Genomic DNA, 144,179 nt, shown 5'->3' on the forward strand with positions numbered 1-144,179 from the left:
CGTGTCCCCTGCATTGGCAGGTGGATTCTTAATCATTGCGCCACCAGGGAAGTCCCTGTGTAATCGCTCATTTCTAAATATTAACTCATGAATTATTTAGATGTGATTTCTAAATATATGGGGTTATATTGGTCATGATAGAGGGGTGGATATAGATATAGATATATAGATTTGACTGGAGAGGAATTTAATACAGAGAATTGATTTTGTGGTGGCCATGGATTGAGAAGCCAACCGGGGACACCGACGCAATCCAGAGATTATCAACAGCAGAAAGTCATTACCACTTCTAGGTCTGCAGGGACAACAGAAGGAGGTGGCTTTACCCAAGCTTAAACTCACTTCATCTGAAGTGAGTCAGAGCCAAAGTGGGGACTGCCCAGCACAAGCTGGGAGCCAAGAGAGGCAATCCATAGGAAGCAGGAAACATCCTGCCTTTCCCCTTTCTGCCTCCTAACCTAAGGTCAGTGCTGCCAGTGTCTCCCATTGTCAGAGCCCAAGGGAGCCTGGGAATTGTAGTTCCCTAGAGCACAGGGGAAAACAGCTCAGAGAAGATGATTATCTTTTTGTTACTAATTTGAAGTTTATTACATTGTGATCAAAGATTGTAGTCTATTTGATAATCCTTACTTGGTATTTACTGAAACTCATCTTATGGCCTAGGACATAGTCAGGTTTTGTAAATGTTCCAAGGGTTGTTGAAAAGAATGTGTATTCTCTTATCTGGTGCGTGGGCAGTATCCCACAAATGTCCATCAGACTTTGTTCGTTAGTTGTGTTGTCCACACAATAAAGATACATCTTTATCCATACTATGTTGATGACATGAAGTCAGTTTTTGAAAGAAGTTTGTTAAAAATCTCTCGTTATGTTTATGGATTTATCAAATTCAGGTGCCGGCTATATGAAAAATAGTCTATAAGGAACATGAATGGAAATAGTTGGAAGGCTGGTACACTGGTTCACGTGAGAAATGACAGTAGCCTCGCCTAAGATGGTAAGAATGTAGAGAAAAAAGGAAAGAGAGAAATTAATGCTGATTCCTAGGTTTCTGGCTTGGGTAACTGGATGAATGGGGGTACGGTTCACATATATGGACGACCACTGACCAGGGATTTTTCCTTGAGCAAATTACACAAATTCTCTGGCCTCAGTTTTCTTCTTTATAAAAATGGGTATAATAATCGATAGTATTTCATAAGGTTATTGTGACAGTGAAAAGAGTTAATATATGTAGAGTACTTAGCACCATAGCTAAATAACTCTTCTATATAAACTTTTATTATTACCAACTAGCATATGGTTAAAGAGGTGAGGGTTTGGGTTTGAGGTGGGAAATCAAGATTTCCTACTGAGGCTCATTATGTTTGAGTTGTTCGGGAATTTATCTTTCAATAAATAGGGTGTGAATGATCTCAGTAAACACTGCTTAGGAATGAAAGAGGATGGAAGTGCGAAAAGACCACTGGAAGGTCCAAGGCAACCTACGAGAGGTGGCAGGATCAAGAGAAGGTTGCCTTTAGGAAGAGAGAGTGGATAATGGTTTCAGGAGAGAATAAGGAGTTACTTCAGGGGGAGACGGAATAACGGAACAACTGCCTACATGTACGTTCTGTTTATTTTTGTTTTCCAGTGTTTCAGTGTGTTGTTGTCAGGCTTGGTTTTAGGGAAAGAAGAGCAGAACTCTGGGAAAAATGACTGCAATTAACAGAGCAATCTTAACTTACCTTGTGTGTGATTTATCATAAGATTAGTAAACAGATTACTCTAGTGACAGGTTGTCGAGAAGCCTGTATTAAACTTGTGGTGCAACAGGAAAAAGTGATTAACACGGCAAAGGTTCATGAACATGTATGTTTCCGGCTTTGAGCTACTGTGTGGAATGAAAATGGAAATTATGAGTTCTGTAGGATGCACTGCCTTGGCAGATTTTCGTGTGAGATTATGCATGACCACACCTCTCCCACAAGTCTGCACAGGCTTAGGAATTTTCTTATTAAGCTTGTTACACAATCTGCATTTTAGCAAGGGCATACAAATGAATGTAAAGAATATTCCCAGGCATATTAACCTTGATTTATAATTATGGGTCCCCCTTCACTGGGTTAGTGCCAAATTATTTTTTCTTGTCTGTAGTGTTAAGGAGGAAAGCATTGCTTTATGCTTATTGTAATTGAAGCCATCTTTCATAAACCAGTTTTAGATTGATCTCACATAAATTATAAGCTAGATTCAATTATGAAGCCATTAACACACTTCACATAAATAGAAAATAAAAAGCAGGTTCTGTGTGAAGACAGGAGATTTAACATGTACTTCTACCTTCTCACCTTCCTGAGACCCCACTAACACAACCAGTGAAGGGATGTTTTCAGGCTTAAACCCAAAACATGGAGAGAGCTGCAGAAGGGATCGTTTTGGAAGCTGGAAAGCAGATGAATACATAGTGATAGAATAAGCAGCGCTGAGAAAGTTGAATTCAATCAAGCAGTAGAGAAAACTAGGAATTAATCTGATTTACAGAAAACCAAAGACTTAGAAACTAATGGCAGCAGGTCTTCGTGGAAGTGAAAATAAAAGGGGTATAGATTTAATAAGGAGCATTGCTGGGAAGTCTGTTTTAGAAGGAATTGGATCCCCAGATCCAAGCAGCATCCCAGAAACTGACCTTTCCTTCACTGGCAAAGAATGATGGTTTATTTTCATAATGAAGTAAAATAGATGGTCTGCATGGAAGAACACCAGTGCAGTTGAAGGCGAGGGAGCTGTACTAACAACAGGGGAATAAATGAATGTATGTGTATTTGCTTTGGAGACATAACATGCCAAATCCATCTTTCTCAGTTCTGAGTCCAGGACACTGAAAGCTAGACCTTCGCCCTCCTGGCAGGAGACTGAAAGAGTCTTCTCTGGGATATATGACTAGCCCATGAAGAAAGAAATGACATTAGAAAAATACTGACATCAGAAATCTCCCCATTAAACGGCCCAGTCTGATGCTCATATAGGAAAATTCACATCAGACCAGCCCATCTCTCACATCCTCAGAGCTTCCAGTCAGTATTTTAGTATCACACTCTTAAGTGTCGTCAAATATGAAGACAATGTATGAGGTATCTGCGGAAAGCTAACCTGGAAGATAGAAAATAAAATAAAGAGAAAAAAGTAATGTTGAAGAAATAAAGATCAAATAAATGTCAAAAACATCACAGAGAGAAGTGACTGTAACTATGAAATAAGAACAGAATTCTACCCCCAAATAAATGAACAAACAAGTAAATAAATGGAATGTTCCAAAAACATAAAGAAGGTCTTGAAAATTAAATACAATAGCAGAAATGAAAATCTTTGATAGAAAGGTTAAAATATAAAGTGGAGGAATTTTATCAGCAAAAAGAAAAGAAGACAGAAAATAGGAGATAAAAAAATTAGGAAACTGATCATGGAAAATTAGCATTAAAAAAGAGGAAAAGATAGAGAAGATGGAGAGGAGGAGATACTTAATAATCTGAATTTCCAGACCAAAAGATTTACCAAGTGAAAACAGATTCACAATGGTACAACACCGTGAAATTTCAAACATTTAGGGCAAGGAGAAGATCCTGCAAGATTGTAAAGAGGAAAAAAAAAAAATCCAGATCATACACATAGGATCAGTAATTAGTGAGAACAAAAATGTTCCCCCAAACGTGGTAAAGGCGACTGTTCTATGGTCATGTTAACAAATGGCCATTTAAATGGTTTTAAACTCACTTAACTCAATCAAAAGCGACACCCACAGATGAACATGCCTTTGCAAACCAACCAATCAGCATGAGTTGCTCACTTCTGACCACTGGCCCATTAGGGATGGACTTACTCCAATAAAAACACCCAAGAACTGTGATTCTGCAGATGGCAACCCACTGAAGCCTGTGAGAGTCCACCAGTCCCTGAACTCTGTGCTTCCCCAAAGCCCCAGACAAGCTTAACAGTCTGCTTTGCTTGGAGAGACTGTGCCTGAGCAGCATAGCTCTCCTTTACTATAGCAAGGCACTAAATTCAGCTTTGTTCTTTTATTTCAGATATTGAGTGGTGGTCTTATCAACATTTGACATAGAATTTTAATTTCTGAACAGGAGCACTGGAAGCTACAAAGCAATGGAGAAAGGCTTTCAAAATTCTGAAGGAAAATAGTTAACAACTTAGAGTCTACACCCAACCAAACTATCATTTACATATGAAAATTTCTTTAAAAATACATTTTTAGACATGCAAGATCTTAAAAAATTTACTTATCATATACCCTTTCTTGGGAAGTCACTGGATGAAACCAAGCAAGAGGAAGATGTGGGTTACGGTAAACAGGAGATCCAATATAGGAAAAAAGCAAAAGACAGTCCAAGGACAGTGGTCAAGAGAGTCCCAGGCTAGTATTTATACCCCACAACAAACCAACCCATGCTGCAGCTTGTAACAGCTACCTAGTGCTGCATAACAAATCAATCCAAAATGCAGTGGCTTAAAACAAACCATTAAGCTCACACATTCCTGGCATTTCTTCTGGCTGATCCTAGCTAGGGTCATTCACGCATCTGTGGTCTGTTGGCAGGTTAGCTGAGGTTGATTGGTTCCAGATGGCCACACTCACATGTCTGACAAGTGGTGGTGGTGGTTGGAGCCACTGTGGTGACTGGGCTATATTTCTCTCCTTATCCAGCAGGTAAACCTTACTCTTCACATGGCAGCAAGACTCCAAGAACCCAAAGCACAAGGACTTTTCCAACTACTGTGCCGTGCTTGTTAACATTTCATTGGCCAAAGCAAATCACATGGTCAAGTTCAGAATTAAAGTGGAGAGTATACTTAAAGTTGCAGAGCAAAGGAACATGGCTACAAGAAAGAGAATTGTTGGACATTTCTGTTAGCAATCTACCACAGAGCTTAGCAGAAGTTTCTAGGAGAAAGTTATTTAAGAAAATGAAATTTGTAAAATGTAACTGATGTGTCTGAACATGTTGAGAGAAGATTTAGACCAAATAGGCCATTATTAACTCTGAGGATAACAATGTTGTTAGCAAATAAAACTAACCATAATTTACAACAGATTTAGTGGTCATTAGTGTTTAATTAGTCGTAAATCAGCCAGTTAACACTGAATATTGAACTAATGAAAATTACAATTTGACCGAATTATGAGAAAAAAGAGTACAAAAAGTGAGGACAGGTAGTGGGGCAGGAAGGATAAAAGAGAGCTGAGTCCTACTCTTCCAATCCTCTTCCTGAATGGAAAATCAAGATATCTTATCTAAAACTGGAAAGTCAAGAAGTAGCAGTGCAAAAATGTTATCTAGCAAAATGGAGTCAAATACCAAAATAATCAGGTGAAAGAGGTGAAACTGGTGCCTCTGGGAAGGAGTAAATGGTATGTGAGGGAACGGGACCTGCTGTGTTTCACAAAAGGCCACAGAGAAATATTTGTCTTTAAAATTATGTGCATGTTAACTTAAGTACAAGTCACAACCGAAAGAAAAAAGGCAGAGAAGAAAGTGATCAGTGTATTTAATCCAGACTGATACGCAATAATCTCTGTCTAACATCAAGTGACAAAAAGCAAAATGCAGAATAGTTTGTATACTAAGCTATTATTTGCATTTTAAAAATGGAGGGAGCGGCAAATATAAATATAGGCTTGTATCTGCACAGAATAATTCATCAGAAAGCTCTGTTGAGTTTACCTTCAAAATAAATCCCCATTCTGGGAATTCCCTGGTGGTCCAGCGGTTAGGACTCCATGCTGCAGCGGGTGCGGGTTCAATCCCTTGTCGGGGAACTGAGATCCTGTGGGCAGAGGGGCAAAAAAAAAAAAAAAAAAAAAATCCTGATTCCATCCGTATCTCACCCCTCTGTTGCTCTAATCCTAGGAAAGCCATCACCTCTTGCCTACGCTAGGTCAGCAGCCTTCTCGTTGCTTCGGTCTAGTCACCACACAGCAGCCCAAGGCATCCGGTTAAAAGAGAAATTAAATGACATCATCCCCCTCACCCTCCCCGCCCCGTTCAAAACCTTTAAAGTTTTCTTCATCAGGTCAAATAAAACCAGACTCCTCACCAGGTCTCCACAACTTCCTGTGATCCTGTTCTGACCTCACGCTCGTCCTGTTCTAGATCATTCTTACTACAACTCATGGTCCCTCTGCCTAGAGTGCTTTTCACAGATACTGAGGCTGGCCTGTTACCCAGATCTCTGCTCAGATGTCAGCTCCTCAGAGGGATCTTTCCTGGTCCCTGTCTCTGTACTCTCCCTCCCCCTTCACCACCTACCTGTCCTTGTCTCTCACCTCACCCTGACTTACTTGTCTCCATAGCACTGATCACCACTTGACATTTAATTGTGTATTGAATGTTTAGTTGTTTATTAGCTCTCTCCCCTAACAGTAGGTACAGTCCCTTGAGGGAAGACCCCGAGTACTCAAAACAGGTCCTGGTCCATAGTAGCTATTAATACATCTCCTTTGAATAAATTAATATACAATGAAAAATACAGGAGAAACCCCCCCCAACTATTTATAGTGGCTGCTTTGAGGGAGGGAACTGGGATCTTGGGTGTCAGCGGTGAGAGAACAAGAGAGAAGGTCTTTTCACTTACCCGTGACCTTTAACTCCTCCAGCACCCAGGGTCCAGACAGCACACCAAGGTGGTGCTCTAGGGTGAAGAAGGAAAATGTGAGAACATCCGTTTAGATATACTTTTTTCCTAAAAGAAAGAAGGCATTATTAACATTCAATTCATACATTTTGAGTACATGTATATAATTTATAAATTATATTCTGAATTGCATGTTCAACATATTTTCATTGACTAGGGTATAAAACTTAAAAGTTTGGTCTGTAGGTTTGAGATAAAGCAGATGTGTTTGATGTGTCTCATACCATTTTAAAATCGTTTGAATCAACATTAAAATCCAGAGATTTCACATAAAATCCCAGACATCTGTGTTGTTTGAGAAACCAGAGTGGCTGGCAATACGGGTCCTTTGATTCCCTCGGGCGATGTGGGCACAGACCCATTTAAAAGGCAAGTGGATCCCCGCTCACTGAGGTTTTTCTCCCTGTTGGCTTCCTGTAGGTTTTCAGATTCAGCTCACCTCACTCCCTGCAGGCGTTTTACTTTATGACCCTTTTCTGACTGTTTCTCAATGGCAGCCAAATCATTTTTATCTGATAGTGAAAGCCCTGAAATTCACTAATAATCAACTTACAACAAAACAAAAATACTGAGCTCAGAGCCATGCCTGTTTTTACACTACACTTACTCTTGCAATCTGCTGAGTAATGGGGGCAGAGCAGGTGCTGGCACAACCGTGATTACCTGAAGGTGTGTCCCTGTGAATCACAGCTGGGATGCGTGCCGGCTGAGAGCAGGCTGAGAACCACTGTTCCGTAGTCCGCAATTTCTCAATTATATACAGTCCTTCTTCGTTATATATGTAGCTATATCTCCATAGAAACCTCTTGTAAGGACTACTGAGTGTAAGGACTCCTGAGTTCCTCAGAGTATCAAGTATTAAGGATATTTAATAAAGGCTTGTTGGTTAAGTGATTAACATAAAAAAACCCATGGATACTGCCAGTGCTTATAACTTATATCACCATGGTCTGCATAGTTAAATATATAGGGCTTTGATATAATAACTGGATGAATGGATGGATAAATGAATGAACGAAGTTTATAATATCCACCTTGATCATAATCATAGATACTGTTGATTGAGCATTATCTGTGGACTGGCCACTGAGCTAAGTCCTTAACATCATTCTCTCATTTCATCTTCACAATCGTTACGTACGGCCAGTTTTTTCTTTTAATACTATAAAAAAATAAAATAAGCCTTAGAAAAGTGAAATAAGTAGTCCAGAGCCACATACTACTAAACGGCAGATCCAGGATTCAAACCCAGGGCTTCCAAAAGCCAGTGGTCTTTACTAAGCAATACCAACAACAAACCAACCAACCAACACTCTGGGTGAGAAAATGAGATGCTGAAATTTCTCCAGTAAAATATTCTCATCCAGTAACGTGGCTGTCCCTGAAAATAAATTCTAAAAATCAGCCTATTCTGCAGGAGCAGAAGTTAAACATGTCTTTAGCCAATTAATAGATGGGGAAAAACACAGGACATTCAGTGTAGAGCTCAGGATAAGTACCTGACTAAGGGAAGCTGAAACCTTGAAAAACAGTAGACAACTGGAAATTACTTGTTACAAAAATGGGTAGTTGCTTCTTGGCCACAACTTCTATTTATTACAGATAAAAAGTAGTGACAACCAATTTTTTTTTTTTTAAATATAAGATCAAAATTCCAGTTTCAGTCATCCAACAGGAACATTTCCTTCATGAGAAAGGCGCCATTGGGCTGAAGGGACATAAACAGTTTGAAGGCTTCGGTTCCACACCCAAGGGGTTTACCATACACTAGAGATGCTGAGAAGTCTACTGACACATGGCTGGAAAAGAACATTAGGGCAAGTGAGGCCCAAGCTGGAGGGTCCTGCCAGCCAGGCTGAGAATGTTGGACAGATGGCTGTCACTTAGGATTCAAGGGTTAAGAGGCCATTCTCTGCCCAGGCTGCACACAGCACCACACTCTGTGTGTTCACCATGGAGAAAAAGAGATATGGTAACCAGAGTCCTTCACGAGATAAGATAAAAACCTTAAGTAAATTAAGTGGAATTGTTCTGAACATGATAAAATAAGGGGTTTAGATGACAGAGGGTGAGGCAGCTGCTGACTAAGAAGAGATCTACATATTTCTCCATCAGAAAAGGCAGTTCAAGGCAGCTTGTTTAATGGAAAAGAAAATATATTAGATGGAAAGTTGTGTCTGGTGTGTGTGTGTGTGTGTGTATGTGTGTGTGTGCAGAATTATAAATGAAAAATCCAAGAAAAACTCCTAAGCTGGCTGGTAGACCATTCATGGGTGATGTAAAAGAAGTTTTTTATTTACTTTTTAAATTTTTCTATTTTTTTTCTCTAATAGAACAAATAATACATGAATATACTTTCCTTGTAAAATTATAAAAGTTACAGGTCAAAATAAAGTCCCTTTTGGCTATCTCTCAACTGCATCCTGCCCAAATCCCTACACCTCCTCAAATGATCCTTTTCTGAAATTTGAAGTGCAAGCACATGTGGTATTTGAGCATGATGAAAAAAAAAAAAGAAAGGAGAAAAAGCTTGCAGTAATAGTAACACTAACTCCCTCTTATTAAGCAGGTGCTATGCTAGATAGTTTACATATAAATTATTAGCTCATTCAGCAAATGTTCTGTGAGCAACTAAATGCCAAGGACTAGGAATACAACAATGACCTCAAAGAATTTGCAGTCACCTCCTAGCCTGGTGTCCTTTCCACCATATACTGATAAAGAAAGCAAGACTCCAAGAGATTAAGCAACTCACCCAAGGTTGCCGTGAGATAAGCGGTAATACTGGGGTTCGAATCCTGGCCTGTATGTCTTCAAAGACTGACCCCTCTTTCTTCCACTACCACTCAACTGTTTTCAAACTGTTTTAAAAGCAATAGTCTTTTAAACTGTTTTTAATGAAAACAGAATAACTTTATCACATCACAGCTCAATGCAGGAAAAAGATAAAAGTGGCAGCACTTTGGTTCATTCAGTGGCCTACCTGTAAAAATAAATTTGTTCCTATCAAGAGGACTAGATGAAATTTCTTACGGCCTGATACCTCAAAGCCCCAAGTCTGTTGTTAAGCAGCTCTAGGGACAACTAGTAAACATTCAAGTTGATCAAGATTCTCAGAGCTGGTGAATTCCAAACCTGAAAGTGCCTGGGAATCACAGATTCCTGTCGCTCTCCCTACTACTTATGAGCCCTAATCTAATACAACTGGTGTCCCCATAAGAAGAGCAAATTAGGACAAACACACAGAGAGGGAAGACCATGTGAGGAAACAGAGAGAAGATGGCCATCTACAAGCCAAAGAGAGGTCTCAGAAGAAACCTGTCCTGCTAATATCCTGATCTCAAACTTCCAACCTCCAGAATTGTGAGAAGATTAATTTCTGTTGTTTAAGCCACTCAGTCATGGTACTTTGTCATAGTAGCCCTAGCAAATTAACACAGGCAGTATCTGGTATTATTTGCCATTTGAATGCAGAAGAATTAACTGATTCTGTAAGAGAAGAATGAGATAAAGGGGGCAATAGAATAAAAACAAGAAGATGAATTTCACTTTCATCAATTTCAGGAAATGGTGAAGATAAAAATAAATGAATAATGGGACTTCCCTGGTGGCACAGTGGTTAAGAATCTGCCTGCCCATGCAGGGGACACGGGTTCGATCCCTGGTCCGAGAAGATCCCACATGCCGCAGAGCAACTAAGCCCATGCACCACAACTACTGAGCCTGAGCTCTAGAGCGCGCAAGCCACAACTACTGAGCCTGTGTGCCACAGCTACTGAAGCCTGCGTGCCTAGAGCCCGTGCTCTGCAACAAGAGAAGCCACTGCAATGTGAAGCCCGAGCACCGCAACAAAGAGTAGCCCCTGCTCGCTGCAACCAGAGAAAGCCCGCACGCAGCAACAAAGACCCAACGCAGCCAAAAATAAATAAATGAAAAAATAAATTTATTTTAAAAAAATGAATAAGAATGGGGACTTCCCTGGTGGTCCAGCGATTAAGGCTCCACGCTTCCAATGCAGGGGGTGCCGGTGTGATTCCTGGTTGGGGAACTAAGATCCCACCTACCATGCAGTGTGGCCAAAAAAAAAAAAGAAAAGAAAAGGTGGACGATTGCCAAAATAAACCTTTGTTGAGGAAACAGTACCAAGATTACTTACTCTAGCAGCTTCATGAGCTCAATGACAAAGAGGCAAGGAAAAAGTGAGAGGAAAGACTTCCAGGGAAAACATGGAGGTAAAGCACAAAGTAAATGAGAAGCATCATGGCAGGTACCGAACTATTTTAGGAGAAGGAAGTAACATGAGTCCTGAGAGTAAAGGAATTAAAACATTAAGACTTTAAGGAAGTAAAAGGAGTTCAGAGGAAGGCTAGGGGAGCTAAAAATAAAACATATATATGGGCCAAGTGTTTTGTAAACTGGAAACAGGTCACTGAGAGAGCATTAGATCACTCAAGGTTAGAGTCACAGTTTATGGGGATCAGAGAGCAAAGAAATAGGGTATAATTTTAAAACAAGAGGCGAAGTAATATGGGAAGAAAGACTGGGTTTGGCCATCTACACTTTCATTTTTCCTGTAGCCTCTGAGCCAATAATTTCCCCATTTCGTGCCAAGTTTGAAACCAACCAAAATAATAAAATAACTATGAATGGAGGGAAGAAGTGATACATTTCTTTTTTTGCTATGTTGAATAGATTAGACATAATTTATCCAAGGTATAGGTTAGGGGCAAGCCAGTCATCACATGGCCCCGTTTGGAGAAACCACAAAACCTGTGGCTCCTACTGAGAGAAGAGTCATGTTCCACACCACGTGACCTCTCCCACCCTTCCCTAATCCCTTAGCTCTCAGTTCTCCTACCTCAGCTCACTGGAACCAGGAAGGAGCATGTCATCCCAAAGCAACCAATTTTATGGGTTTATGGCCTATGAGGAGGTTTGGCATAGAACCTCTGTCCAAATAGGGATATTTTCGGTCAAGCAGACACCACTATCTCCTAGAAATCTGACATTGAACTGACAAGTTGTGAATAAGTTGAAGCTTTAAGTTATCAGAAAAGACAAACTAAAATCACAAGGTATTCATAGGAGAGTTGAGAAATTGGTGGGTAGAAATAGGAATAGTGGCAGGGCAGGTGGAGGGAGGCTGAGTCACTGCAATTACGGGATCCCTGAACTTGCCAAGGCAAAAAGATGACTCAGACTGGCAACTCTTCACTGGAAGCCTCTAGTTGCTGAATGACCGCCAGTGTCCACGAGGACTGACGCCATCATTTTTCCTGAATTCCAGAAAGATTCTTAAAGTCTTTACTTCCACAAATATCCCCACAGTACCCCTACTTCCACCACCCAAACGAACCACTGTTCTTTGTAGTGAAAGGATATTGCCAAACACCTCAGTAACAATAGTACTGGCTAACATTTATTTAACATATATCACGTAACAGGCACTAAGCTGTTAACTTTACATGTTCTTGCTTATTTAATGTTCTCAACAATCTATGAAGCACTATTATTATTCTTACCAATTTATAGGTGGAGATCCTAATTTAGAGAGGCGACCTCACCTGCCCAAGGTCACACAGTGATTCTGCGGCAAAGCTGGTTCTGAATCCAGATTTGTACAACTTCAGAGCCCAAACATATAATTACATTTAACTCCTGTCAAGTCACTTTCTCTTTGGGGTCATGTTGATACTAGATATCAGGATTCAATTATTCCAAGTCATAAAATTTGAAATGTAATGATCAGAACTTATGGAGGAAAAAAGACTCATCATGAATATTATGTGCTCTTAAATAATATAATCATGCATCTTCTGAAACTTTGGAAACTTCAGTGAAGAGAAGTTCTGAAAAATTCCCCCTGAGCAAGGCATGATGAAGGAAAATTACTAATTTCAGATGCATTATGTGTGCTAGATGTATTATTTTATTTTAATTACAGCACTGTTTAAGGAAAATAAGTGTTTTTCTAGTTTAACTGTGACCTTTATTTTCCTCACAAAGATTTAAGTTCCTCAACAATGAATTCTCTACAAAGAGGTTTTTAGAAACCAAACTTGGATATAGAAGAGAAACTACTTTGCATTAAAAAAAGAGAAATGGGGCTTCCCTGGTGGTGCATGATTGAGAGTCCACTTGCCGAAGCAGGGGACACGGGTTCGCGCCCCGGTCCAGGAAGATCCCACATGCTGCGGAGCAGCTGGGCCCGTGAGCCATGGCCGCTGAGCCTGCGCATCCGGAGCCTGTGCTCCGCAACAGTAGAGGCCACAGCAGTGAGAGGCCCACATACCGCAAAAAAAAAAAAAAAAAAAAAAGAGAGAGAGAAATGAAACTGTAGAATTTATGCAAGGAAAAGAAGCTGTGAAATATAAAGTGCACGATTCCAACTCTTCCAATTATGCTGAAGGAATAACTAAGATTTCTCAAAAATTAGGAAATTTAGCAGAGGTATATAGAGAACATACCTATTTGTATTACCTATATATATATTATCTATAAAAATAATATGTATTACCCCCACGAGGGCATAATTTTTTTGTTTCCTTCACTGCTGGATTCTCAGAAGCTACAACAGCTTCTGGCATATAGTAGGCACTCAATAAAAGTCTGTTAAAGAAAATGAATACATGACCCAAACTCAAGATAGTGATATTATTCTCTGGATTCTATCTCTAAATTATACATGAATTTGAGCAAGTCCTTTAGCATCGTTGGGTAGAAAATTTATTTATTTATTTGTGAGATTTGTTTATTTAATAGATATTGCAAGATGATGAGATTTGTCCTATCAAATATCAAAATTAACAGTGTAGTACTCGTTTAAGAATAAGCAAAAAAATTAATGGAACAGACTAGAAAATTTAGATTCTTTTTTTTAAAATTGATTTACAATGTTGTATTAGTTTCAGGTATACAGCAAAGTGATTCATATCTATATATTTATTTCTGATTATTTTCTGTGATAGGTTATTACAAGATATTGAGTAGAGTTCCCTGTGCTATAGAGTAGGTCCTTATTTTTAATCTATTTTAAATATATTAGTGTGTATCTATTAATCCCAAACTCATTTAACCCTCCTTCCCCACCCCTTTCCCCTTTGGTAACCATAAGTTTGTTTCTATGTCTGAGTCTATTTCTGTTCTGTAAACAAGTTCATTTGTATCATATTTTTATTTTTTAATATTTATTTGGCTGCGTTGGGCCTTAGTTGCGGCACACGGGATCTTCGTTGTGGCATGCAGGATCTTTTGCGGTGTATGGGCTTTTCTTTGTGGCGTGTGGGTTCTCTCTAGTTGTGGCGTGTGGGCTCAGTAGTTGTGGTGTATGGGCTCCAGAGCACGTGGGCTCAGTAGTTGAGGCACGTGGGCTCTCTAGTTGTGGCACACGGGCTCCAGAACACGCCGGCTCAGTAGTTGCGGCACGTGGGTTTAGTTGTCCTGCAGCATGTGGGATCTTAGTTCTCCGACCAGGGATCGAACCAGCTTCCCCTGCACGGGAAGGCAGATTCTTAACCACTGGACCACAAGGTAAGTCCCTGTATCATATCTTTAGATTCCATATATAAGTGATATCATATGATATTTGTCTTGCTCTGTCTGACTTACTTCACTTAGTATGATAATCCCTAGGTCTATCCATGTTGCTGAAAATGGCATTATTTCATTCCTTCTTATGGCTCAGTAATATTCCATTGTATATATGTACCACATCTTCTTTATCCATTCATCTGTTGATGGACATTTAGGTTGTTTCCATGTCTTGGCTATTGTAAATAGTGCTACTATGAACATTGGGGTGCATATAACTTTTGAATTAGAGTTTTTGTCTTTCTGGATATCTGCCCAGGAGTGGGATTGCTGGGTCGTAAAGTAGATCTATTTTTAGTTTTTTAAAGGAAACTCCATACTGTTCTCCATAGTGGCTGCACCAGTTTACATTCCCACCAACAGTGTAGGAGGGTTCCATTTTTTCCATACCCTCTTCAGGTTTTATTATGTGTAGACTTTTTGATAATGGCCATTCTAACTGGTGTGAGGTGATACCTCATTGTAGTTTTTTTGGTTTTTTTTTTTTTTTTTTTTTTTTTGCTGTGCGCAGGCCTCTCACTGTTGTCGCCTCTCCCGTTGCGGAGCACAGGCTCCGGACGCGCAGGCTCGGCAGCCATGGCTCACGGGCCCAGCCGCTCTACAGTACGTGGGATCTTCCCGGACCGGGGGACGAACCTGTGTCCCCTGCATCAGCAGGCGGACTCTCAACCACTGCGCCACCAGGGAAGCCCTCATTGTAGTTTTAATTTGCATTTTTCTAATAATCAGCGATGCTGAGCATCTTTTCACGTGCCTGTTGGCCATCTGTAGAGACGGGTTCTTGTATATGCGTGTATCTCAATTTAGTATATATACGTGTGTGTGTGTATATTTAGTATTCCACAAAGGTTGCATACAAATTCAGTATATAAAGTAAAATGAGTTGGTTTGGGACAACTGGTTATTGTTTAAGAGAAAGATAAACTGGTTATTGTTAAAAGAAAGAATAATGTTAATTCCCTCTCATACTACATACTAAGCTCAATTTCAGGTAGACCAAAGACCTGAATATTTTTTAATAAAAAAGTAAATGCGAAAACTACTAAGAACAAAATTCACAGGAATGTTTTTATAACCTCAGGGTGGTAAAGTAATTTCTTAGGGGAACAGTAACCCTGCAACCATATAGAACACAGATTAAAATGTGAACAAGTATAATCGTCTTACATGTAAAAGTACAATGAACAAAGGAAATGAATGGCAATCTAAGAAATCATAACAGAAAAAAAAAACATTAGCCATGATATAGAGAGGGTGCTGCAAGTCAATAAGAACCATAAACAACATATAACACAGTAGGAGAACAGGAAAAAGGAATAAGCAGGAAATTCAGAGAAGAAATTATATAAATAGCTAATACACATAAGAGAATCTACTAATGGCAAATATATAAATGACCAATAAACATGAAAATCCACTAATTATTGTTATAAGTTGATATAAACTTTTGGAGGCCATCTTGGCAATGTGTCTCAATAGAATTGAGCTAACTAAAAATGAAGGTGTAGAGGAGAGACCACTGGCTTTGAAGTTAGACAGAACTGGGTCTGATACTTGCCGTTACTATTTACCAGCTGTGTGACCTGGAGCAAGTTGCTTAACCTATCTGAGCCCTGGACACTACATTGAAATGAAGAGGGTAATACTCTCAGGCTAGAGGGAGTATTGAGCAAATGCATGGGCAGAGCCTGGAACATAGACGAGCTCAATAAATATCAGTTTTTCCTCCTCGTACTCTCCCTGTGCTTCTTCTCCCCTTCCTCCAGATTTCCTGCCAGCTTTGATTAGACTGAGGAACGATTCAAGGCCGAAAAATCCAGCTCCTTTTTCACGAAGTCACAATTTGGTTAAGGCATTTATAGGTGTTTCAGGGAAAGCTCTCAAGGAAAGCAGTAAGTGTTCTAGTGAGTGAGGAAAACTGAAGAAAGAACAAACCACAAGTACAAATCTGGCAGCATCAAAATGATGAAAAGAAAAAGTCAAACAAGAATGAGAGTAACACCAAACCCAAAACTATAAATAAAACTGATCAAGACGTGAATAATTATGCACTTTTGAGTACAGGAGAAAATTAAAAATGTTATGACATTAGGAGGAAAAATTAGACACATGAAGATAGTACCACACACTGAGGAAAATGATGTTACTTTAAAATATTTCTGAAATTATGTAAGTAGTATCACATTACCAAAACTTTAGGGAAGTATGTGATAGAAAAAAATACTCCCCAAGTATAATATGATTACCATTTTAATTTATTCCCTTGTAGTATTTTTCATTAACTTTTTAAAAAACTGAGATAGGGCTTCCCTGGTGGCGCAGTGGTTGAGAGTACGCCTGCCGATGCAGGGGACACAGGTTCATGCCCGGGTCCGGGAAGATCCCACATGCCACAGAGCGGCTGGGCCTGTGAGCCATGGCCGCTGAGCCTGCGCGTCCGGAGCCTGTGCTCCGCAATGGGAGAGGCCACAACAGTGAGAGGCCCGCATACCGCCAAAAAAACAAAAAACAAACAAAAAAAAACTGAGATACATTTCACGTACATAAAATTCACTACTTTAAAGTGTACGATTCAGTCATTTTAAATTTATTTATTTATTTATGGCTGCGTTGGGTCTTCATTGTTGCGCGTGGGCTTTCCTCTAGTTGTGGTGAGCGGGGGCTACTCTCCTTTGCGGTGCACGGGCTTCTCATTGCAGTGGCTTCTCTTGTTGCGGAGCACGGGCTCTAGGCGCGCAGGCTTCAGTAGTTGTGTCTCGTGGGCTCTAGGTGCATAGGCTTCAGTAGTTGTGGTGCACAGGCTTTAGTTGCTCCACAGCATGTGGGATCTTCCCGGACCAGGGCTCGAACCCATGTTCCCTGCAGTGGCAGGCGGATTTTTAACCACTGCGCCACCAGGGACGTCCCCAGTTTAGTCATTTTAGTAAATTCCCAAAGATGTGCAACCATCACCACTCTCTAGGTCTAAAACGCTTTCATCACCCCCCAAAAATCCCAGTAGCATCTACTCTATTACCTATCCCTCCAGCCCCCTGGCTCTACCTTCTATTTCTATATCCTTACCAAAGGCATGTTTTAAGTCAGTTGAATTTTCCTCCTTGTTTCATTGAATAGTCCATCAGAAACAAACTTTCCATAAATGGATAAGTAGCTTTCAAATTTCTGTATAGAGAAATTATTTCTAAAATGTTTGAAGAGGGTAAAAATTAAAAGAAGGAAAAGAAACAGAGAAAGGAAAACAAAGAATAATTCTAAGATAACAACTGAAAATTGAGGAGGAAAGCAATTTATTTGCAAGCAGACAACACAGCGTAAGATGTGAATAGTAACTTGATCAGGTTATTGAAGAGGGGGATATTTTCTTGGGTCTGATGGTCTTACTATTGTGTTAATCTTTTTTCCCCCCCTAATATTTATTTATTTGGCTGTGTTGGGTCTTAGTTGTGGCACGCGAATCTTCATTGCAGCATGTAGGATCTTTTTAGTTGCGGCATGCAAACTCTTAGTGTGCGGCATGTGGGATGTAGTTCCCTGACCAGGGATCAAACCCAGGCCCCTTGCATTGGGAGCGTGGAGTCTTAGCCACTGGACCACCAGGGAAGTCCCTATTGTGTTAATCTTTAAAACTTTTTTTTTAAATCAAAGCAGTATGTGTGCACATTTATATATTAAAAAAAAAAAAATCAATGGTGCTGAAGAGCTTATTGCAAAAGGTAAGGATGCCCCGCTGCGACATTCCAGCCCTACCCCACCCTTTGCCTTCCACCCAACTTGGGAAGCAACCAAGTTTAACTTTTCAACAGCTACAGTTCTTTAATTCTTTTGGGTGGTTACTTCCCTATCCCTCAAATAATACAGTCATATTGCCACTTCTTTGTTTATCAGACTTTCTGTGCACTTCCTTCCCATTCTGATACATGAGTACTTAGTTCACTTAGATCCTCCCCCCTCTCAGTATGAATGTCTCACTATTTTTAAGTCCTCTATTGTAATTTTAGGTAATGCACTTTAGTTCCTCTTTGTAATTTTCTTACTATATGCCCTTTTGTTTCTTGTTCCATTAACTATGACCTGTATCTCTCAACTCCCCACTTTGTATAGGGTCCCCTCCCGTTCCACTTCCAAAATGCTCTCACTGCTGTCTTCTGTAAGATTTCAATGCAAAGGTACCAGCACAACGGAATAAGGAGTTCAGCAGTAACTTCCCTGGTGGTCCAGTGGTTAAGACTTGGTGACTTCACTGCCACGTGCCCAGGTTCAATCCCCTGGTTAGGGAACTAAGATCCCACAAGCCGAGTGGCCAAAAAAAAAAGAAGTTGTTCAAACAACATAAAAAAAATTGTGAAATAGTTTGTGCACACAGACAATAATAAAGACTAGTATAGGAACACATATACATCCACCACTTGGTTTTATCAAATCTTAACATTATAACATATTTGCTCCCCTTAAAAAAAAGCATTGCCAATCCATTAAGGGCCTGTATACTAAGGACTGACTCTATTTCTCTTTGTCAGTGTTTAGCATTACCACAAAACATCTCTCCTTAATTCAGTGTTTACCATTCTAATACATGATTTTATATTTTTGATGCATACGTTGGCATCCCTATACATATAATATAAACATATTTACATATATTCATATATATTATATATCCATGTATTATATATCAGTGATGACATTTTTAAAGCAAAAAAACCGCTGGGGGGGGCTTCCCTGGTGGCGCAGTGGTTAAGAAACCACCTTCCAGTGCAGGGGACACAGGTTCGATCCCTGGTCTGGGAAGATCCCACATGCCGCGGAGCAACTAAGCCCATGCAGCACAACTACTGAGCCTGCGCTCTAGAGCCCGTGAGCCACAACTACTGAGCCCATGCGCCACAACTATTGAAGCCCACGCACCTAGAGCCCGTGCTCTGCAACAAGAGAAGCCACCTCAATGAGACGCCTGTGCACCACAATGAAGAGTAGCCCCCACTCGCCGCAACTAGAGAAAGCCCGCACAGCAACGAAGACCCAACACAGCCAAAAACAAATAAATAAAATAAACTAAAAACAAAAAACTGCTGGGAACTGGGAAACACTAGCATTTGGAAATTCTCAGATTTGGGGGTAACTCGTACTGCAAAGCAAGCAAAATGTTGCAGGAGCATGACTCACAAGGCACACAGTATACCATAAAAGGGTAAAAAATAATAGCTTGGCGGCTTAAGAGGAACGACGGGATACACCAAAGCGAGAATCAGGAAGGTGATTTTTAATTTTGCACCAAGACTGGGCCATCCATGCAAAGAAATGAAGCGCTAAAGTTCAAGAGGACGTTTCCTAGCAGGGTCTCCTCACTACACTCCCAGGGCTGTAGGAAGGAGAGTAACAGGGAATGTGAGGCAAGGCTGATTCTTAAGGTGCTTAACAGTACAGCTCACACTTCACAGAAATGAAAATTAAGGAGGAAGGAATGGGGATCTGCACACTGACCCATTTTCAGCCTCTGTGGAAAAAAATCACCATTTATAGCTAGAATGTACTATAACAGAAGGAGCGTAAATAACACTTAAACACTTGAACACATGCCAGAAAAGCAGAAGCAAGAGTCACAAAAGAAAGTACAAAGCTCAATGGCATGAAGACATAAATGGAAGGACATTCATTTTTCTTTATAGCTAATAGACTTTAAATTTTTACAAGTAATTTTTTAAAGTCACCCATAATTTTCCTACTGTATGGTAATTTTTGTTTCTTCATATTCCTTCCCAATTTTATCCCCCCCATACATGCACAGTATATATACAATGCTTAACTCATTTTAATCGTTGTATAATATACAATTCAAAATGCCACTTTCAAAATTTAGCATGGGGGCTTCCCTGGTGGCGCAGTGGTTGAGAATCTGCCTGCCAATGCAGGGAATACGGGTTCGTGCCCCGATCCGGGAAGATCCCACATGCTGCGTAGCAACTAGGCCCGTGAGCCATGGCCGCTGAGCCTGCGCGTCTGGAGCCTGTGCTCCGCAACAAGAGAGGCCGCGAAAGTGAGACGCCCCGCGCAGCACGATGAAGAGTGGCCTCCGCTCGCCGCTGCTAGAGAAAGCCCTCGCACAGAAACGAAGACCCAACACAGCCAAAAATAAATAAATTAATTAATTAATTAAAAAAAAAATTAACATGTTTTCATCAACACGCCATCAGTCATTAGACTTAAATTCTCAATGTCTGCATCTGCTTCCTATTGTTTCCAGTTGCCTACTATTATAAATATGCTCTGACAAGCACAGTGAGTATTCTCAGCATAAATAGGGGAGGGGATGCTAAGAAAAACTAGAAAATGAACATTTTTTTTAAAGAAAAAAGGTAAATGTGGAAGATTTAGAAGTTACCTTTAGGAGCCAGTCGATTCAGCAGAATTGGGTTCCTGTTCTTGTACATTAATTACGTATGTTTCAGCAGGTATACAGTTCTGCTCAGGGAGGATTTTTAATTTTTTAAATTTACAAATGCATAAAAAACCATAGATGATACTAAAAAGTATATAGGTACCCAGAATTAATCAATGTTCATTATATATATACATATTTTTAATTACAGGGATATTCCTAAAAAGTTGAAGTCTCTTTTGGACTCTTGTGCTGTCACACGGGTAGCCTCTTGACTGCAAGGAACAGTAAGGCAACTTAGTCCCAAAGCAGTTCACGTAAACGGTGATGAAGGACGGAGAGATGGGTGTGATCTATGCAGACAGACTACTCTTTAACGGGTGGCTGTTTCTAGCATAATTACAATAAGACTCCATGTTTGTATAATGCATTATAGTTTGTAAAGTGCTTTTGTGGCCTATATAATAGAGGGATGTGAGGTGAGCTTCAACCAAGGCTGCCCTACTCCCCAAGAATGGACATAAAATGATGAAGCAGCAGTAGCTAGGGAGGACGCTTAGAGGAACTGCACAGTAAGTAGAGTTTTGGGTTCAGTTAAGGAATCTTTACCAGGTTACATTACTTCAAGCTCTCTTCCTATGAAAACGTGAGCGGGAACAATCCCTTCTCCTCGGATCAGTGTGACTCAGCGACAGCTCAAGGATAGGCAGCTGTAGACAGGTTGAAACGGAAAACTCCAGCAAATAGTCTATTAACAGAAAATGCTCTTAAGGGCAATCAAGAGAGGAGTGCAGGGCATAGAGCGTCTCCTCACAATCAAGACGGCAACAAGCTCCAAAGTACAAACATGTTGGGAAGTTGCAGACCCGCATGGAGCTTTGAAAGGAACAACCAGGGCTGCATAATAAGACCACACAATACTGGGCCTCTCCAGGTATTTCTTGTAAGGGATCCTGGGGCACGTTGCTGGGTTACAGGCTGCAGGATGCTGGCAAACTATATGACAAGCATGGTGAAGAAATTATGGAGCAGAAATAAAGATGGAAGCCTTCGAAAGGAAAAAAGGAAGGTATTGGGGGGATTAATGTCACAAGAGGTATGTATATAATGCATACTGAACCCAGTTTCAGCTTATTTAGAAGAAATCATCTATGTAGAAGAAGCACAGCTTCAAGCATGTTTTAATGCTTGAAATTCGCAAGAGAGGCAGGTCCAAGAGTCACAAAAGAAAGCACAGTATTTATAATATATTCATGTACATACATATATACACATAGACATGCACGCACGTATGCGTATATGTACATACACATTTGTGAAATAGAAATTTATGAATAAATTGAAAAGATTGTTAAGAAAAAAAAAAGAATTAGTACGGACCAGAAATGTCAATAACCTCCATAATTTATTTCATTTTCACAAAATAACTGCTGGCTAGAACCAACATGGAGATTCTAATTAGCATCAGTATTACTCCTTGTGTGAAGCCTTCTCTTAGCTCCCTTTCCTCCCATTAGAGCTGATGACTTCCCCTCTATGACTCAGAACACTTTTCATTTTGAGCCTTTTTTAGCATCAGTCACAATCATGACAGGTTGTATCATAGGTTTCATTTATTCTTCAAGTAGGCTTTGAAGGCCAGGATAAGGACCGTTTTCTACTCACCTTTATATCCTGACGTCCAGTGCAGTGTTGGGCCAATGTATGTACTCTATGCATGCTTGTTGAACCTGAGCCACTGTCTGTCACAGAGAGATCATTTGTCTTGTGGAAGCAAATTCTTCTGACCTTCCAGTCCAGTTCTCCCAGCTTGGTTCTCTCCTTGAGGCAAAGAAACAGCATCTATCAAGTTAAATTCGTGGAGAGCTTCTGTTTGCTTTCTTCCGAAGGGGCATAAAGACCAAGACTTTTCCCCAGAGGCTAAGACACTAGTTCTTCGTATATGCTGTTAAAAGAAAAACGAAACAAAACAAAACAAAACAAAACTGTTGGAGACTTAAGACTGCGTGCTGAGCGGTAAAGCAGGGAACTTGACCCAGACAGAGGAACAGGTCTAGGAGCTCCTCAGGGATGAGGTTTAGGAATAGAGAAAGGAAGTAGATCTTTTAAAGCAAAATCACTCAAACTGTTTCTGCCCCATATTAGGAAAGCAAAATGTCTTGAGAGATGCTGGTTGGCTGGTGATATCTGCGTCTGCTGTTGTGTAATTATGGGGTTGGCTGGCCTAGTCTTCTTTGGGAATACGGTATGCATTGGGGCCACTTTGGGATTATGGTGTGTAGATACCTCATGACCTGCCTGATGGGGACTATGGCATCCACTGGGGTGTCAGCAGATGCCCTGGTTTCAGCAGGCTTGGTGGACTGGTCAGAGTTTAGCAATGCACAAAATTACCCTGGGGATTGAGGGTGGCCTTCCCATCTCTACTTCTGTCAAGAAGATCAAACCCCAGTCCTTGTCACGTAAACTGTGGGTGACTCCACTTTTCAACAGTCTTTCTTCTCTGAAGTAAAGAGTAGAATGAACATTCATTCAATGCCTACTGTATGGCAGGAACTCTACTATACTTAGAAACTTTACAAATGACATGAAGTGGATATCACCACTTTAAAGAGGATGCCACACAGCTATTAAGTGGTAAATCCAGAGTTCAAAGCCTGGTCTAGTCTGGCTCTAAAACTTTGGTCGATAGCCTCTGATGTCCTTCAACAGCATTAACAGGACACAGGGACTCTCACACTACCAGTGAATGACCTGGGCAGCTGGCTATGACACAGAGCCCCAGAGATCCACCCCAACCTGGACTTTAGTTTCTAGGTCTTAGAGGCCTTGTGTTACTTTGCTAAGTGAAAGACTAGAAATTTGGACCGTCGAGAGAACTGACCACAGCATAAAATGCTCTCTAGTTAGAAGGAAAGAGAAAACAAAAACAAAAACTAAATGAAAACAGTGAAAGGCTGAGTATTTAGGGTATAAGAATCTAATTAACCATGTCTAATGTTTCATTGATTTTTTTTTTTTTTTTTTTTTTTTTGCGGTAGGTGGGCCTCTCACTGCTGTGGCCTCCCCCGTTGTGGAGCACAGGCTCCGGACGCACAGGCTCAGCGGCCGTGGCTCACAGGCCCAGCTGCTCCGTGGCATGTGGGATCTTCCCGGACCGGGGCACAAACCCGTGTCACCCACATCGGCAGGCGGACTCCCAAGCACTGCACCACCAGGGAAGCCCTTTTATTGGTTTTGATGGTGGAAAAAGCAGTATGTAAAAACACATGATACAGAAAATGCCCTTTATGATACAATTCACTAAAATTCAAATGAGACAATGCATCTGAAAGTGCTTTAAAAGCATAAAGTGCTATACAACTGTGAGGGATTACTTGTCCAAGAAAGCTTTTACAGGAGAAACTTGCAACATTGGTGTTTTTGCCTCTCCTCTAAGAACCAGAGCAGTTTTGAGAGTTGCTCTTCATTGAAGAAACAACTCATGCTTATTGCCCCAGCTTGGCAGGATCAGGTAGAGATCAATATTAGCCTTCAGGAGGGGAAACTCTCTAAGTCTATATAAGGCTCCACAATTGTACTCTGAACTGTGGCCAAGAAGATTGGTTAGCATTTTGTAAAGCATTTTTAGAAAAAGTATACATAGTGTGATAAAGCAGTATAATCTACAATAAATTAAACATTAATGGCATGCCTAGAGACTCTGTACAGTGAAATAATTTTACTAAAAAAAATCAATTTTTATTTGATGCCTTGTAAATATTCAACCTTTCATTTTAGTCCTTTCTGCCCTGTCAACCCCGCCCTCGACCCCTGCCCCTCAATCTCTTGTTCTTTCTTCTCTAGCCTTACGTCTCTCATTGTACTTTGGAGAAATGGGATTTTACTACTCCTTTCTCCCAGAACTGTGCCTTCAGATTCTTCGAAGTGTCTGATCAAACACTTTCTCTCCGAGTCTGAGAGCACATGGCGCCTTCTTCCTTTAATTCTTCCTTTCTCCTTGTTCCCTATCCCTCTCCCCACTACCTTAGAACTTCAAGTTCCCACTACGATTTCAAATATAGAATATTTTGCTGTTCCTCCTACGAGGGAGCTTAAAATGCCTCTAATTACACCATTTCCCCTGTCTCTCTTCTCCTTTGCAATTTAGATGCAGCACAGCAGAACAGGCTGCCTGACTCCTCTCTGATCTGTCAGGTCATTTTGAAGGATTTCTGTCTTATGTGAGTCTTGCCTCAATAAGGGCCCAGCACCCCAGCTGTGTCTAAAAGAACTGCTTCACAGGCAAAGCCATAGGGCCACAGAGCTGCAGTCTCAAGAGGCTTTGCTGTTCAGCCAGTGCCAGGTTGCTCTTCAACTCTTGGTTGAAAAATAAATTTCAGTCTTATTTACCTAAAAAAATTTCTTTTATTTATAAGATTGCAAGTTCCTATTTCAATCTGGATGTGCCCACAGGTGAAAAGTAATATAATGGCTTAACTGCTTCCATTGGTCCAAAGTAGTCTTCTTTGAAGAGAATGGGGTCTGTGCAACTCTACTGGATAGTTCTTGGACATGCTTGAGTTTTTTGTGTTTTTTTTTAACATCTTTATTGGAGTATAATTGCTTCATCCTCAAGTTTGAGAACTACCTGAGAAGCTGTGGTAAGAAAAGAACAACAAATATATGTGGGAGGACAGTATTTTGAACATTAACTGATGTTCCCCTCTTTCCTATCTGTTCTTTCCTGTTATCTCTACCCCTCCCTGCACCCTCAACCTTCAGGCTACTAATTATTTTGCCTTTATTGCCTTAAGAAAAGAATGAAAGGAAACAGAGAGCTGATTCCTGATATTTTTGCATTTCAAAATAGACTTCAAAATCATAAGTAGGGAAGAGTTTAAGAGTCTACTGAAAGCAAAAGATTAAGCTTTTGAAATATCAAAGCCAATGCCTTGAAAGGATTCGAGACTTTGTGTACAGCGTGTCAGAGTCAGACTTTTCTGTTTCTTGAGACTAGCAGGGGTCTGGATCCAGGGGAGCCAGTGAGGAAGCTAGTGGTGAGTAGACTTAGGGGTTTCAGAGAAAGTGGTCTGTGAGGTATACATCCTGCCAGAGAGCAGAGAGGGACATGAGCCCCACAAGCTGAGGTAAAAGCGGTGAGATTCCAGAGTTCCCATCCCCTGCCAGCAAGGAAGGAATGACTGGGGAGAACCGGGGCAGCTGGGCCTGAGGCACCTCCCAGGCACAATTCTAGGGAAGTGGCGAGAAAAGAAAATCTTCCGTGTGTGTGTGTGTGTGTGTGTGTGTGTGTGTGTGTGTGTGCGCGCGCACACCTGGTCTCTGTATCCAGATTTCCCCTTTCATTATTTTTTTAATTTATTTTATTTATTTTTTTTGATGTACGCGGGCCTCTCACTGTTGTGGCCTCTCCCGCTGCGGAGCACAGGCTCCGGACGCGCAGGCTCAGCGGCCATGGCTCACGGGCTCAGCCGCTCCGTGGCATGTGGGATCTTCCCGGACTGGGGCACAAACTCGTGTCCCCTGCATTGGCAGGCGGACTCTCAACCACTGCGCCACCAGGGAAGCCCTCTATTTTTATTTTTTTAAAAATATTTATTTATTTAGCTACACCAAGTCTTAGCTGCAGCATGCAGGATCTTCGTTGTGGCCTGCGGGATGTTCATTGCCACGTGCAGGATCTTTAGTTGTGACATGTGGGATCTTTTAGTTGTAGCATGTGGGATCTTGAGCTGCGGCATGCGGGGTCTTTAGTTGTGGCATGTGGGGTCTTTTAGTTGCAGCATGCAGGATCTTTAGTTGTGGCATGTGGGATCTAGTTCCCTGACTAGGGATTGAACCTGGGCCCCCTGCATTGGGAGTGCAGAGTTTTAGCCACTGGGCCACCAGGGAAGTCCCCAGACTTCCCCTTTTAATAAGAACACCAGTCATATTGGATTAGTGCCCATCCTGATGGTCTCATTTTAGTTTAATTACCTTTGTAAAGACCTTATCTCCAAATACAGTCACATTCTGAGGTACTGGGGGGTTAGGATGCTAACGTATCTTTTTGAAAAGGACATAATTCAACCCATAACAGACCACTTACACAGATTAGCTCACTATCTCTTGCTGAACTCTTTTTTCCACTCCCACCGACCCATTTCTCTCCACCAAAGCCTTCTGGAAGAATCTGTAGTCAGGAAAACATCTGGTAATCTCATTTATACTGAGGCATGACTGGCCAAAATTGTCTTTGTCTATAAAGTACAATGGTCCAAAATGATATAAAGCAACAAAAAGAAATCGATAAAGTTTAGTATGTTGTCCCTCCTGGAAATATCTACATTTTAACAAATCACAAGGAATTATACTCATTCCTCTATAACACAACATATAACATATATGTTATATACTGGAACATAAATCGTAGCAGTGCTTGGGATAATGAGTAAAAACTTGCTAAGCAATACTTGGTTTTTATTATAATTCACATAAAAACTGCATTTTCTATTAATGGCAAAATAAGGTTGAATGCCATGTTGTTGATACAATGACACGTACTCATAATTGCCAGGTGAAGATTATTGTAGATTTCTTCTTTAATGCTAATAAGAAATATAAACACTCCTAAAGGAACCGCAAACTTGGTAGCTACTGCTATTTCATAAGTGGTTCAAAGGCTATGAAATTAGCAAGATATTTGAACCGCTCAAACCAACAATGGCTTTAAGTCCATCCCTTCCAAAATTGCACTTAGGGGCCATTTTTGCAGCCAATAAAAGCTTTAATTTTTTTTAACTCAAGAATGTGGGCTATGATAGCACAGCTATCATATTTAAAAAGCACTTAAACCAAACTGACACTAGGAACTAAAAAGTAAGATAGGAAAACTTGACTTTATATGTTGTACTCTAAAATACAGTCGATTCTCATTATTCGCAGTAGTTAAATTCTATAAAGTTGCTGTGAACACTGAATTAGCAAATACTGAATCACTGTTCCTATGGGGAATACAGGGTGAGGTTCCTGTGAGCCTCTGGTCACAACGTTTTTGTCAACTGAACCCATATCTTGTTCCATGTGTGTTTCTGTTTAAAGACACATTATTCAATGTATATTGTTGATTAACATTGAATTCACGGCCAACAACACTATAATTCGTGCCTGAAAGAAGCTTATCTAACACTTTATTTTCTCCGTAAGGCACATCATAGCCGTCTTATGCTTAGGAGTGGGAGACAGCACTGCAGCACTCTCCTTGGGGGCCATTTTAAATACCAAAATCTCCACAAAAAGCACAAAAATGTGAAAAACATAGCATCAGATAGACCACAAAGAGGACACTTGTTTATAGTATGAGACCTGAAACAAGAAGGCCAAGTGGCACCTTGTCTGACCTCACCTGGGAATGTGTATAATCAGCAACTCAAATTTTTGGCCCCTCTGCTCATCTCTGGGAATGACGATGAAAATGCCATGGATATTGATTTTGGGGCTGTAGGTAAGTTTTTAGCAGGTAGGAGAATTCACAAGTACAAAGCCATGAATAATGAGGTACTCTGACCTGGCTTCCATTGCCCATAAACCAAATAAATAAATAAGGTCCTATTTGCCTAACAAAATAGGTTATTTACATTTAAAGTTGATATTTGTAATGTGAGGCCTCGTAGAGTGCTGGCTAAGTGTAATTAATGTCCGAGCCTTTCTACTGATTGTGAGAGTGACCTGGGGCATGCTGGATTTCTGTGGGCCTCAGCTTCTTGTTCACAAACTGATAGTCTTGGACTACAGATATATATACGTATATATATATATATATACACGTATATATACATATATATATACGTATATACACATATATATACGTATATATATTTGTATTCATAGAAATACAGATATTTTAAAGCTATTTTTAGAACTCACACAGAAGAACACATATTTAAATGTGCTTAACATCAGGAAGATGTATAAAAAATAGTGTTCTGGACAGATGGAGGACAGGGATGTTATAGATGTTTTCTTTTTATGCCTTTTGGTTTTTGAACCATGAAAACATACTAGCTATTTAAAACATTAAGCAATAAAATTGAAGACGAAGAAAGAGAATAAGAATTAAACTTTAAGAAGAAAGAAGGAGGAGAAAAGAAAGAAGGAAGGAGGGATGTAGGGAGAAAAGAGAACTCCTGATAGGCATTTCATGTTCTGTATGGCAAGGGGTAGATATTACAAGCTCAGATTATACTATGACCATTAGGCCACAGGGTTTTATTTACATATCTTTTAATAAATCATGTGCTTATTAGGCATTTACTGAACACCAGGAACAGTGCTAGAATATTATTCTATTTAATTTTTTCCTTATGTCTGTGAAGTAGGTATTAAGTTGAATCATATGAAATTGTCAATACTCAATGATTTTTGACTTACAAAAATGTCAGTTTCATATGTTCAACCTAATGTTAACATCCCCATTTTAATGATGAGTAACCCAAGGTTCACAAACACTGAGTAACTGTCCAGTGGCACACACAGCTTGCAGAGAGACTCCTGATCTGAACCCAGATCTCCTGTTCCCACCGAGTAGCAGGTATACATTTCAGGCCACAAAAGTAAAAGTACAAGAAATGTTTAACTTTCTTTATATATGTGTGACCTTAAATGCCACCAAATGGTAGAGATTTGACTGTAAAAACAAAAACAGAGATCGGATGATGCTTCTGCCAGCCCAAGAACACTGAAGATTGCCAGCAAGTCACCAGAAACTAGGAGAGAGGGCTGGAATGGATCCTTCCCTCAGAGCCCTCAGAAGGAAGCAACCTTGCCAACACCTTGATCTCAGACTTCTGGTCACCAGAACTGTGAGACATTTCTGTTGTTTAAGCCCCCTAGTTTGTGGTCCTTTGTTACAGCGGTGCCAGGAAGCTAACATACAGCCCATCACTGTTTGAAGAATAAAACTAGCCTTCCCCCCACCCCCTGTAGCTTCTAGTTCTGCTCCATTTCAACAAAACCAGAAAAGAATTTACTTAGAAGTGAGACACAATGAACTGAATCCTACCCAAGGTCATGAAACCACAGCTTCCACCTTTCCCAAAGCACAAAACTCTGATTTTGAAACCTGCCTTGAAGGATGGGTCACTCCAAGGCCATTTGGGCCACTGACAACTGTCCTGGACTCTTTCTTCCACACAACAAGTGTGACTGCTTTTGTGTCATGGAAAGATTAAATTAATGAGAGAGAGTTTCTGCGGGGAGAGCAGCAGAAGTCTCCATCGCCATTTGCCATTAACAGTGCTAAATGTATTTTGTTACCTATACTGGGTGCTGATTACATCTTGCTTTCTTTTGTGCAGGCAAATTTGCTTGGAATTAGTTTGGAGTCAGTGTGGGCATGGTCCTTCGTTCACTCTGTTCCATTCCCCATGGTTACTTTATTGATGGGAGATTATTAATGAAGATAAGAACGAAATGAATGTTCCTTCAAAAAAAATTAAATGACCTTGTTTCCATTTATATATTTCCAACAGCATGTTCATTAGCTATTTTGTATCTCTGCTGTGCATTTTGGGATGTGAGCCTCAAAATACCTGAGTTCTTCTGTGATGATGACCATCATTTGGTTCTTTGCCTAACAATTCCCCAAGTATTGTCTCTGGAGACCAGGCAGAAACCAGAGCCCAAGTGAGGTAGTTTGGTTGAGGGAACTTAATACGAGGAGCTGGTTACAAAGGTGTTGGACGGGCCAGAAAGCCAAACTGGGGAAGGAAGGGAACCTCAGTGAGAAGCAATAGCAGGAAGCCTTTACCCTCCATCCCTAGGGTTGGAGAGACCAACAGACTGGCTGGATTAACAGAGGCCTAGAGCCACCGTCCCCGGATGGACCTAGAATGAGAATCACAGAGAGGCAGTCACTGTGGGAGAAGCCCCCTGAATCAGAAAAGGAGGAAAATAACCTTGGCTTCTCTTCTTCTTCTGCAAGTGTTCCTAATTTATCTTATCTTTCATTGTCCTAATTCCTTTTTGGCATGGTCAAGTGAGTCTAGGAAATGCAGTTGGCAGGAATCAGCTTCCTTCCAAACAGACAGAATAAGAGAATGGCAAGGAATGAATGGATTTGAGAGCAAGTAGGCAAATGAGCAGCACATTAAGCCCCTAGTGCAGTATGTTATGTTGGGCTTTGGGTAGCAAATGGTCAAAGCAGGTCAGAGAAGCCCAAACCAGAGATTGGGCAAAGCTAGTGAGGTATGACTGATATTGTATACAGAATACAGGGTCATAAAGAGGAGTTGCGCCAACAGAGGGGACTATAGCACAATACATCATAAACTATCAGTAGAGACGTATAAAATAATCTCCTGGAGATCAGAGGAAACACAGTCATAGATTTTCATGATAATTAGGCCATATTACGGGGATAGAACATCAGCACACACAGGGTAGTAACAAGGGGTCAAACAGGCTTAGAGAGTTGCAGTTCATTATCTGTATGTAGGAATCCATTCCAAATAACCAGTCTGAAAGGTAGACACTAGAATTCCAAACGGACTTTTCTTTTTGTCAATATCTTTGCCATTTTATATTTTCTGGTTGTCTGAAGTTAATTCCTACATCTGCTTGGAAACTGCACTTTGAAATCATTGATATTAGCTTGACTACTTGCCATTGCTTTCTCATGAGAGCAAATTATAAAGAAAAGTTGTACCTATTTGAGTTTTCTGTTGATTTCAAACTCTATAAGTAGGATGTTCCCGTTAGGCACTCAGAAGGCACTCATCGGCAGTGAGGAAGACCAAGATAATGGGGGCTAAACAAAAAAGGAATCATCCAATCAATGAACAGAATGAAAGCTTAAACATAAAGAGTAATGTAACCAACAAGTTAAGCCTTGCATTTTCTGTCCCTGTATTATTTATCTTTCATGCGCTTGAGTAAAGCTTTTCTTATTTATGGTACCATATGAGAAAAAGATAAATAGATACTTTAAAGTGATCATACTACTCTACTTAAAAATAATCTCTCTGGATCCACAAATGCTTATTTGGATAACTGAAATGAAAATTGTTCCTTGTCTTTAATTAATTAGATTGAAAGTTTTAAAAATATTTTTTTTATTAACCAAGCTCTTTTTGGTGGAATCTAAATTAATACCCATAGGAGATGCCTGGTTCACTGATTACACAGGCACCTTGCAATAATTAATATCTGGAAGAAAGCAGTGTGTTTGGCATACTCATTCATCAAAAAATGTGCATTTTGGAAAACAATAAAGGAAGCATGTACAATTTTAGAAATACTAGTTTATATGATCACACACACACACACACACACACACACACACACACACACGTGAGGCCCAAAGTCTATATAACGAGTCTGTTGTAGCTGTAATCTAGATAATTAATAAAATTCATTCACCCAGAAATGGAGGCATCAAATGTGTGCAGGCACAAGGCTAGGCTCTGAGAACATGTAGATACACATAATTCCTAGCTTCAGAAAGTTTATAAGCTAGAGAGAAAATCTAAGAGGCTGCTATAGAAGCTATGAGAGGTGACTCTTGCCGGGGACCACAGGTGGCACAAAGCAGGGAGGTGTCCTTAGGCGAGGAGTCATCCACCGGTTTTCAACTTCAAGGTTTGCAAAGCTGAGGCTCTGGATCTTGGATAGCCCAGTCCCAAGCCTTGGCCTCCTGCCCATGGCAAGCTCCAGCCTGGCCTCCACCTTGAGCTAACATCACACTGCTGTACACACAGCCACGCCTCCTGCCTACCTCTCGCTCCCAAGGGCACCCTTTACAAACTTAATGCCCCTCCCCCTCCCCCTCCCCCCCCACTTCACGTCCCACATCAAACAGACTGTCTAGTGCTGCCCATTACGTTGTGCAGGTACCTGCCATTTGTTAATTCGTTCTTTCACAACGGTCTCCCATTGGGTCTCTCCATCTCCTGTTTTGATCTGCTCTACTGCAACTTTCCACTGGCAAAGAGCTACCTTTCTAAAACATGCTATTTTCTTTGCCAGTACCTTCTGATAGATCCCTGCTGCCCACACACAGTGGCTCTCAGACTTGGATGTGCCCCATTATCACGTTAGGGAACTTTTTTTTCCAACAGATTCCTCTTGAACCAAAATTTCCGGAAGTGCAGCCTGGGCAATCTGTATTTTTAACAAGTTTTTCAGATGGCTCTTTACTGTCAGCCTGGTTCTAGTCAGGGGACCAGGGTTTTGGAACTGCAAGATGAAGTCCAAACTTAGCACACAAAGTCATTCACATTGACTCTTCCCCGGTACACACCCCATACCACAGCCACAGCTGTAATCCACTTCTGAAACTCTCAGGGTTCTCCTAAGCCTGTCACTGCACATGCTGTTCTCTCCAGAATTGCTTTTCACTCCTTTTCTACCCTGGAAAGCATTCCCTAAGCCTTCTTCTTTAAAGCTTTCCCTGATCTCTCAGCTGAGTGAGCTAAGGGTCCTCCTCTGCTTCTAAAAGCCCTGTGCAAATCACTGCTCATGGTGTACTTTATTGTTTTTTTAAATAAACATTTATTTATTTTTGGCCGCGTTGGGTCTTCGTTGCTGTGTGTGGGCTTTCTCTAGTTGTGGCGAGTGGGGGCTACTCTTCGTTGCAGTGTGCACTTGCTTCTCACTGCGGTGGCTTCTCTTGTTGCAGAGCATGGGCTCTAGGTGCGTGGGCTTCAGTAGTTGTGGCATGTGGGCTCAGTAGTTGTGGCTCGTGGGCTCTAGAGCGCAGGCTCAGTAGTCGTGCCGCACAGGCTTAGTTGCTCCACGGCATGTGGGATCTTCCCCGACCAGGGATCGAACCCGTGTCCCCTGCATTGGCAGGTGGATTCTTAACCACTGCGCCACCAGGGAAGCCCTCATAGTGTACTTTAATTTTCACTTGTCTGTTTCCCTTCCTGTACTTGGATTTCTTCAAGGGATGGGGCTGCAAATTACTCATCTCTTTAATCTTAGTGTCCAGCCTTGCTCCTGATTCATAACTGGCACATAACATAAATAAATGAATGGATGGGTAAATGAATGAACAGAGTTCTAGTCACACTATGGTAGAAACTGGCTGTGTATAAACCATTATTCTTTATGAACTAAATAATTATATATCTTCCAACAGAATACTATTAAGTGAAGCTAGCAGAAGTTCTTCAGCATTTGAGATGAAATGGAAACCAAAATAAATGCTACTGCAAAAATATAATTGCTTTCCCAGTGCAGGATTGAGGGAATCATTAAACATTTAGATTAATGTATTGTTTGGCAGATGGCCAATGTTTCTATTTTTCATTTGCCTTTGTGTTCATTTATGGGCTGGCAAGATACACACACACATGCAATCCATCTTTTTTTTTTGCAAAGTGAAAAATATTTTTCAGTGTATTTCTATTTATTCTTTTAGCGTTGGTAGTATTTTTGTTTCAATGAATGTATCATAAACCCCCAACTACTAAGCAAGAAATTAACATAGTTGTATCAGTTTATAATCTAATGTAAATGGAATTTTTAATGGACTTGGTTTGTTTTTGCTTAGATTCATTACCTCTCTTTGGGTACTATACACTTATTTTTCCCTTTGTGGCTCCTCCACTTTCTGTCCATGTGGTTCTTTTCGGTGGGACTGCTCGGGGGAGGGAGGCATGTGACCCAGGCTTGCCCAACTGGAGTCACAGTGAAGTGCTCAGGGAAGACACCTAATCCAAGGCAGCCAATGAGAGTTCGTGCCAGTTCCTTTGTCGGGGCCACAGGGGAAGATGTACTCTCTGCACTGGGATTGATAAAGTATTAGAACATCAGCCATTTTTGCCGTGGAGTGAGTAAAGCTGCCCAAGAATGAAGCCAACACAGTGAGAAGCAAAGCCAAGAGAGAAAGAGAGGCAATTTCTGATGATATTTTGAGCCTTTGCATCCAGCTGTAAAGGACTGTAGACAGTTTACCCCTTGGGATTTATACTTATTTGAGCTCCACTCACTCTAAAGAAAAAAATTCCTTTTTATTCTTAAGCTGATTTGAGTTTGCGTTCTCTCATTTACTACCATAAGTGTCTTGACCATAAGACATTATGTCTAATTTTATAGCATCACTGAATTTGTTGTATTACAGAAGAACTGTGTGAATTTTCAATAAAGCTCTTCTCTTCTATGAATCTCTAGAGATATACTTAAGTAGAAGTAATTTACTAGTTTGTTGTGACATCTTAAATAAGTCACTTAATTCTCTGTACCCCAGTTTCCTCATTTGCTAAACTGGGGAGTTAATACTAAGTCCCCTCTTCAGAATTATTATTCTGTGGAAAAAACACTGACACTTTAGAGCAATTGACTGCTATTTAAGGATCATAATTCCCCAACCACAAATGCTGTTATGGCATATAGTAAGTGTCAGGGGCTGGGGGTAGGGGGTAGGGTGGAAAAGCAGGAGGAGAAAGTTTGATAAACTTCATTTTGGATAAACCCCAAACAGCCAAATAATTTATTGGGTTGGCTTACTCATTATTATTTATCATATTATCATTATTAGCTTCTTCTGTAATTGGGAGATGAGTTCCAGAAATGTGAGAACTGTCACAGGTTGTCAGATTTACCAAAGGATGAAAATAGATGTGTCAGAAAAAAAAATGTATTCATAATTCAGTTTCTTCTCATCAAATTGGAACCAAATGCACAGTTTTAGATGGAGAGGAGAAGCCTAAACATTCGTCAGATATGTGGTTTAAAGAGATGGCAATGCCTGAGACAGAAGTAGGAAAAAGTAATGACTATTTAAAAATCTGGGGCTTCCCTGGTGGCGCAGTGGTTGAGAGTCCGCCTGCCGATGCAAGGGACACGGGTTCGTGCCCCGGTCCGGGAAGATCCCACATGCCGCGGAGCGGCTGGGCCCGTGAGCCATGGCCGCTGAGCCTGTGCGTCCGGAGCCTGTGCTCTGCAACGGGAGAGGCCACAACAGTGAGAGGCCAGCGTACCGCAAAAAAAAAAAAAAAAAAAAAAAAAAAATCTGGGCTGCTTTAAAACCAAAACCAGTTTTAATAAAAACCAACATGGTATGTTAAACTAAATGTAATTACACACTGGGTCACACTGTAACTTCAAAGAACTCAGAATGCATTTCTTTTTATCTTTTACTTAAAAAATAATCATGGTTCCATTTCCTGAAACACTTTTTTCTCCAACTGACGCATATGTTTACATGACTTCCTGTTCACTGACACCTAACAAAAGTCACTGCTACCTACAATGTGTTTGTGTTTTCTCTCTCAAATTTGTATTTTCTAATTTTAGGTGTTAATACTTAATGACCTGCTCCTAAGACACACTGAATTTGCTCAGACTGAATCATCCTAAAAGTTTTCTATGACTATGTTGTGACATTTGCATTGGATTTCCAATCTGGGTAACTTCTCAGCAATTTTCCTCCTACCTTATTAGATTTTTTTTAAATTACAAAATTAATGTATATTCATTGTAATGAGACAGAAAATACAGAGTTATAACAAAAGTTATAATGAAAAAATTAATCTCTTTCCTTCAGTCTCATCTCTCTTAGGTCTCCATTGCTTCGTGTGCAACCTTCCATGTAGTTTCTATGTTTATACCACATAGAAACATATATGTATATAGGGCCCACCCTTCCATCCTTTCCACCTCCCTTACTACTCCTTTTTTTTCCCATAGTTTTCCAAATATTAGATCACACTACAAATCAAAGGTCACACAAATCGACGGCCCACAGTTGGGGAAAACATTTTGTTGGCAAAACGTTAAGGAAATTTAACATGAATGACCTGGACTCACATACCTACACAGTAAGAATATTATTGATGTTGCACAGGCCTTCCAATTTAACATGGTCCTTTCCATTCCCTATTATTCATACCTCCACTAATCCACCTTTTGATATTACTGGCCTAACATCTGTAAGCATTTGAGTTTATATCCTCCTGATATTACTTAGCAACTTTTTGCATTTAACATTATGTCATGGTATTATCAATTCGAATTAACTTCAGCTGCATATAACCCAAAATGCCAAATTACAGTGGCTTAAACCCTAAGGGTTTCTTTTTCTCACATGTAAAATAAGTCTGGAAGTGTGTGGTCCACAGCTTACATGGTATTTCGGAGTCACAAGGGACCTGAGCTCCCCCTATTTTTCTCCTCCACCTTCCTTGGGACGTGGATTCTAGTTTCAAGGTCAGTTAATCATCCCTAATGGCTAAGGAGCTCTAGTCACTTGATCTGTGTTTCAGGCAGTAAAAAAAGTGGAGGGCAAAAACAAAATGGTCAGCCTCTCGTAAGTCAGCCCTTCTTTAAAGATATTTCCCAGAATTCCCACTCAGATACTTCCACTTAGATCTCATTGGCCATAACTTTGTCATACAGCCACACCTAGCTTCACATGAGGTGGAGAAATGTAGCCTTTTGGCTGGGCACACAGGCACCAGAGTAAAATCCAGGTACTGTTATTAAGGAGAAGATACAAATATCAGTCTCTGCTCCACGTTCCTGCAGGTTAAGACGGACACATGGAAGAGACTGTGAAGGCCCTCAATATCCAGGCTCTTCTTCTGACTTAAAAGAAACCTCAGATTTAACCTGGTCGCAGAGGCACCTGAACTGAAGGCTATGTTTCTAAATCTTCACATTTTAGAATATTTCTTCACGATCATAATCTTCTCTCCCTCCAACATCAGTACTTTTATTTTTTTAGGATTCACCAAATGGGATTCCTAGGACTAATGTCAACAAATTTTAAGTTTTAATAGATGCTGATGGTTAACTTTGTAGGAGGCTGTGACAATTCATTCTCAGGAACAGCGTTCAGTTGCATATCCATTTTCCTATACACTTCTCAGCGCTGGATATTTTTTTCTCCTTTTAAATGTTATGAATCATGGGTGAAAAATGATATCTGTCATTGTTTAATTTGTGGTTCCCTTATTACCAGGAATGAAAAGCCTCTTTTCCTATGTTAATTGCCCACTTAAATTTCTTCTGTAGGGAGTTTGTGTTAATACCCTTTGCCAATGTTTCTGTTGGACTGTTTGCCTTTTTCTTATCATTTTAACTATGAGAGATGTTAATCTCTGTCATATGTGATGTAACCATTTTCTTCTAATCTCTAAATTCTAAAAAAATCTCTAGCCATTGGAAATTTGTTTATGTAACCAAATCTTTCCATGAATGGCGATGGGTTTCTACTTTTACTTAAGTCTCTCCCACCTTGAGCTAATACAAATATTTTCCTGAATTTTTTTCTTATTTTCTAATATACTTATAGTTTTTTTAAAAAAATAAATTTATTTATTTTGGCTGTGTTGGGTTTTTTTTTAAACATTTTTATTGGAGTTTAATTGCTTTACAATGCTGTGTTAGTTCCTGCTTTATAACAAAGTTACACATATACAAATATCCTCATATCTCTTCCCTCTAGTGTCTCCCTCCCTCCCACCCTTCTATCTGGTCACCAAGCACTGAGCTGATCTCCGGCTGCTTGCCACTAGCTATCTATTTTACATGTGGTAGTGTTTATATGTCCATATATACACTACCACTCTCTTACTTTGTCCCAGCTTACTCTTCCCCCTCCCCGTGTCCTCAAGTCCATTCTGTAGTAGGTCTGCATCTTATTCCCATCTTGCCCCTAGGTTCTTCATGACCATTTTTTGTTTTAGAGTCCACATATATGTGTTAGCATACGGTATTTGTTTTTCTCTTTCTGACTTACTTCACTCTGTATGACAGACTCTAGGTCCATCCACCTCACTACAAATAACTCAATCTCGTTTCTTTTTATGGCTGAGTAATATTCCATTGTATATATGTGCCACATCTTTTTTTTCTGCCATCTAATTATTCCCTTTATTTTATTTTATTTTTTTACATCTTTATTGGAATATAATTGCTTTACAATGGTGTGTTAGTTTTTGCTTTATAACAAAGTGAATCAGTTATACATATACATATGTTCCCATATCTCTTGCATCTCCCTCTCTCCCACCCCTTTAGGTGGTCACAAAGCACGGAGCTGATCTCCCTGTGCTACACGGCTGCTTCCCACTAGCTATCTATTTTACGTTTGGTAGTGTATATATGTCCATGTCACTCTCACTTTGTCACAGCTTACCCTTCCCCCTCCCCATATCCCCAAGTCCATTCTCTAGTAGGTCTGTGTCTTTATTCCTGTCTTACCCCTAGGTTCTTCATGACCATTTTTTGTTTTAGAGTCCATATATGCATGTTAGCATACGGTATTTGTCTTTCTCTTTCTGACTTACTTCACTCTGTATGACAGACTCTAGGTCCATCCACCTCATTACAAATAGCTCAATTTTGTTTCTTTTTCTGCTGAGTAATATTCCATTGTATATATGTGCCACAACTTCTTTATCCATTCATCCGATGATGGACACTTAGGTTGTTTCCATCTCCGGGCTATTGTAAATAGAGCTGCAATGAACATTTTGGTACATGACTCTTTTTGAATTATGGTTTTCTCAGGGTATATGCCCAGTAGTGGGATTGCTGGGTCGTATGGTAGTTCTATTTTTAGCTTTTTAAGGAACCTCCATACTGTTCTCCATAGTGGTTGTATCAACTTACATTCCCACCAACAGTGTATGAGGGTTCCCCTTTCTCCACACCCTCTCCAGCATTTATTGTTTGTTATAGTTTTGTTTTTATTATTCGACTCATTCAGTCAACTATTTGTTGACCACTTATTATGTGCCAGGTCTTCTTCAAATTCTAGTGGGGATGCCTTCCAGTTAGGAAAGACAGACAATAATACAATGAACCAATAAAAAAGCGAGGCATTTCACCAGAGAATTAAAACATGGTGACACGGTAGAGTGAGGTGGGCTATTTCAGAATGAGTGGTCAGGAAAAGCTTCTCTGAGGAGATGGGATTCAAACTGACTCAGGAATAACTATTGCTCTGGGGAGAAGTCCAGGGAGAAGAGGCAGGTGGGAATGGCCTTGGGATGTGTGAAGGGCAGGATGGCTGATGTGGCTCATGCCTCAGGTTGAGGAGACATGCTGGAGAGGGAGGCAGGTACTGGCAGGCTTGGCAGGCCAACGAGGAGTTTGCATTTTATTCTACACTGAGGACTTGTAGTCCATCTGGACTTTGTTTTTATATGTAATAGGGTATGTGTGTGGGGAGTCTAACTTTTATTTTCTTTCACACTGAGAGTTATATTTTAAATAAACTATTCATCATTTCAGGTGGTGGTGGTGGGGGACTAGGGTGATATCCCACAGACCCTCACCTCATTTCAAACACTGTACGAATATCATCATTATATGAAATATACATTCAATTGAAATTAAACACATAATGAATCTAATTTTTTTTGTTTTTGTTTTGTTCTGGCCACGCAGCAAGGCATGTGGGGTCCTAGTTCCCTGACCAGGGATCCAACCCATGCCCCCTGCAGTAGAAGCACAGAGTCTTAACCACTGGACCACCAGGGAAGTCCCCATGAGTATAATATTTTTATCCCAGGGATGTGACCATTCAATAAAATCCTTCTAGAACTACTTTTTAGAAACATGGTCAGGAAGTCATCTCAAAACCCAGTTTTAATACTTTATAGTCACACAAAACTTTTGATCAAAAACCATAGCCCTGGGCTTCCCTGGTGGCGCAGTGGTTAAGAATCCACCTGCCAAGGAGGGGGAAGATGGCAGAAGAGTAAGACGCGGAGATCACCTTCCTCCCCACAGATACACCAGAAATACATCTACACGTGGAACAACTCCTACAGAACACCCACTGAACGCTGGCAGAAGACCTCAGACCTCCCAAAAGGCAAGAACCCCCCCCCCCCCCACCACCACCACGTACCTGGGTAGGGCAAAAGAAAAAAGAATAAACAAAGACAAAAGAATAGGGACGGGACCTGCACCAGTGGGAGGGAGCTGTGAAGGAGGAAAGGTTTCCACACACTAGGAGCCCCTTCGCGGGCGGAGACTGCGGGTGGCGGAGGTGGGGAGCTTCGGAGCCGCAGAGGAAGGCACAGCAACAGGGGTGCGGAGGGCAAAGCGGAGAGATTCCCTCACAGAGGATCAGGGCCGACCGGCACTCACCAGCCCGAGAGGCTAGTCTGCTCACCCGCCGGGGCAGGCGGGGCTGGGAGCTGAAGCTCGGGCTTCGGTCAGAGCGCCGGGAGAGGACTGGGGTTGGCGGCGTGAACACAGCCTGCAGGGGGTTAGTGCACCACGACTAGCGGGGAGGGAGTCTGGGAAAAGGACTGGAGCTGCCGAAGACACAAGAGACTTTTTCTTCCCTCTTTTGTTTCCTGGTGCACGAGGAGAGGGCATTAAGAGCGCTGCTTAAAGGAGCTCCAGAGACGGGCGCGAGCCCCGGCTAAAAGCACGGATCCCAGAGACGGGCAGGAGATGCTAAGGCTGCTGCTGCCGCCACCAAGAAGCCTGCGTGCGAGCACAGGTCACTCTCCACATACCCCTTCTGGGGAGCCTGGGCAGCCCGCCACTGCCAGGGTTCCGGGATCCAGGGACAACTTCCCCCGGAGAATGCACGGCGCGCCTCAGGCTGGTGCAACGTCCCGTCGGCCTCTGCCGCCGCAGGCTCCCCCTGCTTCCGCACCCCTCCCTCCCCTGGGCCTGAGTGAGCCGGAGCCCCCGAGACAGCTGCTCCTTCAACCCCGTCCTGTCTGAGCGAAGAACAGACGCCCTCCGGCGACCTACACGCAGAGGCGGGGCCAAATCCAAAGCTGAGCCCCTGGGAGCTGTGCGAACAAAGAAGAGAAAGGGAAATCTCTCCCAGCAGCCTCAGGAGCAGCGGATTAAAGCTCCACAATCAACTTGATGTACCCTGCATCTGTGGAATACCTGAATAGACAATGAATTATCCCAAATTGAGGAGGCAGACTTTGAGAGCAAGATTTATGATTTTTTCCCCTTTTCCTCTTTTTTGTGAGTGTCTATGTGTATGCTTCTGTGTGAGATCTTGTCTGTATAGCTTTGCTTTCACCATGTGTCCTAGGGTTCTATCTGTCCGGTTTTTTTTTTTCTTATTTAAAAACATTCTTTTTCTTAATAATTATTTTTTATTTAATAACTTTATTTTACTTTATTTCATTTTATCCCCTTTCTTTCTTCCTTTCTTTCTTCCTTCTTTTCTTTTGTTCTTTCTTTCTTTCTTTTTCTTTCTCTCTCTCTCCCTCTCTGTCTCTCTGTCTCTGTCTCTCTCTCTCTCTCTCCCCTTCCCTCCCTCCCTCCCTCCCTCTCTCTCTCTCTCTTTCTTTCTACTTTTCCTCCCTTTTATTCTGAGCCGTGTGGATGAAAGGCTCTTGGTGCTCCAGCCAGGAGTCAGTGCTGTCCCCTTGAGGTGGGAGAGCCAACTTCAGGCTCTGGTCCACCAGCCAACTGGTCCACAAGAGACCTCCCAGCTGCACATAATATCAAACGGCAAAAATCACCCAGAGATCTCCATCTCAACACCAATACGCAACTTCACTCAACGACCAGCAAGCTATAGTGTTGAACACCCTATGCCAAACAACTAGCAAGTCAGGAACACAGCCCCATCCATTAGCAGAGAGGCTGCCTAAAATCATAATAAGTCCACAGACACCCCAAAACACACCACCAGACATGGACCTGCCCACCAGAAAGACAAGACCCAGCCTCATCCACCAGAACACAGGCACTAGTCCCCTTCACCAGGAAGCCTACACAACCCACTGAACCAACTTTAGCCACTGGGGACAGACACCAAAAACAACGGGAACTACGAACCAGCAGCCTGCAAAAAGGAGACCTCAAACACAGTACGATAAGCAAAATGAGAAGACAGAAAACCACACAGCAGATGAAGGAGCAAGATAAAAACCCACCAGACGTGACAAATGAAGAAGAAATAGGCAGTCTGCCTGAAAAAGGATTCAGAATAATGATAGTAAAGATGATCCAAAATCTTAGAAATAGAATAGACAAAATGCAAGAAACATTTAAAAAGGACCTAGAAGAACTAAAGATGAAACAAGCAACGATGAACAACACAATAAGTGAAATGAAAAATACTCTAGATGGGATCAATAGCAGAATAACTGAGGCAGAAGAACGGAAAAGTGACCTGGAAGATAAAATAGTGGAAATAACTACCACAGAGCAGAATAAAGAAAAAAGAATGAAAAGAACTGAGGACAGTGTCAGATACCTCTTGGACAACATTAAATGCACCAACACTCAAATTATAGGGGTTCCAGAAGAAGAAGAGAAAAAGAAAGGGACTGAGAAAATATTTGAAGAGATTATAGTTGAAAACTTTCCTAACATGGGAAAGGAAATAGCTAACCAAGTCCGGGAAGCACAGAGACTCCCATACAGGATAAATCCAAGGAGAAACACATTAATCAAACTATCAAAAATTAAATACAAAGAAAACATATTAAAAGCAGCAAGGGAAAAACAACAAATAACACACAAGGGAATCCCCATAAAGTTAACAGCTGATCTTTCAGCAGAAATTCTGCAAGCCAGAAGGGAGTGGCAGGACATATTTAACGTGATGAAGGAGAAAAACCTGCAACCAAGATTACTCTACCCAGCAAGGATCTCATTCAGATTTGATGGAGAAATTAAAACCTTTACAGAAAAGCAAAAGCTGAGAGAGTTCAGCACCACCAAACCAGCTTAACAACAAATGCTAAAGGAACTTCTCTAGGCAAGAAACACAAGAGAAGGAAAAGACCTACAATAACGAACCCAAAACAATTAAGAAAATGGGAATAGGAAACATACATATCAATAATTACCTTAAATGTAAATGGACTAAATGCTCCCACCAAAAGACACAGATTGGCTGAATGGATACAAAAATAAGACCCATATATATGTTGTCTACAAGAGACCCACACAGACTGAAAGTAAGGGGATGGAAAAAGATATTCCATGCAAATGGAAACCAAAAGAAAGCTGGAGTAGCAATTCTCATATCAGACAAAATAGACTTTAAAATAAAGACTATTAGAAGAGACAAAGAAGGACACTACATAATGATCAAGGGATCGATCCAAGAAGAAGATATAACAATTGTAAATATTTATGCATCCAACATAGGAGCACCTCAGCACATCAGGCAAATACTAACAGCCATAAAATGGGAAATCGACAGTAACACATTCATAGTAGGGGACTTTAACACCCCACTTTCACCCATGGACAGATCATCCAAAATGAAAGTAAATAAGAAAACATAGCTTTAAATGATACATTCAACAAGATGGGCTTAATTGATATTTATAGTACAGTCCATCGAAAAACAACAAAATACACATTTTTCTCAAGTGCTCATGGAACATTCTCCAGGATAGATCATATCTTGGGTCACAAATCAAGCCTTGGTAAATTTAAGAAAATTGAAATCGTATCAAGTATCTTTTCCGACCACAACACTATGAGACTAGATATCAATTACAAGGAAAGATCTGTAAAAAATACAAACACATGGAGGCTAAACAATACACTACTCAATAACGAAGTGATCACGGAAGAAATCAAAGAGGAAATAAAAAAATACCTAGAAACAAATGACAATGGAGACACGACGACCTAAAACCTATGGGATGCAGGAAAAGCAGTTCTAAGAGGGAAGTTTATAGCAATACAATCCTACCTTAAGAAACAGGAAACATCTCGAATAAACAACCTAACCTTGCACCTAAAGCAATTAGAGAAAGAAGAACAAAAAAACCCCAAAGATAGCAGAAGGAAAGAAATCATAAAAATCAGATCAGAAATAAATGAAAAAGAAATGAAGGAAACGATAGCAAAGATCAATAAAACCAAAAGCTGGTTCTTTGAGAAGATAAACAAAATTGATAAACCATTAGCCAGACTCATCAAGAAAAAACGGAAAAAACTCAAATCAACAGAATTAGAAATTAAAAAGGAGAAGTAACAACTGACAGTGCAGAAATACAAAGGATCATGAGAGATGACTACAAGCAACTCTATGCCAATAAAATGGACAACCTGGAAGAAATGGACAAATTCTTAGAAATGCACAACCTGCCAAGATTGAATCAGGAAGAAATAGAAAATACAAACAGACCAATCACAAGCACTGAAATTGAAACTGTGATTAAAAATCTTCCAACAAACAAAAGCCCAGGACCAGATGGCTTCACAGGCGAATTCTATCAAACATTTAGAGAAGAGCTAACACCTATCCTTCTCAAACTGTTCCAAAATATAGCAGAGGGAGGAACACTCCCCAACTCATTCTATGAGGCCACCAACACCGTGATATCAAAACCAGACAAGGATGTCACAAAGAAAGAAAACTACAGGCCAATATCACTGATGAACATAGATGCAAAAATCCTCAACAAAATAGTAGCAAACAGAATCCAACAGCACATTAAAAGGATCATGCAGCATGATCAAGTGGGGTTTATTCCAGGAATGCAAGGATTCTTCAATATACGCAAATCAATCCATGTGATAAACCACATTAACAAATTGAAGGAGAAAAACCATATGATCATCTCAATAGAAGTAAATGCTCCCACCAAAAGACACAGACTGGCTGAATGGATACAAAAACAATACCCATATATATGCTGTCTACAAGAGACCCACTTCAGACCTCGAGACACAGACAGACTGAAAGTAAGGGGATGGAAAAGGATATTCCATGCAAATGGAAACCAAAAGAAAGCTGGAGTAGCAATTCTCATATCAGACAAAACAGACTTTAAAATAAAGACTATTAGAAGAGACAAAGAAGGACAGAACATAATGATCAAGGGATCGATCCAAGAAGATGATATAACAATTGTAAATATTTATGCACCCAACGTAGGAGCACCTCAATACATCAGGCAAATACTAACAGCCATAAAATGGGAAATAGACAGTAACACATTCATAGTTGGGGACTTTAACACCCCACTTTCACCAATGGACAGATCATCCAAAATGAAAATAAATAAGGAAACACAAGCTTTAAATGATACATTCAACAAGATGGGCTTAATTGATATTTATAGGACAGTCCATCGAAAAACAACAAAATACACATTTTTCTCAAGTGCTCATGGAACATTCTCCAGGATAGATCATATCTTGGGTCACAAATCAAGCCTTGGTAAATTTAAGAAAATTGAAATCGTATCAAGTATCTTTTCCGACCACAACGCTATGAGACTAGATGTCAATTACAAGAAAGATCTGTAAAAAATACAAACACATGGAGGCTAAACAATACACTACTCAATAACGAAGTGATCACGGAAGAAATCAAAGAGGAAATAAAAATTACCTAGAAACAAATGACAATGGAGACATGACAACCCTAAGCCTATGGGATGCAGCAAAAGCAGTTCTAAGAGGGAAGTTTACAGCAATACAATCCTACCTTAAGAAACAGGAAACATCTCGAATAAACAACCTAACCCTGCACCTAAAGCAATTAGAGAAAGTAGAACAAAAAAACCCCAAAGATAGCAGAAGGAAAGAAATCATAAAAATCAGATCAGAAATAAATGAAAAAGAAATGAAGGAAACGATAGCAAAGATCAATAAAACCAAAAGCTGGTTCTTTGAGAAGATAAACAAAATTGATAAACCATTAGCCAGACTCATCGAGAAAAAAAGGGAGAAGACTCAAATCAATAGAATTAGAAATTAAAAAGGAGAAGTAACAACTGACAGTGCAGAAATACAAAGGATCATGAGAGATGACTACAAGCAACTGTATGCCGATAAAATGGACAACCTGGAAGAAATGGACAAATTCTTAGAAATGCACAACGTGCCAAGACTGAATCAGGGAGAAATAGAAAATATGAACAGACCAATCAAAAGCACTGAAATTGAAACTGTGATTAAAAATCTTCCAACAAACAAAAGCCCAGGACCAGATGGCTTCACAGGCGAATTCTATCAAACATTTAGAGAAGAGCTAACGCCTATCCTTCTCAAACTCTTCCAAAGTATAGCAGAGGGAGGAACACGCTGAAACTCATTCTACGAGGACACCATCACCCTGATACCAAAACGAGACAAGGATGTCACAAAGAAAGAAAACTACAGGCCAATGTCACTGATGAATATAGATGCAAAAATCCTCAACAAAATAGTACAAAACAGAATCCAACAGCACATTAAAAGGATCATACACCATGATCAAGTAGGGTTTATTCCTGGAATGCAAGGATTCTTCAATATACACAAATCAATCAATGTGATACACCATATTAAGAAATTGAAGGAGAAAAACCATATGATCATCTCAATAGATGCAGAGAAAGCTTTCGACAAAACTCAACACCCATTTATGATAAAAACCTTGCAGAAAGTAGGCACAGAGGGAACTTTCCTCAACATAATAAAGGCCATATATGACAAACCCACAGCCAACATCATCCTCAATGGTGAAAAACTGAAAGCATTTCCACTAAGATCAGGAACAAGACAAGGTTGCCCACTCTCACCACTCTTATTCAACATAGTTCTGGAAGTTTCAGCCACAGCAATCAGAGAAGGAAAGGAAATAAAAAGAATCCAAATTGGAAAAGAAGTAAAGCTGTCACTGTTTGCAGATGATACTATACATAGAGAATCCTAAAGATGCTACCAGAAAACTACTAGAGCTAATCAATGAATTTGGTAAAGTAGCAGGAGACAAAATTAATGCACAGAAATCTCTGGCATTCCTATACACTAATGATGAAAAACCTGAAAGTGAAATCAAGAAAACACTCCCATTTACCACTGCAACAAAAAGAATAAAACACCTAGGAATAAACCTACCTAAGGAGACAAAAGACCTGTATGCAGAAAATTATAAGACATTGATGAAAGGAATTAAAGATGATACAAATAGATGGAGAGATATACCATGTTCTTGGATTGGGAGAATCAACATTGTGAAAATGACTCTACTACCCAAAGCAATCTACAGATCCAATGCAATCCCTATCAAACTACCACTGGCATTTTTCACAGAACTAGAACAAAAAATTGCACAATTTGTATGGAAACACAAAAGACCCCGAATAGCCAAAGCAATCTTGAGAAAGAAAACCGGAGCTGGAGGAATCAGGCTCCCTGACTTCAGACTATACTACAAAGCTACAGTAATCCAGACAGTATGATACTGGCACAAAAACAAAAATATAGATCAATGGAACAGGATGGAAAGCCCAGAGACAAACCCACGCACATATGGTCACCTTATCTTTGTTAAAGGAGGCAGGAATGTACAGTGGAGAAAGGACAGCCTCTTCAATAAGTGGTGCTGAGAAAACTGGACAGGTACATGTAAAAGTATGAGATTAGAACACTCCCTAACAACATACACACAAATAAGCTCAAAATGGATTAAAGACCTAAATGTAAGGCCAGAAACTACCAAACTCTTAGAGGAAAACATAGGCAGAACACTCTATGACATAAATCACAGCAAGATCCTTTTTGACCCACCTCCTAGAGAAATGGAAATAAAAACAAAAATAAACAAATGGGACTTAATGAAACTTCAAAGCTTTTGTACAGCAAAGGAAACCATAAACAAGACGGAAAGACAACCCTCAGAATGGGAGAAAATATTTGCAAATGAAGCAACTGACAAAGGATTAATCTCCAAAATTTATAAGCAGCTCATGCAGCTCAATAACAAAAAATCAAACAACCCAATCCAAAAATGGGCAGAAGACCTAAATAGACATTTCTCCAAAGAAGATATACAGATTTCCAACAAACACATGAAAGAATGCTCAACATCATTAATCATTAGAGAAATGCAAATCAAAACTACAATGAGATATCATCTCACACCAGTCAGAATGGCCATCATCAAAAAATCTAGAAACGATAAATGCTGGAGAGGGTATGGAGAAAAGGAACACTCTTGCACTGCTGGTGGGAATGTGAATTGGTACAGCCAATATGGAGAACAGTATGGAGGTTCCTTAAAAAACTACAAATAGAACTACCATATGACCCAGCAATCCCAGTACTGGGCATATACCCTGAGAAAACCATAATTCAAAAAGAGTCATGTACCAAAATGTTCATTGCAGCTCTATTTACAATAGCCAGGAGATGGAAACAACCTAAGTGTCCATCATCGGATGAATGGATAAAGAACACGTGGCACATATATACAATGGAATATTACTCAGCCAGAAAAAGAAATGAAATTGAGTTATTTGTAGTGTGGTGGATGGACCTAGAGTCTGTCATACAGAGTGAAGTAAGTCAGAAAGAGAAAGACAAATACCGTATGCTAACACATATATATGGAACATAAGAAAAAAAAATGTCATGAAGAACCTAGGGGTAAAATGGGAATAAAGACACAGACCTACTAGAGAATGGATTTGAGGACATGGGGAGGGGAAAGATAAGCTGTGACAAAGTGAGGGAGTGTCATGGACATATATACACTACCAAACGTAAAACAGATAGCTAGTGGGAAGCAGCCGTATAGCACAAGGAGATCAGCTTGGTGCTTTGTGATCACCTGGATGGCTGGGATAGGGAGGGTGGGAGTGAGGGAGACGCAAGAGGGAAGAGATATGGGAACATATGTATATGTATAACTGATATACTTTGTTATAAAGCAGAAACTAACACACCATTGTAAAGCAATTACACTCCAATAAAGATGTTAAAAAAAAAAAAAGAATCCACCTGCCAATGCAGGGGACACGGGTTCAGTCCCTGGTCTGGGAAGTTCCCACATGCCGTGGAGCAAGTGAGCCCGTGCACCACAACTACTGAGCCTGCGCTCTAGAGCCCGCGAGCCACAACTACTGAAGCCCATGGACCTGGAGCCCGTGCTCCACAACAAGAGAAGCCACCGCAATAAGAAGCCCGCACACCGCAACGAAGCGTAGCCCTCGCTCGTCGCAACTAGAGAAAGCCAGTGCGCAGCAACGAAGACCCAATGCAGCCAAAAATAAAAACAAATAAACAAATCAATTAATTTAAAAAGCAACCCACCATAGCCCTAGTTGATTGGCCATTTTATGCATTAGACTTGGCTCTGAAAAAATAATTTTGAGCCAATTGTAAAAATAAAACCTACCCACAAAGGGCCAAGATTTGTTACCAATGAAGATATTTAAAGGAATGTGCAACAGGCTCTGAAGGCAAGTTCAAAGGAAACCTTCCAAAAATATTTTGCATGATGATAGCGTTAAAAGAGTAAGCACACAGGCCCCAAGATAAATTCTGTGAAAAGGAGGACCAACTTTTGGATGTTTAGATCTGTATAAGTAATAAGTAAAAGAGTCATTACTTTATAATTCAACCATATTCCTCTTGATCTGTTCATAAAATCATTTTATAATTTGTAATATGCTTTTTTAAAAATTTAAGCTTTACAACAACCCTGTGGGTTAGGTATTCCTGCCATTTTTATAGATGAAGAAACAGATTAATTTAAAAAGCTCATACTCAAGTTTCTTGATTCCAAGTTCAGTGATCTCTCAACATACGAAGTTATCTAAGATTACACAACATGAGAAAGGAGAATCCACAGTTCACAGCCATCATTCCCTCTGACCACTAGGCTGCATGGACATCTTGACCATTTATCTATCTTGACCATTTATCTATCTGCTTTAATCAATGCTCTCTGTAGATTTGACTGGTCTGCCAACCTGCAAATAGTCACCCGTGCAGCAAGTACCTAAGCTGAGATAATAATGTTTAAAAACATAATAATGTTTAAAAAAATAATAATGTTTCCCACTTTAAAATAATGGAGATTGAGTGACATGTGAATTTCTTGGACATTTTAAGATTCAGAGACATGTGCTAAACTGGCCTTAAGACAGGAATGACCTAGGAAACCTCATGGTAACTGGTAACCAGTGTATCAGTCAAAATTAAACAATGCTTGTGGCATTATAACTAAAGAGCCCTGAAAAGGGGTCAGAACTGGGTTTTGGTCTGGACTCCGTTCCCTAGTTTGCCTAAGATAATGGGAAAATCACTTAAACTTTCTGGTCTTCTGTATCACTTAGGGTTCTTAAATTTGATGCAAGTAATGGGAACTGATTGCTGCTAACTTAGGCAGAAGGGGATTTATTGGAAGGATACTGTAAGACACACAAATGCTTGAAAGGCTGGGAACTGGGCTTGGAAACTAACAAGAAGAAAGCACCTGGTTGACCTGAACTAAAAGGGAAATTAGGGTGCTACCAGGGAGTAATGGATTTAGGGCAGTGAAACAAACCCCACCCATCCACCACTGCTTTCCTTTCCACATCTTACAAGATCATCTCCAAGAGGGCTTCTAGTTCAGACATATTCTGCTTCTCTGTATTTGGAGAAGGATGGGCAGGAAGCAGGGGGTGCATATGCAAACACGGTGGTCAGAAATGCTTTGGACAGATGTGCCTCCAAAGTACAGACGCTGACAACGTGGCACGTAGGAAGGAGGAAGTAGAAGGGGTGTTGAGCAAGCAAAGCGCTGGGGCAGACGTTATGAGGAACCTCCACAAATGACACTTCTCATAAGTGCTGCAAGCTTCCAAACGCTTCTAACAGTCACAGCCTTACAGACGAAGGACAGTCCTGACTACGTGAAAGAAGCTGTGGCAGGGTTCCTCACGCCTACGAAATGAGATACAGCACCTAGCGCTGACATGAACTTCATATTTGAATGTAATACACAAGTAAACATTAAACAGCCTCTCAAATCAAACGTTGAAAACTGACAGACTACAGGTCAGATACAGCCTTCAAAGAATTAGTTACCAACAGATACAAATACAGATTTCTGACTTTTCTTGAATAAAGGGAGGCTTTGGCAACACCAGGCCTACATTCCCGCATAGCAACAGTTTTCTACTGTCTTCTGTGGGCTCTCCGCGTTGCCATACCCTCCTCATAGCCCTCTTCACTTATAATGTTGCCTGCCTGGGCTGTGGGAGCATTCTAGTCTCTGAACACTGATGTAACTACTTCCATGACAACCCACCCAAGGCCAGCATTTGGACAGCCCTTGTGAGGATCTACCACTATGGGTTTCCCTGAGCGTGAGAACTTCCCTGAGTTCAAGTTCCTAACCTCTGTCCTCGGGACCCCTTAGGTAAGATCCCTTTAGTCCTGACTGACCATCTGTGATGCTGGAAACAACCATTTGCTCTACTGCAACCAAGCCACATCTCCCTCCTCTGTCAGAGCCAATCTTTAGGCATCTGGTCTCCCAAATGACCTTAAACACCTGATGGTGGAAAAGGCAGCAATGAATCCCCATATAGCATCTTCTACATGTAGGGAAAAACAAAACAACGCATCTGAACGAAGAATCACTTCTGTCTGTCTTCTTGTAAGACAATCTCTGAGGAAAGCCTCCCCTGAGGATTATTTGTTTATTTTCTGTGAGTAGCTGGGGATGTGCTGGGCACCAGTTGATGGTAATGATGATGACGCCCCTTAGTAAGTCTCCTTTGCACGTATTCGATCCCATCTGGATGCTACTTCTCACACGTTTCTATCCCTGAATGCCAGCATCACGTATGATATATGACCATTCACTTCACTCTTTACTCTGTGGGATCCATTCCCTGCAAAGCTGCCAGAACACTTCCTTGCTTAAGTCTCTTTGATGGCTTCCAAATAACTTTCAGGCTAAATTTTAAGACACTTAGATAAGTCCACAAATCCTTGCATCATTTGATTCTTCCTTCTCTCTCAGGTTTCATCTCCCATTCTGTCTTCCCTGGCTCACTTCACTTTGATCACTTGCGTCTTCTTTCAATTTGTGGAAGAAGCCAAGCTCTTTCTCACCTCAGGGCCTTGACTCCTGCTGTTCCCACTTCCGGGAGGGCTCCCCTTCTTCCTCACCCTCTCCTCTATTTCCTACTATCCTCCAGCCCTCAGCTTTCAAATGCCACTTTGTCAGAGAAGCCTCCCCTACCTGCTACCTCCCTCCCATTCTCCCACTCCCCTCCATTTCTCAGAGCCCCCTGCTTTCTGACTTCTATTGCTTTTAACACAATTTGTATGTTTCCCCACTGGACAGTAAACTCTACAGCACAGAGACCTTATCTATTTTATGCCTACGGAATATTTAGGGTCAGCAGAGTCCCTGTCATAATCGAGTGGGTGAGCAATCCTCATCTGCCCAATGAATGAAAAACCTATACCCCATCCCCCAGGCTGGTCTAAATCTTCTGGAGTAATTAGACATCCTTTCTGAGGAAAAATATTTCTATTTCAGTCACATATAAGCCCATCCACATGGTTTATCAGAAGGTAAGCCTGGTGGAGAAAAAATCTATTCACTTTATAGTTTTCCCAGGTTGGGGGGCGGGCGGGTCCCAGACCATCACCTGGGAACTCGGTAGAAATGCACATTACCAGGGCCCCCTCCACACCAAATCATCAAGAGAATTCACAGCCCAGCATTCTGTGCTTTAACAAGCCTTCCACGTAATTCTCATGCACACTTTGAGAAGTCTGAAAACCACTGTTCCAGGCTTTCCAGTTTTTAGCTGTTTTTTTTTTAAATTAAAAATTTTGGTCCTTAACCTTTGGTTTCATCCTGCAAAAGTAGAACAGTAGAATCTTAAACTACTCCAGAGGGAAATCTTTGTCATCGTCCAAAGCCGTCAAAGGTGTATTTGTGGGGCTTCCCTGGTGGCGCAGTGGTTGAGAGTCCGCCTGCCGATGCAGGGGACACGGGTTCGTGCCCCGGTCCGGGAGGATCCCACATGCCGCGGAGCGGCTAGGCCCGTGAGCCATGGTCGCTGAGCCTGCGCGTCCGGAGCCTGTGCTCCGCAGCGGGAGAGGCCACAATAGTGAGAGGGCCCGCGGACCGCAAAACAAACAAACAAAAAGGTGTATTTGTGTAGAGTATGTTACGTAGACCATATTCTCGGGAGGTGTGCCTTCCTCGTGGGCACAGGCCTGCCCTCCGGAGGGCCTGCAATCTAAACCGTGTTGTAACGCTTGCAACACGCGAGGCTGTAACAACGCACAAGTGTAACCGGAAAAAAAAAAGAACGCACAAAGGCAGAGGAGCCACGGTGCAAGCCTTTGTTCAACCCTCCACCGACTGCTCACCCTCGGTCTGATATCGCTCTTTTCCACGAGGAAAAGCAGCCCCTCAAGTTAGAAAAAAAGGATGTGTACCGCTGACAACGTTTTCCATTAGGCCGTTTTCCCCGGGGCACCGGAAAAGATATTCGCGGCTGCGATAGGCGGTCCCATCCCTCCCTCAACCAAGCACAGAAGTAACTGAAACTATCAGCCCCTTCCAGCTTCAAAAGGAGACTTGGAGGCTCGGGCCGACTTCCCCGCCCCTACCTGGACGAACACCCGAAGTGGACTTCCTCACCGTCGGGACCGGAGCGGCGGCCGGAGGCGCACCTCACTGCGCATGCTCTCTCGCCCCGCCCTCCCGGAGCCAGAACGGGGAGCGCTCGCGGCCTGGGCCTGGCCTGGCCGGGGCGTCGGCACCGGCAGCCATCTTGGCTTCCCGGGGAAAGGCGGCGCGAGGGGAAGAAGTTGTAGGGTGGGGGCAGGAGCGAGAAGGAGGGGAGAGAGAGGGGGAGGAGGCCGCGGCGGGGCAGGGCGGGGACTGCCTGCCCGCCCGGGTTGCGGAAGTGGTAGCCGCTGACCGAACCTGCTGCTCTCTCGCTACTGCTTTGGCTTCCCGGCTACCCCGCGGACGGAGAGGGCGGCCTGGCCGTGGATGGTCAGATAGCCTCTACCTCTCGCCGCCCATCCCTGGCCCCAACCGGCACGGAGCAGACGGCGGCAGCGGCAGCAGCAGGCGAGGAGGAAGATGGCGGGACGGTTGCCGGCCTGTGTGGTGGACTGTGGCACGGGGTAAGGGGGCTGATGGGCGGGGGTGGGGAAACTGAGGCGGAGGGAGGAAAATGGCGGGGCCGGCAGGAGGCCGGGAGATGAACGGTGCCGCGAGTTGCCGCTGCCGGCTGTGTCCACCCCGGCTCCGCCGGCTGGCGAGGGGTGGGGCCCGGAGCTACGGCCTTCCTCGTCCCTCGCGCTTCACCCTCTGGGAGCCGGGCGGGTGCGAGGGGCCGAGAAGCCCCCGGGGAGCGGCCTCCTCCGCCCGACCCCTCCCAGCCCTTCCCCCATCGCGGTGGGCAGCGCCGCCCGCGGAGCTGCGGGGATGGTCGCCTTCCCGGGGCCCGCGGTCACGTTGGGGTGGTCGCGGAGCCCGGCGCGCCCGGCCCTCCTTTCCCCGCGTGCCGCCTCCTGCCCGTGGGTTTGGGCACCGCGGGGCATCGAGCGCGGGGACTGGCCTGGCAGAGGAGCGAGGAAGGAGGCGCGCTCCTGGTAGGTTTTGCAAGATTGCTGTGACAACACTCTGCCCGGGGTGTGGGTGGGGAAAGGGAAGAGTCGGACTCGGAAAATGGGAACCTAGAGCGGGGCTTTCATTTGACCACCCGCCTCCTCTTGCTTTTCGACCCCCGGTCTTTTCCATCTCCCACGACGTTCTTACCGGTCAACCAAGTCACAGTTTAATTTGAGAGAAAGATGTCATGTGTTACTTCTCTTGCCTCAAAAAAGTCCCCCAGTGAGCAAGCGCGCTGCAACTTCCTTAGTTTTGTCAAAGCCGCTTCCTGCTTTCAGTCTTTTATACCCTTATAAGGTAGTTTTTCGTTTCGAACCTGAACACATCTTATTAGAAATTTCAAAATTAAACAGTTTTCACATAGGCTGAGTTACTGGTGCTGGGTGTCAGTTTATGGGAACCTAAAAAAATGTATTTGTGTTCCACGGAGAGGGAGGAAGGGAAGCACCCAGGAGGCTTAATTTAAGTTGTATACGTTCATTCTGTGACGGTATCTTAAGGCGCGAGGAAGGTAATAGAGTTGTCAAGGGATGTGCTTGCTTTTCAAGGAGTTGTTTATCATAGATCTGTAGTGTAGTTTACTCAAATACAGGATGGCGTGAAAGTGGTCGTTCCTTTTGTGTTAATAGGCATTTTAGAGAGTTGCAGCACATTTTATACTTACGTAGAAAATACTGCCAGTATTTTAATGTAGAGTGACTGCTTTACGTTGCAGTATCGGAAGTGTTTTCTTTTGTCCGTGTGTATACCTTGCTGATATATTATTACTTCTCTCATTTCCCAAATACTCCACATTTTTTGTTTGGGGGGTTGTTGTGAGAAGTGGACTAACAGCCTTTTCCCCCCGTTTTTACTATTCTGCAAACTATTGTTACTTAAAGGGTGGTCTGCTCCTCGCTATTTGCTCTCTGTTAACATTTCTCTGTAATCTTCATGCTCATACCTTTATGCAAGTGTGGCAGTTTCCAAAATCCCAGCCGTGCATAGGGAAACAACCGATTTATTAATATGTTAATATAATAGTAATATAGGAAACACGAGCCTCGTTTAGCCTTGAAACTTCCATGTAGTTTTTTGATGGACAACTAAAGTTTTTTTTCTTAATCCAATTTCATTTCCCTGAACCAGTATTTTTTTTTCCCCCTCCCTTCTTAGTCCAGCTGGTGAGTAGTTTTATGTGTAGGTTGAGTTTTAAAATTAGATTTGGCAGCCTAACAAAGATTTTCAAGTATGTTTTGTTAAAGTGAAAAATATTGCTACATAATTAATATTCTATGCTTTAGTAATCATTGCCTTGTCAGTAAAGTTAGTGTAGATAATTGTTGCCCTAATAAAGAACATGGTAACATCTTAAGTAGGGTGTTAACTCTTTCTCACTTTATTTTTTCCCTTTGGCAATAGTTTTGGTTATTTTTGAATTAGTGTGCTGGGTATTTCATTGAGGTTAACTATCCTTAAGTGACCTCTTTCAGATAGGGCAGCCTTGAATTTAAAACACAGACTGAGTGAGCAGGAGGTGTGGGGGACAGGGGTTCAGTCTATGCTTAGGATATTTTTGTTTTAATATAGTGGTTACTCTTACATTATTACATTAGTTTTATCTCACCGGCAGAGGTTGTTAGCTGGACACTCATGGTTTAAATGGAACTGATTAGGATACTTCTCACTTCCTTTTACCATCTGTCAGTCTCTGAAATTCCACCTTTAGAGATCCGTTTATTTTGGTTTTCAGAAGGCATTTTGGTCTTTCCTGTTGTCCATTATGCAATCCTGGAAAGTTACACCTTCAACTTTATTAGCACTTAAAGGATAGCTCATTGAAATTGGGCCTGTGATAAGCATCTCTAAATAAGGCCTTAATAGAGAGTTTCATGTTCCAGAATACTGTACGATCCGAGATGCAAATTGTGCACCTACAGTTTGTGTATTCCTTTGTGCTTTAGAGAATGCATTCATCAATCACAGTTAGCCACTTAATATAAGTGAAAAATTATAACTGGAATCAAGTTGCTCATTCCATTTCATAATGTAAGTTAGGCAAACGGTGACTGGAAAAAGTGGCCATCTATGAAATTTGGTGGTCTTAGGTAAGAAAAGCTGTAAGAGTTTCGATACATGAAGCTTAATCCCTAAATTTAAAATTAGAGATCCTCCAGCAAAAGTCTTTTATTTCAACGTAAGATAAAGAATCACCGGCCCAGATCATAAAAGAGAGAACTCCTTTGAAAAGAATTTAGAAAAAAATACTTCTTTCATATTGATAACATGTCTACATACTTTTTTGGTGGGTGATCTGTATTGGAATAGTAATGTAGAATAAAATTTTGGGACAGAGATTCTTATTGATAGAGCTGGTTGCTTAAGAACTAAGGTACAGACTCAAACGGGCTACCAGTGGTGAGGAAAATTTTTTTTTAAAGCGGTTTTTGAAACGTTGTAATACTTGTAAAGTTAAGATTATCCTAAATTATCTTTTGCATGTTTTCCCTCAGAATTCTTCAACATTCAAACCATATAAAGGAACTCCTTATTTATTTTTATTATGTTGTAGCTTGTTTACAGAGCTTTGCATTGTGAAATTTCTTTTCCCTTTTACGTCTTTCCTCTTTTTTTCCCTAATAAATATTGTACTGGTAAATTATTTTCATTGATTATAATAGCAGAGTTATTATAGGCTTATTGTAGAGCTCTTGGATATGTTCAGATCTAGAATGAGTTAAGGAATTTCTCTGAGTTAAACTTCTTAGCAATCTTAAAATGTAAGGATAAATATTTTGTTGGAGTCAGCAGATGAGGAGCTTATATTATTCATCCTGTCGTCACATTCTAGCTGTTAGTACAGGTAGGATGATCTTGTTTGAGAGCAGTGGGGAAGAGCTGAGTGGGTGGGAGAAAATATAAGTGGGAAGTTCATGTTTCTTACGTGAATTTTGTGCATAATATGTAAAATACTATTTCTCCAGTTGTCTGCAAGGGCAGAAACATTCACAGTATCTATTTGTTACCAAAAAACATTCATTAAATGGGTCTTGTTTTTTTTTGCATGCTGTTTGCAGTAAGTATAGCACACTTGCTCCTGTTGAGAAGTTAGCTTCTTAGTCTTGCCTAAAATATCTTTCTCCTTTCCTTTCCTGCCAATCTCTTCCTGCCTGCCAATTTTGTGTTGGAATATTGACTTTGGATTGGGTGTATATTGAATCTAATGAACTTCTCAGCCTTATTGTAAAAAAGTTCAGAAATTCTACTTTTAAGCACAGAAGGGAAAGATCCACTAGAGGAGGACCTGCTGGTCAGGCTTTTTATTTAACTTATTTAATCTGTGACAGCTATTTTTACCTCATACTACAAGTGAGAAAATAGAATCAGAGAATTTAAATTACTCTTTTAATGTCATGTAGGTGGGTTGTGAGAGTTGCTATTTGTATTTAAGGTTTTTTTTTTTTTTTTTTGTATTTAAGCCCTGTGTTCTTTCTGTTACACCATGGGCACTTCTTTTCAGACCTATGCACGTTGCTTTCTTTGTATTAGTGAGGGTAACTCTTTATTCTTTTTTTAAAAAATTTTATTTATTTTTGGCTGCGTTGGGTCTTCGTTGCTGTGCGTGGGCTTTCTCTAGTTGTGGCGAGCGGGGGGCTGCTCTTTGTTGCGGTGCGTGGGCTTCTCATTGCGGTGGCTTCTCTTGTTGTGGAGCACGGCCTCTAGGCGCGCGGGCTTCAGTAGTTGTGGCTCGCGGGCTCTAGGGCTCAGGCTCAGTAGTTGCGGTGCACAGGCTTAGTTGATCCGCGGCATGTGGGATCCTCCCGGACCAGAGCACGAACCCCTGTCCTCTGCATTGGCAGGCGGATTCCTTTTTCTTAAATTTATTTTATTTACTTATTATTTTTGGCTGCTTTGGGTCTTCGTTGCTGCGCGTGGGCCCTCCCTAGCTGCGGCGAGCTGGGGGCCGCTCCTCGCCGGGGTGCAAGGGCCTCTCATTGTGGCGGCCTGTCCCCTTGTGGAGCACCGGCTCCAGGCGTGCTGGCCTCAGCAGCCTTGGTACGCAGGCTCAGCAGTTGTGGCTCGCGGGCTCCAGAGTGCAGGCTCAGCAGCTGTGGTGCACTGGCCCAGCTGCCCTGCAGCATGTGGGATCCCCCAGGACCAGGGCTCGAACCCGCGTCCCCCGCGTTGGCAGGCGTACTCCCAGCCACTGCGCCACCAGGGAAGCTGTGCCAGGCAGATTCTTAACCACTGCGCCACCAGGGAGGCCCTTCTTAGATGATTTTTAAGCAGTCCTCTCAGCACCTGTTATGCAGAAATTCTGAAATAGGGTGTTGGCAGTGGGAATGGAGCAGAAGAGATAAATTTGGGAAAGATTGCTTCTTTTGTTTGTACCTTTCTTCTGGCAGTTATATTGTTTTGTACGGTTTATTTAAGGTTAGCAAGGGCTTTGTAGTCAGAGCTGTTTTTGAGTTCAAGCTCTACCATTTACTAGCTGTGTGACCTTGTACACTGCAAACTCTACAGGTCTTAATTTTGTAATTTGGAGATCATAGTATCTATCTTACGGGGGTTTTGTTTTTTGTTTTTTTGAGATAATGCATGAAGATGGTTCAGCACAGTGCTTGGTACATAGTAAGAGCTCAGTACAATGTAATTATTACTGTTATCAGTTAGCTCCCTTTTTTATTGAATTGAAAAGTCCTTAAGGAAAGGAACACATTGTCTTATGCTTATTTTCTTATTTCCTGTGGGCTTTGTCTACCACGGTTCTTTGCTCAGTCAAAATGTTTTTGCTGATTTGAGAGATAGAGGTATAGCTAGGACTTGGCAGTTGTTTCTAGTATATCGTAAATAGCAATCAATGAAGATTTCCGATTCTGAGTTTGAGTGGGACAATAAGGAGTTGGTTTTAAGAATCTGAGTAAGATTGGAATTTGGATTGATCCATAATTGGAAATATTCTAAGGGGAAGTTAAAAATACAGGAGCTTCAGAAGTGAAGGTGGGGATTTGACAATAATTATTACCATTTTTAAATTGAAGCTAATAAAATGACAATTTAAAGAGAGAACAAAAAGACTGAACATTAATCTTCCTTAAAAAATCTTGGTTATGTGATCTGGCTTCTTGAGCATCACAAAGAGAAGAATGAGTGAGCACTGTGGCTTGAAGTGGTGAGTGATCTCATCCCACTTTTTAGGAGGCAAGTCCTTGGGAGAGTTTAGCTCACGGTAGGGCTGAATTTTCCTCCCAGTGTTCCTCCTTGTGCAGAATGCTCCCCCTCCAGCACGTGGAGACAGCTAAATGCTCCGACTAGGAGCAGAAGTCTGGGAGGGTTCAAATGTACCTTTAGGCAGTATGTTTTCTGAAATGAAATTCTCCTGTAATAAAAGCGTTTCAATGCTCACCTGCAATTCTTTTGGAACTTGCAGCCTCTTTTATGACATTATGGATCTGTGATAGCCACTAGCATAAAGAGGTAAGAGCAAAATAATAACACTACATTAACAGGCTTTACAGCTTACCAAGAACTTATAAATTCATGAATTATTAAGTAATGGTGCAAGATAAGGTGATGTTATTGGATAAATATTTTAAATTTCGTTCTTCAAAATAGGATACTGATTAATACTGTTTTTTGTGTTGCTTGTTTTATATCTTTATGTGGGCCTTTATATCATAAAATGTATAAAAGGTACCTGCATAACTGATTAATACCAGAGCAGAAAGACAAATAGTATCTTAATTTTTCCAAAGGACTACTTTGTGGAATTTGAATAATTTTCTTTCAAAATTTTTTTCAAAACCTTTCCAAACTGTTCATTTAAACACAAGTCATTCTTGCATCCTCCTTGCAACCAGGAAGGGACCAGCCTTGAATTTGTGTGTCGCGTACGTTCTTTCCCTCCTTCTCCTCTTCCTCCCTACCCCTAACCCGTGCCTCAGAGACCATTTTCTTCATCTGTTCTGGTGCTGAGCATTCCATCTATAAACATTCTCCTTGAAGGCTTCTTGCCCTTTGTGAAAATGCCATACTCTTGCGAAGGATGTCTTTAACACTTTTTCAGTTACAGAGTTTAGTGTGAATGAGGGGTTGCTACAAGGCGGGTGGAAGTCTTAAAAGGGGGAACTAGGATGCAAAATACCTTACAGTTTAGGGTTGGGTTGGAAACTGTAAAAATATAAACTATGTTTTTAGTATTGGTCTATGATAAAACCCAAGTGTTTGCTTAAAGTTTTAGAGTTTAGTATAATTAAAATACAGTGTGCTTTTCTGCTTATAAGCATTTAAAAGATTCGGTTACTCTGAGGCTATTAAAAATAGCGTTTAATGTGTATTTGTGACACACTTTAGAGAAGTGCCTAATTACTCACACAGAATTAATGGAGCTGAAAAAGAATTTGAGAAATAATTTAATCCACTCTATTTACAAATTAAACAGAGGTCCAGGGTTGAGAAATGTCTTTCAGGAGTGTTTTTTAGGTGTCAGTTGACAGCATTCTTGAATTCTTTTATGTTTTCTTAGGAGTTCATGTTTATGAGTTATAGTAATTGAAATTTCTTCTTAATAGTCGAAGTAACATGTATGTTTTTTGTAGTTAAAGTAGTCTTGTTTGAGATGTGGTGCAACACATGCATCAGAATTCTTTAGTGTTTCTGTTGTAATAAAAATGCGCAGTATAAGGCACAGATGAAAACCTGTGATTTTATGTTCCCCAACATAACGTTTGAGACCGTTTTCATAAAATTGATGGTCTTTTCACAGAAATGTGCTTTTTTAATTGTTTTAGGCATTTAAATCTTAGATACATTTATTTTAGGTTTTGGATTTCAAAGACTTATTACATGGAATGTTTACAAATCAGCCATTTCAGGCCTTTTAAGAGTTTAACAGTTTCAGAAACCCTGCGAAGTGGGTTTGTACTGTTGTATAATTACCATTTTAAAGGTGAGGAAAGTGAGGTATGGTGAGCTTAAGTAGCTTGCTTATGTAAATAGTTAAGTAGTAGATATAGAAATTGAGCCCTGAGGCAGTCTGACTCCAGGGCCCACTACTAGACTACTCCAACTTGGAATATTATTCAATAAGGGTGGTTAAATTGTTAAATCCAGTTTTTGAAGAGTTGTTCAAATTTTAAGCTACATATTTAGAAAAATACATTTCTACTTTTAGAACTGTTAATTTTTAACAAATATGAACTATATAGGGAGGTCTTTGTGACCAGTTCTTTGATTTTATTAACCTGAAACACATGTAAGTTAAATGACATAGAATTATTTATTTAGTCCTTTGAATATTATAAAGAAATATTGTGTCTAGCATGGTAAAACTGACAATTGCTGGTTAATTCAGGACAGCTCAATTAAGGAAATGATGTTTAATTACACATAACTTTAAAATGAAGGTGTACATATTCATTAAGCTACAATTTGAACATAAATAATCAATGCATTAAAAAAGTCATTCCTCACTAATGATTGCATAAAATGTAGAGATGAAACAGTTGAACCTAAGAATAAAAATAACTTAAGAATATAGGACTATAAAAATAATTTTTATGTTAGACTCAGAGGACTTAGTACACATTTGACATTTGACTCTGCAAATAATGAATATATAGATTAAAGGAAACACATGGTTATTAGAAAGTAGATTTTTTTTTTCTAAACGAGAATGAACAGAATTGTTATTTCTGGAGTATATGATGAAGTAGGATGCATTTTATTGAAAAAGCACACGTAAGAGCTTGTGTGTTTCCTGTTTGAAGGTTTTTCTTTTAAAACTTTGTTTCATAATGGTCAAAAAAGGTAGAGGTAACAGCAAAAGAGACTTTGGGGGGGCTTTTTTTCCTACCTTTTCTTGATGAATTTGTTATTTGTATAAAAGACTAGTTGAGAATTTTATTGCTTCCATAATGCCTTTCAAAGGGATGTTCCTTGCTTATTTAAGTTGCCTTACTGTCAGGGAAGTTATTTTAGAAATGAAACTTTGATTTTTTTAATAAAATGAAACTATTTAAAATTGAGAGCAAACTCTTGAGAAGTAGAAATGAGAGATGTAACTTGTGGTTATATGTGAGAAATTAGCTGCAAACAACAAAATAACTTTAGCTAACATAAGCAAAAAAATGGATTATTGAAGGGATATGATGTAGATCACAAAATTGATGAGAAGCCTGAAGAACCAGGTCCAGAAAAGCAGAGAAAAAGGAAGGTCAGGTATCAAGAGTCTGCTGCCAGTCATGCGGCAGAATGCTGCAACTAGACGCTAGCAATACGAAGTCTAAACCATTTCATCATCTTTTGGTTATTCAGTCAAGATTGAAAGTTCTGACCGAGGCTCAGATTGGCTAGACATAGATCATGTGATATATAGAAGCTGACAGGAGTGGGATGGGCCAGCGTCAGTTCCCTCCTTCTATTAAGTGATGTGAGGTTTTGCCTCCTGTGGGTCCCTCAGGATAGGAATGGTGATTCAATTCTGGCAGAAAAAATAGTGTTCACTGTAGGGGAAAAGATGAGTATGGAGAAGTCAGTTGCTCATTTTTCTTTATGTTGCCTTAAATTCCTTATTATTTCATTTTGATAACTGCATGATCCATTACTGACTAGAAATTTGAATTAAAACTTTTTCCAAAAAATTCAGCCTAAACGTGTTGAAAGAGCAGTTTTTCTTTTTTTTTATTTTAAGAATAATGGATGATGGTTTGAGTAGTATGGGATTTTTCATTAGAACAGAGGTATAATATTCTAGCAATTTGGCATTATGGAGTATTTTGGAAAACAGGACCTATTTGATAATGACAGGCTATTTTTTTATTTTTAAATTGTAAACCAGGAATATAATTTAAAGAATTTGAGCTACACTTTTTTTTCCCAAGAGATAATGGGATGTGTATATATATATGTGTATGTGTGTGTGTGTGTGTGTGTGTGTGTGTGTGTGTATAAGTATATATATACACACACACATATATATAAAACTTGGAAGGGAGGAAATAGCTTATGCATTTCATTTGTTTATAGTTGGAGAAATTGGTCTTCAGTGAATAGTAAGCGTCATCTATGCAAATGAATAAATACTTTTACAGGACTTTTGTTGTGGGGAACATAAAGATGAATAGGAAATGCTGCTTGCCTTTAGGAAGCTCACATGTACACAAATGGTTATGACAGTATGGCAAATGCTCTGGTAGGTATAAAATGAAATTTTTTGGAATCATAGGTGAAGGAAAATTTACATTTTCTAGGGAGCATGAAAAAAAATTTTCCTGATAGAGATAATAATTGAAGTAGGCCTTTAAGGATAAGTAAAATATTGGTAGGCAGAAATAAGACTAGTGTACCAGGTGAGAGAACAGTGGGAGGAAATAATGAGGTGGGAAGTGTAAAGGTAGAATTTGGGTGTGTTAGGTTTGATATAGTACAAGGAAGTAGTAATGTTTGAGATGGTACAGAGAAGTAGTGAAATGTTTGATATGATACAGGGAAATAGTGAAAGAGTCTGATATATGGAAGGTGCTCAGTAAGTGCTTCTTGGGTTGAATTAAAGTAGAAAGATGTTGGAGCTGGATTATGGAAGCCTGGAAGGCCTTGAATTCTATACTAACTTCGTTCATGTTGTAGGTAGTTGTGAAGCCACAATCTGTTATAAACCAGGTTTATGAGAATAGGAAGTATATTTGATGACTTCGTTATGGTGATTTATGATGATAAAAAAATAATAGGCGACAGTCATGTAGTGCATACTATGTGCCATACACTGTTCGTTTGATTGCATTACATATATTAATTCATTTTATACCTAACCCTATGAGATAGTTACTGTTATTCTCTTTTACAGATGAAACTGTGACACAGAGTGTAAATTACTTGCCAGAGATCACATAGGTAGCATGATAAACTATACTGTTAGTTCTTTCTCTGGTTTTATTGTGTATGTAATCGCTCATGCTTTAGGGAGACAGTACAAACCAGCATTGACTGGAGGCTGATAGATACTTAAGTTCAAATCTAGCTTTGCTATTTCTCTGAAGTGGTTTCTTCTCTGAGTTGCAGTTTCCCAATATGTAAAAAGAGATAGAACATCCAGGGTAATGATAAATATTAGAGATAATGTAAAGTGCATAGCAAAATAATTGGCATACAGTAAATAATGGTGGCTCTAGTTATTAAGGGTGTTGAAAGTAATTAATTACTTATTTCACTATTACAGTGTTTTCAGTTCTGTGCTGAACACTGGTATGTACAGAAAGTGATGGCATGGTTTTATACTTGAAGCTTACAGTTAAGTTACAGAGATGAAACTAATGTATGTGAAATAATTAAGGATGGCATTTATTTTATTTATTAAAATATCTTACAATTTTATTTGTCAGTAAACCTGGGGAGAAAAGTCAATGGATAATTATAATAACCTAATTGAGACAGAACATCTAATGGTCAAAGCATTCAAGAATGAATGTTGAGTCATCTCTTCAGGCAAAGAACCATGAAGAGCTGAGTGTTGGGTGAGGACAAGGGTGTTGAAAGAAGGTGATTATAAATACCAGCAATGTGACCTGCTGCACAAACCAGGACTGAAATAGTATTTTTTTTTTTTCTGGTTATGTAGGCATTGCCAACATTTTTTTAAAATGAATTTTTATTGGTGTATAGTTGCTTTACAATGTTGTGTTAGTTTCTACTGTACAGCAAAATGAATTGGCTATACATATATCCTCTCTTTTTTGGATTTCCATCCCATTTAGGTCACCACAGAGCATTGAGTAGAGTTCCCTGTGCTAAAAGAGTAGGTTCTCATTAGTAAGGATGACATTTTAGTATTTGTTTGGGGAGATTAATAAGGGCTGTAGTAGGTAGAGGTTGGTTTATGAATTTGATCAAATCCTTGGAAAAGTATAAATAGGATATGATAGATGGAAGGGTAGGAAGACTTTGTCAGGGTAAGATGTGTAAGCTAAGTTGAAAGCTTTATGATGGTAGGATGTCTTTTGTTCAGTCTCCAAGTTATGGCCTCATGCATAGTATTTAATAATGCCCAGCAAATATTTTATTGATGAAGGGAAGTCAGGAAGGAGTCTCAAAATATTTGAGGGAGGGATTAGTTAGGAGATTGCCCTACCAGGAATTGAGGTATTCCTATTGGGAGCTTTGGGACAGCAAGTATTTTATTTATTTATTATCCTGCCTTATTTCAGAAGGAGTTTAAATGGGGCACAATTGTTTGGAATGATTTGATGGGCAGTTGATTGTGTAGATCATTAAGCAGAAGACTGATAAAAGTTAAATTTATGCAGTATTAGTCTGAGTCTAGTGTTTTATTTTGTTTTTAACAGCTCTATTGAAATATAATTCACATACTGTAAAATTTACCCTTTTAAAGTGTATAATTGAGTGATTTATAGTATATCACCAGGTTGTGCAACCATCTCCACAGTCAATTTTAGAACATTTTTATCACACCAAAAAGAAACTTCATACCCATTTGCAGAAACTCTCCATTCTCGTCACCGTCAACCCTTGGCAACCACTAATTTACTTTCTATCCTTGTGGATTTGCCTATTTGACTATTTCATATAAATGGAGTTATACAACTTGTGGCCATTTGTGACTGGCTTCTGTCGTGGGACAAGTATTGACTGCTGTAGTCTACATGTTTCGTGGTGGACGCTTGGACTGGTTAGTAGCAAAGAGGTTGGGAAAACATCGCCAAGAGTCTTTGAAAGAATAATTATGGGAGTGGATAGAAGGAAAAAAAGGACTCTGGATAAAGGAAAATGATCTGGGGAAGGAAATGTTTACTGAATACTTAGTGAGTGCCATCCACTGTTATCTTAATTGTCATGACTGCCTTGCAAATTTGGTTTTATTCCTTAGGAATAAAGTCTATAATCACAAGACAGTAAATGGTGGAACAAACATTTCACTCATGATTTTCTGATTCTGTGGTCCATGTTCTTTCCTCCCTAAGAGTGAAAAGGAATTATTAGATTTTAAGTTTTAGATCTGGAAGAACTGGGAGAATATTTCTGTTGACATTTAGGAATCCAGGTTCTTCCACTCAACAGTCTTGTCAGTCTTTTTGTGTTAAATAGTGACTTTCATGTAATGAGAAGAACATTGGAGGGAACTGGAAATGGAAATGCTTTTTAAAAAATTGCCAGTTATCTTTATAGCTAATTCCCTGTGAATTAGCCATTACATTCTTGTGCTAAAAGTTCCTCACACTACAAGTAGGAAGAAAACTATATAGCTAAGCTGAGAATTGAGATATCATGAAAGTTGGCATTGGGATTCATTTGTAGACCTCCGTTTTCACTTAAAATTTGAAAATTATATGCTTGTTCTGTAAAAATCTCTATGTGTACTTTACTTTGTTTTTATAGTATGTTAGGGTGGAAGCTGGTCATTCATATTGAGATAAAATTCTTTCAACTTTAAATTAGTGGTTCTCAATACCAAGAAATTTTGGAAAATGGGTTGTACTATTATTAAGGTTCTATCCACCCTAAAGTTCTACGGTCTTATATTCATTTTGTTGTATGGTTTAAAATTGTTGAAACATTGAAAGTTAAAACTCTACTGCTGTTTCTCCCTTAGGTAGTCTACAGAGTCACACACCATATTTAGCGTAATAGCTTTGGTACATATTTGTTCTTTTCTGGAATGATTTTTGTCCTAGCTTTTTATTCCAGTTCATTTTTGAAATGTAATTTTTTTTTTTAAAGATTCTGTTCTCATTTAGTGGTTCAATATCCGTAATGTATTGGGATCTTCAAGTAGTTTTTTGCTTGATAAGGTTTTTCAAAGCAAAAAGAAAAGTGAACCATTGTATTAAATAAAAAAGTATTCTGTCAAATCAACTACATGCTTTCAATAAATAAACATGAATTTGCAGAATTAAAAATAATATCCAACATGAGGGATGCTACTGCTTTTAACTGGTTTTACTACTTAAAAATATTCTTTCCATAAATAAATTTCTTCCTTTTAGAAAGGTATACTGAATTATATAACATATACCCCTGTTTATCAGAATAATTACCTGGTAATGATTCATTTCTTTCTGTTTTTTAAGAATGAAACAACATTATAAATGGCTCTCCTCAAATCCACTTTCCCCCCTGCCCAGAGGCAGTTAGGACCACAATTAAGTAACCATTTCTTGTATAAAATTCTTTTTTTTTTTTTTTTGCTGTTCATTTCTATCAATCCGAGCTTTCCCTCTCTCCTAACTTTATTACATTTCCACTGCTGTTCTTCTAATCACTTTGATAACTTCAAAAGTGCTTTTGAATTCTCTCCTTTACTGTATTCCTTTCTCAAAGCAATTTCCAACTTTGCTGACCAAAACCAGCATTGTAGATCTTTTCTCATTGCTACCACAGTCCAGGGAGATTTTCTGTATATTTAACTTGCTTCCCTGGGCCACAAAGAAAAAATTTGGTTTAGTTTTTCAAAGTATTATATTGCCCTTATGAATTTCATAAACTTAGGATAGCTTTGCCTTTTTCATTTTATGGTCTCTTTTTAAACACCACTTAGAAAATGACACTTTCTTATTTAAGTATAGGAAAGCATAAAGAAGTGAAGTAGATTAATGATTTCACTACCCGGATAACCCAATGACATGTTTTAAATTAAAGTAACATACATGCCTCTCTATGCATGAATTATCTCTGGAATACATAAGTGATTGCCTCTTGGGTTAGCAGTGGGGTGGCTAGGAGATAGGCCTGGTAGGGAAACTTACTTTAGTACTTTTTATGTGGTAGGGAAACTTACTTTAGTACTGCTTCTTGTTTTATTTGTTAAAATTTTTATCATGGGCTAATGTTACCTATTCAAAAATTCTTTTAAAAAATAATTTAGTGCATGGTTAGACCATTTAAGACAAGTGTTAATTTGAAAAACAAAATTCTCCCATCCTGCTATCTGTAGATAATCAGAATTTACTATTTCTTGTTTAGACTTCCAGAAGACAAAGTGTATGTATATGCTAGCATTATATAATAGAATTATTCCTATGTAGTTTTATTTTTTCTCTACATATATATGTAAATTTTTGTTTACAATTGACATAAAAATATTTGATACGAAAGTATCAAGGTATTCACAAAATGTATTTTCCCTGTTTAGGACTAGATGTGGAAGTATTCTCGAGATATTTCAAAGTAATAAAGTATAGTGTAATTAATATTAAAAATAGACACACGTGTACATAGGCAGGAAAACACATACACACGCACCATTTATTAAGGAACAGCAAGTTGGAAGGTATTAGGACTGTACTAATTTTGCCTGGGAATCATACTGTGGAAATCAGATGTGTTCCCAAAGGACTGATGAAAATGGAAGATTTGAAAAGGGCCTTTGAGGAAAAAAAGGATTAGGATAAAATAAAACAAGAGCAACAATGAAAAGAAGGATGGAGCATTTATATTTTGTAAGAGCTAGGATTTATGTTTTTTGTTCCTAAATATAATTATCAAGGCTTTATAAAAGTGATTCTTTCTACTTCAGACATAACAGAGTATATTGCAGGGGTTGAGGATTATGAAAGTGAATTGTGGGTACTTAGATGAGTCTGGGAAGGGAAATAGGGTAGTATTCCAACCAGTGAAATTCATTGAGGTGTTCTAAAAAGTAGAGCCTTGATTTTTGTACTATTAAACCATGCTTGACGTTAAACTGTTAATAGGCACATGTACGGTTAAGATTGTTATGTCTTCTTGATGAATTTATCCTTTTATTATTATAAAATTTCTCTTTATCTCTGGTGTTAACTCTTTTTCTTCAAGAAGTTTCATCTGATATCAATACAGCCACTTCAGAGTTACGTTTACTATTTGCCTTCCATCCATCTCTCTTCATTCTCCATCTCTAAAGTGCATATCATGCAGACAATATATAGTTGGGGCTTTCTTCCTTTCTCTTTCTTCTGTCTCCCTTCCTTCCTCCCTTTTAATTGGAGACTGTAGTGTGTTACATTTAACGTAAAAATTGGTACAGTTGAATTTTGGTATACCGTCTTATTTTTTTTTTTTACTTAGAGTTAATAATTTAAAACTTTATGCAGAGTAGAAACCATGCATCTCTGTAGATCTGTTAACTCTCTTGACACTCCCTCTACCCTGCTGTCCTTGTATGCTATAGTTATCATAGGTATTATATCTGCATATGTTATAACCCCACAAGGTAATTTGATTTTTGCTTTAAATAGTCAAAAGTGTGTTAAAAAATTAAGCAGAAAAAAGTCTCATTTACCTAGCTGTTTCCCATTTCTGATGTTCTTCATTAATACCACAGTTTCCCTCTGGTATCGTTTCCCCTCAGCCTGAAGAACTTTATTTAGCTCAGGTTTGATGGCAGTGAGTTTTCTTTTCTTTTTTCCTTTTTTTTTAATAGATCTTTATTGGAGTATAATTGCTTCACAATACCGTGTTAGATTCTGTTGCACAACAAAGCGAATCAGCCATATGCATACACATGTCCCCATATCTCCTCCCTCTTGAGTCTCCCTCCCATCCTTCCTATCTCACCCCTCTAGGTCATCGCAAAGCACCAAGCTGATCTCTCTGTGCTGTGCTGCTGCTTTCCCGCCAGCCAACTGTTTTACATTTGGTAGTGTATATATGTCGATGCTACTCTCACTTCACCCTCCCACCCCATGTCATCGAGTCCATTCTCTATGTCTACCTCTTTATTCCTGCCCTGCAACTAGGTTCATCAGTACCATTTATTTATTTTTAGATTCCATGTATGTAATCCTTTGTATTTCTGCAATGTCAGTTGTGATTTCTCCTTTTTCATTTCTAATTTTATTGATTTGCGTCCTCTCCCTTTTTTTCTTGATGAGTCTGGTTGAGGGTTTATCAATTTTGTTTATATTCTCAAAGAACCAGCTTTTAGTTTTATTGATCTTTGCTTTCTTCATTTCTATTTCATTTATTTCTGCTCTGACCTTTATGATTTCTTTTCTTCTACTGACTTTGGGTTTTCTTTGTTCTTCTTTCTCTAGTTGTTTTAAGTGTATGGTTAGATTGTTTATTTGAGATTTTTCTTGTTTCTTGAGGTGAGATTGAATTTCTATAAACTTCCGTCTTAGAACTGCTTTTGCTGCGTCCCATAGGTTTTGGGTCATCGTGTTTTCATTGTTATTTGTTTCTATGTAGTTTTTTATTTCTTCTTTGATTTTTTCAGTGATCTCTTGGTTATTTAGTAGTGCACTGTTTAGCCTCCATGTATTTGTGTTTTTTACAGTTTTTTTCCTGTAATTGATTTCCAGTCTCATAGCATTGTGGCCAGAAAAGATGCTTGATAGGATTTCAGTTTTCTTAAATTTTCCAAGGCTTGATTTGTGACCCAAGATGTGATCTATCCTGGAGAATGAGTTTTCTTTTATTTGAAAAATGTCTTTATTGCACTTTCATTTTTGAAGGATATTTTTGCTTTTAAAAGATTTCTGGGCTGACTATATTTGCACCTCCTTCAGACTTAAAAAATGTTATTCCACTGTCTTTTGGCCTCCATAGTTTCTCATAAGAAGGTGCTAGTAATTTGAATTTTTGTTTCCTGTTAATGAGCCATTTTTCTCCGGCTGCTTTCAAGATTTTTCTTTATCTTTGATTTTCAGTAGTTTGATTATGATGTGCCTAGGTATAGTTTTCTTTGGATTTATTCTGCATCTCTCTCTCTCTCTCCCTTCCTTCTGGAACCTATGTCACCTTTCAGATATTGTTCCCCAAGTCTCTGAGGGTCTATTCTTTTCACTTTGTGTCTCTCTTTTTAATTTTTTCCCCCTCTTGTCAGACTGAATGAGTTTTACTGATCTGCCTTCAAGTTCACTGATTATTTCCTCTGTTCTGCTGTTTAGCTCATCCAGAGAATTTTTTATACCTGACATTGCATTTTTCAGTTCTGTAATTTTCATTTGTTCTTTTTAATAGTTTTAGAGTTTCTATGATATTTACTATTAGTCATTACTATTTCATTGTGATAGTCACAGCTGCTTTCAAGTCTTTATCTGATAATTCCAACACTGTGTCATTTCGTCTTCTGTTGAGTATCTTTTCCTTAGAGAATGGGTTACGTTTTCATGATTCTTCATAGATGGAATAATTTTGGTTTGTATGAATATATCAAGCCTTGCTTATCTGTTTTCTTGATGATATACACTGTGCTTCCAGTTTTCGGCCATTATGAATAATGCTCTTGTGAACAAATGTTTACACTTCTTTGTGGGGACATATTTTCTTTGGTATATACCTAGAATTAGAATTGCTGGGTCATATGGTAAGTGAATGTTTAAGTGTTTTCCAAAGTGGCTGTTTAATTTACAAGTGATTTTGATTATTTTCTATCATTCCAACTAGGAATGTATGAAATTTACCTCAGTGTACTTTTTTTTTTTTTTTGGTGGTATGCGGGCCTCTCACTATTGTGGCCTCTCCCGTTGCGGAGCACAGGCTCCGGACACGCAGGCTCAGCAGCCATGGCTCACGGGCCTAGCTGCTCCGCGGCATGTAGGATCTTCCCAGACCGGGGCACACACCCGTGTCCCCTGCATTGGCAGGCGGACTCTCAACCACTGCGCCACCAGGGAAGCCCTCCTCAGTGTACTTTTAATTTGCCTTTGTTTTTCTTTTTTTACCCCACAGAGTTGAGCATCTTTTCATTTATAGCCATTTATATTTCTTTTTCTTTGAATGGTTATTGTCTTTTACCTTTCACTTTCTTCTCTCCTTATTTCCCTCCCTTGTTGACATCACCTCCTAGATATCCTTTATATATTAAGGTGATTAACTCTGTCTCTGAGTGCAGCTAATTTTTCTCTTTTGGTCATTTTTCTTTTGGCTACTTTTGGTATGTTTTTGTGAAGAACTTTTAAATTTTCACGTAATTGGAGTATCAGTCTTTTTTTAATGTCTGGATTTTGAATTATAGTTACTAAGACTCCCCTGTTCCAGGGTTATAAAGAAGTTATCCTGCATTACCTTTTAAAGTTTTTGGTTTATTTCCCTACCCTGTTTTAATATTTCATCCATTTAGATTTATTTTGTTTTAACATGTACGATATGTACAGAATTTAATTATTTTCCCCAGTAGCTGTCAAGTTTACGTAGCTGTTTAAGAAAATTGTTGTAAAATATACACAACATAAAATTGACAGTTTTAACCATTTTTAAGTGTACAGTTTAGTGGCATTAAGTACATTCACAACTATAACCACCATTCTTCTTCAGAACTTTTTCATTTTCCCAAACTGAAACTCTGTACCCATAGAACAGTAACAACCATACCCCACCTCCATCCCTGGCAGCCACCATCCAGCTTCTGTCTCTGTGAATTTGCCTATTTTGGGTACCTCATTTAAGTGGAATCATATAATATTTGACCTTTTGTGATTGGCTTATTTCACTTAGGATGATGTCCTCAAGGTTCATTCATATTGTATGTAGTAGCATGTGTCAGAATTTCCTTCCTTTTGAAGGCTAACTAATATTCCATTGTATGTATATACCACATTTGTTTATCCATTCATTTGTCAGTGGACCTTTGCATTGCTTCCACCTTTTTGTCTATTATGCATAATGTTGCTGTGAACATTGGTGTACAAAAATCTGTTGAAGCCCCTGCTTTCTTTTTTTTTTTTGTTTGGTATATACCCAGAAATGGCATTGCTGGATTTTGTGGTAATTCTGTGATTAATTTTTTGAGGAATTGCCATATTGTTTTTTGTAGCAGCTGCACCATTTTACATTCCTATCAGCAGTGTGCAAGAGTTTCTCCGTATCCTCACTGATATTTTTGTTTGTTTTTGATGTTTTGGTAATAGCCATCCTAATGGATGTGAAGTGGTATCTCATTTTGGTTTTGATTTGAATTTTCTTAATTATTAATAATGTTGAGCATCTTTTCATGTGCTTGTTGGCCTTTTGTATATCTCCTTTGGAGAGATGTCTATTCAAGTCCTTTGCCTGTTTTAAAAACTGGGTTGTTTATTTTGTTGTTGAGTTGTAGGAGTTCTTTATATATTCTGGATATTAACTCCTTATCAGATACATGATTTGTAACTGTTTTCTTCCATTTTGTGGGTTGCCTTTGCACACTATTGATAGTGTCCTTTGGTACCCAAAAGTTATTAATTTTGATGATGTTCAATTTATTGTTTATGGTTGTTGTTGCCTCCTTGTGTCATGTCCAAGAAATCCTTGCCAAATTTAATGTCATAAAGCTTTGTCCCCTATATTTTCCTCAAAGAGTTTTATAGTTTTAGATCTTATATGTAGGTCTTGATCCATTTTGAGTTAAATTTTGTATGTGGTATAAGATAAAAGTCCATGTTCATTAAATAATGGATATCCAGTTTTCCCAGCACCCTTTCTCGAAAAGACTATCCTTTCCCTGTTTGAATGGTTATGGCACCCTTGTCAAAAATTATTTGACCATATATGAGAGCATTTATTTCTGGGCTTTGTTCTGTTCCATTAGTCTGTGTGTCTCTATGTCAGTGCCATACAGCTTTTGTTACTGTAACTTTGTACTAAGTTTTAAAATCAGGAAGTGTGAGACCTCCAACTTTGTTTGAGATTGTTTTGGCTATTCATAGTCCCTTGAGATTCCATATGAATTTTAGGATGGATTTTCTCTTTCTCCCAAAAAAACATTGTTGGGACTTTGATAGCAATTGCATGGATCTGTAGTCAATTTGAGTAAGTAACTTCCAAATGTGAACGTTTGTCCCATGTCTGACTCCTGTACTAAATAATCCAATTATCCAAATGGCAGATTTAAGAAAAATCCAAGCTGTTTAATCCCATGTTTAAAGCTTAAGGGAAGGAAAAGTTATCAAAGTGTCTACTAGCTGTAGAAGGAAGAGTTTTTCTGAAGGTGCTACTGAACAATGAGGCCAAACCGAAACATCGGAGTTTGGAGCAGAGAAAGGTTTATTGCAGGGCCGTGTAAGGAGATGAGCAGCTTGTGTTTTACATGTTTTACCCCTACCCTTTACTTTTATACAAATATCACATAGTTGAACCATTGTTCTGTACCTTGCTTTTGTTCAGTGAACAATACATTTTGGAGATTGTTCCATATCTGTACATAAGGAGCTTCTTCAATCTCTTTTTTAATAACTGCCTAATATTCTATAGTATAAATGAAGCATACTTAACTAGTTTGATGGCTGTTTATTTCCAGTCTTTTGCTATTATAAGCAAGATTGTCGCAAAAGGCCCTGTTATATGTTATTTTGTACATGTATGAATATCCCTGTAGGATCAATTTCTAGAAGTGCAGTTCCTGGTTAAAAGCTATGGGTATTTATAATTTTGATATAATTTTGAAAGCAGAGATGTTTAAATGGACTGAAACGATGGAATTTTGTATAGTATTTACCCAGAGTGGAATCTCACTTTATAACAAATGGAAATCTAAGAATTAAATTCATAATTGCTGAGCTATTTGTGAAATCCTTATGAAATTCTTTATGTTTTTCAGGTATACAAAACTAGGATATGCTGGAAATACGGAACCACAGTTTATCATCCCTTCCTGTAAGTATTTCTTTTAAGTCACAAATAAGCTGATTTAATATCTTTTAATAAAGTAAAATAAATAATCATTTTTGACACTCTGTAAGATTTAGTCCTTTAAAAACATGGTTTGCCAAGTTGTAAGCATGGCCTCATTTCTGTACCTCTGACCATTCATTTCAGATCTCTGTTTAGCTCTTCATTTACCAGATCTGCCAAATACCTTTTTAAAGACAAAAATGAATGAGCTGATAAACAGTTTTCTGCTTTGAGGGTATTGCTGTTAATAATGTGTGTGTGTTACTATTAAGTAATGCATTCCCCATCACACGCCTACAAAGGCTGTCCTTTGGTTTGTGGATGTGATTGTTTGCAGGACTCGTGCTTGTTGACATCCCTGACAGGAGCTCATGTTTCAAAATAAGGATGGCATCTCATCTTTAGAGATGTGGACTTCAGCTGTTTTCTGACATCTTATAACCATACTTACATTGTTTTTGTTTTATCTTATTTCTGTTAACTTCACTTTAGCTGACTGTCCACTTTCAATAGTTTGTCTTTCAGAAGTTTTTAAAAAATACTCTCACACTTGGTTTCTTAGCACTCATATTTGTTAGCCTGGGCTATGTATGTGTTCCTAGATGAACCTGTTTTGGGCTTCTGACTTTTAGACAATTCACCTTTTGTACATAATGTAGTAACATTTCTGAACCACCTGACCTATGCCAAGTTAAGACTTTAACATATCAGATGATAAACCTTTTGAGCCATTCCTTGGTGATGCTAACTCCTAGACAGTTCTAGTATCACTAGTATTAGACGGTTTGAATATTTTTGTGTATTCTTATTAACTTATGCAAATAAGAAGGAAATGGAAAAATAAACATGCAGAGAATAGTGAAAGCAGCTTAGGATTCAAAATCTGTGAAGTTGAGAATGAGGTAGAAATTACTGGGCTTGCCCAAAGCTGCAGATCTTTAGTCTCAATTGGGTACTCATCAGACTTGAACAGGTTGATTGTTTTGTTGTTTATGTATAGTAAGAACAAAATTTAAAATGTGTGAAGTGTGTGTCAAAATTGTCTTTAAAGGGGGAGCTAGTACATATTTTCACTCTCTAGAAACAAACCTATTTGACTTTTGCACTTCTGATATACTTTTGGTGTACTACTTTAGGGATTATTATCTAATAATCTAATTCTTACCATCTGAGAATTTAGGCTGTTACCTAAGTCTAATTCTTTAATGCCTGGAATAGATTTTAGGGGACAGTGTTGCTCATTCATAGGAATACAGTGGTCTTAATTTGTAGTACTGTTGTCTTTTTCTTTATGTTTTATTCATGCATATTTGTTATCTACACTGAGGGCCAGATTTGCTTTTTGGTTTGTTTTTTTACTTTTGTCCCACATTTATATATAAACATATTGATAGTTTGTTGTTTAAGACTTTGACAACAAATATTGCCTCTATTGCTGACTAAAATAGAAGTACTTTTGTGGACTAGTACTTGACATTAGTTATACTTGAGTTTAGCATTATACCATTGTGTATTGGTTGTATTAGTTTCCCAAGGCTGCCGAGACAAAGTACCAAAAACCATGTGACTTAAAACAACAGAAACTTACAGTCCTGGAGAAGTCTGAAATCAAGGTGTCAGCAGGACCAAGATCTTGCTGACAGCTTTAGGGGAGAAACCTTTCTTGCCTCTTAAAGCTTCTGGTGTTTGCTGACAGTCCTTGATGTTCCTTGGCTTGTATATGCATCACTCCAGTCCCATGGCTGCCCTGTGTGTCTTCATATTGTTTTTCTTCTGTGTGTGGATATGTCCAAATTTCCTATTTTTATAAAAACACCAGTCATTGCATTATAGCCCATCCTGCTAACCTCACTTTAACTTGAAAGACCCTATTTCCAAATAAGGTCACATTCTGAGGTGCTAGAAGTTAGGACCTAAACATATCTTTCTGGCGGTACACAGTTCAACCCATAAAATGCTGATTTTGTAATCTCTTAATTTATAATCTTTTATAAAACATTATGTTGTGATTAAACGTTTATTTCAGGAGATTACTGATACGTTAACTCTCATCCTTGTAAAGTTTGGTTTTGCTTATGCTCTTAAGTGGCTGTGTTCAGTCTTTGTTGGAAGCCCATATAATTTTGAACTTTTGAACCTTGGGTTCTCATCACCATTGTATCCTTTCTCTATTTCACCTTTCTGCCAAAATTTGCAGTTTTAGTTTTCATTGTCTTATGAGAAGCTGTGGCATGTTAAAAATCCATTTGTGTATGAAAGAAGGTTTTTGATTTTGGGTTTTTTTTTCACGCAGCCAGTCTTAATGCTGCAGGTGTAGTTTTATAATGAGCCAATATAATCACTGCCACTGATGAGCACGGATATTTGATCTGGAAAACCTGTGGATATGGTTCAAAGTTATTTTCATAATCTTTGTTTTTTAGGAAGTTTATAGTGAGCCATCTGATGTCTGTGTACATTGTAAATAAATTGCTAGAGAAGCTTTCTAACATTTAGAAGTAGATTGGATTTAGAATTTCCTTCAGTATTTTCTACCTACCTTGTTAAGGATATAAATTGTTATTAAATGAAAGTGTAACAGTTGGGTGCCACATCAGCTTATGTGCATGCAGATTTTTTTTTTGTTTTTAATTTTTGGCCGTACCGTGCATCATGCAGGATCTTAGTTCCCTGATCAGGGATGGAACCCAGATCCCCTTAAGTGGAAGCACAGACTCTTAACCACTGGACTGCCAGTGAAGTCCCCAGGCAGATATTTTGAATGAAGAACTGTTTAACTTGAAGGATTCAGAAATTTATAACTTAATTAAGAAATATACAAGTTTTAGGTCTAGAACTGTATGCTGGATTTCTGAAAGTATATAAGGAGATTGTTGTGGGTTTTACCTAAATGATTTGAAATTTCCTTTTGTGTATGTGATTTAAGTTTATCAGGTCTTTATGCCAGCGTTATACCTAAATTACTAGCTCATAATAATGCAAATAGGATAGAAATATGAAGAAAGCTTTAAAAATAAATTCCCCATGCAATTTTCCTACCTTTATAACTGTTTTTCAGTTTTTTCTTTTTGATTGTCCATCAAGCATAGGTTGACTTGGTGAAATTATAATTTTACTCAAATCAAAATAGATCTCACATAGTTTTTAAACACATAACTGAAACGTTCCCACAGCAGTACTTCTTTGGGGGGGGTGCTTTTTACACTTGAGGCCTTGTCTCTGGGTGGAAGTTGAGTTTTTATTGTGTTAGATGAATTTTGTCTTTTTTGTTTTTAATGACCTTTTTGCTTTAATTTGACACTTTAAATATACTAGATCATGTTCTATTTAGTAACACTTTATTACGGAAGAAATACAAGTGAAAAATTTGTCTCACTTGAAAAAAATACAATTTTTGACATGTATAAATAACTTCTATTTTAAAGGTATTGCTATTAAGGAGTCAGCAAAAGTGGGTGATCAAGCTCAGAGGAGGGTGATGAAAGGTGTTGATGACCTAGACTTCTTCATTGGTGATGAAGCAATAGAAAAACCTACATATGCAACAAAGGTATATTTTTATGATTTGTATAAATATAAATAACATTCTCTTTCAAAAAATTAGTTTGTTCTATAATTGTGCCACTTGGAATTTCAGTCAATTACAAGCCTAATACCCTCAACCTCTTCACAATAGAAATTTCTTCTTCTCTGTGGCTCCTCCCAGCCTTGCTTTGACTGTACTGGTTTTTTTTCCCCAAGAGGAAGATTTTAGCCCCTTCAGGTGAGCAGTATTTACTTTTTCCATCTCAGAATCATCAATGTGATTGGCTTTCTCTTGCCTCCACATCGCCACACCTCGAGATATTTCCCTCCCGTCTTTATTCAGACCCACACTTTCTGCCCTTTTGAAGCCTATGTCATCTGGAAGTGTCACTCTCTTTCCTCCTTTTTATCTTTTTCCCTTTCTTGTTTGTTCCGTACCATTCTTCCTCCTTTTCCCTTATTATTGAGGTATAATTTATATACAGTAAAATAGGTAAGGCTTAGTTACACAGTTGAAAATTTTTTGTGACTGTAATCATAAAAGTTCAGGACATAGAACAAGTCTAGTAACCCAGATGCTTTCCTTGTGTCTGCTCCCATAGTCACTACCCAACCTGCACCAAAAGGGAAACACTATTCAAATTGACTTTACCTAATTTGCACATTTCTTCCTTGGTCCCTCTTTTCTTCCGTTTTAGTAATTTCATTAATAAACAGCTACCATGTATAAACAACTTTACAAAGTGCTGAGATTAGATAAGAAAAATGGCTTTCCTGACTTCAAGTCTATTATAATTGGTGGAAAGGAAGCCATTGAAGAAATAATTATAAGTGGCTTGTAGTTATACAAATATTTGGCTCTTGGAGCTTAGAAACAAGACAGAACTGGGGATAAACATTTAGAAGGTATTAGTTACCTTTGGAAGGGGTAAGATTCCATAGGGATAGGCCTAGGACAGAGCCTGATCAACGCATCATTTAGGTTTGGATGGAGGAGGAAAGCCTACAAAGGAGACTGAGAAGGCGTAGTTAGAGAGACTGGGTAAACAGGAAGGAGAAATAAGAGTGTGGGATGCTGCGACCAAGTAAGCTAGAGCCCATAGGTTATTTGCTGTCTTTAGCTACAAGGATGTCATTTATAACCTTAATAAGAATAGTTTTAGAAGAGCAGTGAGGCTGGATTAAAGTAGATTGGATTATGAATGACAAGGAAAAAATGACAGTAATATTCAGTGAGGTGGAAGAGATGCTTAAATGCTAGTGTGAAAGAGTCATTAGAAAAAGAGATTAAAGTGACAGGAAAGTGGAGTATAATACAGGGCTCTTGACAAAGTTAAAGGGATGGAATCCAGATGATCTAATTGGTATATGGAGGATCTCTTACATTATAAAAAATGAAAAAGAAAAAAGAGGTAAGTATAGAATCAGTTTTATAGATTTGGTGAAGAAAAGTTGGATTCCTGACTGTTGGCTTCTGCTTTCTTTGTGAAATACATGGTGATGTTATCTCTGCTGCCCAGGAAATAGCGGGGAGAAAGTGAAATCTGAGTGATAGGGAGAATATTTAAAATCATCACTGTGGATAACAGAGTAGGGAAACAAAGGCTTGCCAGGTAAATTTAGGTCCATTTGGGAATAGCAGTTACGAATTCTTAGTTTTATCAACCAGTTCTGTGTGATTTGTGTGATCAGCATTCTGGGTATAGGCAAGTTTAGGGTAGGACTGTGCTGAGTTGGGTTTTGGTAGATGGAATGACAAGAGGAAGTATGAATAGTCAAAGTGATGGGGCCTAAAATCTAAACTGTGTGTGTGTGTGTGTTGTGAGGGGGATGGTTTTTGGCGAGGGAAGAATTACAACAACCAGTGGACTGCAAGTCTAATTGTGATGGCGAGAGATATAGTGAGGTGCTGGAGTATGCTAGAAGGATAAGAAATTGTGATCAGAGAGGGGTGTACTTGCATTTCAGGGATTTAGAGATGATAGTGATGATCTAAACTGTGGCCAAAATGGAAAAGACACCTTTGAATGTGATGAAGTCGGTGAGCTGAGAGGCCAGAGTTCCTCTGCATTGATTCTGTTCTTTTAAACGTTTTCATGTCTTCCAAATGCAACAAACACACCCAAACGACAAAAATTCTTTCAATCCTACCTTCTTTCCTCAACATTTTAGCTGTTGTTTTATTTTCCTCTTTTAAAACCGAACTTCTTATTTGGTCTCATTATTTGATAAGCTCTTTGTTAAATCCAATTATCTGTAATAATTTTCATCCTTCTTGATTTGTCTTTCTTTCACAAGATTACTCTGCTGGATCTCTTTTTTTTTTTTTACGCTACGTGGGCCTCTCACTGCTGTGGCCTCTCGCATTGCGGAGCACAGGCTCCGGACGCGCAGGCTCAGCGGCCATGGCTCACGGGCCCAGCCGCTCCGTGGCATGTGGGATCTTCCCAGACTGGGGCACGAACCCGTGTCCCCTGCATCGGCAGGCAGACTCTCAACCATTGCGCCACCAGGGAATCCCTGGACTATTCTTTTTATTTATTACTTGTTTATTTTTTTCCCCTGCTGTCACTGGTTCTTTATCCTTTGCCTACTACTCAAATGTCAGTATTTCCCAGGTACTGTCCTTGATTCTCTTTTATTTCTTTATTAGAGACTTTCTCTAGGTGGTCTCATCCACACCTTCATCAACAACCACAGCCTACATCTCTACTTCCAATTCCTTGACCCCATTTCCAAGTACCTACTGTCACCTACCTACTACCTGGCTCTTGAGTTTAATATACTCAAAACAAAATTTATTACATATACTCTACCCTTGCTTATTCCAAGATAAGACAAAACACAACTTTTGTGTCTTAATTAATAGATCCTTGCCATCCTGACTCTAGAGCTAGAAACCTAGTGATTATATCTTTGAGTTTTCCCTTGTAGTGACAGAAATCTTGAATCTGGCCTAGCGTTATTTACACCACAACTGGGGCTCTTTGTCTTTCTTCCTTGGTTCTTTTAAGATTCATTTCAGCTTTCCCAATGCTGCTATAATAATCTTATTAAAAATCAAAGCTATTCTTGTTTATACCTTGCTTGAAAATTTCTACTGATGATCTGTTTCTTATAGAATAAAACCCAAATACAAGGCAAGTAATAGTTTTTGAGAACCTGGTGCCCTTCATGTAGAACTGATCTATCTGTCTACACCCCTTTCCCTAAAGGCACACGTGTTTTTCATCGATAACTGTTGTGTTTGTATATTATTGCGGTGTTTGTATATATTTGTTTCTATTCTCTATTTACCCCACCCCCTGAAAACAAAATTAACAAGGTTGCTCCTTTAAGACCCAGCTTAGATACGACCTCCTCAGTCATAGAGGAATAGGAGCCTTCCCATTTTCCCTCTGAAGCCAAGTTGATCATCTTGTCCTAGGTACTTTATTTCCTTAAAAACTTACAAGGTTATGTTTATATCTATTTCTTTCACTGGACAGCTCCTTATGGCAGGATGTTCATGTCCTTAGCATTTGTGCCAATGGTTATAGTAGGTGCACAAAAATAAATGAGGAATAAATGAATAAATAACACTTAGAACATTAAAATATGTCAGTTCCAGTAATATTATAAAATGAATGATGTAGTACATTTTTTCCTTCCCTAAAGCAAAGTGGGGACTAAAAGTTATTTTTTAAGTATAATGACTTAGAAAGTATCTAGAAGGCTATGGTGAAATGTGGATATTAGGAATTAATAGATTAAAGGTTTAATGATTGAGTAGAGGACTGTAGGATATTTATTTCACTAATGCATTCAGCCTTAAGTACTGGGTGTGTATTTGTACTATGTGCATGGAACTGTATTTTTTTGTTTATTTTTCTTTTGTATATTTTTTTAAGTTTTATGCCTACGTTTTTACTTTGCTTAAGTAAGTCTTCATATATTCAGAATACTAATCTTCAGTTACATGTGCTGTGAAACTATTTTATTGCAGAGATTCACAAACTTTCTCAGTGCCCTTAGTGTCTCAGTAAAATTTTTTACAGCATCATTTAGAAAGAAATTACTAACAGTTCTGTTTGTTAAGTAGCAACTTAGTAGCCACTTGAAAAAAATAAAACATTTTTAATTGTTAAATAATCACAATTACCAGTAGGATGCATGTGCCTGTCGGGCACTTCACAGTTTCTGACACCTGGAATCAGATTGCACATCACCATCCTCATTTCTTATTGTACATGGGTTTTTTGGGGAGGTATTTAGTTTTCATCATAGCAACTGCTGGCAACCCAGCTTTTCAAAGAAGTGATATTACTTGAAGGGAATCTAGTATGATCTGATGTTGAAACTGAACTACTTTAAAATAGTAGGTATGCAGTGCCAAACTGATTCTGAGTATCACCAGATTTCCCTGGAAAATGTAAAATATTTGCAGTGTCTTTGAGAATTTGCTGTAGTACCCTGGGGCTCAGTTTTGGAATCATGGTTCCATAACAAATACATATGACTTGTCTTATAAAATTTTGCTTGCTTGATTTATGGTTATTCTTGCTCTATACTTACCAACTGTGTTTTATATATTAGGCACACAACAAATACTTGTGAAAGAGCTAATAAAGATTAAGCAAATTGTCATAACCTGTAATTTTCACAGGCTAAATTTTAATAGGTTACGTTTCCATTATTACAAAACTTTTAGCAATCTGGAAAGACCGGTACAATGACCTTCCATCTAGATTGAACAGTTTTTAACATTTTAATATATTTGCATTGTGTTTTTTAATTGAAACATCTGAAAATATGTTGTAGAAATAATTTCTTTTATCTCTAAATAGTTAAGTATGCATCTTCTAATGATCTGCGTGTCATTAGCACACCTAAGAAATGCTATCCTCATCTAATACTCACTAATGATCTGTTTTATTTTTGATTTTTTCTGATATTAGTAAAGATTTAATTCCTGTTTTATTTTTTGTTTTAATAGTGGCCAATCCGCCATGGTATAGTTGAAGATTGGGACTTGATGGAAAGGTTTATGGAGCAAGTGATCTTTAAATATTTAAGGGCGGAACCTGAAGACCATTATTTTCTTTTGGTAAGTACAAATTTTAAATTCTGTGAGGAAATTTTTTTTGTGTGTGTGTGGTACGTGGGCCTCTCACTGCTGTGGCCTCTCCCGTTGCGGAGCACAGGCTCTGGACGCGCAGGCTCAACGGCCATGGCTCACGGGCCCAGCTGCTTCGCGGCACGTGGGATCCTCCCAGACCAGGGCACGAACCCATGTCCCCTGCATCGGCAGGCGGACTCTCAACCACTGCGCCACCAGGGAAGCCCTGTGAGGAAATTTTTGAAGAAATTTAATGAGAATGTTTTCATCGCATCTGTACTCATAGGACATACGTTCTTGTTTATTAAATTGTCATGTATCTAAAGACTTTGTTATAAAGCTGTATCATCTTTAGTTTCTTTAACAGTAAGTTTCAGGGGAAAAAGTTGGAAACATGGCACTTTCTTTTTTAAAAAAATAACTGGTCTGATTATTATTTCATTTGTAATTCTTCGTAACAAACTACAATATAATTTAATTTTTAAACGTTTTTCTTTCTTTCTTTCTTTTTTTAACCAAAGCAATGCATGTTCATAATGTTAAAAAATCAAGTGCTATAATATCAGATTTAAATTAAAATTTTCCTTCCTCACCTCTCCCTAGCCTTGAAGTCTTGATTCCCCCCGGGCAAACACTTTAAATTTTTAAAGAGTTTTTCTTGATAGTTATATCATGTATTTCTTGTATTTTTGTTTGTTTATTTATTGATGTTAATTTGTTTTGTTGAGTTGGGTCTTCGTTGCGTTGCGGTGCCTGGGCTTCTCATTGTCGTGGCGTCTCTTGTTGTGGAGCATGGGCTCTAGGTGCGCGGGCTTCAGTAGTTGTGGCACGTGGGCTCAGTAGTTGTGGCTTGCGGTCTCTAGAGCTCAGGGTCAGTAGTTGTGGCGCACGGGCTTAGTTGCTCCGCGGCATGGGGGATCATCCCAGACCAGGGTTCGAAGCCATGTCCCCTGCATTGGCAGGTGGATTCTTAACCACTGTGCCAGCAGGGAAGCCCGTATTTTTGTTTTTTTAAAATATTAGACAGTCTATCAACTTCCTGCTAGGTAAGATGAGTATTTCGTTCTTTTCCTTTGATCCCCTCCTTAACACAAAATCCTTACCTTCTCCCTCTTTCTGTGACATAGCTTAATTTTGGGTTAAATTAATATTTTAATATTTTTAATATTTTATATTTTATTGTGATTGTGAATATTGTTTATGGTTGGACCATGAACATAAAATTGAAAAGAACCTTGCAGTGAATGCCCAATATACCCACAACCCAGACTCAGCTATTAATTTTATTATAATTGTTTTAGGACATCTGTCTATTGGGTTATCCTTCTATCACTCCATCTTATTTTTTTTTTTTTTTTTTTTTTAACGGTACGGGGGCCTCTCACTGTTGTGGCCTCTCCCATTGCGGAGCACAGGCTCCGGACGCGCAGGCTCAGCGGCCATGGCTCACGGGCCCAGCCGCTCCGCAGCATGTGGGATCTTCCCAGACCGGGGCACGAACCCGTGTCCCCTGCATCGGCAGGCGGACTCTCAACCACTGCGCCACCAGGGAATCCCCCATCTTATTTTTTTAATCACTTCAAAATGAGTTGCAGATGGAGTCATTTCACCCCTAAGTACTTTAGCATACATTATCATCAACTGGAGTTTATTATTGTTTACATTTTTTCTTTTATATAAAACTTACATTCTGTAAAATCACATATCTTAACCCTGCCATTTTATGGGTTTGACTGGGCATTGGCAGACTTTCTTTAAAGCTAGTTAGCAAATATTTTTGGCTTTGTGGACCATGTGGTCTCTTTTGCAGCTGCTTAATTAGCTCTGCTGTTGTAGTAGGAAGCAGCCATAGGCAATACTTAAATGAGTGGCTATGGCTGTGTTCCAATAAAATTCTGTTTACAGAAAGAAGTGGTGGACTAGATCTGGCCTTCAGGATGCATGATGTAGTTTGCTCATCCCCTGGGTTTGACAGATTTATACATCTGTGTAACCTAAACCCTTATCAAGATAACAGAGCTTTACTGTTAACCTGGAAAGTTATCTCATGCCCTTTTCTAGTTAATCCCTGCCCCCATGCCCTGGAGGCAACCCTTATTCAGATTTTTTCCAGTACATACATGTTTTGCTTATATTTGAGTTTCATGTAAATGGAATTGTACAAGTTGTGCTCTTTGGTAAGACTTCACTCATCATAATCTTAAGATTCATCCATGTTGTTGCACATACAAGTAATTTGTTGCTTTTTGCTGGGTTGTATTCCATTGTATGCCTCCGTGTCCATTTTCCTGTTGATAATCACCTGAGCTGTTCCAAGTTTTTGACTACTGTGAATATTTTTGGGGTACTGTGAACATTCTTAAACAAGTCTTTTTGTGGACATGTTTTTATTTTTCTTGTGTAAATACCTAGATGTGGAATTGCTGTGTCACAGGATAGATGCATGATTGATTTTATAAGAAACTTTCAGAACTTTTTCCAAGGGATTGTAGCTTTTTGCACACCCACCAACTATGTGTTAGTGATCTGGTTACGTATCCAGATCCAGCATTTGATGTGTCAGTCTTCTTAATTTTAGCCATTCTGGTTGGGTGGGTAAACTTTCTCATTTTGGTTTTAATTTGCATTTTTCTGATGACTGATGTTGTTGAGTACTTTTTCATGTGCTTATTAGCTATTTGTATATTTTCCTTGTGAGGTCTTCTGATTATATTTTATTTTATTTTGTATAGAATTTCTGCTTTTCTTGGAGTTTATAATTTAACTGCCTTGGTTTTTAGTTTGCTTAATTTTATATGTAACTCTTACTGAATTATCTTCAAACTATTGAACATAGTCCAAAACCCTCCTAAGTAAGTTTAAACACATCAAGTAGTTTAGAAGTTAAAGGTTTTACATATGGAAAAAGTCTAATCCTCGTTAATTTTCTAAAAAAAATTTTATAGTGTCTTTTAAAGTTAAAAAAATGATTTTATTTGTAATGAATTTAAGTTTTATCTGTCTTTCCTTTTGCAATTTATGTTCATTAAATTTAAGCAATCATTCCTTACCTCAAGGTCAAACAGATAATTCTTCTGTATTTCTTAAGTTTAAACTTTTGCCCTTCAAGTTAAAATATTTGAGATAACAAAAAGGATTGGATAGTCAAATCAGATTAATAAGAATGATGTCTTATGTAGTTTCAGGCTTTGGTAATATAAAATGATTTAGGTATTCCTGAGGCATAAGTGAAACATGAAGTCCAGGATTTTGAGGGCTGTTCCTTAGGTCCTTTCTTGCCTCATTGGGATGTGTTCTGGCCCAGACTTAACCCGCAGGTTTCTAAGTGACAGGATGTATGCAGTCACATAACTTAAACTGAAGAAACATCTTAAACTGTGTAAGCATTTCCGTTTTATACTCTAGCAGTTATATAAACATACAGATCTGCTTGAGTTCTCTACTGGTTTTTTTTGGTCTGTGTGTCTTTTTTTTTGTACCTCTGAGTTTAATGACTTTTAAATACAATGTTTAAAATACATTATTTCTCACATAAAAATTATCTATGAATTTATCAAAATAATTTTATCTTGCATACTTAAAATCTTATTCAATTTAATAGACTGAACCTCCACTGAATACTCCAGAAAACAGGGAATATACTGCTGAAATAATGTTTGAGTCCTTCAATGTTCCAGGCTTGTACATTGCTGTACAGGTAAGTAAGCAAGTTTATAAGTCAAAATAAGCTTGACTCTTTAAATTTTAATCTGGTTTAATTCACTCTTAAAATATATGTATATTTTTCTTAACCTCAAAGCGTATCATAGTTCTCTCCTGAACTGATAATTTAGAAATTGTATTAGAGGAATGGAGCTATTTAGTTAGTAAAAGGGAAATGTTAAAGGAAGTAAGTTAATGGTTTTTAGATAAATCAAGACCTTTTATAGAACAGAAATAAGGGAACTGATAGTTATTGAGAATTTACTCTGTCAAGAATTTTCTGTACACATTTACCCTTGTAACATTCACTGTGTCCTTTTTTTGTAGTCTGTTTTGAATGACTTACCATTACATATATTTGACCACTGGCTCCTTTGTGCCCCTCTGTATCCTGTATATCACAAATCCCCGTAATATTTTATTGCATTTAATTTGTATATGTATCTGTATGGAACAGCTTCTCTCCCATCCCTCAGAATCAGAGCTTACTTCTTGTTTTTTAACGTGGTAGCAAATGTGATACCTGGCATATCACAAATGCTTAAAAAGTATATAAATTACTGTGTAGTTTTGTTAGCCCACAGTTATTATGGTGTGATCCTGTGTTAAAATAGGAGGATGGCCTAGTTACCTTTCTAGGTCCCTTTCAGCTATTATATTGCAAGTAGGTAAAATAAAGCCAGCTTAGTTCTGATTTTAATTAATTAGTTATTTATCTTGTTCGAGGCTTGGATTTGTATGAAATTTAGGTAATTTTTAAAAAAATGAACTAGCTTCATTAATTTCTTAATTTGCAAACTCTTTTAATAGAAAAAATTATACTTTATTGCCTATGCCAAGATTTTTTATAGAAATACATTATTTCATCAACTTTGCTTTCCTCATTAAATCATAGTATTTGGAAGTGTGCAGTGGCCTTTTCTGTTTAAATAGCTTGTTACATATTCCTAAATGCATGTTGCACTTAGAAAATTTGGAGCTAATCTTATGAGTGATACTTAGTATAGCCATCTATGTACTGAATAACTGATGATTGGTAGTTGCGTGCTTCTCTACCTTACTTTGTGGTATGTTACAGGCTAGGCCATATAAACATAGTTTTAAGCCCTGTACTGTATTATCTCATGTTAGTCTTCCATATGTTAGTACCGTACTATCTCATGTTAGTCTTCCACATTTTGGGGGGGTATAAGAGGAAAACGGCCCCCACTAAAATATCGAAAATTTGTAAACATGCCCCTAAAGACTACTGTAAGCCTGTAAGTTGTCTTAATAATATGTAGGTTGTGAACGATTTTATTGTATAATTTAATTTTGTGTATTCTCTTTCCAAAGATACTACATTTAAAATTGCATAAAGTACTCCAGTAAAAAAATTTTTTCTAATAACTCTTTGTTTTTATTTTTTTGCCTATCATATTTCTTTTTGTTCAAGGCTGTTCTTGCCTTAGCTGCATCATGGACCTCCAGACAAGTAGGAGAACGGACGTTGACCGGTACGGTAATAGACAGTGGAGATGGTGTCACTCATGTCATCCCTGTGGTAAGGATAGTTTAAAATTACTGAAGAGGATATCAGATAACACCTGGAAAAGTTAAATTATATGAATTATTGCCACCTTTTAAAAACTTTATTGACCATTGTTCAGCTGTAGCTGTGTTTTGCTCAAATTATTATTAGAACTTTGTTAACAAATTCCAGATTTTTCTTTTTGCTCTAGGTTGTTAAAAATAATTAGAAAATTATTAGAAATAGTTTCTAATTCATAATTAGTAAATGATGAATTAGAGTATCTGGAATGGAAATAGGCCTTTCTTGTCTTAAATGTGGAACTCAGTTTTCCAGTTTGGATGTGTCTGTTTGTATGTTAGCCAGTTGATAGTTTTTCTTATCCTTAATTAACAGATTTTGTACTGGTCATAGGTTATCTACTAAATAGCAGTTAGTCGAAAGTACATGACCATTAATGACTTCTGGGGAATTACGTTTTTGAATTAAAAAGCTCAAGTTGTGATTGTGCTTCATGGTTTGGATTTAATCAAGCATGTTAAGAAAAATGCATCAGATTGGATTATTTGTGAGAGATAGCATTTTTCTGCCAAAGCCTTTCTGCTTCCAATTTTTAATGACAAATTAGATTTTTTATTGTGTCTAATAGATCAAAATGACTACTTGAATTCATTCTGATTATTATTGGGTGCATATATGTAGAAAGGTTTATCTTTTAAAATAATTTTTATGTTATATTGAATAACATGTAAGGAATGAAATTATTTAGAACTTTATTTTTTCATTATTCTTATTCCTCTTTTTAATGTATCAGGCAACCTCTGTTGAAGATTACATCCTCCAAGTGACTACTTTTGGATTAGATGTCATAATTTATTCTTCTGATGTCATAATAGTAATAATTGCCCTTCTTAAAAAAAATAAAAACTTCCTTGTGATATAATTCACACACCATACAATTCACTCATTTAGAGTGTACCATTCAGTGTTTCATTGTATATTCATAAAGTGCATCCATTACCAGAGTCAATTTTAAAACATTTTTATCACTCTAAAAAGAAACCCTGTATCTTTTAGCATTCACTTTCCCCCCGTAACTTTAGCCCCTGGCAACCACTAGTCTACTTTCTGTCTCTGTAGATTTGCCTGTTCTGTATATTTTATATAAATGGAGTCACTCTTTTTTTCTTCTTTTTAAAACATTTGTCACCAGGTTTTTGTTTTTGTTTGTTTGTTTGTTTTTATTTTTGTCTGTGTTGGGTCCTCGTTGCTGTGTTCAGGCTTTCTCTAGTTGCGGCGAGCGGGGGCTACTCTATGTTGCGGTGCATGGGCTTCCCGTTGACGTGTCTTGACGTGTCTTCTCTTGTTGTGGAGCACCGGCTCTAGGTGCGTGGGCTTCAGTAGTTGTGGCTCACGGGCTCTAGAGCGCAGGCTCAGTAGTTGTGGCGCCCTGGCTTAGTTGCTCCGCAGCATGTGGGATCTTCCCAGACCAGGGCTCAAACCCATGTCCCCTGCATTGGCAGGTGGATTCCTAACCACTGCACCACCAGGGAAGTCCTAGAGTCACTCTTTTGTGACTGTCCTCTTTCACATAGCCCAGTGTTTCAAGATTTATCCATGTTGTAGCATGTATAGTACTTCATTTCTTATTATTGCCAAATAATACTTCATTGTATGGATATTCTACATTTTATTTTATTGCCATTGGGGGATATTTTAATATCTTGGAAATTAGGATGTGTCCAACATTTTGATGGCTTTTTATAATTTAGTTGGCGTATTTTTCTTTCTTAGTGCTACAAATTCTTTTCCCTTTTTTTCCAAAATGGGACAATAATAGTGACCTATGTCATAAAACTGTTTTGAGGATTAAATAATGCATATATGTATGTTGTTTAGAGATACATAAAGATTCTTAAAATGTTCATTTAAAATTCTCATTTAAGCCTCAAGATCTATGCTGTAGATTATATTATCCTTTGAGGACTTCAGTTTACTCATTTATAAAATACAAATAACTGAGTTGCTTAAGATCACGAAATCATAGGTCATGGGGCTGGGATCTGAACTTGTTCTTCCTGACCAAAGTCTTTTCTTAACATCTACACAATTAAGCAGTAATATTATTATCTTGATAATTAATATTAGAATAGGTAATTTGCAAAAAGGAGTTACCAACTTGGAAAAGAAAGAGTTTTAGTAAGAATATTAAGAATTGGGTATTCCTGTGATTTTCCTGCCTTCTTTTGAATTAATGGACTGTTTTTTATAATTTCAGTTTATCTTTTTTTATTGACTTATTAGCTATGCTATATATTTCTTTGTTATTGTCATTTATTTTTTGGTGGTTTTTGCTCTAGGGCTCATATTAAACATCTCTAATTTATTACAGTCTAACTACAAATAATATTTTACCATTTCATAAACAAGAATGTTATGTTGTTAATGAAATTTAATTTTGCTACATTATTTTTGTACTTCTGGGTTGTATTAGTAAGTTTATGAATTCATTCTGCAGAATTAAATTATTTGGAATTATGATGGTACATGGACTGCCTCAGGCTTGTGAAGTTGGTAGCTACTTCATTAGGAAAATGATAGCCAGCTTGTGGGTTAATGATAAAATTTCTTACAATGCAATCTAAATTTTTTGCTGAAATTATAGAAGATTTAAAACTAATATCCTATTTGAAGTCTGTTATCTAAAACCTTTAATACTTCTGAAACTCACTATTTCTTTGTTGTTGAGTCATTTCAGTCTTGGTTGTAAACTCTTATCAGTAGGAGAATAAATCTAAGCTTTGTTCATAAGTTTTGTTCATAATATCTGTACAGTATTATAAATTCTGTGCTAAGTTAACTGTGAGGAATACAGTTGAGGAATAAAGACTAGAAGAATTCTCCTGGGATAAAGCAATACTTAAGGATACAAATACAGTAATCTGAGAAATTGGTCTTTAATGATTAATTTAGGTGATACTGATTTTTGAAAACGTTGAAAGTAAATTTGACACTTTCTTTTTCATCTAGGCTGAAGGGTATGTGATTGGCAGCTGTATTAAGCACATTCCAATCGCAGGACGAGATATAACATATTTTATTCAGCAATTGCTGAGAGACCGAGAAGTAGGAATTCCTCCAGAGCAATCCTTGGAAACTGCTAAGGCAGTAAAGGTAAAAAAAAAAAGTTAAGAATATAATTTACTTAAAAATTAAAATCACGTTATAATATGAACATGAAAAATTCTTAAGTCAAGAACAGTAGTTTAAAAAAAACTTTCGTTAACCAGTTACAAACCACTACTCTTATTAATTACATGTATTTTTCTCTGTATTTCTTGTAGGAAATTTTGGGAGATTATCAACCCTTTGCTTGCTCTCACCACATTTCACATTTGAGAGGACTAACATACAAGAACATTTATACCAACTGACTTCAACATACATTTTTGTGATTATTCTCTTTAGTAAAAATAAATGTAGCATGCCTTAGAGGTACTGTGGGTTCTGTTCCAGACCACTGCAATAAAGCGAATATCGCAGTAAAGCGAGTCACACAAAGTTTTTGGTTTCCCAGTGCATTTAAAAGTTACATTTACACTATACTGTAGTCTATTAAGTGGCAATAGCATCATGTCTATAAAAAAATGTACATACCTTAATTAAAAAATACTTGTTGCTAAAAGATGCTAACCGTCATCTGATAATGCAGAGATACCAGAAAATTTCAGTTTGTAAACACATTATTGGTGAAGCACAGTAAAACGGGGTATGCCTGTAATTAGTTCACTTCAGAGTCCTCACATCTCAATTTTCGCTGACTTCTTTATTTTTAATTCTAGCAGTTTTCTGTTACAACAAAATTTTTGATGTCATTGATTCATTTGGCTGTAGAATAGAGGCAATGGTTGGCTCAAGTGATATGGCCCATAGAAGAAAAATGTGAAGGCTGTGTAAGGTATTTTAATAATTTGTATGCTACACCAGGGCTCCATGCAAAATACCAAAATATTTAACATAGCTTTTTAAATTTATCATTTGTCAGCATACCTAAAAAATTTCATTGGGTCTCACATATGTTTTAAATATGTCAAAGCAAAACTTCCCAGGTAAAAATAACTCCATATATTTGACGGTCTTTGCATGATTGTAGTGTTTTCCTTGCTTATCAAAGGATAGGAATGAAAATGAATTTACTACTTCCTAGGTAGTAAAGGAATTTGTAAATGGTTGCAAAAAGTCACCTTAGGTAGGTGGCATCAAAATTAAATATGTAAAAAATTAATATGAACACTACTGTTTCAACATCTTTGGGAAATCTCTGGAGTTTAAAAATTAACAAAAACACCAAGGATTTGTTCTAGACCATACTAGTGCTCAGTCTTAATGTCTTTTAAGGATCATCATTTCCATGTAATTCCTACTTCCAAGATTTGGAGAAAGAAGACCTAATATGACATACTCAAATTATCTTCTGTTTTCCAGTATTCTTTCCCATTATGTGTGTTGATTATCAGTAATAATATTTGTACCTATCTTGGATAGAATCATTGATGTATACAAATATGTGAAATGTGTGTTTTCCTTCAAAAAAAAAAAAAAGAAATAGACTGGCTATCAGGAGTCCACAAATTGCAGATAGGAAGTTATAACATGTTTGAACTGCATTTTTGATGAAAACTTTTACTGAGGATGTATATCCAAATATGCAGTGATTCAGCCTTGCAGGTGATATAGTAAAAAAAGAATAGTTTATATTTTCAGTTTTTTTTCTTTTGCTCACTTAGCCCATAATCTTTTGTTCCAGATAGGTATTAAAGATCTATATATGTAAAAAAAAAAAAAAAAAAAATTTTTTAACTGAAGTTTAGTTGCTGTATAATATTATGTTATAGGTGTACAATACAGTGATTCACAATTTTTAAAGGTTGTATTTCATTTAAAATATTGACTGTATTCCCCATGTCATACAATATATCCTTGAAGCTTATTTTATACCTAATAACTTGTACCTCTTACTATATTAATTTGTGTGGTTACATCAACTATTTATTCTCCAGTTCTTTGTGTATTTTTTTTTCTTTTTTCTAAAATATGAACTCCTTTAATTATTGAAACAGCATAAAATTTTGGATGACATTAATGAGTACTTTCATGAAATAGCACTGAAATATTAGAAATTGGCTCTTTAGTTTAAGTCTTATTCTCTTCATTTGTGAAACCTTCAGTTATGTATAGGAGATGAGCTGTTTATTTTTACTACACATACGATAACATCCTAACATAAAATTTTCTTCAGCTAAATTTGCTAATTTTATTTTCTGAAGATGTTTTTTTCATTTGATTTTAGTTTACTGAAAATATGCCATTCTGTTTTGCTTTTCCTAAAGCAAGAGGAAAAAATTACTCATTTCTTTTTCTAGGAGCGCTATAGTTATGTCTGCCCAGATTTAGTAAAAGAATTTAACAAGTATGATACAGATGGATCAAAGTGGATTAAACAGTATACTGGAATCAATGCTATCTCAAAGAAAGAATTTTCCATTGATGTTGGATATGAGAGATTCTTGGGACCTGAAATATTTTTTCATCCAGAGGTAAGTTTTTTTTTTAGATGGAATTGTTTTGAAATATTCAGCAGAAAATATCAGTCAACTATATCAGAGGAGTTAATCTCAGGAACTTTCTTTTGTATACTAAAATACTATAGTGAGTCATATTTTTCAAGAAAAAAATTGCCTTTGTGTTAAAACTGGGTAAACAGTTACTATATTTCATACATTTAGAAAAATGAAACTTTTATCTAATATTTGTGACTTGGGGTCATGGAGGGTGGGGAGCCCTTAAATTCATGGTCATTTAAATAAAATATTTTAGGAGATGTTCTAGAACTCTCTCCTCCTCCTCCCATATAAAATAACCATTGTACAAAGAACCCTCAATTGACTATCATAACAAAATATTTAACTATTAGCAAAATAGTCTTCTCTCTTTATGAAGTGTTAGCAACATACAGGCTATATTAAATTAATGAAATATGAGCTTTTAATAATGAAAAATTCTTCTAGTAAGTTAGTATAAGAACTTTTTGTATTAGAATTAGTAACATTAAATGCCTATTCTGCTTATTCAGCAGTAAGAATAGTTTGTTTAATATTGTTTACTCAGTCAGCAAGTGGTAAGTGAATACAGTTTTCATGATCTCAGTTTAAGCATTGTGTATTTAAGATGAAAAATTATTTATCTTGCTCTAATCAAGCTGAAAGAATGAGAGATGAATATCTAAAAAATGGTATAGTTGCTTAATGAATGCATGTATCTGGTGAGGGCATGGGAAGAAAGCATCTAAGTCTGCTTGGGAGAATCAGGGAAACTTCTTAGAGGAGATAACAGTTGAACTGAGAAAGGATGAATGGGTATTTCTCAGGCAGGTATGTTAGGGGAGTACATTTCTGGCAGAGAACTATATATATATATATATATATATATATATATATATATATATATATATATATATATATATATAAAGCTGGGTAGAGGTCTGGGGTGTAAGAGAGCTAGATAATAAAGTACAAAGGAAGAGAGTGGTAGGAGATGGATCCAGATAGGTGTTAATGAGAAACTAAAATGCTATGCAAAGGAGTTTACTGGATTCTGTGCTTGTGCAGAAATGTTCAGCATGGAAATGACACAGATTTATATATGGTATGGGAAAGGTCACTCTGGTTGCACTGGGTTGGATAGATAGGAACAGAATGAATTGTGTTGGAAACAGGTGAGTTTATTGCAGTTTCCCAGATGAAAAAAAGTCAATAGGTCAGTGAGAATGAGAAAGGAGGTGAGAGTAAGAATAGAATCGATATGATTTACTGATTGCTTGGATGTGAGGGGAGTAAGAATATGAAGAATCTGTGATGATTCCCAGGTTTGTAATTTGAGCAACTCAATGTTTTGCCATCACTGAAGTTAGGAAAACGGAAGGATAAGATAGATAAGGTAGAATGAGGTGAGTTTACTATGCATCTTTAAAAAAGTTTCAAAATGAACACTTGGGTTCTAAGGGTTTTGAACTGGGGCATGTGTCCTGGAGTGAGGATAGATGTCAAGTCATCACCATATATGGTGCAAAGAAGGAGACTGGCCAGGCAGAGAATGTGGAGTGGGAAGGATGGGGCCTTAGTGCACACTAACACTTCATAGACAGGCAGAGTAAGAGAAGCCTGCAGAGGATACTGAAACACACAGAAGGGAAGGAGACAAGCCAAGGGATTGTGGTGCTGACATTGAGAGAAGTGAATGTTTCAGGGAGGGAGGAGGTTAAATAGTGCCAGTTGGTACAGTGAGGTGATAGAGGAAATTTGAGAAATACCTATGGGTTTTTAGCATCCAGATTAGTGGTGATCCTAGAGGAGCAATTTCAATGGAATGGTGTGATAGAGGCAGTGTGTCGCATCAGTGAGAGGTAAAGGTCTGGGAATTGTCAGTTGTGGGCATCGTGAGAGGCGGCTATAAAGGAAAAGCTTAGTGGCTACAGGGAACTGGTAAGAAGTCAGTTGTAAGAAGGCTGAGGTTAGTTTTATTTTTAAGAGGGGTTACTCCAGGGACAGGTAAGGGGTTAAGTATGGGTGCAGGAAAATGTGGAGCTGGAAAGGGTTAGAGGAGCAGGCAGATAGCTGAAGAAGTTTATCATCATAGTTCATAGCTTTAATTATTTTTCATGAACTGGAATCAAGCTCTTGTGTTGGAGAAGGGATCAGACAGAAGGTTGAGGGCTGGGAGAGAATAGTGACTTGGAATCACTCTTGAGAATTGAGAAGGTGACTGTATTATTAGTCATGGGGCACCACTGAAATTAGATACTCAGAGCTTGTAGTCATAGAATGGTGTCGTCCCCGCCCCCTGCCCCACCCCACCAGGCAGTATTGGGAAAGGAGCAAAGGGCTTTGCCAAGGCAAGAGGTTAAAGTGGTGCAGCTCAGAGAAGAGAGGGAATCCGGAAGGCTGAATTACTTAGAGATAGTGAGGGATACCGGCAAGGGTTGGAGGTCATGATGAGTTGGCATATAGTTGGAAACGGGGAGCAAAGGAGTGAGCGCCAGAAGGATAGGGCACTGTTGTCAGACAAGTGTACAGGAGTTTTCAGATTTTAGACAGCACATTTGCTTTGCAGTTCTTTAAATTAAAAAGGATATGTGCGCATGGTTTTAAAAGTCAGATAACACTGACGGTGATGTGCAGAGCAGCCACTAGCTCTTACGTAGCCATTACTCTTGGTAATTACTTCCAGATTTCAAAATACAGTGCTTATACTGCTGTTTCTTTATATATCAATGTAAGTAGTTTATCTACTAACCTCCTTTTAGTTGATTTTGTTTCTAGAGCCTCTTTTCTCTTAGCCTGTCTGTCATGTTATTGGCTGTTATGTTAAATCAATAGTATGACAGTATTTATAATATCATACCCGTGAATGTTGTTTGTTTTTGAGGTAGTAATGTAATGTGATTTTTTTTCTCTTAAAATTTAGTTTTTCCTAAATTTTTGCCTCATTTCTTCATTTATGTCATTTTGTTTGTTCGTATATTCTTTCTTTCATTTATTCATGGACATTGTAGTTAACTACCTGGTTATACCAGGTCTGGAAAGGAACCTGGGGGTGTCACTATTCCACGTAGAGAATTTTAACAATTTCTTTCTTTATTTTCCACCTAGTATTTTTTTTAATTGAAGTATAGTTGATTTACAATAACGTGTTAGTTTCAAGTGTACAGTACAGTGATTCAGTTATTTATATATATATTCTTTTTTCAGATTCTTTTCCCTTATAGGTTATTACAAAATATTGAGTAGTTCCCTGTGCTATTATAGTAGGCCCTTGTTGGTTCTCTATAATAATTTCTTTCCTTATGTAGTTTCTTATACCTTCAATTTCTGGCAATTTTGAAGGTGCTACAGGGTGCTCTGGAAACACTTAGGATGTAAAGTCCCTTTTCTGTTTTCCAAACAGGGTTGGATTATTTTATTGTTTCCTTATCTCCTTTTTTCATCCTTGAGCATTTAAGTTTCCTTGTACTTTCCCTCTGTCATTGTATTGGGGATTCCAGAGGATGGAGAGAGAGAACCACATGTAGCTGGAAATCAGGGCAGATTTTCCAGTGGGGCCATGTATATGTGAGTGGCTGAAGTAGAAGTGGATTTAAGATCACTTGAGTTAAGGAACATCAGTTGTTTTGAAGTTGCAATGTTGGAGAGAGATGTTAAAACCCTAAGTTGAGGACAGGAATTAGAGTATCATGGAAGATTCTGAACCAGAGTCTTAGATGAATGGGATCCACAAGATAGATAATAGCATGGAAGATAGGAGATACCCTGGGTTTCAAAAGAAGCGTTTGAGTGAAATACTCTTTACAGGTATCTTTAGCTAACATCTTGACTGTCTTAAAAACCTTGAAACATTAGATATGTAAATAAAATGTGTTTTGGTTGTGTCATATTGCTTAGAAAAGGGATAGTTGTCTGGGTGAAAATATATCTTGCTGTTTAAGGTTTCATATATAATTTTTTTATTAATTTAAGTAATCTTTATTGTTTGATATACGAAGTTTTCTTCATTGTTTTTTTAAAACTTTGAAACATCTTTTCATCTCCATAGCTTTTTTCTCTTTGAAATTTCTTCTATGAGAAATCTGTTTTCTTTTCTCTTTCTTAAAGTTAAAAAAAAATTAGTTATGTATATGCACATTGTTTAAAAGTCCTAGTTGTTTAAATTCTAGCAAAAAGTAGGAGTGCCCTGTATATATTTCCCCATTTTTTTTCTAGAGGTATACTCTTATTAGTTGATTCTTTTGGTGATCGCATCCATAGCTGCAAATAGCTTTGGTTATATTGCAACTTCAAGTTTTTTCAGTTTTAGATATTTTTCTGTCAACTTCTAGCTAGCTATGGAAGAGGAGGATTGCCTTTTCTTTTCTCCCTTTGTCTCCACCACAAACAGTACCTTTTCATAATCTTTTGTCCCAATAGTTAGATTGTAACTTCAGTTAGGTAAAAATCCAGTGCTTATATGTTGGTGAACACAAATTTTATTTAGATGTGAGCCATGTAGTTTACCATGAAATATTTTCCTGTCTAGTATTTTGTTTTCCCACAGAGTCATTAATAAGTTGTCTACTTAGTTTTAAAATAATTGTCATTAATTCACTTTGAATCTGTCTTTTCAGCATACTCAGATGCATAGGGTTTTTTCATCAGTTTAATTTTCCAGAGCATCTGATATGTCCCAATCTGAACTTGTTTCCTTCTGCACCTGATAGAGAGTTCACCATCATTCTGGGGATTCCCTTTGCCTCTCTCTTGTGTTAGAGTTAGATCCCTCTTTCCTCTGTCCTGTGTCTTTCCCTTTCTTACTGTCTACTTCTTTACTTTGGTGGAGATCATCTGCCAGTAGAGTCCCTGATAAAAAGGGTACATGGGAAATGAAAATTTTAAGACCTTGCATGTCTGAAAATGTATTTGTTTTATCTTCACACTTGTTTGGTAGTTTGGGTGTAGAATTCTAGATTGGAAATTATTTTCCTTCAGCATTTTGAAGCTACTGCTTGGTTGCTTTCATTATAACTTGAAGTGAAAAACTGCTCTGATTTCTAAACCTTGTATAGGACCTTTTCTTTTCCTCTCCAGATAGATACTTGTAGATCTTTGCTTTGTTCCTTAGCATTCTGCTGTGATATTTTTCTCTTCTCTTTGCGCTTTTGTTCTGATCTCTAGATGATTTCTCCAACTTTGCTTCTGAACCCTCTATTGAATTTTTTATTTCTGGTAACATACTTAATTTTCAAGAACTTCCCCTACCTCTGCTTTTGATACTCCTTTTTTATGCTACCGTGTACTTGTTTATGGTTGCATATCTTTTGACTCTCTGAGGATACTAGTCAGAGGTTGTTTTTTTTTTTTTTAAGTTTTCTTCTTTCTGCTTTCTTCCAAGTTACCTTTCTCTTTGTTTTGGTACCTATATTTTACATGCTAGAGACTCCAGCGGATCACTCATTTAGGAGGGGGATGCTCAGCCTGTTGGAAATCTAAGCTTTGTGAGTAGGACTTGTTGACTATGGCTTTTTCTTTGGAGGACAGCCCTATGTGTGTTTCTTCAGATCATTTCGGGTAATCCAGTTCCCAGAGAAGACTCCTGCCTAGAGAGTAAAGGTTGGCAGCCAAACTGAGGAAGAGGGTTGGTATTTATGTGTTAGCAGTAGGCTGCATGAATACCTTCACTTAAAATCCTGCTGCTTTCATTCCTTTCAGTTGTGTGTAGAGTCCTGGCACTCTGCTTTATTCCGTTGAGAGTATAGGCTAACCAGTTTTCTCCTTGGATGATGAGGAGGCATTTGATAGACTTCTTTGGAGGGGATCTGGGGCTTTAACTGCTCCTCAGAGAGGCTTTCTGCCAGCCTTCCTCCCTGCCCTCCTTCTAACTTAATTTCAGCGCTGGCAGGTACAGCTAGTTCTTTGGGGGATTTGTGATACAGCTTGATTCGTGGCTTTTCCTACTGATGACTTATTAAGTGTTTTAGGGGGAGTGCATGGTCTTATCCATCTGCTTTTCAGATTCTGTTTTACCAAATATTGTTGCTGTTTCTTCCTGTTCTGTTCTCTCCATACTTTGGGGATTATGCCTTAAAAAATTCTCTATATTGGTGCTTTTAATAGAGAAAGAGCAAGATTAGATATGTGTGTGTTCAGTTCACCACGTTTTCCAAGAACAGACCTGTTTTTTGTATCGTATTAACTGTGTCACTTCCCAAGTTAACTTTAAGATTCTTCTGTAATTTTAGATATTTCTGTCATTTGAAGGATTTGCTCAGTTTTTGGTTTTGTTTTGTTTTGGTTAGATGAAAGTGTGGGCATTTGAGCTTGATTGAACACTGAGGATAAAATGTGTGAAAGAATAAGGGGATATTTATTATTGAACTGCTAAATTTATCATAAACAGTAGAAAGAACTGTTTTTAGAAGGAATGGGTTTAGCACTTCATTTTTTTTTTAAAAAGGAAATTAAAATTTTTTTGACAAACCTCTTTGGGCTGCTGTGCTTTAGTTGGGTACATTCCCTATAAATTTTTCAGAAGAGAAAAAAGATATTTCTTCCTTGATAGCTACTTGCAGTAATACTAAGACCTGATCAAGGAGCAGTTAAGCAGGACTAATCCTTTTGCTGCAAGTGAAAGAAAAGTCCTAAAGATATTAATAGGGACCCTAAGTTGAGCCTATTAGTATTAAAGTATCGAATAAATCTCCAACACTTTATTGTTAATTTATTCTTTTTTCCTAAATTTATTTAAGAAATATTCATTGCTTGCTTCTCTGCTGTATATTATTCTACTTGTTCTCACCTGGGGTTCTGCAGCACAGTAGTCCGTGAGCTTTTTCAAAGGATATTTTCAAATCAGACTCCATTTCTTCCTAAATCAGGAATTCTGTGGGTAGATCCCAGGGTATGTGAATACTTAAAGGTTTATAAATATTTTCTTTTGTATATTCCTGATTAAAAATTACTGTGAGGAGGACATACAGGTACATAGCACAGGAATGAATGACCCTATCCCTGCCTTTTGCTAGCTCATGGTGTAGCAGACAAACTGTCTTAAAGGTAGAAAAATAATTACAGGAAGGTTAATCTCATGTGCATGTGTGTGTGTATACATTATTGTTTTAGGTAACTACTGAAGAAATGGCTAACAAAAAACCACAAAGAGAATTTGAAAGTTTTATATCAACAAGTTGATAAGATAACATTTTCAGGATTCCAGTTCTGCTCATTCCAGTTAACCATCAGCTAAGCCAGTCCCTGCCTGTAACCTGAGCTTGCCTATAAATGGCATAGGAAGGCAGCCAAGTTGAGCTATATTTTCCCATTTTTCCACAGAATACAATACAGACCACCTCTGACAGATAAAACATTCCCTAATCTGTAGGTTGGGTTCTTGAGACTCAGTATGAGCCACATTTTTATACCCACTGTATAACCCTGTTAGGGTTTCTTAACACTCATTAGCATGTTTCAGAAAATCAGATTTTGACTGCCAGTTTCTTTTCTCTTACTGTGGTAGTAGAGATCAGTAGAACCTTTGTTAGTGGTATTTTACTTTATGTAAATTAAAATATTTTCTGTCATTATGCTTCATTACTCAGGTAACATTAAATCTCTCCATTGCGTGCCCACCCTCTAAATAACTTAAAACTAATTTAAAAAATTGTAAAAACCTGACACATGCCTGATAATTATCAGTCAAGTTATGGAATCAGTTTAATGAACAAAGGAATGTTGTCTCTCCCATTAAGACAACCTAATTCTAAAAATGAGAGGCCAAGAGAGGTTGTTGGCAGCTCATTTTCTAGACAATATTTTAAATTGTGTTCATTTTAATAAAGTACACCTATTTATTTTTGACAAATTAGAGCTAGATTCTGACCTTCTATTTTAATCTAGGAAAAATCCCTTCTAGCATTTCCTTTCCAATTTTAACGACATGGCAACTTACACATATTTTTGAAAAATTTTGGTAAAATGAGATCTTTGTTTCGGAATACAAGTTAAATTCTGAGATCCAGCATTTGAAAACTTCTTTATGTTTTTCTTTTTTGTGGTTCCTCTCAGGAAATATACATCCTGATGTAGGAGGGCTATAGGCATGCATATAAAAATAAATGATGGGTAAAAAGGAAGCTTTCCCTAATATTGTTTCTCCTTGTATCAGACCTCTTTGTTATATATAAAAATTAAATTTAAAATTATTTATTATCTTTAACCTCATTCCATTTCTGTAATAGTTTAAATTGTCAAACAACTTTCCATCTCAAGCCTACCCATCTAATCAGTCTGTTAAAAAAAATATTCTGAAAAGTGTATTGTATAACGCACATGTACTTAACCACCCCAAATAAACACATAACTAATATTTTAACATTTTTCATATATTTAAGTGAAATTAACTACAGAAAGAATACCTTCCTCAGACCCTTTCCTTTCTCTACTTCCGTTTCATCCTTTCTTCCTCCTGAGGTAATCACAGTCATGAATTTAGTGTGTTTCCAGTCTGTGTTTTTAAATGTACATGTATCCGTGAGAAAAATATATTTAAAAAATTTTGCATATATGGAATCATTCAAGTTTTAAAAAATGCGTGTCACTATTTGGAAATTGTTTATTTTGACTATGAGTATATCATCCTGTGAATAACACAGTTCATTCTTGTTATTCACAGTAGATGTTATATAAAGTTGCTGTAAACACTGAATTAGTGAATGCTGAGCCACTGCTCCTAAGGGAAATGCAGAGTTAGGGTCCTGTGAGGCTCAGGCTACAACATTTTTGTCACTGAAACACGTAACCTTGTTTTATGTGTGTTTCTGTTTAAAGACACATTTTAAAATAGATATTATTGATTTATTAACATTGAGTTCAGGGTCAACAGCACTATATAATTCGTGCCTAAATGAAACTTATCTAACACTGTATTTTCTCCATAAGGCACATCACGGCCTTCTTGTGCTTTAGGAGCAGCAGACAGTACTTCACACTATCCTTGGGGGTCATTTTTAAACAGCAAAATCACTGACAAAAATGGGAAAACTGTGGCACTAAGAGATCATGAAAAGGAGACTTATTTGTAGTATAAAAGCTGAAACAAGAAGGCAGAGCGTTGCCTGGTTCCACCTGAGCTGTGAATGTGAATGTCAGCTCCAGTTTTCGCAGCTCTGCACATGCGCATGTCCATGTGAAAGCACCGCAGATACAGATTTCAGGGTTACAAATAACTTCAGCGAGTAGGCAAATTTGCAGATAACCAAATCCATGAATAATGAGGATTGACGGCACAGCATTTTATTTATTTCATACCCTGCTGGTGGACTTCTGGGTTGTTTTTACTCTTAGAAGCAAAGTTGCTATAATTTTATGCCTTTATGTAATAGCACATGTGTGGGAGTTTCTTTGGGGTTTGTTATCAGAAGTGGAGTTAGTATTGGTACATTTTAAATTTTATTAGATGTTGCCAAATTGTTCTCCAGAGTGTTTATATCAATGTATATTCTCATCAGCATTGTAAAGTGTTGCACAGATTTTTGCCAGCTCATAGTATGTTTGGCTTTACATGTTTGCTATTCTGGTGGTTATGAAATGGTATATATGATCATTATTTTAATTTGATTTCTTCTGAAATCTCTGATTTCAGTGTCTTTAATTTGAATCAGAGACCAGAATTTATGGTTTTTAGAAGTCCTTTTATTTTTGAACTGAAAGCTTTCTTAATTTTTTATTGTGATATTTAAGTCAGTAGTGGTCTAATCTCTGTCATATGTCCAATTTACTTTTCAGTTTGCTAATCCAGACTTTACTCAGCCTATCTCAGAAGTTGTAGATGAAGTAATTCAGAATTGTCCTATTGATGTCAGACGTCCTCTCTACAAGGTCAGTATTTACAGCAAAATTTTTATTCTAGGTCATACTTTTTAAAAACTTCTTTGTTTTCTCTCTTGGTGAATGTAAGTTTTAAAACACCTCTCTTCAAAGGGGTATAATAGGATTTTAGTACCGTTTCTTGTATCTTTAAAATTTTTTCTTCTTTCTCTTACATAAAAGTTGTATTTATTTATTTATTTTGTCCACTAATACAGAATATTGTCCTCTCTGGAGGTTCAACCATGTTCAGGGACTTCGGACGTCGCTTGCAAAGAGATTTGAAAAGAACTGTAGATGCCAGGCTGAAATTAAGTGAGGAATTGAGTGGTGGTAGATTGAAGGTTGGTTTTCTCAGTTATTGGTGGGAGGGTTGAGGGTGCCTTGATTATTATATTGGGAATGCAAAATGTCTGCCAACTTTCTTTTATTTAGAAAGATAAGAGGAACCTGAGGTATTCTAATGGAAAGTGGTTAATTTTATAGATTCATATTCATGATATTCTCGGTCATTCCAGTCCTCTAGGATATTACCTACATTTCTGGAAAATATTCTTGGTTATAGCCACGAGAGAGATTTTTTTGATATCTTTCTCAAACAGATAATTTATATATAGTAGATTTCTTGCATATTCCAGCAATAATATTCTTTATGGGTCCACAAAATTTTAAATACCTTTTACAGCAGGACAGCAAAGCAGAGTTGAGAGAGAGAGGCGGTTGTGTGGTCAAGCCTGCTTCCACAGACTCTAGCCTCTCTCCCATACAGCCTCATTAGTGTGAAATCAAATTGGTGGTTCAGCAAAACAACCTTTCTGTTACGTGTCCTGTAATTTTGGGCTTGCTGGCAAAAGGTCAGAATTAGCCTTAAATTCTCAGATGACTGCTGTGTGTATTTATAAGACAGAATTTCAGTAAATTTTGTTTCATTTTCGTTAAATGTGGGATATTGAAGCAAAACATTGATTCAGAGGACATGTTGCTAAGTAAAACACATTTTATTCAACTTGGAAAACTACCAAGAATGAGGGCTTCATCTGAGACTACCGCAGTCACTCAAAATTACTTAAATGTAAACTACAACACTCTTGTATTGCTGCTTGTTGAGAAACTGCATGACAGCTGACTGTTTTCAGCCCCTAAATTTTGATTATCTTAAACTTATCCCTTGGAGTACAGTAAAAAGTACTTGTTTAGTTTGTAATGACTCATTACAGATACATGAAATGACAAAAGAAATGCTGTTTTTGAAAACAATATTTCAGTAAAGTAAAAATGTTTAAAATATTTTTAAGCCTGTATATTTCTAAATAAGAAATGAGAGGGCTTCCCTGGTGGCGCAGTGGTTGAGAGTCTGCCTGCCGATGCAGGGGACATGGGTTCATGCCCCGGTCCGGGAGGATCCCACATGCCGTGGAGCGGCTGGGCCCGTGAGCCATGGCCGCTGAGCCTGCACATCCGGAGCCTGTGCTCTGCAATGGGAGAGGCAGGAAAAACCTGTATACTAGAGTACTCTGCCTCCTTCCCTTTTATTTTACTCAGTAGTCATTTTTATAGATCTTCATAACATCTTTATGTATTTGTATTTAAATCTGGCTTTATTTCTTGTCAATCCAATTTTAAATGGCAGCCAAACAGCTTTTTTTTTTAAACAAAAAAAGCCAGATCTTTTTATGACATGTAAGTTTTAAAATTTTTTATTTTGACATAATTTCATGCTTTAAAAAACTTGGAAAAATCTAGTAGAAGATTCCTATACATTGTTCTCCTAGATTCCCCAAATTTTAGCATTTTATACTAGTTTTATTATTCTGTTTTTATAAATATATGTCTATATGCAAATACACACATATACCTTTTTCTGAACTATTTGAGAATGAGTTGCAGATATGATGGCCCATTACCCCTAAATATTCTATTGTGTATTTCCTAAAAATAGACCATTACAGTTATCAACAAAATTAACCTTGATACACAATATTTTATCTAATTGTAGACCTGATTCAAATTTCTCCTATTATTGTTCTTTATAGAAAAAGGAAAAAAATACATTTACTTTATTTTTTCCTGGTCTAAGATTCTATCCAGGATCACATGTTTGAATTAGGTATCATTTCCCTTTGATCTGGAAAAAGTACTCGTGTTTTTTATCTTTTATAACCTTAATATTTTTGAAGAGTACAAGCAACTTATTTTGCAGAATCTTTCTCAGTTTGGGGTTGTCTGATGTTTTGTTATGATTAGGTTCAGATTTTGCATTTTTGGCAGTAATACCGCAGAAGTGATGTTGTATTCTTCTTAGTGCATTGTATCACTAGACACATGATATGATTTGTCCCGTATGCTAACTTTGATCACCTGGTTAAGTGTCTGTACAGTTCCTCTATTATAAAGTTATTTTTTCCTTTATATTTAATGAGGATCTTATGGGGAGATACTTTCAGACTATGTAACTATCCTGATTTTCATCCAACTCTCACCCACTGATTTTAATATCCATTTTTCTTTCCTAAAATAGTTATTACTGTGGTAGCGGCCAAATGGTATTTTGCAAATTCTGTCATTTCTTCTATGTTTTATAGTCTCACTTTACTGTAAGGAAGAGTATTTCCTTCCACCTTGTTCATTCATTCATTAAGTTATATCTATGAACTCCTGATTTCTCAGTTATTCTATACGCTGTATCATTAATATCATTGTGATATAATATCAACATATCATTACACTATTATTAATTTTGATGCTCAAATTTTGGCCAGTAGGAATCATTCAGAGGTGGTTTTTATTCCTTTTGTTGTGGCCCCAGTATTCTTCAGGTACTTCCTTATTTTCTGGAACAGCAACATATTGCAGGTTCATCTTGTACTTTCTCTTCTCCAGTCTCGTAATCAGCCATTTTGTTTCAATGCACCCTTGTTCCTTTTAGTGGAGAATGCTATTAAGAAACAAAGTTTTATGCTATACATGAAATAGATAAGCAAAAAGATTTACTGTATAGCATGGGGAACTATATTCAATATCTTATAATAACCTCTGATGTAAAATAATCTGAAAAAAAATATATGAATCACTTTGCTGTACACCTGAAACTAACACAATATTGTAAATCAACTATACTTCAATTAAAAAAAAACAACAACCAAGAATTGGACACTAGGTATATTCATTGCTACTGAGGGGTCACTGCTTCTAGGCCTTTTTGGCAGTCAGAGCTCGGATACGTGTGAGTATCCATCTATATCTAGTTGGCTCTATTTATATAAATTAAAAACTATGGATTCATACTGATAATGCAAGTTCCAGAACACCATAAGGTTCATTCTAGCCTTCTACCTTCCTATATTTGTAATGTTCTTCCCAGACAGTGAGAAACCTGGCTTCTGTTTTCTATAATACATTTGTTTGTGCTCAATCCTGGAATACATATATAGTAGTTTCAGAATTATTAATCCATACCACTGTGAGAAATAGACCCGCTAACTGGAGTTCAGTGTTTGCTTAGTTTTTATCTTAAGCCTGAGGACATAGCCATAATATTGTGTTCACAGGTTACCTGGGTTAGTTCCTTTCCCTCACTTCAGTGTGGTTATGTTTTTAGAAAAATAGTAAAATTAGGTTAATTTGTTTTTGTTGTATTCTGTTTTGCCATGTGTACCCCTCCCCCCGCATCTTTTAAAGTTTTATTTACTTATTTTTGAGTATGTACATCTAAGGTTAAATGATACAGAAATTGTTGTATGAATTTACCATTGAACTGATCTTACTATGTCTCTTATAGCCAAAACCTATTGATGTACAAGTCATTACACACCACATGCAGCGATACGCAGTTTGGTTTGGAGGATCCATGCTGGCTTCCACAGTAAGTGAGATGAAGCTTACTTTAAAATTTGATTTTTTTTTTAAGGTAAAAGAATTTATCAGTACTTATACAATTTAAAAGAACAAGAGGAATTTCTTAAATTTTTATATAATATTGTTCAGGGAAGTGATCGAATAGAAATGTAAACAGTATTTTAAAAAGTGGAATTCATTAGGATTTATTTTCTTTTTGTTTGTTTGTTTTTTTAGAGTGAGCCTTTAAAGTTTTAAAATTTATCTGTAGGGAAAAATTTTTTAACCCTGTGGTAATACAGATATCAGAAGGTCGTTGTTTTTTCTGTGCAAATATTTAAAAGCATTAAGAGTTATGTTTCATCACACAGGAAGTATGATGTTCTAAACTGAATAAAGGGAATTACTAAGATCCCTCTCCCCAAACCAAAACATCTTAAAACCCCTTTAAAAGATATTTTAACATTGTTAGCCTACTAAATAATGGTGCTTTATCCTGTAGTGCACAGAGTATTAAATAAAATGTAAGAACTTTTATCTGAATTATTGAAAACTATACAACCTTGGATTGAAAACCATTTAAAAATAAGAGGTAAAAGTTATTTTCTTCCTTAATTTGAATTGTCTTCAGTTGTGCCGTATAAGCTAGTTGAGTGTGTAATTTTGCCCTTTGAGAACCCTCCTGCACTGTTGGTGGGAATGTAAATTGATACAGCCACTATGGAGAACAGTATGGAGGTTCCTTAAAAAACTAAAAATAGAACTACCATGTGACCCAGCAATCCCACTACTGGGCATATACCCTGAGAAAACCATAATTCAAAAGGACACATGTACCACAGTGTTCATTGCAGCACTATTTACGATAGCCAGGTCATGGAAGCACCCTAAATGTCCACTGAAAGATGAATGGATAAAGAAGATGTGGCACATATATACCATGGAATATTACTCAGCCATAAAAAGGAACAAAACTGAGTTATTTGTAATGAGGTGGATGGACCTAGAGTCTGTCATACAGAGCGAAATAAGTCAGAAAAGAGAAAAACAAATACCAGATGCTAATGCACATATATGGAATATAAAAATAATGTTACTGATGAACCTAGTGGCAAAGCAGGAATAAAGATGCAAAAGTAGAGAAGAGACTTGAGGACACAGAGGGGGAAGGGGAAGGTGGGATGAAGTGAGAGAGTAGCATTGACATACACACTACCAAATGTAAAATAGATAGCTAGTGCGAAGCTGCTGCATAGCACAGGGAGCAGTTCAATGCTTTGTGACCACCTAGAGTGATGGGATAGGGAGGGTGGGAGGGAGGCTCAAGAGGAAGGGGATATGGGGATATATGTATATGTATAGCTGATTCACTTTGTTATACAGCAGCAACTAACACAACATTGTAAATCAGTAATACTCCAATAAAGATATAAAAAGAAAAAAAAAACTTTGCCCTTTGAGAAATGAGATAACAGAGCATGGAACAGTCTGTCCATACCAGACCATGAGTGAGGAAAACAGGTTAATCTAGAAGTTTTTGTAGCATGACTAGGAGTAGTTTATCTGTAATTTAGATTAATGCTGCTGCTTTTCTTGATTCACTGTGCAATGTGGGAAAGCCTCAACAGAATGGTCTGAGCATTTGAGATTCAACCTTCCATTCCTCAGAATTTCAAAATCCCAGGAGAGAAACAGGTGTTGAGGAGGGGGATGGAGGGACTCGAGTTAAATGCTCCTTTTCAGTTTTGGTTATAGACTTAAAGCTGATTTTGAGTCATCGTTGCTAGAATTTCTAAGCTTTGTTCAAGTACCATGAATGGACTAATAATAAACATTTTAGATTTAACAAATCTATTTTAAAGCATGTGGAAAAGTGGTAAATTTTTGACCTTTACAAAAATATATGCTTTTATTTGCAGCCTGAGTTCTACCAAGTATGCCACACCAAAAAGGATTATGAAGAAATTGGACCTAGCATTTGTCGTCACAATCCAGTGTTTGGAGTCATGTCGTAAAATTGGCTTCATAGTTATTGGGGTTAGGGAGGTGGGGAAGAAATAATCTTTCTGATAACCTGTTTTGTCTGGATGGCTGGTTTTGAGGTTGTAAACCTGACTTGAAATAATAAGACCAAACATAATTATACAGGAATATTTTAATAAGTATATCAACATGTGAATGTAGAGGAGAGCCAAAATGATTAAGTGTTTTTCTTTAGATTGAATATTTGAATCTTAACGTGTAACAAAAAGAAGTGGGTTTTAGTTCTTTCTGTGCCCTGCTATTTTGTATATTATTGAATTATCCAAGATTTGATGGGATTTATCGGTATGTAGATAGCTCTATAATGCTTGAATTGTACACTCTGAAGTGTGCAATGCAAGAGCTTGTTTATATTTCATACTTTTTATACTTTGAGGAAAAAAAGTCAAAGAAAAACTAGTATTTGAGGGAAAAAAAATGACCAAGTAAAGGATAAATACAAAAAATAGCCTGTGAGACTTGGCATACACACACACTCATGGGATTCCAGTTATTAGGAAGTGCTTCCGTACCCTATGCCCCCCAGTGGTTTTCTTTGCAAGTGCTTTTGGAACTAAGAAGCTAGTATCTTGGATTAACTGATGCCTGCTAGTGCTTTCTGATTACTTGCATTCTGTTTCTCGCTTTAAAGGAAAAGTAAAGACAAGACTGTTGGACCAGTATTGCAGTTCTGCAGTGTCATTTCTTATTAAAAAATGAATAATTTGATTACCCAAATTGGTATATTTAAAGCCTAACACCATTCTAATAAAGGCACAAATTTCTTTTTAATACTTGTTTCAAGCTCTTTAATCTCTTTATAAGTTAACTAATAAATCTATTTTCTTCAAACCTCTGCAGTAGTTCTTGAAAAATCACAACAGTTGGTTAGCAAGCTGACTTTTTTATGTGCTCTAAACAAATAATTGTGAACTTTTAATATGTTGAGTGCTTTCATTTTGATAACTGGATCTCCATTTGATATTTTCATTTGTATAACTCATTTGCAGTCTGAAAGTTTTTTTAGTGCCAGTCCCTGACATATCATGGAAAGTTAATTTTCATTGCATTTTAAAATATCTGGATCATGAAGAACAAGTGATGAAAATAAATTAAAACTGAATTACCTTTTCTGTTTTTTTTTAGAAGCAGTGTCATTCTACTTTGTGTTTATATATTTACATACTTTTTTATTTCTGTTGAGATAGGATTCATTGAAATCTCTATAATGTATATGGTAGAAAATTTCTTATGAACTTGAAATTTTATGTTATTTATAGAAGACTAAAATGGGAGATGTTTTATAGGATTTTAGAACTTAAGCAGTAATACCAGTGAACACTTGAACTTCATTATCCGTGAAAATAACACACAGGGTTAATATATATACCTCTGTCCAAAAGTTGAACAATTTAATTGTTTTTGTTGTTTGTTTTTAATATAAAGTTAGAATTGGGGAGTAAACATTAGTTTTTATTTAGAGTGAATCTGGACATTTAAAATTATATTAATCATTTATGTGACTCTTAACCCTTTGAGTGGGGGAGTCAAGAACATACTGTGTGTCTTGTAGTGGTGATAGTATCAGGGTCACAGGTCTTCTTTTACTTGAAAAAGTATTTCATGAATGTTGTAAAAAAAAAAAAAACTGTTCAAACAGTACCAAAGAGTACATAGTGAAAGTAGATTTCTTTCCTACACTAGCCTGTCTCATTTTCTCATCATTACACTGTTAGAATGTCTTACGTGTCCTTGTAATTTTCTGTGCATATAGAAATGACTATAGCTCCCTTATTTAACACAAATAGGAGCTTACTGTATATGCTGTTTTGCACTTTGCTTTTCCAAAGATCTTTTTTTTTTTTTTTTGTGGTACGCGGGCCTCTCACTGTTGTGGCCTCTCCCGTTGCGGAGCACAGGCTCCGGACGCGCAGGCTCAATGGCCATGGCTCACGGGCCTAGCCGCTCCGCAGTGTGTGGGATCTTCCCGGACCGGGGCACGAACCCGTGTCCCCTGCATCGGCAGTCGGACTCTCAACCACTGCGCCACCAGGGAAGCCCTCAAAGATCTTTTGATACAGAACTAAATTGATAAGCATTGAAGAATTCATCCTCCTGGCCCAGCAAAGTATTATTAGTATTGTTATAAATGTCTTTTCCATCTAGGATGGTTGAATAGTAAATAAGCAAGCTTGAAAGACATGTTTACAAAGCTGCAGATTACAGTCTCATGCATACTTTAATAAAGATGTTCTTAACTTTGATATGAAAATGTGAAGGTCAGAAATTTTGCTTTAAGCTTAAACTTATTTGGGGAAACAAGAAGACTCTAAACTTTTCCTGTATGTTTCCTGATGTATAATATGATAGAAACAGTGCTATTTATTTCTTTACATCTCTCCTGTCATTATATATCATTTCTTCTATATATAGCACCTTTGGTTATATATGTGTAGAGGTTGGCCAAGTGAATTAAAATCTGTAACACCGATTTGATGTCAGACTGCATGAGTGTGCTACATTGGAAGAACACTAGACTGAGGGCCTGAGGTGGAAATTTTTATTCTGGTTCTACAAATTGATAATACAATTCCTCCAGCTTTTTTTGTTGTTATTGTTAAAACATGAAAAATATATTTGTATAATCATGGACATATTGTTTGAACTTTCTGGACCTTAATTCAATTTATAATATAAACGTAGTAGTGTTATCTGGATTTAACAGTGCAGTTTTTATGAGTTGTGAGAATATAACCTAGCCTTTTCAATTAATTCATGTGTGGTAGTAAAGATGTCATCGAAGGTCTCCTTTCTAATAGGCAGGGCTTTGATCAATTGGGAAATATTAATGGACAGAAGTAAAGTAGATGGTGGCTATCTAACCTGATGCCTACTCTTTAGTGAGTGCAGCTTCACCCTTAAACATGAGTAAATGGTGTAGACTGCCAGTTATCGCCCTCTTCATTCGGGTCCCTCAATACAATTCTTTGGTTTGTTTTCAAAGCTACTTTAACAGATGGAAATAAATTGTTCCTGCAGTTTCTAGAAATATCTTCAGAAATAATAAAATGAACTATAGGGATAATAGGCTATTATGTTCTTTATTCTTTCCTTAATTTCTAGAGAAGTCCTAGAGAATATATCTATATAAATAGAAACTTTATTCTTTGAGATAACCCTAAAGGCGGTACCAGAGTACTTGTAACAATATTGAGGAAATTATTTGTCATGTAAAAAGGTTATTTGTATCATTGTAGAGAGTGCTGTTGTTTCTTTAAATGCTGGACTGATCTGTCAGTAATAAAGTCCAGTGTATTCTGATTTTCTTGCCAGCCCAGCTCTGACTCCTGTGACCCTGTACTCCCTGTTGTTTTGTAATTCATCATCAATAGACTTGAGTACCTTGGATAGCCCTATGCAGTCTCATCTTTTAACTGTTAGCACCCAGAATCCCAGCTTAGGTTAAATGGGCACTAAATATATTAGCTAACATACTCACAAACCAAAATATGTGCAAACTCTAGGGGTGAAACATTCTCCCATTCAGTATTGGAATCCTGTGTTTTAGAACATATTTCTGTGTAATACCACTTAGTCTGTATAGTTGACCAAGGACAGAGTTGTTAGCGAGAAATTATGAAGAACTTTCACAGCAAGTTCTGAAAATAAGTACTTTATTTTTGTAATTAGGTCCATACCACACCTAAATTGACCTTAAACAAGAATGTCTAGATTCTGCTTGTGAGTATGGAAAGTTTTTTTTTTTTTTTTTTTTGTGGTACGCGGGCCTCTCACTGTTGTGGCCTCTCCCGTTGCGGAGCACAGGCTCCATAAGCGCAGGCTCAGCGGCCATGGCTCACGAGCCCAGCCGCTCCGCGGCACGCGGGATCCTCCCGGACCGGGGCACGAACGCGTGTCCCCTGCATCGGCAGGCGGACTCTCAACCACCGCGCCACCAGGGAAGCCCTGTGAGTATGGAAAGTTTTTAGACTTCAGTGGAAAAGGATTTCTGTTACTCATTGTTAATAACTCCTTAATACTGTAACATGTTCATGCCTCTTCCACATAATTTGTTTTTCAGCATACCGGAACTTTCGTTATAACCTGCTTGGTCCTGATAAAATCTTAACAAAAACAAGTTAAAATATGTGGTTGTCTTTGGTATTCTCCATGCTATAACCCAGTTTAATTGATGCATTTGGGACCTGGAGTTGAAATAACACCTACTGGAATTCAGAATTGCATTAACATTGCTCCAGTGGTCACAGGAACAGAAAAAAAAAGAAAAATAGAATGAATGATTTAGAAAAAAATGGTAACTTGGGGGGAAAAAAACCCTGAAAGAAGAAAATAAGGAAATTAAGAATTAAGAAGAAGAAAGGTATTTTTCTGTCATTTTGATTTAGCAAATAATTATTCTTTACTGTTTTCCAGTGTTTCTTCACTTTTGGTGACTTTTATATATTACATTAAAACTAAGATGCTGAGTCAAAATAGTTTCAGTTTTATTCAAACACTACAACTCATTTATACTACCTATATAGTGCATCAAGTCTGGGGCTTCTAATCCCAGAGGCGTTTCTTGACTACATACTATGGTTCAAGCACTGCATGAAGATGAATAAAACGTTATGTCCTGAGCTTAGACGCTAATGCATTAGTAAGGATGCTCTCAGAGGAATGAGGAATATTTTGCCCAGAGTTTTAAGAGACATCATCCTAGCTTAGAATTTCTTTTCATAAAGATGGTGGTGGTGGTAGTACTGGTTTTTAGGAAAAAATAACTCAGCTAGGTAAAGGTGAAAGTTATAAAGTGTGGCTACGGTTTAAAATTATTATTTTGTGTGCGCCTGAAATTCTTTATTTTTGATGTTACCCAATAATAGTCAAAGTAATTGCACAGTAGGGTCTGTCTTATTCATTTGATATTTTTAGTGCCTTACATATTTCCTGGCACATTGTAGTGGTTAGGTAAATGTGTTCGATAGATGAGTGAATAAAATCCATTTTTCACTTTGAAATTAAAACTTTGAATTACTTGAGTATACAACTTTTTTCCTTTAAAATTATCTATATCATAAAACTAAGGCTAAATTTTTGCCTTAAAACAGTGACATTTTACATAAAACAGTGGGGAATTATTTAAGTGATTGTAAATTTTCTGAAGTAGGTCTTCAATAATTCCTTAACTAGGTCTTTGATCATTTTGAAATCTCCATGGTGTAAATAAATGGCCAGTGTCTCTAAATCATAGCATTGTACAAGGCTAATTGAAATGCCCTGAAATGTTTTGTAACATTCGATGTCAACGGTAGAAACACTACTGATTCCTAGCTCTGGTTTTTTATTGATCAATTTTGATTCTTTTGTCCAAATCCCATTTTAAACCAATTAATTTAGAGGTGATGACTTCAAAATTGCCTCCATTTTCAATGAATAAGAGTCAGTGTTGTGGTAGATTGTTAATCTCTTGGAGGTTTATTAGAAAGTTGATACTGGAATTAGAACCATACATTCTTTCTCCTATTGGATGTCCATGGTATCTTTCCCAAGCAAATGCTTAAGAATCCACTGTTTAGAGGGTTGGGCAATAAGAAAATCGGAGACTTGTGTTTTGGTGCCATAATGCTTAGCTGGGATGTCATGTACGGTCATGAGATGGTGGAAGTACTTCACAGGGCAGTTTCTACTGAAATACTACTGGTCTTTCCTGAGACCTTGAAAGAAGGATAAGATTTTGGTAGATGGAGAATAGGTGGGGAAGATGTTTTGGTTATGGAAGCAATGGCCTGTGTGACAGTTAGTAGTTGGGGAGGGTCAGCATGTTGTGAATGTGGACAGGTTTGAAGAGTGGGGCGTAAGATGGGAAGATGTTTGCCACCCTCAGACATTGAGAGACTTGAAAATTGATGCCTTTAAGGTTGAGATCACACACGCACACAATTGACATCAGTAACATTGTGGAATCTTCAGAGTTTGGTCTAGTTCAGCTCACATTTTACAGATGAGGGAACACACTATGTGAGGCCGCTTAAGTACTTAGTGGCTGAATAGGACTCGTTGGTGATGATTGTTTTTATGTTTTGTTTATACTGAACAGCATATGGTTTATTAATTTTTGTTTTTCAGAATTTACTTGGCAGCTTGCTTAGCCTCTCAGACCCATCCTGTTGGGAGAGCTTATATCAGCATTATTGTGCTAGATGCCGCTGACGAGAGGGAGGTATCAAATGACCTAAATATGTGTCTACCAAGTTATGCATGATGCCCATAGTTACCAGGCTGAAGGGCTGAATGAATAGCAAGAGCCTAACACTCAGCAAGTCTATTCGAGGCTGAATTGGATGTTATGAGGCAATGATGTTTAAAAAGAAAGAAAGTAAAGGACACTTCATATACAGAACAACCATTGGAACCTTAAACTGTCCTGATCTAGGCCAAGTGGCATATTTGAGCTCTTACACATTTTGGCCATGTGCCTCTAAGTTCGTGCTAAATTTATGTACCATATTTCCGCTCTCACTGATGCTGAAATTTAAATTTGTCAGTGATGTAACTGGATTTTTGCGAATTAGAAAGTACCTCAACGGGTTTTAAAAACTGGGAAAGCGTTTTTAGGCTACAAGTAAAAGTGAAGTTTGTGATATTGTTATGAAATACAATTCTTGGCATGTGGGAAGTCCTCAAATATTTCTTGAAGAATGATCTGGATCAAAAAGGACTTGTGGAAATGGTATTTTTGATCCTGCCACTGTTTTGATTCAGTAATTAAAAAGAATACTTATGGTGCAGGCAGGGTGATGTCTGTTTTAAAAATAGGTCACATATGTGGCACAAATTAAAATTCTATTTACACATCCATTTATAGCTGTCTTTAACTACATCCCTTGCAAGATAGGCCATTGAAAAAGTGGTTCAACCCTTAATATGTATGTATATTTTAATAACTTCAAGATCAAGGATCTGCTAATGAGCTCACGTTTGGATTACATTTGAGTTGTATGTCTGAATTCACCTGCCACTGATACATCTCAAAAGAAGTACGTTTATTTGATCTGAGCAGTACTGTCTTTTCCTATTTCTCTTTCTTCACCTTTATAAAATGGAAGTTGCAACTCTGGACATTATTCCTTAGGGCACTGGAAGGATGCATTAAATGATTTTAAGTACTCTTCCCCTCCATCCCCCCACCCCCACAAGGAGAAAAATACGGCTTCTTAAACCCCAAGTAGAAGACTGTGTTCAATCGTTAGCATTTTAGTATTCTTGAAATTGAAGTAACTAACTTGCTTTTGACCTATTTCACAAAGAAGACAAATGACTTTTTCAGACACTTAACAAGAGATGGAAGGAGTGGGGTGGCTTTTGAGTTTAGTCTTTCAGTCCATCCACTAGGTGTCTCTCTTTTCTCCATTCATAAATGAATATATTTCAATTAGATTTGCTGCTGTCAAGAACAATTTGGATCTGGGTTATAGGAACAACACATTTCACTTTCCCATTTAAAGGATGCCATCCTCAGCAATATACCTTTGACTTCAGTAAAAACGAAATGTTCCTTAGGCTGTTTCAGTAATGCACAGTGTGATTTATTCTGCAGTATCAGTTAACATTCTCTACGCTAAATACTGTTCAAGATGCAGGAGCATTATAGCAAAACAGAAATGGTGTTCTTTTCTGAGACTTTAAGGGGAGGCTTTGTACAGTTTCTCTTTAGTGATATAGATCATTGGAAAGATGCCAAGTTAATTGCAAAGTCGACAAAAATAAGATCAGTGTCATCTCAAGTTACAAAGACATGATTTGATAATTGTCTTTAATTCATGCAGATTTGCGACACCCATCAACTTAAGTTCCACATTTGTCTAAGGTTTATAAAGGGTAAATGAAGGTTTCTTACCCAGAAAAAAGTTCAGAACTACGTCCATTTTGCAACATGTGATCAAGAGCTCCTTGAATGGTGTGTTTTACATATCAAACTGAACCTTAGCTGACAGCGTGGATTGGTTTGGCCAGTTGCTCTTTGTATTTTAGCATAGAATTAACCATAGGTGTCCTGATTCTGAGATACTTGAGCTTTGGCTTCGGAGAGGATTGTGTTTTCGTTTTTATATTCCAGAGTATATTTATTTAGGATATATATACCCTCTTCTGTTCTATAATTTAAATTGGTTATTTCCCACAGAAAATCTCAACTTTTTTTTTTTTTTTTTTTTTTTACGGTATGCGGGCCTCTCACTGTTGTGGCCTCTCCCGCTGCGGAGCACAGGCTCCAGACGCGCAGGCTCAGCGGCCATGGCTCACGGGCCCAGCCGCTCCGCGGCATGTGGGATCCTCCCGGACCGGGGCACGAACCCGCGTCCCCTGCATCGGCAGGCAGACCCTCAACCACTGTGCCACCAGGGAAGCCCCGCTATTTCTTGATAATCAAATTCAGTTCAAAGAATATTTTTGAGCCTCCATCACGTAGGAGGCACTGTGCTAGGACCTTGGTGGGGATACAGGGCACTCACTTCGCAGTTACAGCTTAACTTGGAGACAGCCCTGAACATTACTAACGAAATGCAGCACAGTGTGTGTTTCAGGTTGTAATGGGGGCCGAGAAAGCAAAAATTAGCTCAGACTGAGAAAATATAAATCTGCATTGCCCTTCATGAGGCACAGATAAAGCCAGCTGCAGAGTTAACAGGAAACAGTATTTCTCCCATGGACATGCTGCAGCCATAATGTGTCATAACAACTCTCTTCAAGTGACTGCTGCTTTCTTACTCACTGAGAAACTTTGTTTTCGAAATATCATAGACTATCAGAAATTTTGCTATTTGAAATTATATCAGTAAGATGAAATATCCCCCTTTTATGTAATTCACTTTGATAACAAAAGTTGCCTTGGCTTGCAAATGAGGGACAGAGCTTCAAATAAGGGTTTGGGAACACAGCACTGAACATATCAACTTTTGTTTCCAAGGATACAGAACCCTAGGTCCAATTTGTTGTTCAAACCTGATGTTCAGGCCTTTACACAGTGCCCTGCCTTGCTCTGAGCCTATCACAATGTTGATTTATTTAAATTTCACCCTTCCGCCCAAATTGGTAATTTCCGCATTTCCTCCATGTGCAGTACATGTGCAGGGACTTTCATAGCAATGGATATTGTCAGACTATTGACTTTGTCAGACTATTGGTTTGCTTCTGGAAGACTTAGGCTGATTGGGCTAGGACAGATGTCCACTTTGACAATTCTCAATTTAGCATTAAATCTATGTGTAATGTATTTACATAATACATATGTTGCATATATCCATGTATCCTGTTTTTTCACTTTTAATGGTTTTGTGTGTAGATAATTTTTCTTCCACAAAGTAATATCTCTTCCTGGAGGGTGGCGTCTGTGCTTAAAATTCCGTCTGATTTTTTTTTTTTTCAGTGTCTTGACCAGCATTGTGCATGCAGTAGATGTTCAATAAACACTTTCCACAAAGAAGCTTCACATCTTAGCTGTTTCTTTGAGACTTTCTCCAAGTTTGACACCTAACAGACTGTGGTATCCTCTTCCTCACAATTCTACCTCTGCTTAATAAAGTGCAAGTTACCCAGGCAATGAGGCGCGGTGCAGTTGAAGCTTTTTATAGCTCCATCTGTCTGCAGTCACCTAAATGTCAGTGGATAGATGTATTTGTCATAATGTGCAGTAAGTGCAAGTAAGCCCCCCATTAGTAGTCTCACTAGAGATAAAATAGATTGACAGGAACTCAGAGGTGATAAACTGTCAGATTGCACTCTAAGGAAATACAGCATGTCATTGGTAGCTGAAAATATGCAGAAGTAAACGCACAATTCCTCACTCCAACCTGATTTGTTTTCAAACCTTTGCGTATTTACTTTTGTTCATCCACCACTTTGGTTGAAATAAACCATTAATTAAAAACAGCTCAGGAAAACCACTGATGACGTTAATAGATCTCAACACAGCAGCAGCAAAACAGTCTCAATTCACCGAACTGCCTTCCAGGCGGGCCTTGCCCTTTCTGTAGAGGATGGTGGAGAAGCAAAAGTCTCTGGCTCTCAGGGGCTGCTGGGGGATCGATGTCGCTGATCATCTTATGCCTCAAGTAATGCTTTTCCTTGAAACTTAGGTATGCAGGGATTCATAAAACCAGCAGAAATAGGAAGTAACAGAGAAAGCCTTTTGAGTAACCAGGAAGGATTTGGTAAAAGCCCACACGCTGCATAATCCGTGCTCTTTCCTCATGGTTGTGCCCCTTAGTTCATGTTTGCCTGACACGCGGTCCTGAAAGCTCTCTGTTCCAGTGTTTGCTCCCTAATGAATGTCAGTATATTAGATTCTGAGCTAGTGACAAGGGACTTACCTGTGTTCCTGTCCTCACATTCCTCTGGATGTACTAAATGGTTTGATTAAGCCCGATCACTTCAGTGATGAACACTGGAAAGGTTTTTTCTCCACAGAACGCGCATGAAGGAAGCCGGGGAGAGTCAGTCGCAATGTGTGTTGTTATGTTCCTCAGGATCCGCTGTTTTGTGGTCTGGTTGTGTTATTAAAATTGCAGTCTCAAGTCATTTCAAAACCCCTGTCCTTTACCTCAGCTCAGATTGGCCAGGGCTGCCCCAGCAACTTGACGCTAAGACGTCCATGCACCTTCCACGTTGCCAAAGCAGACATCCAACTGGAGGATACGATGCAGACATCTCCAAACATCAGGAAACATTCTCTTAGAGCCGGTCCCCCAGCCTGGGTGAGAGTCTGGGGACAAACTGAACACGTCCCTTACTCTTTGCGAAGGAGAGAGAGAAGCCACGTTCTCGAGAAGAAAACTGAGGTGGTAACCCGCTCCCCGTCTCCAGCTGTCTTTATCCCGTCTTTGTCCCCGCCAGGCTGAGAACCAGTGCTTTACAGACCACTGTCTTCTGCGGCTCCTGATGGAGTTTCCCATAATGCTGAACCAAATGATGCTGAGATGCTGAACCAAACATCTCCAGGATGCTGTTCTTCCTGGCTGGCTCTCCCTCTACACTGAGTCCCCAGTCCTGCCGTCCCCAGTATCACTCCAGGAGTGGGTTTCATTTTCAGGACCACATGTGTTGCCGGAGATGCTCTGACCTGTTGTGAGCTCATCTTCTGATATTTGGCAGGAAGAATCTACACACGTCAGCAAGGCCTGAATGCACCGTGTATGTGAAAGATAATGAACATTCCCAGTCATGATCCTAAGCCTTGGTTTTGATCATTTTTCCACAGAAAGATTCAATTCTGTTCAATAAATATTAAAAAACAGTTGAAAAAAGAAAGTGTTTAAAGGAGTATATTTTTTGCTACCTGGAAAACGTTGACAACTAGTTAAAAATATAACTACCAGTTATATATATTACTACCAGTAATATAACTACTATAATTCCCTGGCAGTCCAGTGGTTAACTACTATAATTCCCTGGCAGTCCAGTGGTTAGGACTCTCTGCTTTCACTGCTGAGGGCACAGGTTCAAACCCTGGTTGGGGAACTAAGATCCTGCAAGCTGTGCAGTGTGGCCAAATTAAAAAAAATTAATACAAAACAAAATAAAAAACTACTATCTATTGAACACCTACTCTGCGCTAGGCAGTGTTTTCGATACTTCACACTTAATCCCATGAATTGGGCATCACTAGGTCCATTTACAGAGGAGAAAAATGAAGCTGAGTACGGATGAAAGACTTGACCAAGGCAGAATCCATTTGGATACATGTAACAGAAAAATCCAACTCAAATGGATTAACTAAATAAATAAGAATGTAACCTTGTATTGAAGCAGTCTCTAGGTAGGTTACTCCAGGATTGATTAATCTGATAATCCACTGACCTCATCAGGGACCCTGTTTTCCCTATCTTTCTGCCGTGCCAGTCTCTGCACGGGAGGCTCTGTGTGTGGGCTGTCTCTTCCCATGGTTGACAGTGAATGGTTGCTTTTTCAGGTCTCCTGTCCGGACATAATCACGTCCAGCAGCAGAAGAGACTTCTCTTCCTGGATGATCTTTTTTAAGAAAACGGGCAATTTCCTACACGCCTCCCAGAAGAGTTCTCCTTACGTCTCCACGGTCAGAATTACAACATATGTCCATGCTAAATTGAGTGGATTTCAGTGTCTGGCTTAGTGAGAGCAAGTGGAAGAGTGTATCTTACTGAGATAAATCGGCTGCTTGGAATGGGTGTGTGTGCACGTGTTAGATTGTGGGATACACAGCTCCCCTCAGAGCAGAGCAGGGATTCATCCCAAAGCCTGGGCTTGTCTCACGCATTCCCCAAACTCACATGTGCATAAACGTTTACTGTGTGTGGCTATTATGAAAAATGTGACTGGGACAGATCCCAATGTTTGAGAGATTTACAGTTGTGATTATATTTGGGTTAGGTAAGTATTAACATGTGTTCACTTTCTCTGAATATTGGCCAAATGGTGTGTGGAGCAACTATGGTCTTGAAGAGTGTGACGTCCTAGCAACAGGACAACTTAGCTCCTCTGACCGGTGTTTTAGTCTCTTCTTACATAGCATCCCTTTCACTCTCTCCTGACGGAGGAGTAGTTGTGGCTAATGAGTCTGGGAAAGCAGACAGATTGAAGAGGCCCTTGAATTTCAGGCCAACGGATATAGACTTTTGTTTTCTCTAAGGAATATGGAGTCATTGAAGACTTCAGCCAGAAAATGACCCCCAACTGTGATTTAGGAAGATTAATTTATCAGAGTGGATGGGAAGAATTGATTGAGAGAAAAATCCGAGGTCTTTCCCTTTGTAGGAGGTATGACTCTCAGTCCATCAAGTCTAATGTACACGAAACACCCATTTCTTTCTTTCAGGTTGAGTTTTCTGATAGGGATAATAGAAAATTCAGTCTCTATCGTTGTTTGGCACTCCTCCCTTCCCAAGGACGCTCTCAAATCTCGAAACTTAATGAGGTACCTGAGAGGCTTGGGAAGGACCCCTACCCTCCACTCCATCATGGCTGCACTGACACCTGTAAAGTTGAGTGGCCTCCTGTGGTGTAGGGTATGGGAAGCTTTCCTACGTCTAGGATCCTTGGAGTCCAAGGTCCAGGTTCCCTGAAGACCACACAGCCCTCTCCTCTGAGTGGTGTTTCCTCTTCAGGGTGCTACCATCAGAAGTACTTGGGTAACTCCTCCCATCACCCTTTCCCAACCTCTGACCTCTTTTTAAATTTTATTTATTTATTTTTGGCTGCACCGGCTCTTCGTTGCTGCGCGCGGGCTTTCTCTAGTTGCGGCGAGCGGGGCCTACTCTTTGTTATGGTGCGTGGGCTTCATTGCGGTGGCTTCTCTTGTTGTGGAGCACGGGTTTTAGGTGCGTGGGCTTCAGTAGTTGTGGTACGTGGGCTCAGTAGTTGTGGCGCATGGGCTCACTTGCTCCGCAGCATGTGGGATCTTCCCGGACCAGGGCTCGAACCCGTGTCCCCTGCATTGGCAGACGGATTCTTAACCACTGCGCCCTCTGACGTCTTATTAAACTTTGCAATCAGTGGAATTTGTAGACTTCATGTGTAGAGTTTGATGTGTTTGGATAAATGGAATAGCCATATAACCACAGCCCAACCAAGATCCAGAACATTCCTCTCACTCAAGAAAGCTCCCTTTTGCCCCCTTCCTCTCAATCCTCCCCCCTACCCCAAGGCAGCCACTCTACTGAGTGCTGTCCCTATCAATTAGTGCACATGTTCTAGAATTTACTATAAATAGAATCCTTCGGCTTTCACTCAACATTGTATATATGAGACTCCTCCACACGGTTGTGTATATCAGTGTTCATTTTTGGTGTTTAGTATTACCTTTATATTGTTGCATAGTATTCTACTTCTTTTATTTTGTAAGTCTTTCCCTGTCTCTCCTCCTCTTTCCTTAAAAGCATCTCCTTTGTCCCCTTGTTGCCCTCAAAGGCATTAAGTGCGCTTTCTCCAATAAAAGCCAGAAAGGATTTTATGAGAGGCAAGGATGCACCAGGTGTTCAGCTGTCTTCATGGAATGGAGGAGGGAAATGACAACATGAAAACACACAAATTAATCTCAGGAAGTTATTAGCCCACCACTTAATTCTCCAGAAGAGAGAAAGTGCAGGCCTGAGTTAGCGTGGAGTGTGCGAACAGGGTCAAGAGAGTGGGTATGAGAAAGCTGGTTCAGAGCGGCTGTCGATGGAGTTCAGTGCATCCTGAGACCCAGGCAGAGGTGGAGGAAAGACCGTGCTGGGCCTGGGTCGGGGTGAGGAGGGATGTTGGGGCCGACAGCATAAACAGGAATAGAGCAGGTTTAGGCTGGAAAGTGATGAGTTCACTTTGGTACCTGTCGATTGTGAGGGGTGTATGGAAGGGAACAATGGAAATGTCCATGAGGCAGGTGGAAACAGAGATCTCTAGGTCAGTAGCACCTTCAGAACTGAAGATGAAGATCAAGAGTTATGGACAAAGAGGTGAATGCTGAAACCTTGAAAAAGGAAAGTTAAAGGAGAGAGACAAAGGCAAGGACAGGGCTTTGGAGAATGCCACGCAGGGGGCTCGAGGAGGAAGAGGAGTCTGAGGAGGAAGGAGTGGTGGTCACGGTATTAGCATGAGAGTCGCGGAGAGTGCAGTGTCTTGGGCATCAGGAGGCAGAGGACATTAAGGAAATTGCTGGCAGGAATGCCAAAAGCTGTAGAGTTGACCAAGACGAAGGCTGAAGAAAAGGTCATTACATTTCCCAACTGGAAGATCACTGGTGGCTTTTGAGGGATCAACCTCAGAAGAGAAATGGGAATTGCAGCAGGTTGCAAGCTGTTGTGGCGTAGGAGAGGGTCCTGAGACAGACCTAATGATTCTTTTTTTGTGTGTGTGCTACGTGGGCCTCTCACGGCTGTGGCCTCTCCCGTTGCGGAGCACAGACTCCGGACGCGCAGGCTCAGCGGCCATGGCTCACGGGCCCAGCCGCTCCGCGGCATGTGGGATCTTCCCGGACCGGGGCACGAACCCGTGTCCCCTGCATCGGCAGGCGGACTCAACCACTGCGCCACCAGGGAAGCCCAGACCTAATGATTCTTAACAGCTTTTTTCAAGAAGTGTGCACCTAAAGGAGTGAAAAAGGGTTCCATGTAGCAGAGTGGTGGAAGGAGGGGAGAGAGGACAGGTTGGGTGGGCTTGTTTATCCCAGGAAGTGGGGAGCATGCCCAAGGGCTGGGCGAAGGAGGCACGGTGAGAGAGTCGTTTAGTGGTTTCTGATTCAAGTTCCCAGAAGAGGTAAGAGCTGGTGGGATGGAAAGTGAGAGGGGGCAGGTTAACCCTGGAAAAGTGATGGGTCAGTCCTCTTCTTGGAAAGAGAGGAGAGGATGGGTGGGACACTCCTGGCTGAGGACGGCACAGCCCCAGCTCCAGTGGCTTGTCCTCAGCATAACGTGGCTCCTTCAGGGATTTTTTGTTCTATTTACTCTGAACGTGTGAAGTTGATAAAACATCCTGCTTAGGGTTCAGGAGGTTGGATATCAGCACAACATATAGAGGAGGCCTCTCCCAACTGCCCAAGGCTAGACGGTAGCGATCAGTCTCCCAAGAGTCAGTCTGTAGCCGGTCTCTCGTGTTGTGGCAGAGATCGCAGCAAACCCTAGGTTAGGGACCACACCATGATGTGTTAACAAGAGACACTGGCACAAGACCTTTGATCAGATTAATCAGGGATGCAATTACCCGGCACTACCACCTGAGATTAGCATTGGCTATAGAGGTTGGCAAGATGAACCTGGGAAATGCCAGACTTTGAATTCAGGTGACCTTCTGGTTTGTATTCATTTTCAGAATTGCATCTGCAGCATAAAAGGGGCTCTCAGAAGACTGGATGGGCTTCACAATGAATGTGATGCTGTGAGTGTACAGTTCCCTCAGGCCAGAGTGCTTCTCTACTCCTCCTCTACCACCAGTTGGTGGTACAGTGAGGCAGTGATGCTGTGATAATTTTACCCGACCCCAGGATCCTGGTTGTGTTCTGGAGGGTTGAAGTTGCCAGAAATCTGGCTAGGTCTTAAAAGGGATACATATTTTTTTAAACCCTAGCAAGTGGGGACTTCCCTGGTGGTTCAGTGGTTAAGACCCCATGCTTCCACTGCAGGGGGTACAGGTTTGATCCCTGGTCAGGGAACTAATATCCCACCTGCCGAGTGATGCAGCAAAACAACAACAACAATAACAGCAACAAAAAAACCCCCAAACTAGCCAGTATGGCCACTCAACAGGCCCAAATATACACAGATTGAAATATATGTTTTTTTGTTTTTGTTTTCGTTTTTTTTTTTTTGCGGTATGCGGGCCTCTCGCTGTTGTGGCCTCTCCCGTTGCGGAGCACAGGCTCCGGACACGCAGGCTCAGCGGCCATGGCTCACGGGCCCAGCCGCTCCGCGGCATGTGGGATCCTCCCGGACCGGGGCACGAACCCGCGTCCCCTGCGTCAGCAGGCGGACTCTCAACCACTGCGCCACCAGGGAAGCCCTGTAAGTATATTTTTGACCTTCTCGGCAGAGGCTAGTGGTCCAAGGCTGCTCCACTCATACACACTGTGGTGGCTTCCTTATCTGATAGTACAGATTTTATCACTGATGCTTCTGGAAAAAAAATGGCATTTCCCACCTCCCTTACCCACACATGTGGATCTTACAACTGCTTGTCAATTCCTTCTGTTACCGGTGCCTAACCTTAAACTACTTGTGGTGGGTGCTGCAGGCATTAACCTATGGAAGGATAAACGATGTATCTAGGAGGCCATCTTTCTGGAAGATGTCTGTACTCAAGGACACTAGTTTCTCTGAATGTTTAGACGACAGCTCCTAAGATTCTATCAGTGCCCACAGAGTGGGGAGAGCTCAGAAACCGGAGGCTGCAACAGTGTGTCCCCAGCGGCTTCCACCTCCCTCCTCCCTCCCGCCGTGGTCCCGGCCGTTTTTTTGCATGTGAACTCCCTCTGCCTGGGGGTGAGTGCGCCCGCCCGCACGTGGGGCCCCAGCAAGGTGTGCTCCAGGCCTCTGGGAACTTGCCTTGTGAAGGATGCTGGCAAATTAAACTGGCAACTGAAAAAAGTCAGAGCATTTCCAGGCCCTCTGCTGGGGGAGTGATTCCAGAGGGGAAGAGGCAGGGAAGACACATAGCTGGAAAATGGCCAAAGACATTGGGCGCTGGGCATCAGTCTGGCCAATGAACACCTCCTGAACGCCTATGAAGAAGCAGCTGCTCCAGATGCTACGGGCAAACACAGAGATCACAGAGACCAAACTTTGTCCTCTGTCTAGTAAGTCTGAGAGCACATGGAGGGGCACAGGGACAATTCCGGGCTGGGCAGAAGGAGGAACGAAGGCTTCTGTGAGGGTGAACCGAAAATTGTAGCCACCATACAGTAAGATGGCAATGTGTGTGGACGGGGTAGGTCTTGAATGACATGAAGAGGAGAGAAACAAAATTCTGGGGCTGGAAGGGACACTTGGCAATCCCCTCAATTTAAGGGTGGGGAAACCGAAGCCCCTCTTCAGTAGGATAAAGTGGTTTGTTCAAGGTCAAGGTCACTCAGTTATTTGGTACTCAGTGACTAATAGTACTACTACTAGTAGAATAATACCATAAATAATAGTACTAATAATACTGTATTATGAATGAGAGTGGTAATAACAGTACTAACAGTGCTACTAATAGCTGACATTATAGAGCACTTACTGTGTACCAGCCACTATTCTAAATGCTTTTGGTGTATTATCTAATCGAATACTCACAGCTGGTTATGTTGCGTTCACCTCTATTTCACAGATGGAAAAACAGAGACAGAAGAGTCCAAGTAGCCTGCCCAAAGCCATGGAGCCAGAAAGTGTTGGAACTGAGATTCACCCTATAGGCAGTCGGGCTCCAGAGCATGTGCGCTTCATTTCTGAGCTACACAGCCCCTCAGGCCTCTGAATTCTGGTCCAGTGCCCCTTGGACTGAGCACGTAGGGTACTGAAGAGACACTGAGCAAGGGAGTGACATGACAAAAGTGATATTTAAAGTTGATTCGTGTGGCTTCAGTGGTCGAGGTGGACTAGGGAAGAAATGGAGAAGAGAGACCAAGTAAAAGGTTGTCTAGATACAGGTGAAATGAACATCTGGACCACAGCAGGAATAGAGAAGATTGCATTGGACAGGAATGATCAGTTAGCCATCACTCACCCTCTAGTACAAATCAGCCTGTTGCTTATCCTCTTAGAAAACAAAACTCTGACCTGTAGAAGGAGGGATTGGAGAGAAGGAAGAAAACCAAAAAAGGGGAGAAATAGTACAGTAAAGAGAAGGGGCAAAGGGGCAAAAGTAAAAATGGAACAAATGTTGGTGGTTTCCCCCATATTTCTTACATACAGGTCCTGGTCTTTTGGGGATGGTTTAATGTACTTTGGGTAAACGCCTGTGTCAATTTGTCATTACAAGAGGGTAAGAAAGAATAGAACGAGAAAGATGCTGTCTCCTAGCGGGAGTGAGACCTTAACAAGGGAATAAACACCACGTTAGGAGCCCAGCTAGTTGTCAGGGATTGGGGATGCCCTCAGGGAAGGACTTGCTGCCCCCTTGCCGGGAGGCCTGTAGCAGACAGCCTACAGCAGTAGAGGGCCTCCCTGCCCCAGGGCTTGCCTTTGCTAGGCGACCCACACCTAGTGACCGACAGATATGTGGGTATAAAGGCTGGGACGTCTTCGCCCAATGTGGGCAACCCCAACAGGCCGTCTACACTGCAGAGCTCCCCGTGGGGACGGCGGAGGCTGGTCTTTGGCCGCATCGCAGCTCAGTTCTTCATCCTGCCTCTTTCCGTTCCCGCCGCCTGCCCACCAAACTGCAGGGTCGCTTCCCGGGGAACCCAGGGGCCATCAGGGAAGCCTCTGGCTGCCCCGTCTGCCACCCACTGCAGCGTGACTGCTGTGTTGGGGAGTGGGTGTCTCCTTCCTCCGTCACCAAGCACTTCCTCCCCGAAACTGTCTGCACCCTGGACGATGATCGGAGAAAACCTGCTCTTCGGGCAGGCAGAGGTGTAGCCACCTCCCTTGCTATAACCTTCAGACAGGCCCGAGCAGGATGGTTTATCTCGTTGTGGATCACAGGTGTTATATAGAGCGTGGAGTCCCTCAGAATTTTTTCCATTAGAAGTGATTTTTTATTTCTGTGAACTCCTCCGACTCCCCCAGGTGACCTCAGAGGTCTGGCAGCTCGGGATCTACTGACAGATCTTCAGAGAGACAGAGAGAAAAAGAGAGTGTGTGTGTCTGTGTGTGTGTGTCTGTGTGTATCTGTGTGTGTGTGTATGTGTGTGTCTGTGTGTGTGTCTCTGTGTGTATGTGTCTGTGTGCGTGCGTGTGTGTGTGTCTGTGTCTGTGTGTCTATGTATGTGTCTGTGTCTGTGTGTGTGTCTGTGTATGTGTCTGTGTGTCTGTGTGTGTCTGTTTCTGTGTGTGTGTGCGCACGCGTGTGTCTGTGTGTATGTGTCTGTGTGTGTCTGTGTATGTGTGTGTCTGTGTGTCTGTGTGTGTCTTTCTGTGTGTGTGTGCGCGTGTGTGTCTGTGTGTGTGTGTGTGTGTGTGTGTGTGTGTGTCTTAATTATAAGTAACCACAGAATCTGCTCCAGTAGAAAAAGGGGAATTCCCTGGGAGACACAGCGAGGCTCATGAAGTCCGAGGGCCAGCGTGCAACCCGGGACACGGAATGCTCCGGAGCACAGACAGGAGGGTCTCTGCAGCTGGCTGTTCTCCGGTCTGGGGTCTGCTTCTAGCCGGCCAGCTTCGGTTGCTTTCCTGTGTACGTGGTAGCAGCAGTCGCCCCTCAGTACCAGAGTCCACCTCACTGCAGATCTAGCTGCAACAGTTCATGGTTTCTGAATACCGATTCCAAATCCCAAATGCCAGGAAGGCAAGAATCTGGCTGCCCAGCTTGAGTGAGATGGCCATCCCAGCTCAACCAACTGCAGCCGGGGACTGGTGGCCAAGCATGCTGGGACCCCCATCTTCATTAGGGGCGCAGAGTCTCAGAGGAAGGGACCGTGGTAAGCTGGGGAGAGGACCCCTCCACAGAAGGATTAACCACATGTGTGAATCTGTCCATGGAGAGTTGGACTCGACAAGCAACAGGCTTTCGAATGAGGGATGACCAGATTTCTCAAAATACAATTCTCGGAGATGAATGTCCATGATAAAGAGAAGCAAAATTATACTTTAGAGGAACAGAATAGACACTGAATAGCTATTTGATTTACAGTCGTCCCCCCCTTATCCACAGGGGATACATTCTAAGACCCCCAGTGGATGCCTGAAACCATGAATAGTACCAAATCCTACATGTACTATGTTTTTCCTATACATACATACCTGTGATAAAGTTTAGTTTATAAATTAGACACAGTAAAAGATGAACAATAACTAATAATAAAATGGAACAATCATAACAATATACTGAAATAGGACTTCCCTGGTGTTTCAGTGGTTAAGAATCTGCCTGCCAATGCAGGGGACACCGGTTCAAGCCCTGGTCCGGGAAGATCCCACACACCGTGGAGCAACTAAGCCCATGAGCCACAACTACTGAACCTGCGCTCTACAGCCCGCGAGCCACAACTACTGAGCCTGTGTGCCGCAACTACTGAAGCCCGCATGCCTAGAGCCCGTGCTCCACAAGAAGTGAAGCCACTGCAATGAGAAGCCCGTACACCTCAACGGAAGAGTAGCCCCCGGTTGCTGCAACTAGAGAAAGCCCGTGTGCAGCAACGAAGACCCAATGCAGCCAAATAAATAAATAAATAAAATAATAATATACTGTAATAGAAGTCATGTGAATGGGTCTCTCTCAAGGTATCTTATTGTACAAACTGAATGCCTTTTCTGTCTTAACTAAGCACTTACCACGTGCTGTGGTCGTAAGTAACTTCTGCAGTTTGAGGTGCGCCAGCAAAATTAGCAGGGACTCCTTTTTCCTTCTTCACAATGTCACGGATAGATTTGTTCTTACTGTAGATCTTAGCAACCTCAGCATGTGATTTTTTTTTTCTCTCTTCTCATTACATCCAGAGCTTTCCCCTTTTCACTTAAAGGGAGCACTTTCTTTGGTTGGCATCCGAATTGCCAGCACCAGCGCTCTTGTGCATTGGGGTCATTATTCAGTAAAATAAGGGTGACGAACACAAGCCCGGAGGCATCCCAGCTGTTGCTCTGACACCGGTCGGCTCCTAAGTGACCAATAAGCGGCTGCGCCCAACAAAGCGCTGATTCACATCCGGGCGGGATTTAAAACCGCGCGAGATTTCATCATGCTGCTCAGAATGGCGCGCTCTTTAAAAGGTATGAACTGTTTTTTTCTGGAATTCGCTAATTAATATTTTCAGACCGTGGTTGACCGTGGGTAACCGAAACCGCAGAGAGCCAAACCGCAGGTAAGGGGACGGTTGTCCTTGTAAACGGGACAAAGGAGGCCAGGAAACAGACCCTGTTAGATGCTTCTGACTGGTTGTGAGAATAGCTGTATGTGGAGTCCAATATTTAAGGGAAAGAGCCTGTATCTGGATGTTGAGCTCTCGCTCAGTCTCGGAGTACTAGTTCCATGTGCATTCTGTCGGGCGAGCTGCTCTCAGGTGCTCCTTTTCAAGCACAGGACGTGAGCAGTTTCCGCAATATCCACCAGATGGTACCTTCCTACCAGAAATTCGGTTTCAGGCTGTGGAACTTCACGTTGCTTTTCCGCCCCGCAGACGAGCTGCAGAAATCAGACGCCTGACCGGCTGCAGTCAAAACGCAGAAAGCCGGAAAGAATGAATCCCCGGGGGAGTGGGGTAGGCTAGCCTACAGTCTTTTTATTTCCGAGAATATGGAACAGAAGTCGAGTGTCCTTTTTGTGGTGGGGCAGCGGCTGGCCGAGTGTGGACCAGAGTCATAGAGAAGGCCACGTGTGAGGGGAGGGCTGCGGGGTGAGCCCCCCCAAGAGGACCTGGCTATCCGAGTCCTCCCTCGGTGATGCCTCTGTGGTATCCCACCAGTTGCTAAACGCCAGTAGCTGCTGGCGTTTCTCTGACATTATAACCAGTAGCCCTCTTTAAAAAAAAAAAAAAAAAAAAGCCTTTGTTGGAGAGACTTCTTGTTTGTTCAACACTTTGGATTCTAAGACCTGAGCTGTAATCCCCACCCGCAGGGTTGTTTAGCATCCCTGGACTGGGGAAGGTCATGACGTTTACTGCAGGGTGACGGTCGTGTTCTGGTTTGCCTGGTACTTTCCTGCTTTTAGCACTGAGAGCAAAGCAAACCCAGATGGCCGGTCATCCTGGGTGACAGAAATGTACACCCCGGGGACAACACTAGACCTTCACACACGTTCAGTGAGCTGGGCGGCTGAGTGGGGCAGTGGGATAGTATTTTCAAATTATGAGTCACTTTACTGCTGGTGTTTTCTTAGCAGACCCCCTTTGCCCTGTTTAGCCAGTGAGATGCATGTCAGGAAGTCCAAAGCTCTGCAGAAAAGAGTTCTTTTCTTGGCTTTTGAGTTTCAGAAGTTTAGGCCCAAGGAGCTAGGGTAAAAATAACTTTATCACATATCATTTAAATCACCTCTAGAAACTCACCCAAGCTCAAATGTATGTTGTCTATGTCACACTTGGCCAAATATTTTCTATTGAAAAATTAATGTCACTACAAAATATGAAAGCATCCTTAAATGTTAAAAAAAAAAAAGTGTAGGCCTTCCCCGATAGACTTGGGAGCATAGGTAGTAAATAGACACAATGGTCCCAGGTTGGGGAGAGAGAAGGCAGTGCTGGGGGTGAAAAGAGACGGGGTGCTGGTGGGTCTGAGCCCAGGGAGGCCACGTTGCTCTCATCCACCTTCAGCCAAGTTCCCAGGGAAGGGCTGGGCTTATGGGACCTCGGGGTGAGGACCCGAGTCCCTGGGGGGAACACAGGAAGGGTGGGAGGGTCTCAGAGCAGAGAGGGCTTTCCCCTAGCCCCACAGCAGAGGGCCAGAAAGACCCAGGTGCCTTCGAGAGGCATAGAACCAGCAGGGGAGATCCGTGGGCTGGACGGCACCTTTCAGAGAGTGCACTGAATTGCATAGTGTCTCTTCCAAATTCACGTCCACCTGGAACCTCAGAATGTGACCTGATTTGGCAGTGGGGTCTTGCTGATATCCTCAAGTTAGGACGAGGTCATACTGGATTAGGGTGGGCCCTAATCCAGTAGTTTACTGTCCTTAGAAGTAGAGGAACATTTGGACAAGAGCTGCACACGCAGAGAGAAGACAGCCACGCGAAGATGGAGGCAGACATGGAGGTATGCAGCCACAAACCAGGGAACACCAAGAATTGCCAGCGACCACCAGAAGCGAGGAAGAAGCAGGGAAGGATTCTTTCCTAGAGCCTTTGGAAGGAGCATGGCTCTGCGGACACCTCAATTTCAGATTTCCAGCTTCCAGAACCGGGAGAGGATAAATTTCCGTTATTTAAAGCCACCCAGGTTGGGGTTCTCTGTTTCGGCAGCCCCAGCAAACTCATCCTGCCAGGAGTGGGGATGGTGGACGAGCAGTCAGCGTGGGTCACACGTGAGGGGCAGGTGGAGTGAGAGAGGCCCCTGTACATGCCAGCACTGAGGGCTGGGTGGGCCCGACTTGGCCCAGAACGTTTGCAGCCAGAGTCCTGAACTATAGGACATGACACTTCCCACATCAGGGAGAATGAGGCTTGGAACAGAAATTGAATAAGAAAAAAGTAAAACTTACTTTAAAACTTTTTTTTTTTTTTTTTTTTTTTACTGCTTGTGTTTGTAAACTAAAATGTAATACCGATTGTACACCCATTCTCTTATTTAAATCTCTGAAAAGTAAGGCCCATTATCCACATTTGATAGTCAAGGAGCTGAGCTTAGAGCGTCAACTGAGACTGCCGAGGGGTCTGTTGTGGCCCTGGGGTTCAGGCCCACCTCTGCCTGTCTGCCGAGCCTTCCTGCCTTTCCTTATCATTCCCCTGTTTTCCTGCTACTTGCCTGATATTTTGACCAAACTGAACCGGACCCTGTGCCCTACACACAACCCCGTACTTTCTGCTCGAGCCCACGGATCAGGCTGTATCTTTGTTGAATAGGTCCTTCCTTTCTTGTTTCCTGTCACAACCCTACCCTTCATTCCAGGCCCAGATCATGAAGCTTTTCCAAGTCTCCCAAACCAGCTGTCATCTCGTTTCAATTCTGGCAATCGTTTTGGGGCATCTTTGCAGGCAGCCTCCCTGCATTTCATATTCCTTTGTGTGCCTATGGTGCCCATGGTGCCCATGGCAGGTCTCAGCGCAGACCTACCGATTTGTTGGATGCAATCATTGCTAAAAGTAGTGCAGTACCGTATTCCACGTGCACTGTGGCCAGTACCTCTTGGCGTGAGTCCGAAGCAGGCCTTTATGATTTGGGAAGTCACCTCTTGCCCTGGCTGCGCTGATCCTGTGGATGGAAGGCTCTCTGTTATCAGGAACAGGATATCGTAGGCACTTACGGGTTTGACCTGTGACTTTCCAGAAAGGTGAGTGAAGAAGAATGAGCATTTGGGACCTTTTGTCTGAGAACCTGGTCTACTTGCTCTGGGGGTAGCCCTTCTGGCCTCCCTGATAAAGCAGATTGGGATCGTCAAGCCCCTTTTTCAGCGCCTCACTGACTGGGTTTCATCTCACAGCTTCCTCTGCTGATGCCTGAAATCCTTGAACTGGCTGCACTCATCTGCGTTCCGGAATCAGATCAGAAGGCCAGTTTTTCTGGGCGAGAAAAGGAGTGATTTAAATGTTCCCTGAGCTGCTGATGGCAGATTCTTTGCTGAGAATGGGTTTCAACTAGGAGGTGGAGGTTGGGCAGGGAGAGAGCAGAGGGCCCTGAGCTGACCCGCTGACCAGGGCCTGCTGGGCAGGAAGGAAGCAGCAATGGGTGGTGGGAAAGAAGGCTGGGGACCCAAAGGTGAGCTTTATTTCTACCCCCTTTTTTGTCCTGGGCCCTGTCTGATTCTACGCGAATGGATCTTTGACTTTTGATTTCAGAAACCCAAAAAGTAATTTTCTAAAATCATTTGTGAACACCAGAAAGTTGCCATTATTTATTGGATTAAATAGGAATGTTAACAATAAAAAATAACCCTCTGCCACATATAGTTGCCATCATTTCATAAAAGAAAGGTTTTAATGATAAAACATGTACTGGGAAAGACAATCTCAGAACAAAGCGTATTCCTTTAAATTGGATAAATAGTTTTATAGGCAAAAAAATGATTACCTCTCTCTGTCTCCCTTTGCTGTGGGCCCAGGAAACTGTTGGCAGAGGCTGGCATCCTGGCACCAACTGTTTTTTGAGAATCACATCCACCCGGGTTCTGAAACCCAACCAGTTTGTAGTTCAAGACACCATGCCTCCCCCTGGTGGCCAAAAGGAGCAGCTGTAGCAGCTAAAGGGCTCTCACAATATATTTAGGGCCGTGTCCTGTTGATTGTGTTCTTATACTTATTTCACCCACCATGCACTAAGGGTGGGGCTACGTAGGGTAGGGCCACATGAAGATGAAGAGAGCCAGGCCCCTACTATCAAGGAGATTTTCCATGACACTGACGTTTCAGACAAAAGTTAGCGAAAATGTTTGGATTTGTGTGTCAAAACATCAACTCCCCAGCAAGGTGGTTTTACTTCATCTCTGGGTCCAGAGGCCCAGGGTAGTCACAGACACCTCTGTGGTGGCATGCAATCGATCTGTCAGCATCCGAGCAGTCCTGTGAACTAGGGCCCATTGGCCACCTGGTGCTTTATCTCCATCTCTGCCCAGAAGCTTAGGCCCACAGGTGCTGAAGAAGCTGGAAAGAGACAGCACAGACAAAAGTGACCGTGCTGTTTCCCACAGGACATTCCTGCTCCCACCTCCTCGGTGTCTAAATCCTGCTTATCAGGCCATCCCCAGGTCAGGCAAGCCTACCTTTCCCACGAAGTCCTTCCATGCCTCCTCCAAACCCACAGTGACTCCTGTGCCCTCAGGACTACTCACTACCATCATTTTCTCTTATTTTATTTTTCAAGCAGACAGGAGATTTCCTGATGGCTGAGGCTGTGTTTTATCCGTTTTCTCTCCATCTCTGCTTCTCAAATGACATCCCAGAGCTTTCAATTTTCTCTTTTGTTATGCAGAGGAGCTGCCGACTTCCTTTCAAATATTAGAGCTGCACTTAAGCCTAATCAAAATATTTTGTCATCAAAAATGAGGAATTAAGTCAATTTAGGCCATTTGGCTGTAACAAAAAAATCCCCAAGTCTCTATGGCTTAAATTAAGTTTTTTCTTCCTAATTCTACATGGCCCATGTAGGTCGCTTGGGGGTAGGGTTACCTGAATTAACAAAGAAAAATACCCAGCTAAATTTGAATTTCAAATGATCAATCTTTTTTTGTTTAGTATGTCTCCAAAAATGCATACTAAAAGTTATTATTTTAATTATTTGAAATTCAAATTGAACTGTACATCCTGTATTTTAGCTGGCAACTCCACTTGGGGGTTACCTGTTGAGGTTCTTCTGTTGCCCTGGTGATATCTCAGTCTTGGCTTCCTTATTACATGAGGAAGACGTTGGCAGGACATTGGGAAGGATGAGAGGATGGAAAGGGTGGTACCCACAGCTCATTCTAGAAAGCAGAACTGAGGTTCAGGTATTGAGTAGATTAAAGATGGCTGCAGATTCTTTGCTATTCATCCCCTTGAATGTGGAGCAGCCTTAGTGGTCCAATAGAACCACTAGACCAATAGAATGTGGCCGAAGTGACACTGTATAACTTCCAGGGCTTGGTTAGAAGAAGGCTTGAAGTTCCCACCTTGGTCTCTTGGAACACTACCTCAAAGCCCCAGCTTACTTTGTAAGAAGTCTGACTACCTTGAGGCCACCATGTTGGCATAGTTACGTGTAGCTGCTCCAGCTGACAGTCCAGCTGAGCCCAGCCTTTCAGCCATTCACACCAAGGCCCCCCAACTATGAGTGAAGCTGTCTTGGATCCTCCAGTTCAGCCTAAGTATCACACCGTCTAAGTATCACAGCCTGATCTCAGTTGATGGTATGTGGAACTGAAACATCCCCCAGCTAAACTTGGCCTGAATTCCTGACCCATAAAATCACAACATATAATATGGAAATTGTCTTGAAGCCACTAAGATAGTGAAACAGATAATGTACACTTAACACTCACTCCTAGGTGCCTGATTTCCTTTTCTCTTTACCCAGATCCTTCATACTGCATGCCCGGATGCTATAACCAGATTTCACCAGTGAGGAGGTGTGATTAGCCTGGGGTCTCCACCTTCAACAGAGATGCTCCAGATAAACTCTTCTTTCAAGCAGAGTTTGAGCTACACCGCAGGTACAAGTTTCTTGTCAGCTTAAATCCAACAAGTAATCAGTCCAGTGTTGAGTGAGCATCTCCATGGGGAGGGAACTGTGCTGGATGGTGATGGAAGAGGGCCCTCACTGTATATATCGTGTGAAACAGCTCACTGTGGTTTAACAAGTGCACTCATATGCTTAATTAATTTGTTTCTTACCATTAGCTTATGAAGCAAATATTATTTTATTACACAGACAAGTAAATCAAAACCAGGTCACACAAGCAGTAAGTGCCGGAGATGGGATTTGAACTTAGGCTTATCCACCAATTATTTTCCACAATGTGAAAGCCTTAAAAGACAGATGCAAACCTTCATTTTACAAACGAGAAGATTGAGGACCAGTAAGAAGATAATATCACTGCTGTGCTTTATTACTAACCATGAATCTCTGGCTGGGAACACTCCAATCTGGCCCTAAAGGCTCTCTGGAGCGTAGACCAAAGCTGTGTTGAGTGAGTGTCTTCAGAACTGTTGCTTTAGGGGGGATAATGGAGGAGATGGTATCCGCGCCGCCCTTTCTTGTGTGTTCCCAGGGAACACGAGCCCTTGGTCGTTCTGTTTAGCTCCCGGCTGGGGTGTGTGGGAGCTATCACTTGGCTTGTGAACAGTTCATGGGTCCAAAGTGCTGGAGTGGTAGCGTGAGCTCTTCTCTGGAGAGAACATCCTCCCATGAAACCATCCATCCCTGTGGTCCAGGATGGGTCACAGAGACAGTTTCATCTTTGCTCCAGAGCATGGAAATGTAGAGGGACAGTGAATTGGTGGGACTGTTTGGGGATCGTAAGTCATTCAAAAGACCATCCCTGGCTTGTTCTGGATGTCTCGGTCTGCCAGGGTGGCCATATCCAAGTCAGCATCCATCAGCAGCTAGGGACACAAACTGTGTACAAATAGAGAGGGATCCTGTGTGACTTGGACAGGAAGTCCAAGTGGAGTCAGGCACTCTAAGTTGAAGTCTCTCTGGAGATTAAGTATTTATGAAGCGCTTTGTACCCGCAAAGTGAATTTCAATCATTTATCATCTAAAAACACCGTATCACTGTAACATACAAATATTTGTGTCATGGCTGATGACCCAAACTTGAACTCCTGCCTGTAAAAAGGGGGACATTGTCATGCACTTGGGATCTATTTTCAATGCTATGGTGAAGGAAGGTCAGGAATTTTAGAAACAAATATACGAGTCTTGATCCCGACCCATCATTACCATGCAAACCTGTAATTCTCTTGTGTGTCACTTCTGAAAACTCTGGCTCTCCTGTGGGCAGGCAGCAGTAAAAGGTGGATCCTTCTAGCTGAATCTCTAGTTAACTCTTTCCTCTGTATTCCACAACAAGATGATTTGCCTTTGTGTAGCCCTTTGTGTTCGAGATGACCAGATGACTGGGATGATGGTGATTTTGAATATGTGTATGGCTGAGAAGACCACACCAATTAGTTTTCATCTAGAGATTAAGGTGGACACTGCTTTGCCTTGTGGCAGTTGAAGCTGTTTTCAAAACCAGGGGCTGATTGTGGCTCTTTCTGAGATTACCAAGAAGACTCCAAGAAGCTGTGGCTACATTTTTTTTTTTTCCCTCTGACTGTTCAAATGATCCCATTTACAAAAGACTTTTCTCCTTAATCTAGCTAATCTCTCTAATTGTCTAAAACCCTACTTTGCTTTTTAGTTATAATTATTGACCATAGGGTCTAAAAGGAATTTTATAGACCATCGGGTTCAGCCTTCTTATTTTACTCATGAAGAAACTGAGAATCGAAAAGGTTGAAAGGAAGACGAGAATCCAAGTTTTCCAAGTCTTCCTTCCACTCTGTATTTCAGAATCTTGTGCTGTTGGATGTAATTAAATGTGTTCCCCCAGCTCCACTGAATGGTTTTTACCTTGGACTTTTCTACATTCCACAGCGTGCCTTGTATAGGGTTCATCCATAGCACAGCCAATTGGCAGTTGACTGGTAATGGCTGCCAGGAGACCTGTGTTGAGGAGTCAATCAGGCTGGCCCTCTGTCACTGGTCAAGTTTCTCTCCACATGTGACCTCTACCAAGAGGACTTGACCACCCCAGCTAAAGTACCTTTCCTCCTCCCTCTTCTCAGCCACTCCATCTCCTTTCCTTGCTTAATTGTCTTCCTCTCACCTCTCATTATCTGAAATACCCTTTCTTGTGTATTGCCTTCTTCTCCCAGTAGAATATAAGCTCCAGGAGGGCAGGGACTATGTTTACCTTGTTCACTGCAGTGTCTGCTGTGCCAGTTAGAGTGCTGACATGTAGGAAACACCCAGTAAATATCTGTGGAAGGGATGGCCAAGTGCCGTAATTGATTAGTGATGTCTGCCACGGGCACTGGATGTCAGTGCTAAGCTTTTGTCATCACAGGATTGGTTGTTAATAGCCAACCAATTCTGGATGTAAAACTAGTTTCCTGGGCTTCCCTGGTGGCGCAGTGGTTGAGAATCTGCCTGCCAATGCAGGGGACACAGGTTCGAGCCCTGGTCTGGGAAGATCCCACGTGCACAGAGCAACTAGGCCCGTGAGCCACAACTACGGTGCCTGCATGTCTGGAGCCTGTGCTCCGCAACAAGAGAGGCCGCAATAGTGTAAGGCCCGGGCCTCCGCTTGCTGCAACTAGAGAAAGCCCTCGCACAGAAACGAAGACCCAGCACAGCCAAAAATAAATACATTAATTAATTAAAAAAAAAAAAACTGGTTTCCTTCTGACATTCAGCTTGATTCTAGTCCATCTCCTGATGACCAGTTATTAGGTACTCTGGAAATAGGAATTTATCTTAATCACTAATTAAGAATTTAAAAGGAGAAGGCACATTTTCTGCTGTTATCCCCTTTTCTCAAAAGTATAATAGTGTCATATTCATCATGGAGCATCTATGACGTAGCACAATTCCTCACACAATAAATATTCACTGACCGTTGTTTTTTCAATGTCATTTTTTTTAGTGAGGTTTTTTTTTTAAAATTTATTCATGGCTGTGTTGGGTCTTCGTTGCTGCACGCGGGCTTTCTCCAGTTGCCGCGAGCGGGGGCTACTCTTCATTGCGGTGCACGGGCTTCTCATTGCAGTGGCTTCTCTTGTCGTGGAGCATGGGCTCTAGGCAGGCAGGCTTCAGTAGTTGTGGCATCCGGGTTCAGTAGTTGTGGCTCGTGGGCTCTAGAGCGCAGGCTTAGTAGTTGTGGTGCATGGGCTTTGTTGCTCCGTGGCATGTGAGATCTTCCCGGACCAGTGCTCGAGGCCATGTCCCCTGCATTGGCAGGCAGATTCTTAACCACTGTGCCACCAGGGAAGCCCTTCAATGTCATTTTGAAGGGATTCCCAACTTTCCTGCTGATCTAGAATAGCTGCACCAGAGACACACTACATAGTACACAGTACGCAGTGCACATTGGTGTGACTGATTGAGACCCAGGTGTGTAAAGCCATGAGCAAAGTTCAGGTAAATATCCAAATTAAACTGTCCTAAAGTAGGGTGAGCAGTATTCATTACCTTATCACTGAGTACTGGCTTTTCTCATCCATCCCCTCCTGGAAGTCAGTATCTGAAATTGGCTAGTGTGAGGAAGGAGAGATTTGAGAAAAATAAAAGACCAAAGAGAGAGTTAGTGCTTAAATATATTTGGAATTCATCTCTGTTTCTTTTAATCTCTTTTTAAAGAATGGTGGTAAATATGGAAACATTTATAGCAGGTAGAGGTTTTTGGAAGTTGACTCCTTTTTAACCCAATCCATACTGTTGTTTCATGTGAAAAACAAGATAGGAAGCAGTGCCCTGGTAAATCTGATTTAATATTTCCTAGGACTCTGGGGTTGTATACCATATACTCTCCTAAATCTGATGGCGTCAGTATGACCTGACATTTAATTAATTGCATAGACTATTTAAAATTAAAATAGCAACAGGCTCAGAGTTCTTTTCAAGCTTTAATACACTCTCCTTTTAAAAATATATTTTTCATAAATTACTCTGCTGTCTGGCAGGCCATCACATTCTTCAGTTTCTGTAATAAAAGGGGAATGGTGCTATGGGGATGGGGAATGGTGCTATGGGGGCGTGAAATACGAAACACAGAGGAGAACACCTTGGTTGAACATGAGCGGACAGTAATCAAGTCCGTTAATCAAAGTGCCTCTTAAATCTCTGCGAGTTGAAAACTGTAGCATCCAGGGATAGATTAAAGAGGAAATATAAATTGGCAGAAGAGCTTGCCTCGGCAGGTCACATCTCAGAGTCTCTGATTAACAGAGTGTTGCTTGCAGTGGGATTTGTTTTCCCTGGGTTATCTTTTGAAGTTTATTTTATAAAAAACAGTGCGTCTGAGCTGCAGTGTCTCCTCACGGCTGTGGAAAAATCACCAAATCAAATTGTAGAGAATCTTGCAAAGCTCTTCAGGCCAACACCTCCCATCTTTCCAACATCAGATTACCCTGACTCTCCTGACGCCCATGTAACACAAGTAACTCCTGTAGCCTTTTTATTCCCTCAATTCCAGTGTTCCATATCCAAGGCCACAAGGATTCCTCAGCACTTCCGAAGGGTATTTTAATCTTAGTGGTCACTGGTGCCATTTAGTCGTTTTTGGTTTGCTCATTATTTTATTCATCAACTCATTCAAAAATATTTCTTGATCATTTATGTCTAAGCCCAAAATCGCATGTGAGAAGAAAGGCGAAAAGACCCCATGACTATTTTCTGGGTGCTCGCAATACAGTGGCGAGAGAGGTCAGCATTTAGTACAAAATATGGCAGGGTCTGGCTACCCTGAGGCTCTCCGAGGTACAACGGGGGGCAAGTAGAAAGGAGCCCGGAAATCTCGGCGGGTTGCGCAGGGGAGGGTTCCCAGGGAAGTTCTCAGGTAGGAGAGGAGCTGGGAGGTTGGGAACAGGAAGCAAGGTGTGAGTAAACGCGTGTGCAAGGGAGTGGAGGTGACAGAATGTGGCTTGCTCAGAAACAGCAAGTGCAGCAAGAGTGATCGAGACTGAAGCGTGGAGGTGTGGGCAGCAGGCAGGAGCCAGGTCCTAGAGGATCCTATGCCAGGGGATAAGGGGAAGCCATCCAGGATTTTCAGGGTGAAATGCACTAGATTTGCATGTTGCAAAGACTGTTCCGATTTGAGTGATGGAGAAACCTAGAAGCTGAGCCCTAACCTGGGAGAGAAATGGCTAGAGCATGGGCTGCTAAGAGGAGTGGAAAAAGGAAATTTGGCGTATGTTCTAGAAATCTCCAGGGCTAATGTGAATTAGGCCACGTCTGGTGAGAAGGACGATGTTAACTTGTTCCAAGGTTGCTTTTACTTTGATTTGCTCGTGAAACCTCAAGAAGGCAGCTGATATGCCATTTGTGACATGAGGACGAAGGAAGGTCTCCCACGGCTCCTCTTGTTTCTAGAGATGTCCCGTAGTTTGAATGTTTTGGCAGTCCACTTAGTGAGATGTCTGCCAGCTCAGAGAGGCCAAGGGCCGGGGGTTTCATGGCCCTGACACATCAGCACCTGGGACCACTGCTAGTTCCACACGAGGCCAGTCACACCCTCACGCTAAGGTCTGAATTCTGGGTCTTAAGATCCTGGATTGAGCAATTTCCCCCTTTTCCTATGTGTTTTGTTTTTCTTTATCCTAAAGTGAGATTGGAGAAGGGTAGAAACTTCAGGACATTTGAGTTTGAGCCGTTTGTGGGACTCAGGGAAGATTTGGGTCTGGGGTCGGAGTTTGGGTCATATTTGAGATTTAAAAAAAAGACGGGGTGGAAACCACCGAGGCATGGGAATGATGGAGAATGTGTAGGGCATCAGGACAGAGCCTGGAAAACATTCGTATTTAATGAGAAGAGGAGTGTTATGGACTGAATGTTTGTGTCCCCCCCGCCCCCCAAATTCGTGTGTTGAAAGCCTGACTCTCACTGTGCTGGTATTTAAAGATGGGGCCTTTGGGAATCAATTGTTGTTAGATGAGGCCACGAGGGTGGGCTCCTCAAGATGGCGTTAAGTGGCCTTGTACGAAGAGACAGAGCTCTCCCCCCGGCCCCCGAGCGCACGCACCAAGAAAAGGCCATGGAAGACACGCAGAGAAGGTGC

General features: G+C 39.7%; 1 protein-coding gene across 2 annotated transcripts; it reads left to right on the plus strand.

The window, feature by feature from the left end:
- Positions 1-54,208: 54,208 nt before the first annotated feature.
- ACTR3 (actin related protein 3) lies at positions 54,209-111,791 on the plus strand. 2 transcript variants are annotated; one of them, XM_060153008.1, is made up of 12 exons: positions 54,209-54,475; positions 75,451-75,506; positions 78,950-79,074; positions 84,025-84,135; positions 87,749-87,844; positions 89,285-89,392; positions 92,390-92,533; positions 94,783-94,956; positions 104,728-104,820; positions 105,027-105,152; positions 108,587-108,670; positions 110,562-111,791. In XM_060153008.1, exons 1-12 carry the CDS (start codon positions 54,432-54,434, stop codon positions 110,655-110,657), a joined length of 1,257 nt encoding a protein of 418 aa, XP_060008991.1. In that variant the 5' UTR covers positions 54,209-54,431; the 3' UTR covers positions 110,658-111,791. The 2 variants fall into 2 exon arrangements, with proteins under 2 accessions (XP_060008991.1, XP_060008992.1); XM_060153009.1 differs by lacking the exons at positions 54,209-54,475; positions 75,451-75,506 and adding an exon at positions 82,389-82,476 and having other exon boundaries at positions 78,957-79,074.
- The last annotated feature ends 32,388 nt before the right edge of the window (positions 111,792-144,179 follow it).

Source organism: Lagenorhynchus albirostris, chromosome 6, assembly GCF_949774975.1.
Source record: "Lagenorhynchus albirostris chromosome 6, mLagAlb1.1, whole genome shotgun sequence".
Classification (NCBI taxonomy): Eukaryota; Metazoa; Chordata; class Mammalia; order Artiodactyla; family Delphinidae; genus Lagenorhynchus; species Lagenorhynchus albirostris.

What these genes read in the sequence shown, in the direction of transcription:
- ACTR3 (XM_060153008.1), top strand. Translation starts at nt 54,432, where the DNA reads ATGGCGGGACGGTTGCCGGCCTGTGTGGTGGACTGTGGCACGGG. An exon ending in ACAGTTTATCATCCCTTCCT is followed by an intron (nt 75,507 to 78,949) that starts GTAAGTATTTCT and finishes TCTATTTTAAAG; the next exon opens with GTATTGCTATTAAGGAGTCA. An exon ending in AAATATTTTTTCATCCAGAG is followed by an intron (nt 94,957 to 104,727) that starts GTAAGTTTTTTT and finishes TTTACTTTTCAG; the next exon opens with TTTGCTAATCCAGACTTTAC.